The sequence below is a fragment of the Pelophylax lessonae genome (assembly GCF_965119305.1).
Source record: "Pelophylax lessonae genome assembly, chromosome: 2".
Lineage (NCBI taxonomy): Eukaryota > Metazoa > Chordata > Amphibia > Anura > Ranidae > Pelophylax > Pelophylax lessonae.
Window position 1 is genome coordinate 670950195 of NC_138769.1, and position 144179 is coordinate 671094373.

The 144179-nt window shown below is 45.9% G+C and overlaps 1 protein-coding gene across 1 annotated transcript; it reads left to right on the top strand.

The window, feature by feature from the left end:
* Nucleotides 1-14277: 14277 nt before the first annotated feature.
* TMEM123 (transmembrane protein 123) lies at nucleotides 14278-119505 on the top strand. Its single transcript, XM_082248197.1, has 5 exons — nucleotides 14278-14515; nucleotides 73428-73625; nucleotides 102614-102727; nucleotides 106317-106464; nucleotides 119224-119505. The coding sequence occupies exons 1-5, from the start codon at nucleotides 14422-14424 to the stop codon at nucleotides 119246-119248; spliced, it is 579 nt and encodes a 192-aa protein (XP_082104323.1). The 5' UTR covers nucleotides 14278-14421; the 3' UTR covers nucleotides 119249-119505.
* The last annotated feature ends 24674 nt before the right edge of the window (nucleotides 119506-144179 follow it).

The following is a 144179-nucleotide window of genomic DNA, read 5'->3' on the forward strand; positions in this document are numbered from 1 at the left end:
CCATGCCTATACCATCTGTGCCATGCCTATTCCACCACCTGTGCCATGCCTATACCATCTGTGCCATGCCTATTCCACCACCTGTGCCATGCCTATACCATCATCTGTGCCATGCCTATTCCATCACCTGTGCCATGCCTATACCATCTGTGCCATGCCTATTCCATCACCTGTGCCATGACCTTACCATCACCTGTGCCATGCCTGTACCATCTGTGCCATGCCTATACCATCTGTGCCATGCCTATTCCATCACCTGTGCCATGCCTATACCATCTGTGCCATGCCTATTCCATCACCTGTGCTATGCCTGTACCATCTGTGCCCTGCCTATACCATCACCTGTGCCATGCCTGTACCATCACCTGTGCCATGCCTGTACCATTTGTGCCATGCCTATTCCATCACCTGTGCCATGCCTATACCATCTGTGCCATGCCTATTCCATCACCTGTGCCATGCCTGTACCATCACCCGTGCAATGCCTGTACCATCACTTGTGCAATGCCTATTCCATCACCTGTGCCATGCCTATACCATCACCTGTGCAATGCCTGTACCATCAGCTGTGCAATGCCTATTCCATCACCTGTGCCATGCCTGTTACATCACCTGTGCCATGCCTATACCATCTGTGCCATGCCTATTCCATCACCTGTGCCATGCCTGTACCATCTGTGCCCTGCCTATACCATCACCTGTGCCATGCCTGTACCATCACCTGTGCCATGCCTGTACCATCTGTGCCATGCCTATTCCATCACCTGTGCCATGCCTATACCATCTGTGCCATGCCTGTACCATCACCTGTGCAATGCCTGTACCATCACCTGTGCCATGCCTATACCATCACCTGTGCCATGCCTATACCCTCACCTGTGCCATGCCTATTCCATCACCTGTGCCATGCCTGTACCATCTGTGCCATGCCTATTCCATCACCTGCGCCATGCCTGTACCATCTGTGCCATGCCTATTCCATCACCTGTGCCATGCCTATACCATCTGTGCCATGCCTATTCCACCACCTGTGCCATGCCTATACCATCTGTGCCATGCCTATTCCACCACCTGTGCCATGCCTATACCATCATCTGTGCCATGCCTATTTCATCACCTGTGCCATGCCTATACCATGCCTATTCCATCACCTGTGCCATGACCTTACCATCACCTGTGCCATGCCTTTACCATCTGTGCCATGCCTATTCCATCACCTGTGCCATGCCTATACCATCTGTGCCATGCCTGTTCCATCACCTGTGCCGTGCCTGTACCATCTGTGCCATGCCTATACCATCACCTGTGCCATGCCTGTACCATCACCTGTGCCATGCCTGTACCATTTGTGCCATGCCTATTCCATCACCTGTGCCATGCCTATACCATCTGTGCCATGCCTATTCCATCACCTGTGCCATGCCTGTACCATCACCTGTGCAATGCCTGTACCATCACCTGTGCAATGCCTATTCCATCACCTGTGCCATGCCTATACCATCACCTGTGCAATGCCTGTACCATCACCTGTGCAATGCCTGTACCATCACCTGTGCCATGCATGTACCATCTGTGCCATGCCTATTCCATCACCTGTGCCATGCCTATACCATCTGTGCCATGCCTATTCCATCACCTGTGCAATGCCTATTCCATCACCCGTGCCATGCCTATAACATCACCTGTGCCATGCCTATTCCATCACCTGTTCCATGCCTATACCATCTGTGCCATGCCTATTCCATCACCTGTGCCATGCCTGTACCATCTGTGCCATGCCTATACCATCACATGTGCCATGCCTATGCCATCACCTGTGCCATGCCTGTACCATGACCTCAAAGTCATGCAATTTTTTTACCGCGTTTTTTGCCGCGAAGCAATACCTATTACATTTTTGTTTTTGCGCCCCCCCCCCCCCCAAAAATTTTGAGCACCAGCCGCCACTGCAGAATAGTGCTATTTTCAATAGAATTTTTTGCTTGATGGGGGTCTTTATGCAAAGTCTCAGAGTTCTAGGGAAAACCCTTTTGGTGTGGTCAATACATAGATGCCTTAAAACAGGGGTATTGAATTCACGGAGGTCCAGTCACTAAAATTTTCTTCCAGCAGAGATCCGAATCGCATGTTTGATTCCTAATGGCCGTTTGAATCATCGGGCAAACGCAGCACATTTTTTTGACCGCCAAACCAGTTTGGTGCAGCGCAGTTTTTAAAAAAAAAAAAAGGCCAGGGACTGCTTTTTCTGCATCTAAAACAGCCTACATGCAGAACACAGGTAGCAGTGATATAAACCTAGCCTCAGATCCTTCACATCACAACAATGTTCTCAGCCCCCCCTGCACATCACAATCCCCCTCTACATCACAGCCCCCTCCAGAATCACTCCCCTATTAATCTCACCTCCCCATCACATTCTTGTTCTCTTCCCCCTTTATATGGGCCCCCCTCCTTCACATTACTGTCCCCAGCCCCCTTCATATCACATTTCTGTCATCACACCCTTCCCTCTTCACATTCCTTTCCTCAACCCTCTTTACATTGCTACCTCATTCCTTAATATCACCCTCCTCCAGATTCCTGTCCTCAACCCCCCTTTATATCACCCCCTCCTCCACATTCTCGCCCCCTCACTTGACAATCCTGTCTCCAGTCCCCCTTTACATTCCTGTCCTCACCCCCCCCCTTTACATTCTTGTCTTCAACCCCCCCTTTTACATTCTTTTTCTCAGCTCCCCCTCCTCCAGATTTCTGCCTCGGGCCCCCTTCACTTCATTCTCGATTTCCCACATATCCTTCACAGCAGTGACAGCTCTCTTTAATGTCCTACCTACACAGAGCTGAAGGCAATAGGCACATCAAGAGCTGACATAGGAGGCAGGACAGCTCCACCTGGACCGCGCGAGGGGGGACATCGGCGGCAAGACAGGTCCACATGGACCCCGGGAGGCAGGAGAGGGACATTGGTGACAGGACAGCTCCGCATGGACCTGGGAGGCAGCTGGGGGACATTGGCGACAGGACAGCTCCGCATGGACCCTGGGAGGCAGCTGGGGGACATTGGCGACAGGACAGCTCCGCATGGACCCTGGGAGGCAGCTGGGGGACATTAGCGACAGGACAGCTCCGCATGGACCTGGGAGGCAGCTGGGGGACATCAGCGGCAGGACAGCTCCGGAAAGAGGACGGGAGCTGCACAACTTTTTCTGGTAACCAGCTTGTGATTGCTTGCTAGCAATGGATACAACTGCTAATTAACTTGCCAGCTACCGCCCTTCATCCGGAGATGTACTGCCTCAGATGTCCCCCTCCTGCTGTCCATACAGAGCTTTCCTACCACCGATTACTCAATAAGGATGACAGCAGTGAGGGTAGCTGATCAGGCTCCTAAATGGCGGGCGTATGGCCGGTCCGGATGAAACAGTGACTCAGGCCGGTTCCGGACTGCGGTCCGCCATTTAGTGATATCTGTTTTAAAGAATCACCCTACATTTTTCAAAGATTATTTCTACTCATTTAAACTATATTGAAGTGAAGCACTACCCTTTGGGGGATTTCTCACCTTTTCGGGTCCCTCTGGGTTACCGGTAACAACTGCATGCAGAATCTTAACATTTTACTCTCCAGCTCAGTCAATAAACAGCTTAGGGGTTGTTGTTTTTATTTCATATGGGGATGGGAGAAGGGATGAGTGGGATACTCCAAAACTTGAACTATTCACAACGCGGAGGACTTCTATCTGAGGATGCGGCTAGACCGCAGCTTCATCCTGCCACTAGAGGAATCTGAAGTAAAGTTCCTGAATAGACAGCTTGCTTAGCACTTATCTTCAGGGTACTCGCCTAGCACCCCCTTTCTATCCACCAGCTGACACCCGTCCTCTTACTACTCTACTCCGGAGTGGCCCCCTTCCCGGGCAGCAGTGTTAATTTTGGCAGAAATTTTCAATTTACTTTTAGTCTTAGGACTAAAATGGCATTTTAGTTTTAGTCCCATTTTAGTCTTCTGCAAGTGTTTTAGTCGTATTTAGTCAACTAAAACTCCAGTACATTTTAGTCGACTATAACATCTTACATTTTAGTCGACTAAAACGTCCTACATTTTAGTCGAATAAAACTCATTTTAGTCATCTAAATGGTCATGGTCAGGTCAGAGAGGAGGCCTGTAATGCTGCTGCCTGCAGTCAGTGCACACAGTGCTGCTCAGAGTGCTGGATGGGGGTCTCAGGTTTAAGGGGGGTCTCTGGTCTGACTCTGAACTGAAGTTGTTGAACAGGATGGGCCGGGCGGGCCTCAGCGGCCTATATGCACGCACACAGTCCTGGATGGATGGCGGAATCGGATGCCAGTGGTGACTGGTGAGTGGTCTGAGGGCACTCAGGGAGGCAGTAATAGCTGGCCTGGCTGTTAACTCACAGTGGGTGCTCTGCTCTGGATGTGGTGGTGGCCGGGTGCCAGTGCCGTGTGATGAGTCGGGCCTGGCGCATCTGGCTGTAATGCTGCAGCTGCAGTGTTCTGGTGAAGTCAGGTGACTGGTCTCGAGTCAACTCTTTTGTAGTAGTCCACTCCTCAAGTCGGATGTCACGGGGCACGCCACGCCAGACGCCACACAGGCGGAGCTCCATGAAAACCGGAAGTTGGGTAAACGTTCCTGCCTCACATTCTCGTTTAGTTTTCATTCGTTAACGAAAACGGATTTGATTTTCGTCATAGTTGTCGTCATTTGACGAAAATGTGCTATACTTTGCGTCTCGTTTTCATCAGTTGAAAAATGCCGGTGACGAAAACGTTTTCGTTGACAAACTGTAATTTCATTGCACATATTACCTGAATATATTACCAACATTAAATATTAGGGAAAAATATAAGAAAAGCCTTTTTCTTAATTGTTTAGTTTTCAGCAGCTTAGTAGATGCTCCTTACTTATGCGTATGCGGTGGTGCAATACATGTTTAAACTTTAATGTGCTATTATTACAGGTTCTGGATGGAATTGTGTTGCTGATATAGAAATGGCCAGCAGAGGAGTGTTCATTTTGATTATGTCAATTTTTTATTTAGTTTTAGTTATAGTCTTATGACTAAAATGCCATTTTAGTTTTAGTCGTATTTTAGTCTTAAGACTAAAATGCCATTTTAGTTTTAGTCATCTGAATGGTTTTAGTTTTAGTCATATTTTAGTAGACTAAAATTGTGTTAATTTAGTCGGCGAAAAAGTTTTAGTCGGTTTTAGTCGACGAAATTAACACTGCCGGGCAGGCCCTTAGACATGATCCCCTGTACTCACAATACTGCTTTCCAGGTTCTCCAGTGTCTCGACCCCTCTAGTCAGCTCTCCTGGACCTCTGGGTTCAGCTCCTTCCTTCTGGCTCACCAGGCCGACTGCCTGCGACCATACACCAACTGCTGCAGAAGAGGAGGCAGCCGACACCCTCCTTCCGGGACTCTACTCACCAGCCAAAGACCCCGAGCACATGTGCTCCTGGCTTTTATACCACACCCCACAATGCACCGAGACTATCAGTCTGTGCCAATCACTGGGGCTGTATCAAAGCCTGTGTACTCATTGACCAGGTTTCCTCCACTGTCCAATGTGCCTCTCCATTGGACCAGTGGGGACACTCCCCAGACCAGATGAATCACACACTGAGCACATTGAGCAGACCTAACTCACATATCCTGCTCCCTGTTAAGCAGAGAATAACGGAATTTTTGTAAAATCTTACCTGTAAAATTCCTTTCTCTGAGTCCTCCGACAGTCGCCGCCTCTTCATATTCGTCACATATGGGGGTATTAGACTTTGCTCCGAAAGAGTAGCTAGGCAACAGAATATGTTAACAATAAAGCTTTAACATATCCCACCCTCAAGGGGTGGTCCCCTCAGTCAATACCCTCCTACTTCCTGCAACCATATCTCAGTTTTAGTGGAATAGCAGTAGAGTATACATTCAAACCCCAAAAGAGGGGCGGGGGCGGTGACTGTCGGAGGACTCAGAGAAAGGAATTTTACAGGTAAGATTTTACAAAAATTCCGTTTTCTCTTACGTCCTCCGACAGTCGCCGCCTCTTCATATTCGTCACATATGGGGACGTCCCAAAGCAGTGCAAACATGAGGGGTGGGAAACGCATCCGCGCCGAAAGGCAACGCAGTCTCCACATCAAAGAAAGGAACCTTACCAAAGGAAGGAAACCAGCTGGGCAACAGCAAAAATAAGTGCTCAACAGGAGCAACAACCCAGGAAAAGACAAAAAACCCAGGGGATACAAAAAACTATCCCAACAGCCAGGAGTCCCCACAAGGGACCCTAGGGAACAGCCGCACTAAGAACCTTGCGGCCAAAGGAAGCATCCGCCGATGCCTGAACATCTACTTTGTAGAATTTTGTGAAAGTGTGCACGGTCGACCAAGTCGCCGCCTTACACACCTGGGCTACAGAAGCCCCATGACGCCAGGCCCAAGACGTACTCAGAGATCTAGTAGAGTGCGCCTTCACAGGCACAGGGGGAACCTTCCCCTGCAAGGCATAGGCCTGTTCAATGGTCTGCCTGATCCATTTGGCGATGGTAGAGGCCGAAGCCGCCATGCCCTTCCGAGGACCCTCTGGAAGAACAAACAAGGAGTCCGTCTTACGAAAAGACTCAGTCGATTTAAGGTAAACCCTTATCGCCCGAACAACATCCAGAGAGTGCAATCTCATCTCCTTTGGATGTTTAGGCTTCGTGCACAACGAAGGCAAAACAATATCCTCGTTAAGATGGAATTCCGAAACTCGTTTCGGCAGAAAAGAAGGATTAGGTCGCAAGACCACCTTATCCAAATGAACAACCAGGTACGGAGACTTGCAGGACAAAGCCGCCAGTTCCGACACTCTGCGAGCCGAAGTGATCGCCACCAAAAAGGCGACCTTTTTGGACAACATAGACAACGAGATCTCCCTGATCTGTTCAAAAGGAGCACGTTGTAACACAGATAGAACGAGATTCAAGTCCCAAGGGGGCAAAGGATCCCTCCTAGGAGGAACCAGATGCCGCACACCCTGAATAAAGGTGCCAACCAAGGAGTTGGAAGCCACGGGACGTTGAAACAGAACGGCCAGCGCAGACACCTGACCCTTTATCGTAGCCAGCGCCAAACGCTGATCGACACCCGTCTGAAGGAAAGACAGCACACGGGAAACCGAGTACGTGCGGGGTGAAAACCCCCTGGACTCACACCAGGCAAAATATGCCTTCCAAGTACGGTAATAAACCTTCCCCGAGGAAGACTTCCTCGCGTTGATCAAAGTATGAACGACCTCTGGAGAGAGACCCTTCTCCTTCAGGACCTCGGTCTCAACAGCCAGGCCGTCAAAGCCAGCGACTGTAAAGCAGGATGGTAAATCGGTCCTTGAGACAGTAGATCGTCTCGAAGAGGCAGACGCCAAGGGGCGTCGACCGCCAGATTCACGAGGTCTGCGTACCAGGACCGGCGAGGCCAGTCCGGTGCCACAAGAATCACCGTGCTGCGTTCCGAGTGTAACCTGCGAAGGAACCTGGACAGCAACTGAATCGGTGGAAACGCGTACATCAGCCTGTACTGATGCCACGGGGCCACTAACGCGTCCGACGCGTCTGCCCGAGGGTCGCGCGTCCTTGCCACGAACCTCTTCACCTTGTAGTTGAGGTGAGACGCGAACAGGTCCACATCTGGAAGACCCCACTTCGCGCACAACATCTGGAAGACAGCCGGGTGGAGAGACCATTCCCCCTGATCCAGGGTCTGGCGACTCAGATAGTCCGCCTGCCAGTTCTCCACTCCCGGAATGTGAACCGCCGTTATCGCCGGGACATGAGTCTCGGCCCAAGATAGAATGTCGGCCACTTCTCGAGCCGCTCGGGCACTCCTGGTGCCCCCTTGGTGGTTGATGTAGGCCACCGCCGTGGCATTGTCCGTCTGCACCCGAACCGGGCAGCCCTGCAGCCGGTCCGTCCAGCGATGAAGACAGAGCCTTATCGCACGCAATTCCAGATTGTTGATCGGGAGGGAAGACTCCCCCTCCGACCAGGTCCCCTGGGCGGACAGAACGCCCAGAACACCACCCCAGCCCGACAGGCTGGCATCCGTGGTGATTACCGTCCACGAGATCGGACGAAACGACTTGCCCCCGGACACCAACGGGGACTGGAGCCACCACAGAAGGTTTTCCCTGGTGCGATGACTCAACGAGATCTGAAGATCCAGAGATTGAGGTCGCCCGTCCCACCTGGACAGGATCTCCGCTTGGAGACCCCGCGTGTGAAACTGCGCGAAAGGAATCGCCTCGAAGGCCGAGACCATCAATCCCAGACACCTCATACACGTCCGCAGAGACGAGTGTGGAACGTCCCTGAGGGACCTGACTTCCTCCTGAAGAGTCCTGAGTTTGTCTTCCGGCAGGAAGACCTTCGCCTGCACCGAGTCCAGTATCATTCCCAGATAGGGGAGACGAACCGACGGACTCAGTGTCGACTTTGGAACATTTATCGTCCAACCAAACTCCTGCAGAGTTTGCATTGTGACAGACAGGTCCTCCTCCAGACCCTGTCTGGTCGCAGACCGAACCAGAATGTCGTCCAGATACCCCAGGACAGAAATGCCCTGGGCCCTCAATAATGCCAGAACCGGTGCAAGCACCTTGGTGAAGACCCGCGGAGCCGAGGCGAGACCAAAGGGCAACGCCACGAACTGGTAGTGATCCTCCGCAATGGCAAATCGAAGGTATCTCTGATGACCCTCGAATATGGGGATGTGAAGGTACGCATCCTTCAAATCGATGGAGGCCATGAATTCCCCCGGAACGAGGGCAGCCACCACCGAGCGCAGGGATTCCATGCGGAACTTGCGAACCCGCACAGAGCGGTTCAGAGCCTTCAAGTCCAGAATCGGACGAACCTTGCCCTCCTTCCTGGGCACGGTGAACAGATTGGAATAAAACCCCCGAAATCTGTCCCGATGAGGCACCGGAACCACCACTCCCTGAGCCCTTAGGTCCCGCACCGCCAGGTGCAGATCCCGCAGGCGCTCTGGAGACAGTTGAAGATTTGAGGGAAAAAATCTGCTCTCCGGCCGAGAGAGAAACTCGATCTTGTAACCAGATCGAACGATTTCCAGAACCCATCTGTCCCGCACACGGGCCAACCAGGGCTGAAGAAAACCGAGCAAGCGTCCCCCCACCCCAAAACTGGGTGAGGGCGCCCCTTCAGGCCGAACTGTTATGGGCTGCAGGTCCGGATTGGCCGGACTTCTGTTTCCCAGACCAGGGCTTCTTCTGAGAGCCTTGGCCTTTGAACGGTTTGCCCTTGTAGTGCGGCCGAAAGGCACGAAAGGACCCCTGAGGGGGCCGAAAATTAGCATGCTTCTTCCCAGAAGCCCCCTTAGCCTTGGGGAAATGGGGCAAGAGAGTGCTCTTACCCCCGGTGATCCCCTTAATCAACACATCCAGGGACTCCCCAAAAAGGCGAGACCCATCATAAGGCAGATTGGCTAAGGTCTTACGTGAAGATTGGTCCACCGACCAACATTTCAACCAAACCAGACGGCGAGACAACACCGCCACGCTGTGCACACGTGCAGCCAACGGAATCAGGTCCAGGTCCGCATCACACAGATACATGACACCCTGGTGGATCTGATCCACCATATCCAGGGAGCGCTGCCGAGGCCGAATCGGCCACTAGGACGCGCCTAAGCATCTGCGTCCAACTTGCGATCGCCTGGGCCGCCATGAGAGAAGCAAACAGAGCCTTAAGCATAGAACCCGTAACAGAATAAGTATGACGGGCAAGAGACTCCAGTCTCCTATCCGTGGCATCACGGAAAACAGGGGAACCCTCTGCAGGAATCGCAGTGGCTTTGTTCAAAACCGCAATTGCATGATCCACTGGCGGAGGCACACACCACCGTTCATCAGTGGCAGGCGAGAAAGGATAACGCAGCTTGAATTTACTTGGTACCGCAAAAGGCTTGCGCAGATCGCGCCATTGATCCTTAACAGCGCGCTGAAAATCAGCATTGCAGGGAAAAACCTGCGGCGTCCTGCGTTTCCTCTGCGTCCCATAAGCCGCCAAGGCAGCGGGGGGACACACTTCGTCCTGCAAACGTAGCGTCTGCTTAATGGAAGCAATCAACTCATCCATGATTGCAAGCTCTTCAGGCGAGCCAGGGGGAGAATTATCAACCCCCTCAACTTCAGCCTCTACCTCAGACCCCACTAGATCAAGAGAGGAGCGGGACCCCGATAAGGAGGTCCCTGCCAGAACAGCCCTATCACCTTCACCCTCAGAATCAGAGGACAGAGCAACTCTGGGCCGTTTAGTAGATTGAGCAGCCACCAGCATTTGCACCTGGGCAGCAAGGCCAGCCACAATAGCGGCTAAATCCCCCCCTGGGGGGGAAACAGCGGTCCCCTGGCTTTCCACCAATACTGTAGGAAACTTGCCCTCCTGAGAATCCATTGCCCCTGTAATGCCAGACAACCAAGGGTTAACTGCCCCCTTTTAGCAAGCGCGGCAAGCGCAGCCCACCGCACCACACTCCGGCACAATGAGACCCCCACAGGGAATATACAAACTGAATACAGGCAATGGATAGCAAGAACAGAAGGATAAAACCTGAGGAGACCCCGCTGCTGCTGCTGCCTCGATCGGTGTTCCTGGAAAGAGGAAGTGATGCTGCCAGGGCGCTCTAAGTAAGCCTATGGAGGCTACAAGAAAATGGCCGCCGTGCATGTAAACCATGCGGCCGGAGCGGGCGCCGGTAAAATGGCGTCGTTTGGCGCCGAAAACGCCGCTCCACAGTGCATAAAAACACACACATTACATCCCAATATAAGGATACATGTTAGATCGCCGCAGCGATCGCTGTATATGCCCAAACATGCCAAGAAAAAACATGCCCCACAGCACACAGCTTCTCACACTGCCCAGCCTGACACACAGTGTCATATTCAGCTCCCCCCCCCCCCCCCTTGCAGCCCACAGCATGCAGCCGAGAGATAGGGAGACAAGCAGTGTGATTAAAGGCAGGTTACACAGTCCCAGACTGAGACCCTCCCAGACAGACAGGTCCCCACATAAATACACTTACCTCACATGGCGTGGGGAACCCGCACAGGCGAACAAGCCGCTGCACATGAGGCAGGGAGAGTCGCAATTCAAGACGCACACAATGGAGGTTAAGAAACCGCACAGCGTCCGGTGAGGTAGCCACCTCACCAATCATCCCTGCACCGAACAGGGATGGGTCGTTCACTGTGCCAGGAGCGTTACCTGGCTGAACGCTCGATGGCAGACTGGGAAGCCACTGACCCACGACCTGCGACCAGGGGGATCAGCCCGAGACCCAGTCCGCATGATCCTCTTCGTCCGAAGAACTAACTAATGCCGACAAAAATAACAGCTAAGTAAAGATAGAGAGAAAACTCAAACAAAATATTAAAAAGAAGAAAGAGTCTGGGACAGAAAGTCCCAGCACAGAGAGAGCCAGCCACTCCTGACAAGCTAGACATTAAAACTGAGATATGGTTGCAGGAAGTAGGAGGCTATTGACTGAGGGGACCACCCCTTGAGGGTGGGATATGTTAAAGCTTTATTGTTAACATATTCTGTTGCCTAGCTACTCCTTCGGAGCAAAGTCTAATACCCCCATATGTGACGAATATGAAGAGGCGGCGACTGTCGGAGGACGTAAGAGAAATAGAATTTACCTGCTGCTCCTCTGATAGGCAGACAGAGCCAAAAACTGGGCATGCTGTATACTAAATACTACCGCAAGCCCCCCCCCTTTGGGAGAAGAGCAAGATAAAGGGGGAAGAGAGAGAGAGAGAGGAGGAAAGTAGAATAGGAAGGGGGGAGAAAAGGAAGGAAGGGAGGAGAGAAAAGGAAGCAAGGGAGGGAAAGGGAGAGAGAGAGAGAGGGGGAGGGAGGGAGAAGAGGGGGGGTAGGAGAGAGGGGGGGTAGGAGAGAGGGGGGCGAGAGGGGAAGAGGGAGGGGGGAAGTAAAGAGAGGGAGGGGGAAGGAAAGAGAGGGAAAGGGGGGAAGGAAAGAGAGGGAGGGGGAAGGAAAGAGAGAGGGGGGAAGGAAAGAGAGGGAGGGGAAGGAAAGAGAGAGAGAGAGGGGGGAAGGAAAGAGAGAGAGAGAGAGGGGGGAAGGAAAGAGAGAGAGAGAGAGGGGGGGAGGAAAGAGAGAGGGGGGAGGAATGAGAGAGAGGGGGGACGGAAAGAGAGAGAGGGGGATGGAAAGAGAGGGGAGAAAGAGAGAGGGGAACGAGAGAGAGGGAGGGGGGAAGAGAGAGGGAGGGGGGAGAAAGGCAGAGGGTGGGGGGAACAGAGACGGAGGGAGGGGGAAGAGAGAGGGAGGGGGGAAGAGGGAGGGGGGAGAGAGGGAGGGGGAACAGAGAGAGAGAGGGAGGGGGAAGAGGAAGGGGGGAGGAAGGAAGAGGGAGGGAGAGAGGAGGGAGGGGGGAAGAGAGGAGGGAGGGGGGAAGAGAGGAGGGAGGGGGGAAGAGAGGAGGGAGGGGGGAAGAGAGGAGGGAGGGGGGAAGAGAGGAGGGGGGAACAGAGAGAGAGGGAGGGGGGAACAGAGAGAGAGGGAGGGGGGAAGCGAGAGAGAGGGAGGGAGGGGAAAGAGGAATGGGGGGGAAGAGAGAGGGAGGGGGGAGAGGGATGAGGGAGGGGGGAGAGGGATGAGGGAGGGGGGAGAGGGATGGGGGAGAGAGAGAGGGAGAGGGATGGGGGAGAGAGAGAGGGAGGGGGAGAGGGATGGGGGAGAGAGAGAGGGAGGGGGAGAGGGATGGGGGAGAGAGAGAGGGAGGGGGAGAGGGATGGGGGAGAGAGAGAGGGAGAGGGATGGGGGGGAGAGGGATGGGGGAGAGAGAGAGGGAGAGGGATGGGGGAGAGGGATGGGGGAGAGAGAGGGAGAGAGAGGCAAGGAGGGGGGAGAGAGGGAGGGGGGGAGAGAGGGAGGGGGGGAGAGAGGGAGGGGGGGAGAGAGGGAGGGGGGGAGAGAGGGAGGGGGGAGAGAGGGAGGGGGAGAGAGAGGGAGGGGGAGAGAGAGGGAAGGAGGGGGGAGAGAGGGAAGGAGGGGGGAGAGAGGGAAGGAGGGGGGAGAGAGGGAGGGGGAGAGAGAGGGAGGGGGAGAGAGAGGGAGGGGGAGAGAGAGGGAAGGAGGGGGAGAGAGGGAGGGGGGAGAGAGAGGGAGGGGGGAGAGAGAGGGAGGGGGAGAGAGAGGGAGGGGGAGAGAGAGGCAAGGAGGGGGGAGAGAGGGAGGGGGGGAGAGAGGGAGGGGGAGAGAGAGGGAGGGGGAGAGAGAGGGAGGGGGAGAGAGAGGGAGGGGGAGAGAGAGGGAAGGAGGGGGGAGAGAGGGAAGGAGGGGGGAGAGAGGGAGGGGGAGAGAGGGAGGGGGAGAGAGAGGGAGAGGGAGGGGGAGAGAGAAGGAGGGGGGAGAGAGGGAGGGGGGAGAGAGAGGGAGGGGGAAGAGAGAGGGAGGGAGGGGGAGAGAGGGAGGGGGAGAGAGAGGGAGGGGGAGAGAGAGGGAGGGGGAGAGAGAGGGAAGGAGGGGGGAGAGAGGGAAGGAGGGGGGAGAGAGGGAGGGGGAGAGAGAGGGAGAGGGAGGGGGAGAGAGAAGGAGGGGGGAGAGAGGGAGGGGGGAGAGAGAGGGAGGGGGAAGAGAGAGGGAGGGAGGGGGAGAGAGAGAGTGAGAAGAGGAAGAATGGGAGGAAGAGGGGAAGGGAAGAGAGAAGTGGAAGAGAAACTGTTAGAGGGAGAGAGAGAAGAGGTAAGGGGGGGAGGGGATGTCTCCAAGCTGTGGTACATGAAGTAATATAAGACATGAGATTTTGGGATGATGGATTCTCCTCGCTCTCACCATGTGCGCTCCGTAATGGACAGGCACACAATTCTCCTCTGCTCACAGCACACCGTGCAGAATGTTTCTGCAGGAATCTCTAACACGTATGTATGAAGTTTTCAGCATGGGAATAAAGCTGACATGACACCATTGGGGTGAATGGCGCACATAACTGACGTGCATGAAAAGTGAGGTAAACTGATGTCTCTGCAGGTGAAATCTGTACGGTTTTCCCATGCAGTACGGTGTGAAGGGGTCATTAATATACATTGTATAATAAGATAAATGGGCTCCTCCTGGATTTGTGCACACGGGCGGCTCGGTGTACACGGACGGGATGAGAGAACACACTGCGGTGTGGAACTCTTCCGGCCTCCATCGTGGTGACTCCGCCTACCTGTCAGCTGGGAGCACAGCAATGAGCGCTCCCGCAGCAGGAGGTCACATGACAGAAGCCTGACAACTCGAGCTGGTGCGCGCTCCCGAGGCGCTCCGGGAAGTGTGGTGTAGGCGGTGTGGCTGTGATTGTTGTGTTCCTCGTTACAGTGTCAGGGCGGGATGAGGATGATGGACGGATCCCGGGGATGGCTATTGGCGGCCGCTCTGCTCCTGATTGCTGTCAGCATGTGCATGGCGGCGGACCCCCCTCCCGGTAAGTGCTGGGGGGGGGGGGATATTTCTCAGTTATTCCCTATGATTATACGTTCTAGTGGTCTCATGTCATTGATCTGTGTGATGTCACTGGCTGCTGTATGACATCATATATAGTGAAAGTCCCTCCTTTCATTTCCCTTTTTTGGGGTCACTCTCCTTAGGCTGCATTCACACGGGGTGACACACAAACGCATGTAAAATGCACATTGATTTTAATGGCACCCCAAACGCAAGTAGCAAAAACCGCACGCCGCCAAACGCACTGGGCGCAGTGTCAGACATTGGTCCTGGGACCTTCTATGGTGGGTGATGGGCAGCCCATTCCATCCAATCACACCTGAGAGCATAGGTGTGCGCAGCCTATTGCATTAGGGTGTGATATATATAGCGCAGTAGGGCAGAGGTTGGTGTTAGTAGTTTATTTTTATTATTTCTTTAAATTTTTACAATTTTTTTTTTTTTTTTTTGTGTAATGATTTTATTTTTTACAATTTTTAGGAGCCCCATAGACCCCTGATGTCTCACATTTGGGACAGAGGACAGAGATTTCCCAGTCCCTTTCTCTGCAACCAAGCAGCAGGGGAAATCTGAGCAGCACAGGGTGATTAGGGTGTGCCTAGGCACACCCGGCACACCCTGTGTGCACACCTATGCCTGAGCGCAGCCGAGACATGTGCAGAAATGCGTGTTTCCTAAAAAGCAGCCATTCATTTTTACCCCCCCCCCAACACGCCAAAAAGGGCATTTTGTTGCATGTGACAAAAGTCAGCGACAAAAAACAAAAAGAAAGGTACAGGAGCCATTTTGGTGTAGTTTTGGAGCGTAGTGAAAGGGCCGCCATGCATGTTGCACTGAAAACGCATCGCTCAGGTGTGAATGCAGCCTTTAAATCAGTGGGCAGTCACACTAAAGAATGCGATCTCAGTTGAGAATGTCGCCTCAAACACAACTCCTCAGGGTTGCACTGATACTGGATTTTTTTCGGTCAGTATAAGTGCCGATGCTTTCCGTCAAGAACTCGCGACACTGAGTACTGATATACCTTTGCAGTGCGATTTGAGCCCATACAAAATGAATGGGCTCAAATCGCACTGTAAAGAATCGCATGCATTTTGAACAGGATTGCGGTGTGCTTCCTCTCCGGATTGCATCCGCTGCTGTGTGAACCCAGGCCGAAGTCGCTATGAGAAGTCTGAGCTCACACAGGAGCGGTGCGGGAAACTGCATGTGATTCGGACGTTAATTACACTGCATTCCTGTTCAAATTGCATGCGATTCTTTACAGCATCGCATGCAAGCTCGAGGTATTGGCTAGCCTGGGAGATTGTAGCCTGATGAAGCTTTTAAAACCTATGTTTGTGAGTAGCTATTAGAGCTGCACGATTCTGGCCAAAATGAGAATCACGATTTTTTTAGCTTGGAATAAAGATCACGATTCTCTGTGTAACAACAAAAAATTGGGATAACTTTACTGTTACGTTTTTTTTTTTTAATTCATTAAAGTTTATTAATTGCGTTTGAAAGACTGCTGCGCAAATACAGTGTGACATAAAATATTACAAGAATCGCCATTTTATTCTGTAGGGTCTCTGCTAAAAAAATATATAAAATGTTTGGGGGTTCTAAGTACTTTTCTAGCAAAAAAAAACTGATTTTAACTTGCAAGCAACAAATGTCAGAAAAAGGTCCAGTCTTTAAGAGGTTAAACTTCCTTTCTCCCTGGCAGAGGGAAGGAAAAGATACAATGTAATCATTTTGTTTATAGTTACTGGGAGTTTTCCACAGCTGTTTTCTCTGCTCCCTCAGCTATGCAAAGAATCGAGCATAAGTCAGGTTTAGATCGTCAGGGGGGGTGAATCGAGATCGCGATTTTCATACGATTAATCGTGCAGCTCTAGTAGCTATCTATTTCCTTTTAAGAAAAATTTTCGTTGGATAATGCACTAGGCCAGTGCGCCCTCTGTTTTTTTTTATTTTCTACAGGGAGCCAATTCTCTCCCAGCAACTGCCTAGCAACCAATCATCTGTCTGCTAATAGGAAAAGTTAACTTTTGCAGCTCCCCTGTCCTTTGCTGCGCTCCGCTGTAAGTCTTTCTGCATCCTAAATCGGTGACATTCATTGGTTTTAATTTTTTTTATGATTATATTTAATTTAGCTTTAAAATATTTACCTAAAGCGGAGCTCCAGGCCCCCTACCCCAGCAAAAAAAAAAAAAGTCGGCAGCTATAAATACTGTAGCTGCTGACTTTGAACATTAGGACACTTACCTGTTAAGGGATACCGCTATGTCGGCACCCCGGCTGATTTTGTTTGCATTCCCTATATCTGGTCTCCCACAGTACACAGAACATGGAAATGCAATTATTTTAGTAAATATAAATTGCTAAATACCTTTTCCCAAGTCATCCTCCAGGACGGTCGCACAGCGCGGGAAGCCCTTCGTACATTTCAGGAGTTGTTTTGAACGTGTTCCCCCCCTGATGGTTGATATATGCCACCATTATGACGTTTGTTTCCAGCTGAAGAAATGGGGGAACTCCTAAAAGCTATTTATATCACCGAAGGGAAACGGTCGGCAAACATGTACAGATACTCTCGGACAACGTCACAAAGGTGGCATATATCAAGCATCATGGGGGCACACGTTCAAAACCACTCCTGAAGTGCACGAAGGGCTTCCCGCACCGTGTGACCGTTCTGGAGGATTCCTGGAAAGTGAGTTATCGGGTAAGAACTCAGACTTTGCATCAGCAGTATATAGCAGTCTTGTAACTTCTATCAGTTCCTAGTAAAGTTTGTAGGAGAAGTTTTCATACTGCACTGAGCTGACCTATCAGGATGCAGGATCCCTGATCCTCTGTCTGGACAGTGCTGATTGGCCCTGTGCTGATCACATGCCACTTGGTGTTTTGAATGCTTTTAAGTGCAGAGGAGGGATTTGGGGTCTTTTAGACCCCCAGATGCCTCCACAAGAGTACCTGTTAAGTGATAAAAATAAAAAATAAAATGTTTTTTTTTTAAATGTACGAAAATATCGGCCGATACCGATATGCAATGGCCAAAATATTGGTATTGGCAACGAAAAACCGATATCGGTCGATCACTAATAATCATGCTTTACTGCATATACATAATGATTTTATTGTTGAGGGGTTTAACAGTTTTAGGCCTGGCTCGGGACTTGAAATTTTGAGCCTCACTTTAATGAAAAAAAAAACACAATATATTAGCCAATTGTTTGGTAAAATATATAAAAGATATTGTTCTGCCGAGTAAATGGATATATAATTTTTTTATTTGGTCCCTTTTATTCCTATCACAAGAAATATAAACATCCCTTATGATAGAAATAAGGCATGGAGACATCTGGTGGCTATAAGCCCCCAAATCTCTCCTCTACCCTAGGAAGCATGAGATCCTAAAAAATAAAGTGGCAGTTTTTACATTTGCCAAAAACCTTAAGTGATGTCATAACATCGCTTTTAGCCTCCCAGGACCATAGAGATGGCCGGGACCATCTGGTCCATGACCGGCTGTAGTAACCCAGCGGAAGTGCCAGATTGCTTTACAGGCTCCCCAATCAGACAGGAGAGCCCAAGGGGAAGGGGGGGGGGAGGGGAGGTGAATCAGCGGCTAGGATGGCTTTTACAAAAAAGGGAATCCCTGGCTGAAAAAAAGATAACGGGATGATACCTGTAGCTGCAGAAGCTGTCGGGAAGTGGTTAAAGCAGAACTAAACGCACTCATTTTAAAGTTCCCGAAAACTGTTACACTCCCAGCATGCCAGGAGTGCAACAGTGACATTGTAAAAACAGAAAAACGCTGCGCTTTAGGAGAAGCAGCTAACACCTGAAACAATAGTACAAGTTCCAAATAAAATAATAAAAACAGAATGGTGTAGCGCTAGATTATGAATGACAAACGCTTACCGTATATACTCGAGTATAAGCCGACCCGAGTATAAGCCGAGGCCCCTACTTTTAACACAAAAAGATGGGAAAAATCATTGACTCGAGTATAAGCCTAGGGTGAGAATGCAGGGCGGCAGGCATGGTACAGGAGAATGCAGGGTGACTGGCATGGTGCAGGAGAATGCAGGGCGGCGGGCATGGTGCAGGAGAATGCAGGGCGGCGGGCATGGTACAGGAGAATGCAGGGTACTGGCATGGTACAGGAGAATGCAGGGTGACTGGCATGGTGCAGGAGAATGCAGGGTGACTGGCATGGTACAGGAGAATGCAGGGTGACTGGCATGGTACAGGAGAATGCAGGGTGACTGGCATGGTACAGGAGAATGCAGGGTGACTGGCATGGTACAGGAGAATGCAGGGTGACTGGCATGGTACAGGAGAATGCAGGGTGACTGGCATGGTACAGGAGAATGCAGGGTACTGGCATGGTGCAGGAGAATGCAGGGTACTGGCATGGTGCAGGAGAATGCAGGGTACTGGCATGGTACAGGAGAATGCAGGGTACTGGCATGGTGCAGGAGAATGCAGGGTACTGGCATGGTGCAGGAGAATGCAGGGTACTGGCATGGTACAAGAGGATCCGGGGTTGTGGGCATACTACAGGAGATGCAGTGCTGTGGGCATGGTACATGTGGACCATGCCCGCAGCACTGCATCCCTTGTAGTGTGCCCGCAGCCCTGCATAATGGCAGGTAGTGAAGCTGTTTCACTTACCTGTTCCAGAGGCGCCTTCATTTTAAAAATGGCACCGACATGTCATTGCGCACGCGCTGCCGCCGCTCGTATACTTTCGGCTATTCCCGGCCTCTCCCGAGCGGCGCCGGGAATAGCCGAAATTACATGAGCGGCGGCGGCGCGTGCGCGGTGACATGTATGCGACGGGCGGCGCCATTTTTAAACCTTAAACCCGTCGGAGCGGACAGGGAATTTTTTTTTTTCCCCTTGACTCGAGTATAAGCCGAGGGGGACGTTTTCAGCACAAAAAAATGTGCTGAAAAACTCAGCTTATACTTGAGTATATACGGTATACTGAATCAAAATATGATGTTAACATATACAGTCCAAAAAATGAACACTGAAGTCCACAAAGGAAGGTATTGGCTGAAACAGATTCCCAGGAAAGGAAAAGCTCCAAACAAAAGAAGAAAGGTGAAGATCAGGTGTGCCCAGGAGTAGAAATGAATCCACCAAACAATATAGTGAGAGATGGCTCCTTACCAAATAGCTCTTGCCACTAGATTATAGGTGGCAGAACGCTCATATGAAAGAGAGATCCTCCAATGTAGTGGAATGGCCAGGCAGGACCAACCCCCAGAGGACGTGAGTTATCACGAAACATGTAGTGGTTTATCCTGACGGCGCGAGAATTCGTATTGGTCCCTGGTGTTTAGATGGATCATCAGCGTTAGCTCTCCACCATACTGCCGGGTGACCCACAATCCGAGGAGGAATGTTCTGCAGGAACGCTGCGGCTGCATGTCATTGTTTGTTCCGCTGACATGCAAAGTTTTTACATGTGAGTGCATCCCTTTTTATTTATTAAAGTTATACATTGGTATTGCACTATGGGAGTGTTTCCCCTTTTTATTTCCATGGTTATACACTGGATATCCCTGTGACCTATGATTGGTTGTCCCCGGAGAGAGTGACCTATGCTCCTGCCTGGCCATTCCACTACATTGGAGGATCTCTTTCATATGAGCGTTCAGCCACCTATAATCTAGTGGCAAGAGCTATTTGGTAAGGAGCCATCTCTCACTATATTGTCTGCTGGATTCATTTCTACTCCTGGGCACACCTGATCTTCACCTTTCTTCATTTGTTTGGAGCTTTTCCTTTCCTGGGAATCTGAAGTCCACAAAGGAAGGTATTGGATGAAACAGTGTTAATTTTTTGGACTGTATATGTTAAAGCGGAGTTCCACCCTGGTTATACATTTCTTTACAAAAATACCCCCGGGACAGTCAGGGCTAGCACATTCCACAATGGCTAGCCTCTGATCTGTCCCGGGTTGCACTTACCTTTCAGGAGATATACTTACCTTGAAATTGTCTTCTCCAGCGCTGCCATCTCAGGTGTGGGCAGCTTGAAGCCAGCACGATCCTCTTCCGCGTCCTCTTCGGTCCTCTTCCTCCTTCTTCGGTCCCACGATGCACTGCACCGGCCCCGACGTCACTTCCGGGTCGCGCGCGTCATCCCTCCACAGCTTCTGGGCATGCCCAGAAGCTGTTTAGAAGGGGATGACGCGCGCGCCCCGGAACTGACGTCGGGGCCGGTGCAGGCGCAATGATTCCTGGGAGCTATGACGTTCAGCTCCCAGGAATCATTGCAAAAGCCAGGAAGTGACGAATCGCCGTGGCCGCCGAGGGGAGGAAGAAGGAAGTAAGGTGAGTATATTTTCTCTAAAAGGTAAGTGAAAAAAAAAAAAAAATTGCGATTATCCATTTGTTTTTCAGGTGACCGGGAGCGAGAAGATGGAGGTAAGTATAAATTTCGGGTGGAACTCCGCTTTAACATCATACTTTGATTCAGTATAGGTGTTTGTCATTGATAATCTAGTGCTACACCATTCTGTTTTTATTAACAATGACATTGGTTGTGCCGTGCAACCAAACTGTCAAACCATCAAATGGTTGGTGTCAACTGTTGCGTGTGCAGCATCATGGCAACTGCAGATCAAACAGAAGCTAAGATGGCAGCTTCCTTGGCTGCAAAGGAGAAGAGGGTTTGGTTCAGCTTTATTCACCTACCTACCGCCACCGTGCATTCATGAATGGTAAAGATGAGGACACTTATCTCTGCGGTGATCTTTATTAACAGCCCAACGGAAGTCACCCTTGGGTGGTCCCTTCCTAAAGCTGAACTAGACCCATTGATTTAATGGCTTCCAAAAACATGCCATGAATGGTAACTGTCATAGATGCTTGTGCTCTCAACCAAGCTGTCAAGCAGATCAAACAGAGGCTAAGATGGCAGCTTTGTTGGCTGTAGAGGATAGGAGGGTTTAGTTCCGCTTTAATGTCTGTGACCCAAACTGTGATTGGATGGCTGAGATCATAGACGCACAGTGTACAGAGCTGATCAGAGCCTCTCTCTACCATGTGATGACCAATCACAGTGATCACAAATGGAATCAGACAACGCCTAGGGCAGTGGACACCAGCTGGTGACATCACGTCTCTGTGTCGGCATTCCACATTGCACACAGGAACCTGACTTTTACAGTAATTTGACCGCATAAAAAATGATTAAAAAAATACTTTTATTGTGTGATAGTGAGTCCCTATTGTCAGTTTGAGAAGCTCCTGTGGAAGTTTTGTGAGCAGAGAAAACTATTTTAGGTTTTCTCTGGATTTGGGAAGTCTGGATCAGGGCTGGAGACTTAAAGACTCCAAAGAGCATCCCAGATAGCAAGCAATTGTGCTGCAAGTTTGAAAATGACTTGCTAAGCTATTGCTAGACTTGCCAGGCTTCACAAGTTTGTTGGTTTGTTGCACAATTGCAGCAAGTCCACGTTGCATGATTCCAGATCAACTTTCTTTGCAAACATTTTGCAAGTTGTGGTTCAGTTATGTTGTGTAATAGTCATCCCACCACAGTGGTCACTGTGGCTGAATTTTCTCGCTGTAGACTCGCCACTGCAACTTTACTCCTTGCTAGAGACTTGTCACGTAAATGTATTACAAATTGGAAAAGTGTTAACTAGAACTTGTGCTTCAAGTGCTCTGTCGGTGAAAATGTGCAGCAAGTTAGCAGACTTAAAGCGGTAGTATCCCGCTTTTTTACTCTTTTACCTACAGGTAAGCCTATAATAAGGCTTACCTGTAGGTACAAATAATATCTCCTAAACCGGCATGGTTTAGGAGATATTTACAGTGCATGCAGCCGCTCGCGCGAGCGGCGCATGCGCTCTGAAGGTCCGGAGGGACCTTCAATCTATTTGCCGGAAAATCACTCCCGCGCGCATGCGCGGGAGTGACGTCATCGCGGCTCCGGCCAATCATCGCGCCGGAGCCGTCTCTTCCAGCCAATCACTGCGCCGGAGCCGCCGAACCCGGAAGAGACGGCGAGGGATCATGGCAGCGCCCGCAGCGATGTCCGGGGGTCCGTGTCGGGGCTTCGTTCTAAGGTAAGTAATACATAATGAGCTAGTATGCGATGCATACTAGCTCATTATGCCTTTGTCTTGCAGGGTTTTTTTTTTTTTTTTGAACTTTGGGTTTACAACCGCTTTAAGCCCTGTGCACACGCATCGATTATTGGCCGGGAATTTTCGGCCAATGTCCGATCGGCCGATTTTCGGCTTGTTAGTATGATGCTTCCGACAACCAACCAACTCCAACTTTTCGGCCGAAAAAAATCTGGTGTGCATGCTATAAAATTTTTGTCCTCCGTCAAAACACGTCCGATTTTCCGTCAGTCAGTACAGATTTCGGCAGACAAAAATCTGATGAGCAAGACTGGGCATGCTCAGAGAAGAAAAAACACACGGAAAGTTAACCATCACATGACTTCACTTCTGAAGTAGATTTTTGTTGGCCGAGAAAATTTGTGTGCAGTTTAGGCACATTTCAACCAACACGACAACACTGGACAAAAGTCGGACGATCGGTCGGCCGATAATCGTTGCGTGTGTACGAGCAGGGTTCGTACGGTCATGAAATTCCTGGAAAAGTCATGGGATTTTGACATGACACTTTCCAGGCCTGGGAAAGTATTGGAAAATGACTGAATCCCACAAAGTTTTAGAAAAGTCATGGAATTGGGAAAGGCACCACTGCTGTGGAGCAGATGCTTAATTATTTTATTGACAGTGACATAGAGCTGCACGATTAAAAGTAAAAAAATTGCGATCTCCATTCTCCTCCCGACAATCTTAACATGACCTTTGCTGCATTATTTACATAGCTGTGAGATAGCAGAGATCGGCTTTCATAGTAAAAAAAAAAAGCCTCCGGTCTATAACATCCCCAGTTCAGTACTATAAACACAATGAAATACATTGTATCTTTTCCTTCTGTCTGCCCGGAGGAGGGAAGTTTAACCTCCTTAAAGACTAAAGCCCCGTACACACACGCAGATCGTCGTCATACAAATGTTCGTCTTTTCTCCCCGGGATGTCGGTGTCTGTTGAAAAGTGCAAAGACAGCACAAGGACAGCACAAGAATTTTGTCTGCAGACTTCAGCTGACTGCAGAAGTGATGTCATGTAATGGTTAACTTTCCCTGTGTTTTTTATTTTCTGAGCATGCCCAGTCTTGCAAATCTGCGGTCTGTCGGCTGATTTCTGTACTGACAGGCGAACAATCGTCCGTTCTGGTGTCTGCAGACAAAAATTTTCATGTTTGCAAGAAAGACTCTTGTCCGCGGATTGTGCGCAGACATCTGTCGGAGGCACCATACTAACACGCGTACAATCGGCAGATCTTTCGTCCGCCGACGTTTGTATGACGACGATCTGCGTGTGTGTACGGGGCTTAAGGGCTCTTTCACACAGGCGCTCCGTGTGTCCGCAAATCATCCAATCCGTTTGTAAGTGAATGGCACTGCGGGTGTCAGCAGAATACCATCCGCTGACACCCGATTTTCTTCCTGTCAGTTCTGTTCCGTTTTTTGGAACGGAACAGAACCCTATTTTTCCTTCCGTGTAAAAAACGGAAAGGAAGGAAAATCGGATGTCAGCGGTATCATCCGCTGACATCCGCAGTGCCATATACTTACATTATGTCCGCATATCATCCACAAACGGATAGGATGATATGCGGGCACACGGAGCGGATGACAGAAATGTCATCCGCTCCGTGGAAAAAAAAAAAAAAAGGTCCCGCAGCGGACCTTTTACACGGAGCGGCCGTGTGAAAGGAGCCAAAACCTTTTTCTGACACTTGTTGCTTGCAAGTTAAAATAAGTATTTTTGCTAGAAAAGTACTTGGAACCCCCAAACATTTATATATATATTAGGGCTGCAACTAACGATTATTTTCATAATCGATTAGTTGGCCGATTATTGCTTCGATTAATCGACTAATCGGATAAAAACCTAAAAAAAAAAAAAAAAAGTGTATAATTTAGTTAATATTCTTGAATATCTATATGTAGTGGTAAATATAAATACCCAGCTATATAGTTGGATATTTAATCCACTCTGAGACAGATCTATGTATTATTAGAGGTATAAATGTGGTATACTACCACAAGAGAAAAACTACCACAAGAGGACACAGTTTTAAATTACCACAAGAGGACACAGTTTTAAATTAGAGGGGCAAAGGTTTAAAAGTAATATGAGGAAGTATTACTTTACTGAGAGAGTAGTGGATGCATGGAATAACCTTCCTGCAGAAGTGGTAGCTGCAAATACAGTGAAGGAGTTTAAGCATGCATGGGATAGGCATAAGGCTGTCCTTCATACAAGATAGGGCCAGGGACTATTCATAGGATTCAGATATATTGGGCAGACTAGATGGGCCAAATGGTTCTTATCTGCCGACACATTCTATGTTTCTATGTTTCTACATATCAGACTCCGAGACCAATATTTTTAAAAGACCTAAAACACTGTTTTGCAAATTTTCAGACCGGATTGGTATATAATCATGGCTCCCTTATTAATAGGCGGGTAGCTTGATACAAGCTCCCTGTGCCTGCTGTTACTTATGCTGGCCATACACAAACTAAATTTTTTTTAGAACATTTTTAAAAACATTCATCCGATTTTTCTAACCATTAGTGTATTTGGTGTCCGGTGTCAACCACAGTGACAGGAAAATTTGAAGGAGCAGAATAGAAAACTTCTCGATCAAACAAATCTTCAAATAGTGTATGTGGTTTTTGCTCAGAAGTTTTATTCATTTTAAAATTTTATTGTTAAAAGCAAGTGGAATTTTCAAACAACACTCGTCCATTAGGCTCCGTTCACATCTAGGCGTTTTGGGGCGTTTTTGGGGCGTTTTTCTGCTCTAGGATCAGCTCTCAAAACGCCCAACAAGACAAATCCTATTCATTTCAATGGCCCCTGTTCACATCTGAGCGTTTTGAAGCTGTATACAAAACGCCCAACGCTCAAAAAAGTACATGAGCTTCTTTTTGGGCAGATTACAGGCGTTTTCCATTGATCTCTATTCAATCTAAAAACGCCTGCACAAAAATCGCGGTAAAAATCGCGGTAAAATCGCGGTAAAAAACGCCGCAAAAATCGCGGTAAAATCGCGGTAAAAAACGCGCGAAAAACGCTACGCTCAGGTGTGAATGTAGCCTTAAACAAATATACAAATCATTTTTGAACAAATATAGATGCAAATATTTTTGTCCAAAAATCCAATACATGTATGGGCAGCAGAAGAGCAGCAGCATGCTTTTTTTTTCATGTGTATGTATATAACAAAAATATGGCCAGAAGTCGGATATGCAGGATATTTTAACTGGGAGTCAGACATGAAGGTATATGAAGGGTGGAGGGGGGAAAATAACATTTATATATTAAAGTAGTACTAAAAGCTGAGACTTTTTTTTTTTTTTTTCATGGATATAATCATTTTAAATCTAATGCACAATACTAGTAAACTTTTACTTCAAGGCCCCGTTCACACTGGGGCGATCCGACTTGCCGGGGCGAGCTGTGCACCGCGACCTCGGAGCGACATGCACGGACTTCATATCATTGAAGTCAATGCAGGTCTCTCCAGGTCGCCCCAAAGAAGCTCCGGACCCTTTTTCTAAGTCGGAGCGACTTGTGTCGCTCCTATTAGAACGGGTCCTGTGCTAATCTATGGCAGGCGACCCACGACGTCTCGCCCCAGTGTGAACGGGGTCTAAATGTAATTGTAATGCCTTATATCATCTCTAATCTATCAGCCTCCACCTTCTCTGGGTTCAGATGCTGCTCATCTTCCCTGCACAGAGCCCTTAAAGTGATTGTAAACATTGGATTTTTTTCTTTTTAACAACAATCTTGTCATACTTATCCTCTCTGTGTAATGATTTTTCACAGAGCAGCACTGATTCTCCTCTTCTGCGCCCCCCCACGGCACTTCTGGCTTCTCCTGCCTTCAAAGTGCCCCTATAGGAAGCAGCAAAGTATAGTACTGTATAGTGTCCCTATAGCAAGGTTAAAAAACCTCTGCCTTTTAGAATCACTTGGTTCCTTCTCTTGCCCAGGACTACATTTCCCATGAGGCATTGCTCCTCACACATTCACAAGTTCTCTGTCATCTACTGACATGTATGGGTGGTTTACTGAGCTGTATGTGTGTTATTCTGTATTTTCTGATATGTAAAAAAATAATGCATTCTGTATGCAGGACAACTAATTGGCTGACCGATTAATCGATTACGAAAATAGTTGACAACTATTTTCATAATCGATTAGTTGACGATTATAATCGATTAATCGATTAGTTGTTTCAGCCCTAATATATATATATATATATTTTTTTTTTTTTTTTAGCAGAGACCCTACAGAATAAAATGGGGATTGTTGTAATATTTTATGTCACACTGTATTTGCGCAGCAGTCTTTCAAACGCAATTAATACACTTTAATGAATAAAAAAAAAAAAATGAAACAGTAAAGTTATCCCAATTTTTTTATAATGTAAAAGATGTTACGCAGAGAATCGTGAGCTCTTCCAAGCAAAAAAATTGTGATTCTCATTTCATCCAGAATCGTGCAGCTCTACAGTGACATAACATTTTACATGGTGTAAGCGTCTATCTGCATAGGAGCAGGGTCGGTGCTACCTATAGGTAGGCGTATAGCAGTCAGGGGCAGCGCCAGGGCTGCTGAACCGCCCCTTCAGTGCTGTGCTCGGTCCCTATCAGCCCAGCGGGGAGGCGGGCAGCTTTACATTGGCTTGTGGAGGAGCAGCGCAGAACCACCACTACTACTAGGTTTGAGGGGCCCAGGAGGTGAGAGCCGTGAGGGCATTTTTTTTCTTTAATTTCAGCACGCAGGTGGATAAAGCGGGCGCCGCATGTCCTGATCCTGAAGTTATGATCTGGCCGGCCGCGGGTGGGGGATTCCAGCGGTGGGTGCACGTGCATGCATAGTCAGGCAGCAGGACATGGAAGGTACAGTGATTACACATTACAGCCTCAGTACCAACATGTACAGCCACAGTGTTCCTACTGTATATGGCTGTATATATTGATTCTGTGGCTGTACTTTATATAATAATACTGTGTCTATGTACTGTATATACTGATTATATGGCTGTGTATTCTGATACTATGGCTGCACTGTATATACTGATTCTGTGGCTGTACTTTATAATCTGATACCGTGGCTGTAGTGTATATACGGATTCTGTAGCTGTAGTGTATACACTGATTCTGTGGCTGTAGTGTATACACTGATTCTGTGGCTGTAGTGTATACACTGATTCTGTGGCTGTAGTGTATACACTGATTCTGTGGCTGTAGTGTATACACTGATTATGTGGCTGTAGTGTATACACTGATTATGTGGCTGTAGTGTATACACTGATTATGTGGCTGTAGTGTATACACTGATTATGTGGCTGTAGTGTATACACTGATTCTGTGGCTGTAGTGTATACACTGATTATGTGGCTGTAGTGTATACACTGATTATGTGGCTGTAGTGTATACACTGATTATGTGGCTGTAGTGTATACACTGATTATGTGGCTGTAGTGTATACACTGATTATGTGGCTGTAGTGTATACACTGATTATGTGGCTGTAGTGTATACACTGATTATGTGGCTGTAGTGTATACACTGATTATGTGGCTGTAGTGTATACACTGATTATGTGGCTGTAGTGTATACACTGATTATGTGGCTGTAGTGTATACACTGATTATGTGGCTGTAGTGTATACACTGATTATGTGGCTGTAGTGTATACACTGATTCTGTGGCTGTAGTGTATATGGCTGCGTATTCTGATACTGTGGCTTTACTGTATATGGCTGCGTATTCTGATACTGTGGCTTTACTGTATATGGCTGCATATGCGCATACTTATCAGCATATACACTACAGACACGGTATCGGCATATACACTACAGACACGGTATCGGCATATACACTACAGACACGGTATCGGCATATAAAGTACAGCCATATAGCACCTACTGTACTATGATCATCATAATAATCATACTGTAAACATAGTGAGATGCTTCTGCTTAGACCTTGTTTACACTCGTATTTGGAGGGCAGTAAAAATGTGCAGTTGAGCTTCTTCTTTTTTTTTTTTTTTTTTTTTTTTTTTTTTTTTACCACCCCCAACAACTCTCCCCTAGGACCCTTTCACACAACCTTTCCAACCAGGGTCGTCTTGTCTCTTTTTCAGGCAGGCCTGATCATGAGGTCCATGCAGGTCTATGGGCAGGCTGATGTAAATAGACTTGTGTCTGTTTACACCTACCCCCTTTTCATTCATTCAGGTCCAGAAACAAAGGGAAAAGGACTGTATGTAGGGTTACCACCTCATCCCTTTAAACCAGGACACATATTAATTACACAGGTTCTGTGGCTGATTAAGGTGGTAATTAAACTCACTTGGTACCTTAGGTGCATTATATTAGCCTCAGAACCTGTGTAATTATTATGTGTCCTGGATTAAAGAGATGGGGTGGTAACCGGTTTCAGAGCATGCATTGACATGTATACATAGACATTTTATGAAACATTAGGTCATAAATATTTACCTGAAGTCATTGAAAAGTCATGGAATTTTATTGGTGAAAATGTGCATGAACCCTGTATGAGGCATTACAATTCAACACTGCCACAATTTTTGGGCAAGTTATCCTTGCTATCTGGGATTGGGTGGGATGGAGTCTTCAGTCTTGTGTTCTGCAGATTGTGTGTATGTCCAGGTGCACACACTGGTTATAAAGGAGATCTGAGCACGGCTCAGGGGAGGTGGAGTAGCAGTTTGAACAGTCTCTGTAGCCAGGAGAGAAGTGTGCTCCTGTTTAGGAACCAAGGCAATATCCTCAAAACGGCACTCCAGGTTCCAGGTCAGTGAGAGTTGGGCCAGCTGAGAGAGTCTGGGAGACCATAGCTGAGACAACTGGGAGAGAGTCCTGGGGACCAGAGGAAACCGTCAGTCTCAGAAGATCGGCCAAGGTCAGGAGAACCCCTTCCTAGAGGCCAGGAGTGGGCCTGCATAGCATTGAACTGAAGCTGTATGAGCCTTGAGATCCAAATGCCTTGGCCTTTTTATTTGTTCTATTTTTTCTGGAGAAAAACCCATGTGTGGGCAATCCATGCTTGTATGAACTTCCATTTTTGTTACTTTTATTAAAGCGGTTGTATACTTAAAAAAAAAAAAAAAAAACCTGCAAGACAAAGGCATAATGAGCTAGTATGCATCACATACTAGCTCATTATGAAATGCTTACCTTAGAACGAAGCCCCGACACGGACCCCCGAACACCGCTGTGGGAGCTGACATGATCCCTTGGCGTCTCTTCCGGGTTCGGCGGCTCCGCACTGTGATTGGCCGGAGCCGCGATGACGTCACTCCCGCACGCATTTTCCGGCAAGTTCTCGGCAAGGAACGATGAAGGTCCGCCGGACATTCAGAGCGCATGTGCCGCTCGCGTGAGCGGCTGCATGCAGTGAAAATATCTCCTAAACCATGCCGGTTTAGGAGATATTAATAGTACCTACAGGTAAGCCTTATTATAGGCTTACCTGTAGTTAAAAGTCGCAAAAAGTGGGCTACCACGCTCTAAAACTGAAGTTCCTGTTTGCTGTGAACTCACTGAAAAACGCATCTACCACTGAGTTAGACATCCCCACATCACAATTGCAATGTATTAAAAAATGTATACAGGACGATGGGTAGACAACATTTTAAAGCGGTATTAATCTGAAAATAAAAAATAAATAAAACTCGGACAGGCAGGGCTTTTATGACAGAAGAGACCCTAATGGACTTTGGTAAATGCTTCTCGCTACCTGTCAGCGCTGACGTACACTGAGCCACGCATATGCAACTTGGAGTACGTTTACGGCACAGCTTTGTGTCATGGCGATGTGACTTCTGTGTGCATGCGTGGAAGTGGCATCATCGTGGCCAAACAGAATCAACCCGGAAGGAAGACGGGGAGAGGAGGCAAGTGCCCAGGGTCAGCTATCAAAGGCTGAAATCACAACGTTTGTTGTAATGTGGTGTACACTGACACCTTATGGCATAAACCTGTAGGGGGCCCGTTTTTTATATATTTAAAAAAAAAAAAGCCATTAATTCCGCGATAAAAGTTAGTTTATAGTTTAGCCTTTCCTTCTGCTTGATTACACCTGGAGCTGTGCCATTAAATAACCGCATTATCTGGATTGGTAGCTCCTGTATTTTCACAAACTGTGTAATGACCATAATGTGATAGGGCTGAGTGTATCTGATAAAAGGCAATTAAACTGCTGCTTGATAGACTACCAATAGGGCTTTCAGTTGTACTGGCCGACCATTTGAAGTGTGAGAATATTCTGATTGCATTTGGATGTGATAATGGGACTATTGTGTTTGATGTCGGCAAACGTGGCTGAGTGACGGAATATTTACCAGGTTGGTGTACTGTGATGATGGTACTAAACATTGAGGTTGATTTACTAAAGGTAAATATAGTTTGCACTGCAAGTGCTGCTGCTCTAGATCTGATGGGAAGCTCTGCAGATTTTTATCATCCAATCATGTGCAAGCGCAAATGCTGTTTATTTTCCTTGCATGTGATTGGGTATTCTTTGCAAAGTGAAGCTTTACCTCATTTACTAAGGTTTAGAGCAACTGCACTTGCAGTGTACAGCATCTTTGCCTTTAGTAAATCAAGAGGTGCACTAAGTAGACATTTTGCAACCGAAAATGCAGGCTGCACTTGGCCAAAAACCAAAAATGACAGGTTTTTTTAAAACATTTTGATAAATATTTGTGTTTGACTTTTTAATTCATATCATCAATTTAAAGAAATATGAATTTATTTTCGGCTATTACTGGCACCTTTTTAGTGCAAGAAAAGCTCAAGAAAAACGTGTCCCTTTAAAGAGGTTGTAAACCCACAAAACTTTTTTTTTTTTGTTTGCAACCTGTAAGAGAAACACATAATGAGCTAGTATGCATCGCATACTAGCTCATTATGAAATAATTACCTTAGAACGAGCCCCTGCCGTGCCGCCCGCTTACCTGTATGACGGGCAACATGTCCAGTCTTCCGGGATCGTGGCATCCAGCCATCTGATTGGCCGGAGCCGCGGTGACGTCACTCCCGCGCACGCACGCGGGAGCCGACGGTCACGGCACGGGACTCTGGAGAAACGGCACCCGTGGCTGTTCCTTCAGAGCGCATGCGCCAGTGATGTCACTGGCTGCATGTAAGGTAAATATCTCCTAAACGGTGCATGTTTAGGAGATATTTACAGTACCTATAGGTAAGCCTATATTAAGGCTTACCTATAGGTACAAGTTGTAGAGGAGGGTTTACTTCCTCTTTAAATTCTATGTATGTCTTCACACTGGTCAGTTGCCCTTCTGTTGTGGTGTTAAAAAATCCTGCTTGCTGCATTTTTGGTCAGTTGAATAAAAAAAAAAAAAAAAGCACCTCCCCGTTTAAATGCATTGAAAATGCAGCAAGAACGCATCATAAATGCACCTTTGTTTTTGATGAGTCCCATGACCTATGAATACCAAACCATAAGCACAGTAAAATCGCCCCAAATTCGCAGTAAAATCGCCGCAAAATCAGGTGCATTTTCAGTTCCAACATCTGCACCTTTTTCTTTTATTGGCAAAATGCCAATAACACCATTTGCGGCCAAAATTTCAGGGCATCTCTATAAATCAACCCTATTGTTTATGGGAAGCGATACACTGCAGACATATGAATTGGATCCCAGAAATGCTACACTTTGATTCTTTCACTACTCCCTAGTGGAGAGAAAAGTGTTAGGCCCATCCTCTGTGCGCTGATACATGTCTTGGGGCCAATTCACAATGACTTGTGCTAAAATGCATGTACAGGCCGTCCCCGGGTTACAAACGGAGGGAGAGAACAGGAAGTGAGGAGAAATCTCCCCCTAGGAAGGGAAATTCACTCCTGGAAGAGTTCTCATGGGAAAAAGGTGTCTTCAGTGAAGCTTTATTACCAATCCTTGTTTCTACAACAACCCAAAATTTTCAAAATCCAAATTGTCATAGGGACAGAAAGTGAGGTGAAATCTTCTGAATGGGGGCACAGACAGCAAAACAAACATTACAGGGGTGTTAACTCTTCCCTATGCTATCTAATAAACTTAAAAATTCTTTTGGCTGGAGCTAAACTTAAAAAAAATGTACCTGTTCCGACTTACAAACAAATTCGACTTAAGAACAGTCTATCTTGTTTGTAACCTGGGTACTGCCTGTATATTTCTATATATTTTTGTTGCTTTTAATGCGCACTGACATTCCTTGTCATACATTTTGCATTTTAGTGCAACGCAATGTTATGGCGTGAATAGGACACATTGGAAATTGTTTTTCAGATGCCTTTCCGTTCTGCTTTTTACAGCTGCGCTAAAATGTAAATGTGTGAATTGGCCCTTAAATCAGTAGTAGACTGCGGCATGTTAAAAAAAAAAAAAAAAAAAAAAGCCCTGCAAGCCAAATGTCATAATGTGCTAGTATGCATCACATACTAGCACATTATTAAATCCTTAACTTGGAGCAATTGTCTGTCTTTCCATTCTTTAGCATGGAAAGCCATACACGGGAGTAGACATTCTGTAGTTATCATTTCTGCGCAGAACGCAAGCACATACAATGTAAGCCATCTTCCCTTTGCACCTCCTCTCTTTTGCAGAAACATAGAGTTGTGACCACTTCCCCTATGTATACTTAATCCACAGCATTTAGCTATCTTCACTGAGTAGAAACAAGGTGTCCTCATTAGTATGCCAGTTTCTCTCAATGTCCCTTCCATAGCTCTTCCCAGCTGGGCACACTCCCTGATGGCATACTTATTCCCAGGTTTCATTAATGCTCACATCAGGGGACTTAGACCGCGGCATGTAAAAAAAAAAAAAGCCCTGCAAGCCAAATGTCATAATGTGCTAGTATGCATCACATATTAGCACATTATTAAATCCTTGACTTGGAAGAGAGCTCTCCAGTGGCGCTCTCACCACTGACGAGGCTTCCATTATCCCCTGGTCTTCCTTCCGGGTTCGTTTATTTCAGCTGTGAGTGGCCGGAAACCTGATGATGTAACGGAGCTTTGAAGATCCAGTATGGTATGCTGGGGATTCAGAGCACATTCTCCGGTGACATTATCGGCTGCATCCAGTGTAAATACGGCAAGTTTAGGAGTTATTCGCTGTACCTACAGTTATGCCCTAATATAGGCTTACTTGTAGGTACAATTTGGGAAAGTTTACTACCGCTTTAAAGCGGAATTCCAGGCAGATGTTTTTTTTTTCTCAGTGGGGCTGTGTCCACACTGCATGGTTTTGTCTAGGGCAGGGATCCTCAAACTACGGCCCTCCAGCTGTTTTCGAACTACACATCCTATGAAGCATTGTAAAACTCTGACATTCGCAGACATGGCTAGGCATGATGGGAATTGTAGTTCCTGAACAACTGGAGGGCCATAGTTTGAAGACCCCTGGTCTAGGGGTTCAGAGAGCCAAGATATACTCACCTCTCACTCACAGATCCTCCCAGCACAAGATCGGCCCCCTCTGCTCCTGACCCCCCCTCTCCTCCCCGCGGTCCAGCAGTTTTGTGCGGACCGTTTTTGACGTCATCACGCCCATAGACCAGCCCTGAACTTGAGGACGACAGCAATAGTCTACCCCTGGATGTGGGGGAGCGCTGGTTTTTAAGGATCGGGTGAGTATAACTTCCCACGCTCACACTGCTTGCGTGCCCCCTGACCACTCTGTGATCAGCAAGTCCATGAGACTCGGGTGATCACAGATCGGAGTAAGGGACCAATCTCTGCCCCCTACCAGATATTCTGATGTCAGCCAATGACAGCTGATCACATGATGTAAACAGAAGCTGGGAATCCGCAGAAGAAAAAAATAAAGCTGATTTCCGGCTTGTGTAAAGGGGACATCGGTCCCCCACAAGGAGAGTCCCTGCCCCCTCATCGGTGCCACCTATCTGTGCCACCTACCAATGCCCATCATGCCTCCTGATCAGTGCGGCCTTATCAGTGCCTGTCAGTGCAGCCTCATAGCGCACATAAATGAAGGAGAGAAATTACCTGTTTGAAAATTTTTATAACAAATTATGAAAACTTTTTGGGTTTTTTCAAAATTTTCGCTTTTTTTTTTTTTGTTTAGCAGAAAATAAAACTTAGAGTAGTGATTAAATACCACCAAAAGAAAGCTCTATTTGTATAAAAAAAAATTATCAAATTTTCATATGGGTACAGTATAGCATGACCGCGCAATTGTCATTCAAACTGTGACCGTGCTTAAAGCTGAAAATTGGCCTAGGCAGGAAGGGGGTGAAAGTGCCCAGTAAGCAACTGGTTAAACAACTGGAGGTGCTTGTTAACTCCACCCAGATCAGCATTTTTAACACAGGAGAACAAATAATTTATTACATGTACAGCTCATGGTACTAAAGATGCGGCTTTCAAAAAAAAGGCATACTTCTCTGCTCTGTGTATTAATTTTGCACAGAGCAGCCCCAATCCTCCTCTTTTCGGGTCCCCCGCTGGCTCGCCTGGCTCCTCCTGCCTGCTGAGTGGCACCAAAAAGCAAGCTGCTGTAATGTGAATTTTGCACTAAGCATGTATATGGCGATAGAAATTTCTGGCAGAGCTCAATGAAGATAGTTTATGAGCAAAAGTTAACAACCAAAGGCCAGAGAGAGGCCGTATGAAAGATCAGCATGTTCTGTTTATGTTCAATAGATTTACTGTGTATGAGGATTCCAAACTCCCACTGGAATGGACACAATCAGCGCTGCTAGAAAACATGTTCTTTTATAGAAGCCGGTTTTATTTGAAAGGCGTTGGTGTAGATCAGGGGTCTTCAAACTATGGTCTTCTAGTTGTTCATGAACTACAATTCCCATCATGCCTACTAGTCATGTCTGTGAATATCAGAGTTTTACAATGCCTCATGGGATGTGTAGTTCAGCAACAGCTGGAGGGCCAAAGTTTGAGGATCCCTAGTGTAGATCAAACTTTCTCCAGCTTTCTTTAGTTTAGGGGAACCCTGCCAGAAATGATAGAACAGCGGCGATGTCTCCCCTACATTAGTGGTCAGTCTAGAAGTAGGGATGCACCGATCCGATATTGGCGCCGATACTGCCAAAATAGCTGGATTGGGGGATCGGTAAAATTAACCGATCCACGGGCCGATCCGGTTTTGCTGAGTCCCGACTCAGCCGTCCCTTACTTGCACGGAGCCGCTACTTCCTGTATAGGTCCGGCTCACAGGCGGAGTGATATCAGATGCACTCCGCCTGTGAATGGAGGAGCCATACACATGAAACAGTGACTTTGCTCTGTACTGCAGCCGCATGCATATTGTGTATGTGTGCAGTTCCGGATCGGTTTCGGTATCGGCAGATACACAATGCCAGGTATCGGGACTGGAAAAGTCGGATCGGTGCACCCCTAGCTAGAAGTGACCTCGTGCATTGGTGGTTAGTGCAAAATTGGCCCCTTGCATTGGTGGCTAGTATAAGTTGAGGTCAGTTCGTCGTTTCTCTTGAGGTCAGTTCGTCGTTTCTCTTGAGGTCAGTTCGTCGTTTTCTCTTGAGGTCAGTTCGTCGTTTTCTCTTGAGGTCAGTTCGTCGTTTTCTCTTGAGGTCAGTTCGTCGTTTTCTCTTGAGGTCAGTTCGTCGTTTTCTCTTGAGGTCAGTTCGTCGTTTTCTCTTGAGGTCAGTTCGTCGTTTTCTCTTGAGGTCAGTTCGTCGTTTTCTCTTGAGGTCAGTTCGTCGTTTTCTCTTGAGGTCAGTTCGTCGTTTTCTCTTGAGGTCAGTTCGTCGTTTTCTCTTGAGGTCAGTTCGTCGTTTTCTCTTGAGGTCAGTTCGTCGTTTTCTCTTGAGGTCAGTTCGTCGTTTTCTCTTGAGGTCAGTTCGTCGTTTTCTCTTGAGGTCAGTTTGTCGTTTTCTCTTGAGGTCAGTTCGTCGTTTTCTCTTGAGGTCAGTTTGTCGTTTTCTCTTGAGGTCAGTTTGTCGTTTTCTCTTGAGGTCAGTTTGTCGTTTTCTCTTGAGGTCAGTTTGTCGTTTTCTCTTGAGGTCAGTTTGTCGTTTTCTCTTGAGGTCAGTTTGTCGTTTTCTCTTGAGGTCAGTTTGTCGTTTTCTCTTGAGGTCAGTTTGTCGTTTTCTCTTGAGGTCAGTTTGTCGTTTTCTCTTGAGGTCAGTTTGTCGTTTTCTCTTGAGGTCAGTTTGTCGTTTTCTCTTGAGGTCAGTTTGTCGTTTTCTCTTGAGGTCAGTTTGTCGTTTTCTCTTGAGGTCAGTTTGTCGTTTTCTCTTGAGGTCAGTTTGTCGTTTTCTCTTGAGGTCAGTTTGTAGTTTTCTCTTGAGGTCAGTTTGTCGTTTTCTCTTGAGGTCAGTTTGTCGTTTTCTCTTGAGGTCAGTTTGTCGTTTTCTCTTGAGGTCAGTTTGTCGTTTTCTCTTGAGGTCAGTTTGTCGTTTTCTCTTGAGGTCAGTTCGTCGTTTCTCTTGAGGCCAGTTAGTCGTTTCTCTTGAGGCCAGTTAGTCGTTTCTCTTGAGGCCAGTTAGTCGTTTCTCTTGAGGCCAGTTAGTCGTTTCTCTTGAGGCCAGTTAGTCGTTTCTCTTGAGGCCAGTTAGTCGTTTCTCTTGAGGCCAGTTAGTCGTTTCTCTTGAGGCCAGTTCACCATTGCTAATCACTCGACCTTTAGCAACTTTAGGAGGAACCCTAGTGTTCCAGAGAGCCCTGGTTAAATAATGTTCCTTTCATACGAACGGTCGGATCTGGTCTGCCTGTCCGTTTTTCAGGAGAACTTGATCAGAACCTTCATTCTCCTCTGTGGAGCAGTAGGCGCAAACAGACGTGTACGTTTACACCTGCCTACATCCAATCTGCAAACAGACATATTGGGATCTGTTCCCTTTCCATGCAGTGGATCGGATAGCAGTTGGGTGTAAACAGACAGGCGATTTGTTTACATCCGACCGCCTATAGAGGAGAGCGGGGCTGTGTCTGTGTCTGCTCTGCATAAGCACAGCGGACCCTCATGCAGAACCCGCCGCTGTTTTGTAGAGGTGGAGGGATGCTACATGTCGGTGAGTTTTCAGGTGCGTGAAACCATATGACGCTGCAGCTCAATGCGGCCACGTTTTTAAAAAAAGGGGTCGTGGTCTTATTTCCTGCAGGTACAGCAGCCCATTCAAAATAATGGACCGCTGTGCCTGCGCAAATGCAGCATGCAGAACCCGCTAGGGTGTGAACCTAGACTAAAGCCTCGTACACACGATCAGATTATCGGACGATCTTTCGTCCGTTTTTTTGTTGCCTGCTAGTCTCATATGGAAAGTGAAGAGGTTACTTTCATACGAAAATTCTCGTCTGACAGAATTCAACTTCAGAAGTGATGTCATGTGTTGGATTGCTTTGTATGTGTTCTTTTGTTTCTGAGCATGCCTAGTCTTGCTCTTATGACTTTTTTCGGACGAAAACTGTACTAATTAAACAAAAATCGGACGTTGTGTTGACATACGATAAAAATTTTATAGCCTGCACATCCAGATTTTGTTGTCCCGAAATTCGTATTCGGCTGTCGAAAGCACCATACTAACAATCCGAAAATCGGCAGATCGTTCGTCGGATGAAATTTTACTGCTGATTTTCGTAGTGTGTGTATGGGCCTTAAGGCTTCATTCTCACTAGTGTGACTCCCAGTGTGACTTTGATACAACTTTTACACACTGCGACACTCAAGTCTCAAAGTTGCATCATAGTAGTGCAGTAACTTTTTTTTTTTTTTTTTAAAGATGCTCTGACTAAAATCATAGATTGGACCGTGTGCCATTGACATAAATGGGTTGAGACTTGTCATGCGACTTTGGACACAGTCGCATTACAAGTCACACTAGTGAGAATGAAGCCTTAGCGTTTGTTCAATCCATGGTTTTTCTGCTGGTAACCAATTGAAAGCATTTAACTGCCAGTGTCTTCATTCAGTGAGAATTAAAGTGGTTCTAAAGCCATAAAGTGGCTGTAAAGGCACCAAACTTTTTACCTTCATGCATTCTATGCATGAAGATAAAAAACCTTCTGTGTGCAGCAGCCCCTCCCTCCTAATACTTACCTGAGCCCCATCCTGATCCAGGGATGACCAGGAGAGCCTTGCGTCTCAGGGGATTCGCACTCTTGATCGGCACTTGGCAGCAGTGGGAGCCAATGGCTCCTGCTGCTGTGAATTACAGCGAGTGAGCCAATCAGGAGACACAGGGGATGGGGACCAAGTCGTGGCTCTGTGTTACTAGACTGGACAAGCTGCTGGCTGTGGGGGGCACCCGTTAGGAGGGAGGAGCCAGGAACGCCGGCGAAGGACCCGAGAAGAGGAGGATTCGGGCTGTTCTGTGCAAAACCGATGTACTGAGCAGGTAAGTATAACATGTTTGTTATAAATAAACCATATCGCGTTAAGGTTTTTAACCTTAATGAATTCTATGCATTAAAGCGGTAGTATGCTCCACCAATTAACTTTTACCTACAGATAAGCCTATGATGAGGCTTACCTGTAGGTAAAATTAATATCTCCTAAACCTGCACGGTTTAGGAGATATTCGCCCTGCATGCAGCCGCTGACACCAGTGGCGCATGCGCTCTGAAGGTCTGGCAGACCTTCAGAGCTGTTTGCCGGAAAGAAAACCCCCACGCGCATGCGCGGGAGTGACGTCTTTGCAGCTCCGGCCACTCACAGCGCCGGAGCCGCCGAACCCGGAAGAGACGCAGAGGGAACATGACAGCTCCCTCAGCAGTGTCTGGACGACCATGTTGGGGCTTTTTGTTTAGGAGGATACAACCGCTTTAAGGTGAAAGTCCACCTGTGCTGCAGCTGCCCTCCAGACCCCCCCCCTCCCCCCCCCCTTTTTTTTTCTTTTTTCTTACCGGAGTCCGATCCAGCCCGATCCAGTGATGTGCATGAGCGCAGTGGCTCCAGCCGCTCTCTTTCTCCTCATTGGACAGATTATTAGCAGCAGAAGCCATTGTCTCCCACTGCTGTCAGTTCAATCCTGTGACACGGGATCGGGGGGCATGGCCGAGTCATGCGGTCTTTGTCAGCGGGACTAGGGAGCGAGCCCACACGGGTGCCCCTAGGAAAGCTGCTTTACATGGGGGCACCTGATGAAGAGGGGGGACCTGAAGTGGCATTGGAGGATCCCAGAACAAGAGGATTGGGGCTGCTCTGTTCAAAACCATTACACAGAGCAGAGACATATTATTTTTATAAAAAAAAAAAAAAAGACAAACTAGTGTAAATAAGCCCAAGAATTTGCTGTATATACAAAACTATACGCTGTATACAGGGTTTCTAACACCCGCACCAGAATGGATTGGAGGTAGTTTTTGGGTTTGATTTCATGTGCTGCACAGTAGTAGTTCCCATCTGTTGTTGAAGTAAAACAGTTATTACTGTGCATCCTGTGAACTAATTTCCCATTAGGGGCTCTGTCATGTCAGTTAAAGCTGCACATTCCTCTTTTATTTTCTGTTCTCTTGTGGTTTTTATTTAATGAGGCCGTTTCCTAAGTTATGTCTGTGCTTGAGGCCGCGACAAGATGCAGCAGGAAGCCAACAGAAGAAAGGAAGCTTCTCCTCCTCCTCCTCCTCCTCACTCAGAGCTGTGGTTAGCTAACATAACCAAAGCCCTAAAAGTGTTACTAAACACAGATCCTGCATTCACTATATCTGGTCTCCCACAGTACACAGGCAATTATTTTAGTAAATATAAACTTCTAAATGCCTTTTCTCATCAGCAGTCTTGTGACTTGTATTACTTCCTAGTAAAGCTATGAAGGACCCTCTGTCTGGACAGTGCTGATTGGCCCTGTGCTGATCACATGCACTCTCCCAAGAAAAAAGAAAAACTCTCTGATACACACCAAACTGAGCATGTGCAGAGGCTCTGTTTTATCAGGAAATGGATTGGGGACAGTGGAAAAATGGGAGGATCAGAAAGACAGGTTCATACAGCCTTTATACACAATGCAGAGGATTAACCCCTTAGGTTCCACAGTGAGTATATCAAGCATGCTTTACTGCAGGCATGTCCAACCTGTGGCCCGGAACCTCAGGCAATGCGGCCCACTGCCCCCTGACAATTTTTGCTGGGGGGGAAGGAAGTCAGGTCGGGGGCACTGCCACAGCAGCTTCCAACTAACGATAGGCAGAGGCTGCCTCAGAGGGGGGGGGGGGGGGGCATGTGCAGTGTTTCTGACTCCTATCACCATGACCACTTGAAATCACTGAGGTGGTCATGGTGGTTAGTGTTCCTTTATCATTTAGAATTAGTAAACCTCTGTTTACTGATTCAATTTCATTTGATCATCCTCTAGTTCTGGTAAATTAGTGCGGGGGCCGCGGTGGCGTGGGAAGGGCGCAGCAGCATTTTATTACTTATTTACCTTAACTATAGTATATATTTTATATGCAGCCCGAGAAAATTTCTCTACACCCAATGTGGCCCAGAGAAGCCAAAAGGTTGGACGCCCATGGTTTACTGCATATACAGCATGATGTAGCTCCCCAGTGCTGGCATCACTCATGCAGACCCAGACCATGACACTCCCACCACCATGCTTGACTGTAGGCAAGGCACACTTGTCTTTGTACTCCTCACCTGGTTGCCGCCACACACGTGTGCCACCATCTGAACCAAATAAGTTTATCTTGGTCTCATCAGACCACAGGACATGGTTCCAGTAATACATGTCCTTAGTCTGCTTGTCTTCAGCAAACTGTTTGCAGGCTTTCTTATGCATCATCTTTAGAAGAGGCTTCCTTCAGGGTTGACAGCCATGCAGACCAATTTGATGCAGTGTGCGGCGTGTGGTCTGAGCAATGACAGGGTGACCCCCCACCCCTTCAACCTCTGCAGCAATGCTGGCAGCACTCATACGTCTATTTCCCAAAGACAACCTCTGGATATGACGCTGAGCACGTGCACTCAACTTCTTTGGTCGACCATGGCGAGGCCTGTTCTAAATGGAACCTGTCCTGTTAAACCGCTGTATGGTCTTGGCCACTGTGCCGCAGCTCGGTTTCAGGGTCTTGGCAATCGTCTTATAGCCTAGGCCATCTTTATGTAGAGAAACAATTCTTTTTTTTTCACATCCTCAGAGAGTTCTATGCCATGAGGTGCCATGTTGAGAGATATGAGAGTGATGACACCAAATTTAACACCCCTGCTCCCCATTCACACCTGAGACCTTGTAACACTAACGAGTCACATGACACCGGGGAGGGAAAATTGCTAATTGGGGCACAATTTAGACATTTTCACTTAGGGGTGTACTCACTTTTGTTGCCTGCAGTTTAGACATTAATGGCTATGTGTTGAGTTATTTTGAGGGGACATCAAATTTACACGGTTAGTGTCGGTTCACACTACCGCGACTTGTCAGGCGACTGGTCAACCTGACAAGTCGCGGTCCATTCTGTGCTACGGGAACCATTCTAATAGGAGCAACACAAGTCGCTCCGACTTAGAAAATAGTTCCTGTACTACTTCGGGGCGACATCGAAGCGACTTGCATGGACTTCCATGTGAAGTCCGTGCAAGTCGTGCCGAAGTCACGGTGCATGCGACTTCACGGATTGCTCCCGAAGTCGTGCCGCGGTAGTGTGAACCGGCACTTATACAAGCTTTGCATTGTAGCAAAGTGTCATTTCTTCAGTGTTGTCGCATGAAAAGATGTAATAAAATATTTACAAAAATGTGAGGGGCGTACTCACTTATGTGACATACTGTAAACACTGGCCTTCATCGGAGGATTCCGGAAGTTTCTTTTCTTTTTTTGTTCTAGCCACAATTCATTTTTATGCTTTTGTTTTGCTTTTTTATCTGACAGTTTTATTTCTATTATCTTATTGCTAGGCTGTCAGTTAAGACGTATTACGCTGTGATGGTGACTTTTCTCACAATACCTTTTGCAATATTTGTTCTGGCTGATGCTTTGCTTGTGCTTTCCCATAGCAGATTGGCACTGATACCATTCCATAACAGGAATCGGGTAGCCAGCGCTAATTAAGCTGGCATCAACTTTTTTTTGTCCAGAGACAACTGGTTGAAGTTGTGCTGGAAGACAGACTGGACTGACTGGTTCCTGAATTATGTGATTTGTTAACCACAAAAAAAAAAACATATACAGATCTGTTTATTAACCACTTCAGCCCCCGGCCTATTCTGACTCTTCTCATATATGTAAAAATCAATCGAATTCTGCTACAAAAATTACTTGGAACCCCCAAACATTATATATTTTTAAGCAGAGGCCCAAGAAGCAGGGTTCCTCAAACTACGGCCCTCCAGCTGTTGTGGAACTATACATACCATGAGGCATTGTAAAACTCTGACATTTACAGATCCGACTAGGCATGATGGGAATTGTAGTTCCTGAACAACTGGAGGGCCATAATTTGAAGACCCCTGCCCTATAGAATAAAATGGTGGATGTTGCAATTTTTTATGATACAAGGTATTTGTGCAGTGGTTTTTCAAAACACAGATTTTATTTTATTTTTATTTTTTTAATGGATTTTAGTGCACATAAACAAAATATAATACCCATTGTTTTGGTAAAATATAAAAGATGATCTTAAGCCAAATAAATAGATATCAAACTTGTCATTTTTTAAGAACGGCAACAAACTACAAAAAAAATTATCCATAATTGAAGGTTTAAAAGGTTAGCACTGTAGATTCACACTGGAGGTCTGGTGTTACAATTATTGCTCTTGCGCCAATGTTTTTGGTGATACCTCACGTGTGGTGCAGTTGCTGTTTACGTATGCCTACCGGACCGATGATACATTCGCCTTTGTACACAAACACGAGGGGATGGGGCACTTAAGAGCCGGTTCACACGACCAGAAAGTCGCGAAGAGACTTGTTTAGAGACTTGTTTAGAGACTTGTTTAGAGACTTGTTTAGAGACTTGTTTAGAGACTTGTTTAGAGACTTGTTTAGAGACTTGTTTAGAGACTTGTTTAGAGACTTGTTTAGAGACTTGTTTAGAGACTTGTTTAGAGACTTGTTTAGAGACTTGTTTAGAGACTTGTTTAGAGACTTGTTTAGAGACTTGTTTAGAGACTTGTTTAGAGACTTGTTTAGAGACTTGTTTAGAGACTTGTTTAGAGACTTGTTTAGAGACTTGTTTAGAGACTTGTTTAGAGACTTGTTTAGAGACTTGTTTAGAGACTTGTTTAGAGACTTGTTTAGAGACTTGTTTAGAGACTTGTTTAGAGACTTGTTTAGAGACTTGTTTAGCCCCGGTTCACACTAGGGCGACCTGTGAGGCGACCTGGTCGCCTCACAGGTCGCCGCAGGTCGCCTCCCATAGGGAAGCTACGGACCCGTTCTAATAGGAGCGACACAAGTCGCTCCGACCTAGAAAAAGTGTCCGGAGCTTCTTGGGCGACCAGGAGGCGACCGCCATAGACTTGAATGTTATGAAGTCTGTGGCGGCCGCTCCGAGGTCGCGGCGCGCTGCTCGCACCGCGATCTCGGAGGTCGCCCCTGAAAGTAGCGTCGCGCCAGTGTGAACCGGCGCTTAGAGACTTGTTTAGAGACTTGTTTAGAGGCTTGTTTAGAGGCTTGTTTAGAGGCTTGTTTAGAGGCTTGTTTAGAGGCTTGTTTAGAGGCTTGTGCACTACTTTGAAGAGACTGGCGACTTTGTCTGTGGGGAATGCCTGGCTAATCTCTTTCTTTTTCCTGGAAAGTCTGATAACAAGTCGTGTCAATTAAGATAAGGAGGCGACTCCCATTGAAGTATATGGGACAGTCGGATCACTGGTCGCCTCAAAGTAGTACAGGACCCTTTTCTGAAGTCGGAGCGACTTCAGTAGTGCCAATTAAGACGGCACTGATTGATTAACATTGCTTTTGTTATGTCAAGCGACCTGGGGCTACACAAGTCGCCTCACAAGTCGTGCTAGTGTGAATGGGCTCTAAATGATTTATTATTTTTATTGTTTTTTTTTTTTTTCTATTTGTTTTCCATGTTTTTATTAAACTTTTTTTATTTATTTTTTTATTTAATATATTTTTTTTGTTTATTTTTACATTGCCCCCTTTTTTTTTTTTTTTTTTTTTTTAATCCACTTTATTGCTATCACAAGCTATCTTTCAGCATTTACACTTACATTTACAACCTAAATATTGAGCGGCATTGATGTGCTGACCTGTACTGTGTATACATTTCACCTTCCATTTATCATAGACATGGCCGGCTGGGTGCATACGGGTGGATAGTTGTCTCCAAAATCCCTGCTTACCCTTTGCAGGGGACCAGTTCATACTGGTCTGTTAACATTACCAGTAATGTGACACCAGGAAGAAGTCTTCGCTCCTGAACAGGGAAGTCATTCATCACTGCATGCTTTGTTTATAATGCAAATCTAAGACCCAAAGCACCTTCCAAACAGCTTTTGTGTAGCCACAGATTAGGCTGATCAGATGACGACAAATTATTATTGTGCCGTTTTTACACAATTTACTTGAAGCTCTGCAGTATTGTTGAACTGACAAATTACAAAATGCAATGAGGAGTGTTTATGGACAGTCTTGAGGCGCCCCATTCTAAAATGTAAAATCTATTCTAATAGTTTTACATAATGCAAAAACATCAATACATGTAGGACACCCAATGTTGATGATTTTTTTTTTTTTCTTCCAAAGCAAATACACTTTTGCAAACTGGTACTGACTAGTATTCCAATGTTTCTCTTCTCCCTCGGTTTTTCTCCATCACTTAGCTAATGAGACCCCAAAGCTGATGGAGAGAGGCAAGGGAGGGTCAAGCAAGGATGATTTGCAGGCAACTGACAGCCTCCTTATTAACTGATGATGTAATTTGTCGTTAGTACGCCGGCAGCTAGAAGGTTGATGTACAATAAAAACCTGTGGCTTTGTGTAACTAAAAGGCAGGGTTCATCCACCTACTGCCTTGTATACAATTTTGGGGCAGTTTGTAGGCATTTTGCCAAAGCACCCCTGAAGAAACCTCAAGGCACCTGGTTGAAAAAGGCTGCTTTACAACATACAAGGCGTACAATTTCCTGCCCCTTCGTGTTTAGGACTTCTCTATGTGTTACGCTTATTAACCATTTACCGACCGCCTGCCTGCCCGCCTGCTGTCATTATACGTCGGTCCTTTAACGCTGAATACTGGGGTTATGGCAGCAGATATGTGCCCTGCAGATGTTACTTGTAATGATTTTATTCCAAAACTTGCTCAAGGATTATTCCAAAGCCTATGGAAATGGGGATTAGGGTGAATGTACAGGTTGATAGCTAAAAAGTGTTTGCAAGAGTCTGCAAAGGAAAAAAAAATGTTGGCATTTGGAATAACAGAAGTGAAACATAGTGCCCCATCATTGGTGTGTTTCCGGGAGGGAACAGTGCCCCGTCATTGGTGTGTTTCCGGGAGGGAACAGTGCCCCGTCATTGGTGTGTTTCCGGGAGGGAACAGTGCCCCGTCATTGGTGTGTTTCCGGGAGGGAACAGTGCCCCGTCATTGGTGTGTTTCCGGGAGGGAACAGTGCCCCGTCATTGGTGTGTTTCCGGGAGGGAACAGTGCCCCGTCATTGGTGTGTTTCCGGGAGGGAACAGTGCCCCGTCATTGGTGTGTTTCCGGGAGGGAACAGTGCCCCGTCATTGGTGTGTGTTTCCGGGAGGGAACAGTGCCCCGTCATTGGTGTGTGTTTCCGGGAGGGAACAGTGCCCCGTCATTGGTGTGTGTTTCCGGGAGGGAACAGTGCCCCGTCATTGGTGTGTGTTTCCGGGAGGGAACAGTGCCCCGTCATTGGTGTGTGTTTCCGGGAGGGGAACAGTGCCCCGTCATTGGTGTGTGTTTCCGGGAGGGAACAGTGCCCCGTCATTGGTGTGTGTTTCCGGGAGGGAACAGTGCCCCGTCATTGGTGTGTGTTTCCGGGAGGGAACAGTGCCCCGTCATTGGTGTGTGTTTCCGGGAGGGAACAGTGCCCCGTCATTGGTGTGTGTTTCCGGGAGGGAACAGTGCCCCGTCATTGGTGTGTGTTTCCGGGAGGGAACAGTGCCCCGTCATTGGTGTGTGTTTCCGGGAGGGAACAGTGCCCCGTCATTGGTGTGTGTTTCCGGGAGGGAACAGTGCCCCGTCATTGGTGTGTGTTTCCGGGAGGGAACAGTGCCCCGTCATTGGTGTGTTTTTCCGGGAGGGAACAGTGCCCCGTCATTGGTGTGTTTTTCCGGGAGGGAACAGTGCCCCGTCATTGGTGTGTTTTTCCGGGAGGGAACAGTGCCCCGTCATTGGTGTGTTTTTCCGGGAGGGAACAGTGCCCCGTCATTGGTGTGTTTTTCCGGGAGGGAACAGTGCCCCGTCATTGGTGTGTTTTTCCGGGAGGGAACAGTGCCCCGTCATTGGTGTGTTTTTCCGGGAGGGAACAGTGCCCCGTCATTGGTGTGTTTTTCCGGGAGGGAACAGTGCCCCGTCATTGGTGTGTTTTTCCGGGAGGGAACAGTGCCCCGTCATTGTTTTTCCGGGAGGGAACAGTGCCCCGTCATTGTTTTTCCGGGAGGGAACAGTGCCCCGTCATTGTTTTTCCGGGAGGGAACAGTGCCCCGTCATTGGTGTGTTTTTCCGGGAGGGAACAGTGCCCCGTCATTGGTGTGTTGCCGGGGGGAAAAATGGCATATTGGTTTTTTAAGATTTTATTTGAAACAATAATTGGCCAACTAATCGATTATGAAAATAATCGTTAGTTGCAGCCCTAGAGTTAGGGTCCTTAGATTGTAAGCTCGTTGAGAGTAGGGACTGATGTGAATGTATATGTAAAGCGCTGCGTAAATTGACGGCGCTGTGTAAGTTCCTGAAATAAAAATACATTTAAAAATACCAATGTGTTGCAACACACTGTTTTGCCTTGAGTTACATGAAGTGTCATCTTGTGACATCTTAATAAAGTTGGATAAAAAGGAAACACAAGGATCCATGTAACAATGTGTTACAGTGTGCACTGTATGCAGAATAACATGCCCACTGGTGTGAATGGACCCTTAATGAATATACATTTTTATCGCTGCGAAAATCTGACCTACCTGGATAAAATATTTGTATATGGACATCCTTCCTTAAAGGCAAAGTTCAGCTTTTGCACCATGTTACATATTACACCCATGTTTAGCCAAGGTTCACATCTATGCGGGTGCGCCCAGGGCAGCTCATTTATTTTAGTCCCTGACCCTTTTATTAAGCCGCAGCAAACCACATAAAGCTAAGACCTAATTGTAATCCGCACACATCTGCTAAAGTGCAGCGCATTTCTGTGCATGTCGGGAAACCAATTTTCCTGTCATAGATGTGAACCGAGCCTTAGGATGTAACATGGTGCAAATGGCTCCCCTGCCACCCTTTAATATGCCGCAAAAAGCCCCGTCCTTGCCTTAGTTCTTCTCCCCTGCAGCCATTGTGCCATTTAAAATCATCTCCGCTCTGCCCACATAGCCACATCATTCACAGGAATCTGTGAATGAATGAACTACATGTCCCATCTGCCACCGCAGCGGACAGACTACTAGCTCCCAGTGGACTACGAGTGCAATAAGCGGCACACTTGTAGTCCCTTGAGGCCCGGTTCACACGGGTGCGATGTGGGAAACCTTGCAATTCAGTGCCTGTTCCTGCATCGTACCTGAATTGCACAGTGGTTTACACTGAGATTTTGCGAACCACTGGCGGTGTCAATGTAAAGACACTTATAGAAAAAAGGGGGGGGGGGACCCAAAGTGTGAGACTGCTGTGTCCTGTATAGTTGGGACACAGAACCGTCGAGAGACCAATTGAGAATCTAATTGGTCTCAGGCTATAAGTAGTGAGCCAACGCAGCTAAAACAATATAGCAAAATTAAACACATGGAAGGGGCCATAGGGGTCCCCTTAGAACAGCTGCAAAAAGGGATGCTCAAACAGACTTAATGAAAATTAGAAAAAACTTTATTAAGGATCGGAAATGACACATGGTCTAAAAAATACCCCGTCTTTGGGGAACACATTACAAATATCAGCAGGTATGATGCAGACAACAAGACACATACTGGACATTAAAACCAACGACACACATTCACAAGGCCGGCCACACACATAGTCCGGAAACTTAAAGACAGCAGAGATCTGGACAGACTGCGTATATTCCAATTCGGAATTTGTGAACGCAGTGTGTTCAAAGATCTACTAGCTGGCATGCCACAGTATAAACGTTAAACAATAATCGTGGTGGACCAAAATAGCTGCACCAAATAACAAGGGATCATAACCATCATTAATGTTGTCATAATAGCAACTTGATTCTGCACGGCTGATGCATTGATGTCAAAGAGGTCCTTTCATGGACAAGGCAATACATTATGGAGTTCCAAAATTATATATATTCAGTGGCAGGCTGAACCGTGACACAATATGTATAAATACCAATAGGCTCGGAATTCCAAGATAATTTCACCATTGGGAAGAAGGTGTCTGAAGGAGTGTCTGCATACCGAGTATTTTAAAGGAGTGTGGAGGACCAGTCCCGGGAGGATCAAGGGTAGATTTGCTATGGGGGGGGGGTTTTTTGATGCAGTTCCTCTTGGATATGGGGCAACAATGTCGGGCCAACAGACGTTTCTCTGGGGCAGAAAGTCACTTGCAGTATTTTAGATTGAAGGTGCGGGAGCAGGGGAGAGACGCAGTGCAATGTGTGTACTGCGCAGGCTCACACCAAAATAAGGCTGGGTCTCATAGAGGTGGAATTAACCATAGGCCAAATTAAGGCTTTCCACTGGTAGGCATCAATATGCTGTATATCCACAGGCAGCCTGGTGGTCACAGCCTTTTCTCTATCCCCTATTATTTAATGATTATATGCTCACCAAGCAGTTGGAATCTTCGATCAGTAGACTTCTGCTCGTATTCTTCAGAGAACGTTTAAATGGAGGCCCGGCAGGTAGGTACAGCTTCGGCAAGCCACGGGAAGATAGCGTGTTCCAGTATGAAACCGGATTTCCGCGCCATGGATGGAAGCCGGAGCGCATATGTGGCTCTTCCGGGTTGTGCGGGGCCGGCGTGTGACGTCAACGCGTTTCGCGTGCGTGACGCACGCTTCGTCAGGATGTAAAGACACCCCCAGATCGGTTCGCAGATCAGTGCGAACTGTCAAATGGTGCAGAAGTCTGCTCGCATAGGTGTGAAGCCAATTCCAGTGTGGACCAAAAAAAGATTTAAGCCGAACAGTTTGTGGTCTGTTGTGCAGGCGTGATCCCAAGGCGCTGTGTGTCTATTGACACATACAGAGCAGCTTGGCCCCACCCCCTTTCCCTTGTCACAGGATTTGATTAACAGCAGCAGCCAATGGCTCCTGCTGCTCTCACTGAGTCCAGTGAAGAGGGTGAGAGAGCAGCACCGCATCGGGATCAGGCTCAGGTAAGCATTTAGATAGTGGAAGGGTTGAGCTTAAAGCGGTAATAAAGTGCACTTTGTGATTTTTGCCTACAGGTAAGCCTATAATAAAGCTTACCTGTAGGTAAAATTAACATCTCCTAAATGGGCAACGTTCAGGAGATATTCACACTGGATGCAGCTGGCGCATGCGCTCCTGAAGATCTGGCGTACTGTGCCGTACCTTCAGTGCACCGTGCTAGAACCAAGGGCTCCTGAGTGCATGCCAGGGAGTACAGTCATCACCGCTCTGGTCGCTCAAACAGCCGGAGTCTGCAAACCTGGAAGGAAGACCGGGGAAAGATGGAAGCTCTCGTTCTGTGTCAGGGATCCTCAAACTACGGCCCTCCAGCTGTTGTGGAACTACATATCCCATGAGGCATTGTAAAACTGACATTCACAGATCCGACTAGGCATGATGGGAATTGTAGTTCCTGAACAACTGGAGGGCCATAATTTGAAGACCCCTGAGAGGTAAGTATTTCATAAAGTGCTAGTATGCAATGCAAACCAGCACGTTCTGCAATAGTCTTATAGGAGAAAGTTGTTTTTCCTCTAGCGTTCATTGACAGACGCAGCTCCATATTCTTCTTAACCATTGGGGCAGCACAACCCAATGGATAAGAATATGGAGCTGCGTCTGTCAATGAACTTCAGAGAAAAGGATTTTATGTAAGTCAAAAATACAATTTTTTTTTTTTTTTTTTTTTTTTTTTTTTTTTTACTGCAGAGGTTTACAACCGCTTTAATGCAGGAAATGCGTGAAGATAAAAATCTGAAGACTTTACAACCACTTTTAACCCCCCACCCTTCTTTTTTTTTTTTTTTTTTGTATTTCCTCAAGTGCCATTTGGGAGAATTTCCTTCACCTGCCATCTAAAGGCATTTATTGGCCGTTTTGGATTTTCCCTCATTTTCATTCCCATTTGGCATCGGTCACCAGGGCAAAAAGAGGGTAAATCTCTCCAGCAGGAACACGCAGAGTAAATAAAACATGTTACTAACCTTTCTCATCTCTATCTAAAACAAAAAAAAATGTCTCTAGATACACTTTTAGGGGCTTATTTATAAAAAGGTCATAAGCCTTTGCCCATCTGTATCCAAATGTCCCCCATATTTTGTTTGATAGGTTTGTGTGATTGTCAGTGCCATCTAGTGCCAATAATAAAGTATTTTTCTGAAATCTGCCAATCAGGAAAATGCTGCATTATAGCCACTAGATGGAGCTGCTGATCATAGGAAATAAACCGATTAGACAAAATATGGGGGCAATTTGTTACACCTGTGACATGCATCCAGTTAGTTTTTATTTATTTTTTTTTAAATCCCTTATTTTTTTTATCTCTGCTGTTTATTCCCAGCACAGGTTTGTATTGTAGAAACTGTTACGAGAGCAGTAAGTAGGTCGTCTGGTCAGTAGTCCTGGAAATACCTAGTTAGTTGGCTGTCGTGTCACCCTCTAATCCCTTTAGTCCTTGACCCATTGCAAGTAAATAGACCAGTTCAGTGACTTCTGACTCCACTTATCGGATACTTTTTTGCTGACCAGGAACTATTCGGCTATTGAAATCAGCATGATATAAAGTAGCCTTAGCAGAAGTGGTTAGTTGTGTCGGGCTATTCTTCCATAAGCCATTTCAGTCTAGTTTTATGTCTTTATATTTATTTCATATTGATTTATAATGCAGTGAGATAGGAACCTATGGTTACTCTACATTGGTGCGGTATTACTTTACATCTGTCTGGAACAGTTCCTTATTACGGCATTAGTATTGCTTCATATTTATTGTTGTATCGGCTGGGTTTCATACAGTCTGAGATGACCCCAGACAGCCGTACATCTCTGCAGAGTTACACCACATCGCTTCATGTGATCACGCACATCTTACAGAGTTCGCATGACTCTAATTGCGCCCAACCCCAGCAGCTTCTATAACATCTGCGTCCTGGAGGACAGTGACATTTCTGTTTTGTTTGCTGTGTGACAATGGGGACATGTCATGTGAGAGATTGCTATTTTTTTATATACCTGTCACTAAGCATTGGACTTTTAACTGTACACCCGCATGTGTACTTAGAGGCCTTTAAATAGGTTGTTCATGCAGAATTATGCTTAAGGTAAAGCTGAACTCCATGCACTAACATTTTCAATTATATATATATTTTGCACAAAGGATACAAATTCACTTTTTGTGCACCAAATGTCTTTGCAAACCCCCATATTGCCTTGTAAAAGTGGCAGTGACTTAACCACTTTAAGCCCCGGAGGATTTGGCTGCTCAATGACCAGGCCCTATTTTGCGATTCGGCACTGCGTGACTTTAACGGACAATTGCGCGGTCGTGCAACGCTGTACCCAAATGAAATGGACATCCTTTTTTTCCCACAAATAGAGCTTTCTTTTGGTGGTATTTGATCACCACTGGGATTTTTGCGCTATAAACAAAAAAAACGTAAATTTTGAAAAAATTACAATATTTTTCACTTTTTTTTTTTTTTTTATATGAAATTCTCAAAAAAAAAAGTAAAAATCTAAATTTTTAAACCTTTTTGGCCAATTTGTGTTTTGCTACATATTTTTGATAAAAAAAAAATCACAATAAGCGTATTTTGATTGGTTTGCGCAAAAGTTATTGCATTTACTAACTATGGGAAAGATTTGTCATTTTTATTGTTTGTTTTTTTTTTTTTTTTAACTAGTAATGGCGGCGATCTCCATTTTTTTTTTTTTTTTTTTTTTTTTTTTTGTGGGACTGCGACATTGCTACGGACAGATCGGACCCCTAACTGACATTTTTGACACTTTTGGGGGTACCAGTGACATTACTACAGTAATCAGTGCTATAAATATGCACTGTTACTGTAAAAATGACACTGGCAGGGAAAGGGTTAACTTTATTGGTGATCAAGGGGTGTGACCCTAGGGGCGTGGCTTGTTAGATGATCACAGAGAAATGCGATCCTATATAGCAGGATTGCATAGCCTCTGTGATGATCTAAGGGAGAATGACAGACGGCTGTGTTTACATCAGCCATCTCTCTTTCTCCCTCTGCTGCAGGAGATCGTGAGTGACCGACAGCCATCGGAGCCGCCGGTCACACGCGCTGGCTCCTCAGGGAACGAGCGGGGGCGGGAGTGCGGCGGCATGCGCTAGCCCCCCACAGGTGCCTGAGTGAGCGACGTAGAGTGCCGCAGTATATGTAAGGTGGGCGGGGCCAAAGTGGTTATTCACTGTGTGGCACATAGTCTGTGTACCAAGCAAATCTTAGGGGAGGGACCCAGCAGGTCCACCCACAGCAGGCCCTCTGCAAAAAATACTGCAAAAAATACTGCAGTAGGGGGCGGATACAAGACCAGTCACCTTGCACATGGAGAGAAAGTCACCAGTCTTAAATACAGGAAGCTCTTGTACAGAAGGAACATTTCACACTGGATTACTGCACAGATCTGGAAAAATGATAAAGATTCTGGGAAGAAAACCAAGCCTCTTGTAGTCAGACAATTTTTGCTTATACCGGTGTTCATCTTTAGCTTAATGGCCAATTCGCACTATATGCGGCGACATAGCTTTCCCGCAAAATTTTTCAGTCTGTGATGATTTGGGGAGTCATCTCATCTGCTGGTGTTGGCCCACTTGGTTTTATCAAATCCAAAGTCAGCTCAGCCCTCTACCAGGAAATTCTAGAGCACTTCATACTTTCCACTGCTGACCAGCTTTATGGAGATGCTGATTTCATTTTCCAGCAGGACTTGGCACCTGCCCACGCTGCCAAATGTACCAATGCCTGGTTTAACGATCATGGTATCACTGTGCTTGATTAGCCAGCAAACTCGCCTGACCTAAACCCCATAGAGAATCTGAGGGGTATTGTCAAGAGGAAGATGAGAGTCACCAGACCCAACAATGCAGACGAGATGAAGGCCGCTATCAAAGCAACCTGGGCTTCCATAACAACTCAGCAGTGCCACAGGCTGATCACCTCCAAGCCACGCCGCATTGATGCAGTAATTCATGCAAAAGGAGCCCCATCCAAGTATGGAGTGCACTATTCTGTACATGGACATGTCCTTTTTTTTTTTTTTTTTTTTTTTTTTTTTGGTCTTCTGTAATCAATTTTCTGAGATATGAATTTTGGGTTTTCACTAGCTGTAAGCCATAATTATCAAAATTAAAAAAATAAATACTTTAACTATATCACTCTGTGTGTAACTCATCTATATAAAATATGAGTTTCACTTTTTGAAATTAATTACTGAAATAAATTAACTTTTTGTTGATATTCTAATTTTATGAGATGCACAACTGTGTGTGTGTGTATTATTTTATATATATATATATACACACACACACACAGTTGTGCTCATAAGTTTACATACTCTGGCAGAATTTATGATTTCTTGGCCATTTTTCCAAGAATATGAATGACACAAAAATGTTTTTCACTCATGGTTAGTGTTTGGCTGAAGCCATTTATTATCAGTCAACTGTGTTTTACTCTTTTTTTTTTTTAAATCACAATGACCACAAACTACCCAAATGACCCTGATCATAAGTTTACATACCCTGGTGATTTTGGCCTGATAACATGCACACAAGTTGACACAAAGGGGTTTGAATGGCTATTAAAGGTAACCATCCTCGCCTGTGATCTGTTTGCTTGTAATTAGTGTGTGTGTATGAAAGGTCAATGAGTCTCTGGACTCCTGACAGACCCTTGCATCTTTCATCCAGTGCTGCACTGACGTTTCTGGATTCTGAGTCATGGGGAAAGCAAAAGAATTGTCAAAGGATCTGCGGGGAAAAGGTGATTGAACTGTATAAAATAAGATATCCAAGGAATTGAGAATGCCAATCAGCAGTGTTCAAATTCTAATCAAGAAGTAAAAAATTAGGAATTCTGTTGAAACCAAACCATGGTCAGGTAGACCAACTGCAATTTCAGCCACAACTGCCAGGAAAATTGTTCGGGATGCAAAGAAAAACCCACAAATAACTTCAGGTGAAATACAGGACTCTCTGAAAACATGTGGTGTGGCTGTTTGAAGATGCACAATAAGGAGGCACTTGAAGAAAGATGGGCTGCATGGTCGAGTCGCCAGAAGAAAGCCATTATTACGCAAACACCACAAAGTATCCCGCTTACAATACGCCAAACGGCACAGAGACAAGCCACAACCATAAACGCTACATTTGGAGAGGAGTCATCAAGGCCTTTAATGAAAGGTACACCATTCCTACTGTGAAACACGGAGGTGGATCGCTAATGTTTTGGGGATGTGTGAGCTACAAAGGCACAGAAAAATTTGGTGAGAATTTGATGGCAAGCCCGGAAGCTGCGCATGGGACGTTCTTGGACATTCCAACATGACAATGATCCTAAACACAAGGCCAAGTCGCCCTGTCATTGGCTACAGCAGAATAAAGTGAAGGTTCTGGAGTGGCCATCTCAGCCTCCTGACCTCAATATCATTGAGCCACTCTGGAGAGATCTCAAACATGCAGTTCATGTAAGACAACCCAATAATTTACAGGAACTGGAGGCTTTTTGCCAAGAAGAATGGGCAGCTTTACCATCTGAAAAGATAAAGCGCCTCATCCACAAATACCACTAAAGACTTTAAGCTGTCATTGATGATAAAGGGGGCAGTACACAGTATTAAGAACTGGGGTATGTAAACTTTTGATCAAGGTCATTTTGGTAGTTTCTGTTGTCATTATGATTTAAAGAATAAACACAGTTGATTGATAATAAATGGCTTCAGCCAAACACTGAACAGTGAAAGAAAAGTCTGTGTGTTTTCATTCATATTCTCTGAAAAATGGCAAGAAATCATAAATTCTGCCAGAGTATGTAAATTTTATGAGCAAAACTGTGTGTGTATGTATGTGTGTGTGTGTGTGTGTGTGTATATATGTATATATATATATATATATATATATATATATATATATATATATATATATATATATATATATATATATATAATTTTTTTTTTTTTTTAACATTTTATTCTAGGCTGATAATGTACATGCATGTGTTAGGGTTCTGAAATGATGATGAAACAAAGCTCATTTCAGTTCCCTAAGGAACACCTGTCATTGTCATTTGACATTATGGTCTGAAGACTGGGAAAGCGTTCCTGATTTCTTGGCCGAAAGGTTATGGTTTTGACAGCACAAACCCAAAAATAATTTTTTTTATTAGTGCTTATCGGGTTATTTGTGCTAAAGTGATTGTAAACGATCACCTTGCAAAACAACCCATTGAGTTTTAAATAGAAATGAAAGGAACAAATGCTTTAAGGGCCCTTTCACTCGGGCGATCAGATCAGATCCGCCTGTCAGTTTTTTAGGCGGATCTGATCGGATCCTCCATGCAGCTCTATGGGGCAGCGGATGTCGGCGGAGACACCTCCGCTGACACCCGCTGCCATCCGTATCCGATCCTGTCCGTGAAATCCGGACGGATGGAAACCCTATTTTTCCATCCGTTCACGGATCGGATCGGATGAGAGCGGACAGGCGGTACGCTCTCATCCGATCCCCCATAGAGAGCAGCGGGGGCTGTGACACCTCCCTCTCCGCACTGCAAGCGGAGACGGGGCTGTCATCCGCCGGCTCACCGGGGATCGGCGGATCGATCCTTGCTGAGCAGCACGGATCCGCCTACGGAGGCGGACCGTGTGAAAGAGCCCTAAAGCACATTTCTAGTAACCTTTGAAAAAACCTTCTCCTCCGTACTCCCTTCCTGTTTTTGAAAAGCTCTCTTAGCACATACCTCAAAGTCTATGTAAAGGTAACAGTCCGTGTTGAGAAGGGTTTAGATATTTCCAATCCTTTCCTGTTCTGGAGAAGCAACAGAAGAAAATAAGAGGCAATGTAAGGAAAGTGATGAAAATTCCCATCTTGTACAGTTGCCACCAGCACATTTGTCTCCATTGGATGATTTTCTCTGAATTCTCATTGTGGTGACAACTATCAATTTTTTTTTTCTTGAAAATAGTCTTGGTCAGATAAAATGGTTCATCTTCTGGGGGTTGGGGTGGTGTCCCTAACAGACTGGGCTCAGAGGCTGTCCTAAAAGACACTGGCTGCCATTCACCCAGGAAGAGGAGCAAAGCTTCACCTCATAGTGGTGGATTTGCGGGGGAAAGCACCAGAGAGGAGGTAAGTATTACAACAAAAGGTTGGGTTTTTTTTTTTTTGGTTTTTTTTTTTTTTGGTTTTTTTTTTAACCATATTGGGCTACATGCAAAATAAAAAAGGGAAATTCCACTATAGGTGATGACGTTCAAAGAAAATCTCCGCCCACACTTCAGACTCCTCTGCTTTGTACTGTAAATGTCATGGTTGTTTTGGTCCGCCTGAAACCAGGTCATGTTGTAGGAAGATGCTGGTGTACAGTCATCGAGTGTTCTGCCCCCCCCACCTCCATGTCTACTGCTGTATGCTAAGAGAATTATGTGTCTATTTATGAATCATGAATCAAGTGTACATCATTATTAAATTAACAAGGATAAGTGAATGTAACCAATTTATAGGAGCCGCCAGCATCCTGACAACCAGTGACTGATCCCTGCCGTCAGCCAGGGATTCCTGACTGACAGCAGACTATAAACAAAGGAGCCCGTCATTTAAAAAAATGGAAGTAAATAAAAAAAATGATTGGCCCGAGGGGGATGTGCGTGTGACCACCCTCCGGAACCATACCAGGCAACATGGGGGGTATGTTGCTGGGGGGGGGGACACCTCCATAGCAGAACACCTTGTCCCCATGTTAATGACGATAAGGGCCTCTTCCCCACAACCCTGGCCCTGTGGTTTGGGGGGTCTACGGACGGGGAGCTTATCAGAATCTTAAAGGCCCTTTAACAATAAGATAACGCCCAGAAATATGAATGAGTGAGGGGTTCATGCCCCCTCACCTATTCATAAAAAGGTCAGTGGTAAATGAGGGGCTCCTCTGTTTACATTCTGTTGTCAGCTGGGAATCCCCAGGTTGTTATGACGCCAGCAAGTGCCATCTTCTAACAACCAACACAAAACACTGGCAGAAGCACACCAAAATACATGTACATGCGTTTGTGGTACATTTTCCTTTGAAGGCTTTGGGGCCAAAATAACCTTGCAACTGTACTGAAGTAGCATCATGGAAATGAATGTGCTTTCCATTGTCATGTGATTGTGAGACAGAAGTCGTATCTGAAATTGCATTATTTTTTTTTTTTTTCTCTTATATCTTGCAGCCACAATTAAAGTAACATTAAACCTTCATTTTTTTTTTCTTATTAACCACTTTACCACTAGAGGATTTTGCTGTCTTACGTCTGGGCCACTTTTTGCGATTCGGCGCTGTGCGACTTTAACTGACAATTGCGCGGTCGTGCGACGCCATACCCAAATGAAATTTACGTCCTTTTTTCCCCACAAACAGAGCTTTCTTTTGGTGGTATTTGATCACCTGTGCGATTTTTACTTTTTGCGCTATAAACAAAAAAGAGCGTTTATTTTGAAAAAATAACAATATTTTTAACATTTTTTTTTTATATGAAATTCCCCCCAAAAAAAGATGTAAAAACCAATTTTTTTTTTTTTTGATTTTTGGCCAATTTGTTTTCTGCTACCCATGTTTGGTAAAAAAAATCGCAATAAGCGTATTTTGATTGGTTTGCGCAAAAGTTATTGCGTTTACTAACTAAGGGAAAGATTTCTGTCATTTTTGGTGTGTTTTTTTTTTAACGAGTAATGGCGATCTGCGATTTTTTGCGGGACTGCGACATTGCGGCGGACAGATCGGACCCTTGACTGACACTTTTGGGGGTACCAGTGACATTACTACAGTAATCAGTGCTATATATATGCACTGTTACTGTAAAAATGACACTGGCAGGGAAGGGGTTAATTTTATTGGAGAGGGAGGGGTTAATGTATGCCTGGTGCTTACTGACGTGTGGGGGGGGAGGTGACTGTGCGTGACAGGGACAGATCGGATGTTCAGCTATGCTGAACACTCCGATCTGTCACTCCCTGTCACTTAGGAGATCCGCCCGTTCTGTTTACACAGGCGGGCGGATCTCCAAACTGGATTCCCCGACGATCGGGGCAGAGCAGCGGCGATCGCCGCCGCTCCTCCCCTGGCCCGACTCCCGCTGTGAATGAAAACAGCGGGAGCGCGCCGCCTAAAGGGGGAGGAGTCTGGCGACGTAGGTCTACGTCCTCAGACCTACAAGAGCCACTTTGCCGCAGTAGTACTACGGTACTCAGCGGTAAAGTGGTTAAAACATGTTATACTTACCAGCACTGTGTAATGGTTTTGCACAGAGCAGCTGATCCTCTTCCCAGGTCCCCCACCGACGCACCAGGCTCCTCCTCTTCGGCGACTGCCTTCCATAGGAAGTCGCTTTACATATTCTTTAACACAGGGCTCGAGAAATCCCACTCACCAGGTCATTTTTGTCAGCCGGGATGCACAATTTATAGCCCCTGGGACATGCAGTTTTGGGCGCCAAGAAGGTAGTTTTTTGTAAAATTTAGCCCTGCGGCAGGGCTTACTTTGGCTGCGCTGCCACACCAATGCTTCAACACACCCTGGTAAAGTGGCCCTACAACCATGTAATGTAAAAAAAAACATTTTTTTAATTTAAAAAAATTAACGTTACACCCAAGCACATGAAATTGTAAAACATGTTCTACAATGTTTCATTTCGTTCTTTTAGATCAAAAGGATGAACTTCGGTCTGTAAAATGAGGTCAGTTTAACCAAATAAAGACTAAGCCTTTATCTGACATTTGTTGCTTACAAGTGAAAAATCAGTATTTTTTGCTAGCAATTTACTTAGAACCCCCAACAATTTGTTTATTTATATATATATATATATATATATATATAAAGAGACCCTAGAGAATAAAATGGTGGTTGTTGCAATATTTTATGTCACACTGTATTTGCGCAGCGGTCTTTTTGGGAAAAATACACTTTAATGAAAAAAAAAAAAACTGTGCCCAATTTTTTTTTTTGTATAATGTGAAAGATGGTGTTACGCCGAGAAACGTGATCTTAAGCCCCCGTTCACACTAAGGCGACCTGTGAGGCGACCTGGTCGCCTCACAGGTCGCCGTAGGTCGCCTCCCATAGGGAAGCTGCGGACCCGTTCTAATAGGAGCGACACAAGGGTCCGGAGCTTCTTTGGGGCGACCCGGAGTGACCGTCATAGACCTCAATGTTATGAAGTCCGTGGCGGCCGCTCCGAGGTCGCGGTGCGAAGTAGCGTCGCCTGCATGTGAACGGGGGGTCATTCTAAGCAAAAAAAAAATCATGTTTCTCTTACGTCCTCCGACAGTCGCCGCCTCTTCATATTCGTCACATATGGGGTATTAGACTTTGCTCCGAAGGAGTAGCTAGGCAACAGAATATGTTAATAAAGCTTTTAACATATCCAACATATCCCACCCTCAAGGGGTGGTCCCCTCAGTCAATACCCTCCTACTTCCTGCAACCATATCTCAGTTTTAATGTCTAGCTTGTCAGGAGTGGCTGGCTCTCTCTGTGCTGGGACTTTATGTCCCAGTCTCTTTCTTCTTTTTAATATTTTGTTTTGAGTTTTTCTCTCTACCTTTACTTAGCTGTTGTTTTATCAGCGTTAGTTAGTTCTTCGGACGAAGAGGATCATGCGGACTGGGTCTCGGGCTGATCCCCCTGGTCGCAGGTCGTGGGTCAGTGGCTTCCCAGTCTGCCATCGAGCGTTCAGCCAGGTAACGCTCCTGGCATAGTGAACGACCCATCCCTGTTCGGTGCAGGGATGCTTGGTGAGGTGGCTACCTCACTGGACGCTGTGCGGTTTCTTAACCCACGTTCGGAGCGTCTTGTATGCGACTCTCCCTGCCTCATGTGTAGCGGCTTGTTCGCCTGTGCGGGTCCCCCACACCGTGGTGAGGTAAGTGTATTTTTATGTGGGGACCTGTCTGTCTGGAGGGGTGTCAGTCTGGGACTGTGTAACCTGTCTCTATGCACACTGTTTGTCTCCCTATCTCTCGGCTGCATGCTGTGGGCAGCAAGGGGGGGGGGGGGGAGTTGTGTGGCACTATGAGTGTCAGCATGATCAGTGTGGAAAGCTGTGTGCTGTGGGACATGTTTTATGGCATGTTTGGGCACTTACAGCGATCGCTGCGGCGATCGGTTCTGTTTTTTTACATACAGACATGTGTGCATTACTGCACTGTGGAGCGACGGTTTCGGCGCCAAAAGACGCCATTTTGCCTGCCCTCGCTCCGGCCGCATGTTTTACATGCATGGCGGCCATTTTCTTGTAGCCTCCATAGGTTTACATAGAGCGCCCTAGCAGCATCACTTCCTCTTCCCAGGAACACCGATCGAGGCAGCAGCAGCGGCGAGGGTCCCCTCAGGTTTTATCCTTCTGTTTCTTGCTATCCATTGCCTGTGTTCAGTTTACATATCCCTGTGGGGGTCTCATTGTGCTTAGTGTGACGCGGTGGGCTGCGCTTGCCGCGCTTGCTGAAAGGGGCAGTTAACCCTTGGTTGTCTGGCATTACAGGGGCAATGGATTCTCAGGAGGGCAAATTTCCTACAGTATTGGTGGAAAGCCAGGGGACCGCTGCTTCCCCCCCAGGGGGGGATTTAGCCACTATTGTGGCTGGCCTTGCTGCTCGGGTGCAAATGCTGGTGGCTGCTCAATCTACCAAAAGGCCCAGAGTTGTGCTCTCCTCTGATTCTGAGGGTGAAGGTGATGGGGCTGTTCTAGCTGGGGCTTCCCTATCGGGGTCCCGCTCCTCTCTTGATCTAGTGGGGTCTGAGGTGGAGGCTGAAGTTGAGGGGGTTGATAATTCTCCCCCTGGCTCGCCTGAAGAGCTTGCAATCATGGATGAGTTGATTGCTTCTATTAAGCAAACGCTACGTTTGCAGGACGAAGTGTGTCCCCCCGCTGCCTTGGCGGCTTATGGGACGCAGAGGAAACGCAGGACGCCACAGGTTTTCCCCTGCAATGCTGATTTTCAGCGCGCTGTTAAGGATCAATGGCGCGATCTGCGCAAACCTTTTGCGGTACCAAGTAGATTCAAGCTGCGTTATCCTTTTTCACCTGCCACTGATGAAAGGTGGTGCGTGCCTCCACCAGTGGATCATGCGATTGCGGTTTTGAACAAGGCCACTGCGATTCCTGCAGAGGGTTCACCCATTTTCCGTGATGCCACAGATAGGAGACTGGAGTCTCTGGCCCGTCATACGTATTCTGTTACGGGTTCTATGCTTAAAGCTCTGTTTGCTTCTCTCATGGCGGCCCAGGCGATCGCAAGTTGGACGCAGATGCTTAGGCGCGTCTTGGTGGCCGACTCGGCCTCGCCGGCGACCCTGGATATGGTGGATCAGATCCACCAGGGTGTCATGTATCTGTGTGATGCGGACCTGGACCTGATTCCGTTGGCTGCACGGGTGCACAGTGTGGCGGTGTTGTCTCGCCGCCTGGTTTGGTTAAAATGTTGGTCGGTGGACCAATCTTCGCGTAAGACCTTAGCCAATCTGCCTTATGATGGGTCTCGCCTTTTTGGGGAGTCCCTGGATGTGTTGATTAAGGGAATCACCGGGGGTAAGAGCACTCTCTTGCCCCATTTCCCCAAGGCTAAGGGGGCTTCTGGGAAGAAGCATGCTAATTTTCGGCCCCCTCAGGGGTCCTTTCGTGCCTTTCGGCCGCACTACAAGGGCAAGCCGTTCAAAGGTCAAGGCTCTCAGAAGAAGCCCTGGTCTGGTAAGCAGAAGTCCGGCCAATCCGGACCTGCAGCCCATAACAGTTTGGCCTGAAGGGGCGCCCTCACCCAGTTTTGGGGTGGGGGGACGCTTGCTCGGTTTTCTTCAGCCCTGGTTGGCCCGTGTGCGGGACAGATGGGTTCAGGAAATCGTTCGGTCTGGTTACAAGATCGAGTTTCTCTCTCGGCCGGAGAGCAGATTTTTTCCTTCAAATCTTCAACTGTCTCCGGAGCGCCTGCGGGACCTACACCTGGCGGTGCGGGACCTGAGGGCTCAGGGAGTGGTGGTTCCGGTGCCTCATCGGGACAGATTTCGGGGGTTTTATTCAAACCTGTTCACCGTGCCCAGGAAGGAGGGCAAGGTTCGTCCGATTCTGGACTTGAAGGCTCTGAACTGCTCTGTGCGGGTTCGCAAGTTCCGCATGGAATCCCTGCGGTCGGTGGTGGCTGCCCTGGTTCCGGGGGAATTCATGGCCTCCATCGATTTGAAGGATGCGTATCTTCACATCCCCATCTTCGAGGGTCACCAGAGGTACCTTCGATTTGCCATTGCGGAGGATCACTACCAGTTCGTGGCGTTGCCTTTTGGCCTTGCCTCGGCTCCGCGGGTCTTCACCAAGGTGCTTGCACCGGTTCTGGCATTATTGAGGGCCCAGGGCATTTCTGTCCTGGGGTATCTGGACGACATTCTGGTTCGGTCTGCGACCAGCCAGGGTCTGGAGCAGGACCTGTCTGTCACGATGCAAACTCTGCAGGAGTTTGGTTGGACGATAAATTTTCCAAAGTCGGCACTAAGTCCGTCTGTTCGTCTCCCCTACCTGGGAATGATTTTGGACTCGGTGCAGGCGAAGGTCTTCCTGCCGGAAGACAAACTCAGAACTCTTCAGGAGGAAGTCAGGTCCCTCCGGGATGTTCCGCAATCGTCTCTACGGACGTGCATGAGATGTCTGGGATTGATGGTCTCGGCCTTCGAGGCGATTCCCTTCGCCCAGTTTCACACGCGGGGTCTCCAAGCGGAGATCCTGTCCAAGTGGGACGGGCGACCTCAATCTCTGGATCTTCAGATCTCGTTGAGTCATCGCACCAGAAAGGACCTTCTGTGGTGGCTCCAGTCCCCGATGGTGTCCGGGGGCAAGTCGTTTCGTCCTATCTCGTGGACGGTAATCACCACGGATGCCAGCCTGTCGGGCTGGGGTGGTGTTCTGGGCGTTCTGTCCGCCCAGGGAACTTGGTCGGAGGGGGAGTCCTCCCTTCCGATCAACATTCTGGAATTGCGTGCGATAAGTCTCTGTCTTCGTCGCTGGACGGACCGGCTGCAGGGCTGCCCGGTTCGGGTGCAGACGGACAATGCCACGGCGGTGGCCTACATCAACCACCAAGGGGGCACCAGGAGTGCCCGAGCGGCTCGGGAAGTGGCCGACATTCTATCTTGGGCCGAGACTCATGTCCCGGCGATAACGGCGGTTCACATTCCGGGGGTGGAGAACTGGCAGGCGGACTATCTGAGTCGCCAGACCCTGGATCAGGGGGAATGGTCTCTCCACCCGGCTGTCTTCCAGATGTTGTGCGCGAAGTGGGGTCTTCCAGATGTGGACCTGTTCGCGTCTCAACAACAAGGTGAGGAGGTTCGTGGCACGGACGCGCGACCCTCGGGCAGACGCGTCGGACGCGTTAGTGGCCCCGTGGCATCAGTACAGACTGATGTATGCGTTTCCACCGATCCAGTTGCTGTCCAGGTTCCTTCGCAGGTTTCAATCGGAACGCAACACGGTGATTCTTGTGGCACCGGACTGGCCTCGCCGGTCCTGGTACGCAGACCTCGTGAATCTGGCGGTCAACGCCCCGTGGCGTCTGCCTCTTCGAGACGATCTACTGTCTCAAGGACCGATATACCATCCTGCTTTACAGTCGCTGGCTTTGACGGCCTGGCTGTTGAAACCGAGGTCCTGAAGGAGAGGGGTCTCTCTCCGGAGGTCGTTCATACTTTAATCAACGCGAGGAAGTCTTCCTCTGGGAAGGTTTACTACCGTACTTGGAAGGCCTATTTTGCCTGGTGTGAGTCCAGGGGGTTTTCACCCCGCACGTACTCGGTGTCCCGTGTGCTGTCTTTCCTTCAAGCGGGTGTTGATCAGCGCTTGGCGCTGGCTACGATAAAGGGTCAGGTGTCTGCTCTGGCCGTTCTGTTTCAACGTCCCGTGGCATCCAACCTTTTGGTTGGCACCTTTATTCAGGGTGTGCGGCATCTGGTTCCTCCTAGGAGGGATCCTCTGCCCCCTTGGGACTTGAATCTCGTGCTATCTGTGTTACAACGTGCTCCTTTTGAACAGATCAGGGAGATCTCGTTGTCTATGTTATCCAAAAAGGTCGCTTTTTGGTGGCGATCACTTCGGCTCGCAGAGTGTCGGAACTGGCGGCTTTGTCCTGCAAGTCTCCGTACTTGGTTATTCATTTGGATAAGGTGGTCTTGCGACCTAATCCTTCCTTTCTTCCGAAACGTGTTTCGGAATTCCATCTTAATGAGGACATTGTCTTGCCTTCGTTGTGCACGAAGCCTAAACATCCACAGGAGGTGAGATTGCACTCTTTGGATGTTGTTCGGGCGATCAGGGTTTACCTTCGATCGACTGAGTCTTTTCGTAAAACGGACTCCTTGTTTGTTCTTCCAGAGGGTCCTCGGAAGGGCATGGCGGCTTCGGCCTCTACCATCGCAAAATGGATCAGACAGACCATTGAACAGGCCTATGCCTTGCAGGGGAAGGTTCCCCCTGTGCCTGTGAAGGCGCACTCTACTAGATCTCTGAGTACGTCTTGGGCCTGTCGTCATGGGGCTTCTGTAGCCCAGGTGTGTAAGGCGGCGTCTTGGTCGACCGTGCACACTTTCACAAAATTCTACAAAGTAGATGTTCGGGCATCGGCGGATGCTTCCTTTGGCCGCAAGGTTCTTAGTGCGGCTGTTCCCTAGGGTCCCTTGTTGGGGACTCCTGGCTGTTGGGATAAGTTTTGTATCCCCTGGTTTTTGCCTTTTCCTGGGTTGTTGCTCCTGTTGAGCACTTGTTTTTTTGCTGTTGCCCAGCTGGTTTCCTTCCTTTGGTAAGGTTCCTTTCTTGATGTGGAAACTGCGTTGCCTTTCGGCGCGGATGTGTTTTCCCACCCCTCATGTTTGCGCTGCTTTGGGACGTCCCCATATGTGACGAATATGAAGAGGCGGCGACTGTCGGAGGACGTAAGAGAAAACTGAATTTTTGTAAAATCTTACCTGTAAAATTCCTTTCTCTGAGTCCTCCGACAGTCGCCGCCCCCGCCCCTCTTTTGGGGTTTGGTTGTATACTCTACTGCTATTCCACTAAAACTGAGATATGGTTGCAGGAAGTAGGAGGGTATTGACTGAGGGGACCACCCCTTGAGGGTGGGATATGTTGGATATGTTAAAAGCTTTATTAACATATTCTGTTGCCTAGCTACTCCTTCGGAGCAAAGTCTAATACCCCATATGTGACGAATATGAAGAGGCGGCGACTGTCGGAGGACTCAGAGAAAGGAATTTTACAGGTAAGATTTTACAAAAATTCCGTTTTTTCATTTTATCCAGAATTGTGCAGCTTTAGTATACAAACAGGGCAGGAAAGATCAGCATCTGAACCCAGAAAACTGGAGGTAATAGAAGGCATTACAATTAAAGTAAAAGTTTTCCAGAATTGTGCATTAGATTTAAATGATTATATCCATGCAAAAAAGTTTCAGCCTTTAGTAGTACTTTAATATAAAAATAGATATATAAATCTATCATATACAGTATATAATAATAATAATAATAAAGTTACCCAGACGCAGGATATACAGCGTCAGACATGAAGGTTGGAGGGGGGAATACATTTTTTTTTTTTTTTTTTTTTTTTTTTATTACTACTTTCACGGTTTCATAGTATACATTAACCCCTTATAGTAGTGATTATCTGCTGTTTTTGTACTCTAAAGGGATAATGTTTTTATTTTTTTAATGCCTTTGTGACGAGTGATACAGAAAGCATGCTGCTGCTACTAAATGTCTTATGCTGGCCATACATATATCACATTTTTGGACGAGAATGTTTGTACAAATATTTATATGAACATTCTTTGTACATTAAGTCCCGGTTCACATTTGTGCGATGCGGGAACGCTGCGAATATACAGCGTGTTCCCGCATCGCATCCGCACCCCTGGCAGTTCACACTGCCATATGCTATATGCAGGGGGTGCCAATTAAAAGTTAACGACACTCCCAGTTGAGATCGCATATCGCAGTGCGAGATCTGCAAGTTTGCACTGAATCGGATTGCACTAGTGTGAACCACCATGCGATCCAATTCTGCTGCGGATTAAAAAAAGGGTCAGGTGCGTGTTTAGTGCGAATTCAGCCATACAAAGTGTATGGCTGAAATTTGCACCGCACAGAGATTGCATGTCATTTTAGGAGCAGTGCGCTCCGAATTACATGCGATCTCTGTGATCGCACAAATGTGAACCGGCACTTAATGAATGGAGGAATGTCATTTGTTTTTAAACTTCAGTTTGAAACCGAATGTAATTTCTGAACAAAAACCACATGCACTGTCCGAAAATGTGTTTGATCAAGAAAAGTTTTTTCTTTTCTGCTCTTCGAATTTTCCTGTCATGCATAATATTATATTACAATCCTGTCTGAAAGTCTGCAAAACAGCGTTTTTCTTTTTTGTTTATAATTTTTTTTTTTTTTTTTTCTTTAAATAAAAATTCTGATCGGTTTCTGATATGTACCAAATTCAACCTGTAACTGTGTGTGTGTGTGTGTATATCTTTATCTCTTCTGTTATTTTTTGGGTGGATTAGATATTTTGCTCCCTAAGACCCCGTTCACATTAGGTCGCTCCGACTTCGGGGGCGACCTGTGAAGTCGCGTGCACCGCGACTTCGGCGCGACTTGCACGGACTTCATATAATTGAAGTCCATGCAAGTCGCCTCCAGGTCGCCCCGAAGTAGTACAGGACCCTTTTTCTATGTCGTAGCGACTTGTGTCGCTCCTATTAGAACGGGTCCTGTACTACTCAATGGACCCGATGGTGCGCGACTTGCCAGGCTGACCAAGTCGCCTGGCAAGTCGTAATAGTGTGAACCGGCTCTAACAATGTAGCTGGTTATTTATATTTACCACAGCATATAGCTATTGAAAGAATAAATTATCTTTTTTTTTTTTTCTTTTTTTTTAATTTTACGTATGATTTATACACCAAACTTTTTTTTTTTTGAGGTTTTTATCTGATTAATTGAAACAATAATAAAGGATTTGAGTCGATTTTCACAAGCATTTATCCAAGCTGCTCAAATTTTTACAAGATTTTCTCCCATACTTTGTCTTCCTATGATCGTCAGCGCCATCTAGTGGCCAAAATGTGGTATATTTTCTGAAAAATGTATCTAAATTTGCCACTAGGTGGAGCTGGTGATCATAGGAAGTCATAGCATGAAAGAAAATACAGGGGAAATGTGTGCAGTCTGAACAAATGCTTGTGACATTTAACCAACCAATAATTTATAAACGGACCCCTACATGTGTTTGGCTAATCTGAACAAATGCTTGTGACATTTATCCAACTAATAATTTATAAACAGACCCGTACGTGTGTCCGGCTAACTTTAAGATTTCAGGAAAGCTTGTTTTGCACAGTGCTCTTGTATAAGCAAAAGCCTGTCAGTAAAACTGATGATTCCAGCAGATTCTCAAACTGAAGGCCCTCCAGCTGTTGCGCAGCTACAGGTCCCATCATGCCTCTGCCTATGGGAGTCATGTTTGTAACTGTCACCCTTGCAATGCCTCATCAGGAATTGTAGTTCTGCAACAGCTGGAGGGCCACCAGTTTTAGACCCCCGGATTAGAGCCTGTGAGGCGGACAGAACATCGCCAACCTCCAGTCTCTGGCATTGCACCTTTCAGTTCTGTTTTTACAAGCATTGTCTATATGAATAATTGCGTATGTGACAATATTGAAATCTTATCTTATGTTTAGATTTTTCTCACAGCTGTCAAATGAGAAATCAGCATGAAATAAAGCCACATTTCTTATCTCATAAATCACCATTAGCTGTTTTTGTTGTGCAGCTAGAAGGCTACAGTTGATGGATAGCTTTGTTTAGTGTTACACAACTTTTGTAATTTAGTAGCAGATCTGTTGATACACCATGAGTCCAGTTAATGTTTTACCAGTCAAAGTGCATCCATGGTTATATAAAACATTACCTGGAGAGGTTGGATGGTGGGAACTGCTGACAACCTGTAGCAGCTAGTCATACAAAGTTCTTGATCTCTGCACCATACAATAATAATAATAAGAGCTAAAGATACCAAGGGATTTATAAGGTGCCAGACAATCACACTTCATATGGATAAAATTATACATTTTTATTTGAATATTCAATAAAACTTTAAAAAGATGAAATCTAAAATTCCATCAAGAAACATTTAATATGGCTCACATATGAAGTTACTTCCACTCTACGTGTTTCTCCAGTCACTGGCTTCTTCAGGAGATTTATGAATACTACGTAATGCACAACAGGAAGCTTGATGTGAAATGGTACTAACACAGGCAAATATTAACCATCCACTCTACATCCAAGTTTCACCCCACAGGTAAGTATTAGTGAGCCATAGGAAGGGTACAGGTCAACCGAAAATTCCCTTGCGTGTGTGTGTGTGTTAGTGCCAATTGGGAGTGTATGTAGATTGAAGGACATCCATTGTATTCCAAGAGAAAAAGGGTAAAAGTAACCCCCTACGGCAGGGCTTCTCAACCAGGGTTCCTCCTGAGGTTTCTAGGGGTTCCTTGAGAAATGGGCAATTTCTGCCTCTCAGATAAGTTCCCAAGGACACCATTGTTCCTTTTAGCTCTCTGTAAGGGGGTAATTCTTCCCAATGATAAGAGTAAGGAGCATTCTTCCCACTGACTGTTACACTAATGTGTCATGAGTTGTAGTTATTTAATTTTTAGCAGGGGTTCCCCAAGACCAGAAATTTATTTCAAGGGTTCCTCTGTGTTGAAAAGGTTGAGAAAGGCTGCCCTAGAGGGACACCACCATAGCTGAGTTGTAGGGTTGAAACTTGCTAATGGCCCAAGAAAGATGTATCGGGGATGAAGTTGGGCTGACAGTCTTTGACAAAGCTTCACCAGCAGTCTGCCTAACTTCTTCCCCTAATGCATTTCTTTCTTGGGCCATATGTAAGTTTCAACCCTAAAACTTTTTTGGTGGTGCCCCTCTAGGGGGTTTCTTTTCCCCTTTTCTTCTAAGAGTTTAACGGAAGTCCTTTGATCAACATTCACTTCCAGTTGGCACTTATTATATATTGTACAGAAATGAAGGTCCACTTATACCCTTCCCGCTGACCTTATGCAAATATGCGGCCTCGGCCTCAAGTGGTTGTACCGGGGATGCCTGCAGATAGAGGCATCACCACAGTACTGTTTTTTTTGAGCCGAGGGTCGGCTTTCTTGTAATAACCACCGATTGTGGCTAATCAGCCACTCGGCTTTTATTGCAAGCAGCAGGAGGGAACGTTGCCCACCCCCCACGTGGCTCCCGTCCCACCGAATTTTGGCTTTGATCGGGTCTCCGCTGTGGAAACCCAGAAGTGATGTGATGTCATCACTTCTGGTTACTAGAGCCTTAAAGGCACCAGATTAAAAAAAAAAAAAAAAACTTATTCAAAACCTCCAAATGCAAAGGAGAGATTTGGTGTCCTATATACCCCAGATCCCTCCATAAAGAGTTCCGGTCACTGCCTATTACTGTCACAAGGGATGTTTACATTCCTTGTGACTGCAATAACAGTGATGGAAAAAAAAAATTAAAGCGCCCCGTCTCTCTGTGCTTGTGCGCAGAAGCGAATACATAATACGTAAGTCACGCCGCATATGTAAGCGGTGTTCAAACCACACATTGCTGCGATCGTTAGAGTGGGAGCAATTATTCTATCACAAGACCTCCTCTGTAACTGTTTAAAGCGTCGCAAATAAAGTATTGCAACGATCACCTTTTTTTTTTTTTCTCTCTAGGGTCTCTGCTAAAAAAATATATATAATGTTTGGGAGTTGGAAAGTAATCTAGAAAAAATTACTGATTATAACTTTCATGCAACAAATACCAGAAAAAGGTTTAGGCATGAAGGGGTTAAGCTGTGACAATAAAACCTGGAAACGGATTGGTTGCACAGCTGCACCAGATTCTGCCAGTTTTAGTAAATCTCTCCTACAGTGTCATGGTCATCCAGTTATGAGGTCCTGGATGGAGTAATGTCAGGTTGCAACTTTTCAAGCTAAAATCAGTTAGTGTAACTGAGAACCCAGTATTTTAAAGTTGGGGGCACTCAAAGCAATTTCTAACAGCACATGCAGGCACCTCTAGGTCATGCTGGTAGTTTAGGAATTTGGTATGACAACAGATTTAGTTTAAAGGCCCGTACACACGTGCAGATTGTCGGCCGAAAAGATTCGGCCGACGACCGATCGGCCGATTTTCGGCTTGTTAGTATGATGCTTCGGACAGCCGACAGCGCACTTTTGGCCGAACAGAATCTGTCGTGCAAGCATTAACATTTTTGTATGCCGACACCAGAACGGCCGATTGTTCGCCAGTCAGTACAGAATTCAGCCAACAAACAGCAGATTTGCAAGACTGGGCATGCTCAGAAAAGAAAAAACACAGGGAAAGTTAACCATCACATGACATCACTTCTGCAGTCGGCAGACAAAATTCGTGTGCAGTCTTTTGCACTTTTCAACGGACACGACAGCCCGGGGACAAAAGACGGCCGATTGGTCGGCCGACGATCGGTACGTGTGTACGAGGCTTTAGGCTCATGACCACGAGCGTCTAAAACGCTGTATTTAGATGTGTACAATTGTTTTGTTTTGTACACTTCTAAATGCAGCGCTCTAGGAATCGGTGGAACCGTACTCACAGCTGTGTCTACAAATGCACTGCGTTTTAGGGGCGTACAAAATGAATAGGACACAGTTGTGTCCAGGGCTAAGCCTGCAGATTTAACTCATGTAAGTGTGTTTAAGGCCAAGGTTCAACAAATCCCGGGTGCCAGGTCACCATGGCAACAAGAATTTTGTCCTGGCACCTGCTTCTACACACCCTGCACATGCTCCATATGCGGGCCTGGGACTGGCCGCCAGGTAGAGAGGAGGGGAAGAGTGGACACGTGCTGACCTGGAAGTGAAGTGACGTGTATGACGTCCCTTTTAGGTCCCCGTTAACAGTTTCCCTGGCCGTCAAGGCCGGGAAAGAATTTAATGCAGTGTGATGTGCATTGCATTAAATCCATTGGAGCACAGGGGAGACATGCAGGGTTTTTTAGACCCTAGATGTTTTATTAAAGAGAAACTGTCACCAAACAAAATCATCACATAGGGGACTTTTTGTGATGAGGGAAAAAAATATTTTTAATTGTAAAACATGAAAGTTATACCCAAGCACATAAATCCCCCCCCCCCCCCAAAAAAAATTGGGGCTCACCCCCACATATATGCTCGTACAAACGTAAACTCGCGCGTCGGGTGCCTACACCTGAAAACGTTGATTGGGATACACATGTTTCATACCGGAATGGGAGCAATAATTCTAGCACCAGACCTCAATAGTAACGCTAAATTGATGACCTAGAGGGGGCTTTTAAATGTCGCTTATGGACATACTTGGGTCGCTTAGGGCAGTGTTCCTCAACTCCGGTCCTCAGGGCCCACTAACAGGCCAGATTTTTAGTATTACCTTGGAGAGATGCAGACTACAAGTACTGCAATCACTGAGCAGCAAATGATATCACCTGTGATGTATATCAGTTATCTTGCAAACCTGGCCTGTTAGTGGGCCCTGAGGGCCAGGGTTGGGGACCACTGACTTAGGGTACTGAAGTTTGTTGCTATTTCACAGGCATATATACTTGGTGCAACCTCAGCTTTTATATTTTGCCAAACAAATGGGCAAATGTTTTTGTGGCCCCTAAAATTAACTTTAATATTTTTTTTGCGTTTTCCTAGACCTTTGCAGCAATAGCGTATGTCCTAAAAAATTGGAACTACCACTATATTATTCTCTAGGGTGTTTGCTTTATGAAAACATATAATGTTTTGGGGGATTTAATACAATCTTCATGCCTAAAATGATTTATTAAACGTGCAAAAAAACCCTCGCAAAATCGGTTCTGGCAGTGAAAGGGTTAAAAGGACAAATTCAACTTCAGGAACATGTTACATGTTTTAAAAAATGGCTCCTATATTTAAAGCAAATTTGTCAAGCCCTGGTAAAGGCGTATACATGTAAGGTCTTTTGAAGAATTATGTGTGTACGCGAGTTTAGGTGCATATTTGACGCAGGATCTTCTGCTTGCTCTGTGTTCAGTGCAGAAAATAATCCTATGCCTGTATGAATGAGCCTTTTTTTTTTTTTTTTTTTCTTTTTAATTTGCTGTATATTTTTATTATTTATTTTTTTTTAATCACCTTTTTATTCTTTCTCCGTCTTTTTTTTTTTTTTTTTTTTTTCTAGGAACGCCTCCCTCGTCTTCAAAGGCTTCTACAAATGAGTCTGACATAGCGAGTGATCCGAATACAACCCTGGCTACAGCTACAACGAAAGCAGGCACCATTCCTAATGTAACAACAACTGGTGCGCCAAAAACCACTCCGACCAGCACACCTGTAAAACCCTCAACTGCGCCTCCGCCGACTTCACCCACCACAAAAGGTAAATGGCCGGTTTGCAGTGTCAGTATCTTAGTACACCCTACAAGACTATATCCATTCAGAATATTTGGAATACGTCTCCATTTTGGTATAGGTATTTAATCAAAGGCTACTAGAGGACGCCAGTAATACAGCAAATTCACATAATATTCTATAGGATGTAGAGATAGTAGACAGCTATCATTTCTTAGTGTTTTTGTTGCTTTTTATTTTAATATTTTTTGTTCTTTTTTTTGTTTTTTGTAATATCATGTCTAAAATTTTCTTTAGTTCTTTACTGCTCTTTGCAAATCTTATGCTATCACAACGAGGTTAGGTTTTTGCAAATTTGGTGAAAGGTTCAACTGCTTTTCAGTCATATACATGCTATTGTGTACAGAAAGGGAATACTGAGGCCGAGTTGAATTGCTTGTCACTGACTGAAGGGGTTGTATATAGCGGAGAGCATACTGGACACTGCAAATATTCTAGATTTATCAATTTGAAAAAATCCAAAAGTATATGGCTAGACTGCTATCCTAATTGTAAAATTATAATCACCCCATACGAGGCATCATCCCAGACTTAGAAACTGTATATTGAATCAAAAAACAAATGGGACTGTAAATATGCCCCCAATAGCCAACATAAAATGCATATATTCTTCTTCTTTTTTTTTTTTTTTTTAACAAAATGTCTTATTAAAAAAAATTGTCCTTTAGACCTGAACAATTGGCGAGCATTAAATTTCTATCACTGATGTCAAGAGATCAGTAGTAATAATCAACCCATTTACAAATACAAAGACAAGAAATGTAAAATAGGATGGACCTATATTGATCAACGCGTTTTGCGGGACTCCCTGCTTCGTCAGGGCTTTTAAGACTAAGTATTTCTGTTTTGTCGTATTTTGAAACTCATTGATCAATATTATAGAGTTCTATTTTTCTGCATTACACACAGAGAACTCTGTAGTACACCATCACAGGCTTCGCCCTGTGGCATAAAATATAAATATAATAACTGTATATTGTATCAAAATAAATAGGACGTTATAGTGGAACTTTAGTCAGAAAATTTAAGTCCTGCTATATCACTTAAGGCTGGTCCATTTTGCAGGTATAGCTATGGAAAACATTTAAAAATGTGTGTATATACAGTTTAAAATCCAGTAATGCACTGTTTCACCCTGCACATGCTCAGTTGCTCTCCATTTTACACATTTTTAGGCACTGCTGAGTTTGTATAGGCCGATCTGCTGACCGCTTTAAAGGGATTGTAAAGTCAGAAGGTTTTTAATTTTCATGCATTCTATGTATGAAGATAAAAAAAACCTTTGTGTGCAGCAGCCCCCCCCCCCCCCCAAATGCTTTCCTGAACCCCCTCTCGATCCACCGATGTCCATGACTGTCTCAGCCGTCCAGGATTCCCCTCCTCATTGGCTACGACACAGCAGCGGCGCCATTGGCTCCCGATTCTGTCAGTCAAATGCAGTTGGCCAATGAGGGGAGAGACTTTACAATCACTTTTAGAGTTTTAAAGGTCCTGAAGAAGCGGGGAGTCCCGTGAAATGCAAAAACTTTGATGAGCTAGCGCAAAGGTGAATATATACCTTCTAAACAGTGAAACAAAAAACAAGTGCAGCGCTAGTAAATAAATGACATATCATAAATGGCAAAATGATAATGAATAAATAAATGTGTCCGTAAAACAAACTGGAGAGTGAATATCCAATCCTCTATATTAGTCCGTAATCAGCAGTAGAGAATAAGCTTATTTGTAGATGCCAAAGCACACACCAAAATTTAGTGTAAACAAAGAGTTAAAAAAAAAAAGAAAGTTCATAAAAAATAGTGAATCCATCTCCTGTGACTGTAGCAATAAGTGATGGTGCTCCTCCACCAACATATGTATATGCTCACCAGATAGCATGAGAACATGGACCTTGGTTTAAATTCCCATCAGGAACTGGAAAGACCCCCTTTAGGGTACAAGGATGTCCTCTCAGCCAAGGAATGGTGGACTTGCTTTCTATTCCAGAGCCGGAGGACCTCGCAGCTTTAGATGTGACTGTCAGTGCAAGAGGAGGCGGAGAACGGGAAGGCGGAGCGCTTAGGAAAAAAAAAGCTCCGCCTTCCTGTTCTCCTCCTCCTCTTGCACTGACCGTCACAAAGGGGTCTTTCCAGTTCCTGATGGGATTGTAAACAAAGGTCCATTTTACTACAGTCACTGGAAGTGGATTCACCATTTTTTTTTTTTTTTTTTTATGGAATTTTTTTTTTTTAAAAAAAATTTTTATATTTTGGTGTGTGCTTTTGGCATCTACACATCTCAGTTTATTCTCTACCACTGATTACGGACTAATATAGAGGATTGGATATTCACTCTTCAGTTTTGTTTTTGTATTACGGACACATTCATTATCATTTTGCTATTTATGAATGCGCATCATTTGTTCTTTGTAGTCCTGTGAAATGCGTTGATCAATTTATATCGACCTTATTTTACATTTCTTGCTTTCTGTTTGTAGAGGGTGGATTATTATGACTGAACTCTTGACATCAGTGATGGAATTTTATTGCTCATAAATTGTTCATGACTAATAAAAAAAAGTTTTATTAAGACATTTTTCAAAAAAAGAAAAAAAAAATATTTTTACAGCTGGCTTTTGGAGACCTATTTTAAAGTCGCATCTAATTTATTTCAATATACAGTTCTATTTATATTTTATGCCACAGGGTGAAGCCTGTGTCCGTGTACTGCAGAGTGCTCTGTGTGTAATGCAGCAAAATAGAACTCTATAATTGGAGGAGAGGCTGGTCACATGACTTTGATGGTTCCCCCCCCCCCCTTTCTTCATCTAGTCATTTGGTCTCAATCCTTTGAGCCGGTTCACACTGAGGCGACACGACTCCTTACTACTTCGGGGGCGACTTGTGCATTACAATACACCACGACTTCGGAGCGACTTGCAGGGACTTCACATAATTGAAGTCTATGCAAGTCGCCTCCAGGTTGCCCCAAAGTAGTACAGGACCCTAAGTCGGAGCGACTTGTGTGTCTCCTATTAGAACGGGTCGTGTAGCAGTCAATGGACCGCGAGGGAGCGCGACTTGTCAGGCTGACAAGTCGCGCTAGTGTGAACCGACTCTAAATCCCCAAAGTGAAAGACAAAGCCCATTTGTAAAGTAGCACTGTTCTGACAAAAAAGTTAAAAAATAAATATTGAAAAAAAAATGGGGCAGATTCAATGGACCACTTGTTCTTCTTTTTCTGCTGTCAGTCTTCTATGTTTCTATCTTACTTTGTTTTATAAAGGTGCATTTTTCTTCTGCCTTTTTTTTTTTTTTCTTAATTTAAATGTAATTTTAAATTTTAAATTCGGTTTAAAGCCGAATTAGAGTCCCAATACTTACTACCTTGAGCAGACTGACATCCCTTTCTGGTTCCAGCATCTTCTACCCGGCTTCTTCTGGATCCCGAGCTGTGGCCATCCTTGCTGGCTGGCACAGGATGTCATCACTCCTGTGCATGTACAGGAGTTCAGTCGTCCCCGCACACAGGCGCTGTGCTTGCGCAGCTCAGTGCACATTTCAAAGTCGACTGTGATCAGGCAGGTTTGAATTTCTCTTCAAAAATGAGACTGCCTGCTCTCTCTCTTTAAATCTAGGACTTTATTTAGGCTTTGGGTGCTGCACAGTAAACGTCAAAGGCCGCAGAGTGGGGCACCAGGGTCATAAAGGCTAAATCCACTTTTCTCTTACGTCCTCCGACAGTCGCCGCCATCTTCATATTCCTCACAATGGGGTATTAGACTTTGCTCCGTAGGAGTAGCTAGGCAACAGAATATGTCAATATTAAAGCTTTTAACATATCCCCACCCCAGGGGGTTGTCCCCTCAGTCTATACCCTCCTGCTTCCTGTTTCCTACTTCAGTTTCAATGTCTAGCTTGTCAGGAGTAACTGGATCTCTCTATGCTGGGGCATTTTGTCTCAGCCTTTCTCTTCTTTTTTTGATTTTTTGTTTGAGTTTTTTCTCTCTCTTTACTTAGCTGTTCTTTTTGTCAGCATTAGTTAGTTCTTCTGATGAAGAGGATCGTGCGGGCTGGGTCTCGGGCTGATCCCCCTGGTCGCAGGATGTGGGTCAGTGGCTTCCCAGCCTGCCATCGAGCGTTCAGCCAGGTAACGCTCCTGGCACAGTGAACGACCCATCCCTGTTCGGTGCAGGGATGATTGGTGAGGTGGCTACCTCACTGGACGCTGTGCGGTTTTCTTAACCCCGATTTTTTTGCGACCTGGATGCGACTCTCCCTGCCACATGCGCAGCGGCTTGTTCGCCTGTGCGGGTTCCCCGCGCCATTAGGAGGTAAGTGTATCTATGTGGGGACCTGTCTGTTGGGGGGGTGTCAGTCTGGGACTGTGTAACCCTGCCTGTGTTCACACTATTGAAATCCCTATCTCTCTGGCTGCATGCTGTGGGCTGCAAGGAGGGGGGCTGTGCTGCACTGTCTGTGTCAGTTTGTGTATGTGTGAACGGCTGTGTGCTGTGGGGCATGATTTTTATCATGTTTGGGGCACTTTCAGCGACCGCTGCGGCGGTCCGCCATGTTTTTACATGCTATGCTATGTTTGGTCCACCTCGCTGAGGTGGAGGAGCGGCGGTTTCGGCGCCAAACGGCGCCATTTTGGCAGTGCTCGCTCCGGCCGCATGGTATCGCTGCGGGCGGCCATTTTCTTGTAGCCTTCCATAGGCTTTCATGGAGCGCCCTGTGTTGCTTCGCTTCCTCTCCCTGGGTGCACCGATCGAGGCAGCAGCAGCAGCGATGGTCTCTACAGGTTTTTACCTCCCTATCCCTTTATCCTTGCCTGTGTTGAGCCTTTTTCTCCTGGTGGGGGTAAATATTGTGCCAGTGTGTGTGTGTGCGGTGGGCAGCGCTCGCCGCGCTTGTTTAAGGGGCAATTAACCCTTTATTTTCCGGCTTATCATTGGGGCAATGGATTCTCAGGGACACAAATTTCCTACCACTTGGTGGGTGACCAAGGGCTGTTTTCCCCCCCAGGGGGGGTTTTGGCTGCGGTTGTGGCTAATCTTGCTGCTCAGGTGCTAATGCTTGTGGCTGTTCAATCCACACAACGACCCAGAGTTTTCAATCTCCTCTGACAGAGGGTGCTGGTGATGGGGCTGCTATAGCTGGGGTCTCCTTATCGGGGTCCCGTTCCTCCCTGGGTCTTGTGGGGTCCAAGGTGGAGGCTGAGGTAGAAGGGGTGGATAATTCTCCCCCTGGCTCGCCTGAAGAGCTTGCACTCATGGATGAAATGGTTGCTTCCATCAAGCAAACACGGCGTTTACGGGTTGAACCACGTCCTCCTGCTGCCCTGGCAGCTTATGGGACGCAGAAAAGGCGCAAGACATTGCAGGTCTTTCCCTGCACTGATGATTTTCAGCGCGCTGTTAAGGAACAATGGCGCAATATACGCAAGCCTTTTGCTGTACCAAGTAGGTTCAGGCTGCGTTATCTTTTCACCCCCGCTACTGATGAATAGGTCCACTGCGATTCCTGCAGAGGATACCTCGGTGTTCCGGGATGCTACGGGCAGGAGGCTGGAGTCTCTTGCCCGTCATGCTTACTCTATTACGGGTTCTATGCTAAAGGCTCTATTTGCTTCGCTTAGGGCAGCCCAGGCTGTCGCGAATTGGACGCAGGCACTCAGGCGCGTCCTGGTGGCTGATTCAGCCTCACCGGCGACATTGGATATGGTGGATAAAATCCATCAGGGTGTCGTGTATTTGTGTGATGCGGCCCTGGATATAGTACCGTTGGCTGCACGTGTACACAGTGTGGCGGTATTGTCTCGCCGCCTGGTTTGGTTGATGATGTTGGTCTGTGGACCAATCTTCGCGCAAGACCTTAGCCAATCTGCCCTATGATGGATCTCGCCTTTTTTGGCGAATCCTTGGATGCACTGATAAAGGGGGTCACGGGTGGTGAGAGCACGCTCCTGCCCCGATCCCACCAGGCTAAGGCTGCTCATGGTAAGTAGCATGCTTCTTTTCGGCCCTCTCAGGGGTCCTTTCGTGCCTTTCGGTCGCCCTATAGGGGAGTACCATTCAAAGGCCAAGGCTCCCAAAAAAGAAGCCGTGGTCGGGTAAGCTTAAGTCCGGCCAGTCCGGATCCGCTGCCCATAACAATGCGGCCTGAAGGGGCACCCTCACCCAGTTCTGGGGTGGGGGGACGCTTGCTCGGTTTTTCTTCAACCCTGGTTGGCCCGTGTTCGGGACAGGTGGGTTCAGGAAATCGTTCGTTCTGGCTACAAGATCGAGTTTTCTCTCTCGGCCGGAGAGCAGATTTTTTTTCCCTCAGATGCGTGCCTTCACATCCCGTTTTTCGGGGGTCACCAGAGGTACCTTCGAATCGCCATTGCGGAGGATCTCTACCTATTCGTGGCGTTACCTTTTGGTCTCGCTTCGGCTCCACGGTTTTTCGCCAAGGTGCTTGCACCGGTTTCTGGTTTTGTTGAGAGCCCAGGGCATCTCTGTCCTGGGGTATCTGGAAGATGTTCTGGTTCGGTCTGCGACCAGCCAGGGTCTGGAGGAGGACCTGTCCATCACGATGCTGACTCTACGGGAGTTTGGTTGGACAATAAATTTTCCAAAGTCGACGCTGTGTCCGTCGATTCGTCTTCCCTACCTGGGAATGATTCTGGACTCGGTCCAGGCGAAGATCTTCCTACCGGACGACAAACTCAGGACTCTTCAGGAAGGAGTCAGGTCCCTCAGGGACGTTCCGTGCTCGTAACTCCGGACGCGCATGAGATGTCTGGGATTGATGGTCTCGGCTTTCGAGGCGATTCCCTTCGCCCAGTTTCACACGCGGGGTCTCCAAGCGGAGATCCTGTCCAGGTGGGACGGGCGACCGCAATCTCTGGATCTCCAGATTTCGTTGGGCCATCACACCAGAAGGGATCTTCTGTGGTGGCTTCAGTCCCCGGCGGTGTCGGGGGGCAAGTCTTTTCGTCCTCTCTCATAGACGGTGGTCACCACGGATGCCAGCCTGTCGGGCTGGGGTGGTGTTCTGGGCGTTCTGTCCGCCCTGGGAACTTGGTCGGGGGAGGTCTCCTCCCTTCCGATCAACATTCTGGAATTGCGTCCGATGAATCTCTGCCTTCAACGTTGGCCGGACGGGCTGCAGGGCTGTCCGGTTCGGGTGCAGACGGACAATGCCACGGCGGTGGCTTACGTCAATCGCCAAGGGGGCACCAAGAGAGCCCGAGTGGCTCGGGAAGTGGCCGACATTCTGTCTTGGGCCGAGACACACGTCCCGGCAAAATCGGCGGTTCACATTCCGGGGGTGGAGAACTGGCAGGCGGATTGTCTGAAGCCGCCAGTCCCTGGACCAGGGGGAATGGTCCTTCCACCCGGATGTCTTCCAGATGTGGTGCGCGAAATGGGGTCTTCCGGAGGTAGACCTGTTCGCGTCTCGTCTGAACAGCAAGGTGAAAAGATTCGTGGCAAGGCCGCACGATCCTCGGGCAGACGCGTTGGTAGCTCCGTGGCATCAGTACCGGCTGCTGTATGGGTTTTCACCGTTTCAATGGCTGTCCAGGTTCCTTCGCAGGTTGAACTCGGAACCAGTACACAGTGATTCTTGTGGCACCGGACTGGCCTCGCCGGTCCTGGTGCGCAGACCTCGTGCATTTGGCGGTCGACGCCCCGTGGCGTCTGCCTCTTCGAGAAGATCTCCGGTCTCAAGGGCTGATATTCCATCCTGCTTTAGGCTCCATGTACACGGGACGTTAGAAAAAACGTCCTGCAAAGCTATTTCTGACGCCGGGAAAAAGCAGCTGTTAAACGTGCTTTCAGTAGCTTTTTCCATTTGCGTTATTGCACGTTTGGCCACGTTGCTTTTAGCAGCGTTTTTCTGCCTCCATTCAAAATCAATGGCTCCCTATGGGAGCCTATTGATTTGAATGGAAGGCGCACCGCAAGTCAGATCAGGATGATCCGACTTGCGGCGCGACCTGCACTGTGAGAATCTTAAGGGGGAACTCCACCCAAAAATGGGAAAAAAATTGCGTGGGGTTCCCCCCCAGGTTCCAAACCAGGCCCTTCGGGTCCGGTATGGAATTTGAGGGTAGCCCCACGCCGAAAAAACGGCGTGGGGTCCCCCCCAAAATCCATACCAGACCCTTATCCGAGCATGCAGCCCGGCAGGCCAGGAAAGGGGAGGGGACGAGCGAGCGGCCCCACCCCCCCTGGACCACACCAGGCCACATGCCCTCAACATGGGGGGGGTGTTGGTGCTTTGGGGCAGGGGGAGCTCTGCACCCCCCACCTCAAAGCACCCTGCCCCCATGTTGATGAGGACAAGGGCCTCATCCCCACAACCCTGGCCGGTGGTTGTGGGGGTCTGCGGGCAGGGGGCTGATCGGAATCTGGAAGCCCCCTTTAACAAGGGGGCCCCCCAGATCCCGGACCCCCTCCCTGTGTGAATGGGTATTGGGGTACACTGTACCCCTACCCATTCACCCCATAAAAGATAGTGTATGTAAATAATGACAGGAGACGTTTTGGAAAGTTTATTAAAAATCTTCATCCGGCTCTTCGGGGTCTTCTCCTCTCCGGGGGTCTTCTGCTCTTTTGCTGTCCGCCCTTCTGCTGTCCTCTCTTCTTGTCTTCTCCTCTCCGGGGGTCTTCTGCTGTCTTCTCTCCGTGGGGTCTTCTGCTCTTTTGCTGTCCGCCCTTCTGCTGTCCTCTCCTCTCCGGGGGTCTTCTGCTGTCTTCTCTCCGTGGGGTCTCCTGCTCTTTTGCTGTCCGCCCTTCTGATGTCCGCCCTTCTGATGTCCGCCCTTCTTGTCTTCTCCTCTCCGGTCTTCTGCTCTTGTGCTGTCGGCTGTCGGCTCTCCTTCTTCCTCCGGTCCTCCTCCGACGACGTCTCCAGCGATTATGCCGGCCTCTGGTCTCTGCAGCTTATTATATAGCCATTAGGGGCGTGGCCGCCAGATGTCATCATCGGGAGACCACGCCCCTTGTGTCACATGTGACGTCACATGTGACACAAGGGGCGTGGTCTCCCGATGACGTCATCTGGCGGCCACGCCCCTAATGGCTATATAATAAGCTGCAGAGACCAGAGGCCGGCATAATCGCTGGAGACGTCGTCGGAGGAGGACCGGAGGAAGAAGGAGAGCCGACAGCCGACAGCACAAGAGCAGAAGACCGGAGAGGAGAAGACAAGAAGAGAGGACATCAGAAGGGCGGACAGCAAAAGAGCAGGAGACCCCACGGAGAGAAGACAGCAGAAGACCCCCGGAGAGGAGAGGACAGCAGAAGGGCGGACAGCAAAAGAGCAGAAGACCCCACGGAGAGAAGACAGCAGAAGACCCCCGGAGAGGAGAAGACAAGAAGAGAGGACAGCAGAAGGGCGGACAGCAAAAGAGCAGAAGACCCCCGGAGAGGAGAAGAGCCGGATGAAGATTTTTAATAAACTTTCCAAAACGTCTCCTGTCATTATTTACATACACTATCTTTTATGGGGTGAATGGGTAGGGGTACAGTGTACCTCAATACCCATTCACACAGGGAGGGGGTCCGGGATCTGGGGGGCCCTCTTGTTAAAGGGGGCTTCCAGATTCCGATCAGCCCCCTGCCCGCAGACCCCCACAACCACCGGCCAGGGTTGTGGGGATGAGGCCCTTGTCCTCATCAACATGGGGGCAGGGTGCTTTGAGGTGGGGGGTGCAGAGCTCCCCCTGCCCCAAAGCACCAACACCCCCCCATGTTGAGGGCATGTGGCCTGGTGTGGTCCAGGGGGGGTGGGGCCGCTCGCTCGTCCCCTCCCCTTTCCTGGCCTGCCGGGCTGCATGCTCGGATAAGGGTCTGGTATGGATTTTGGGGGGGACCCCACGCCGTTTTTTCGGCGTGGGGCTACCCTCAAATTCCATGCCGGACCCGAAGGGCCTGGTTTGGAACCTGGGGGGGAACCCCACGCAGTTTTTTTTCCCATTTTTGGCGTGGAGTTCCCCCTTAAGATTCTCACAGTGCAGGTCGCGCCGCAAGTCGGATCCGACTTGCGGTGCGACTTCCATTCAAATCAATAGGCTCCCATAGGGAACCATTGATTTTGAATGGAAGAAAAAAAACGTATAACGTGGCTGAACGTAGGTTCATCACGTTCAGTCACGTTTAGTCACGTTCGGCCGCGTTTCTGCGTTTGAAACGTCGGGAAACACACGTTCGAACGCAATATAATTGCGTTCTAAAAAAAGTCCCTGAACGCAACTGCCTGCAAATGACTGTAAACTACCATGTGTACATGGACAGATAAGATAACATGGAGCTGCGTTCAGGGACTTCTAAAAAAAACGCCCAACTGCTCCTAAACGTCCATTTCCAGCGTCCCGTGTACATGGAGCCTTACAGTCGCTGGCTTTGACGGCCTGGCTGTTGAAACCAAGGTCCTGAGGGATAGGGGTCTCTCCCCTGAGGTCATTCACACTTTGATCGACGCGAGGAAATTTTCCTCGGGGAAGGTCTATTACCGTACTTGGAAGGCCTATTTTGCCTGGTGTGAGTCCAGGGGGTTTTCACCTCGCCCGTACTCGGTGTCTGGGGTGTTGTCCTTCTTTCGAAAGGGTGTTGCCAGCGTTTGGCGCTGGCTACGATCAAGGGTCAGGTGTCTGCGATGGCCGTTCTCTTTCAACGTCCTATGGCATCTAACTCCTTGGTTGGCACTTTTGTTCAGGGGCATCTGGTCCCTCCTAGGAGGGTGCCTCTGCCTCCTTGGGACTGGTATCTTGTTCTGTCCGTGTTACAACATGGTCCTTTTGAACGGATCAGGTAGATCTCGTTGTCTATGTTGTCCAAGAAGGTCACCTTTTTTGGTGGCGATCAATTCGGCTCGCAGAGTGTCGGAGCTGGCAGCTTGTCCTGCAAATGTCCGTATCTGGTCACTCACTTGGTTAAGGTGGTCTTGCGACCTAACCCTTCTTTTTTTCCGAAGAGGGTTTTGGAATTTCACCTCTATGAGGACATTGTCTTGCCTTCGCCTTGCGCGAAGTCTACACATCCGATGGAGGTGGAGTTGCACTCCTTGGATGTTGTTCGGGCGATTAGGATTTACCAAAAATCGTCTGAATCTTTTCGCAAGTCGGATTCTTGTTTGCCCTTCCGGGGGTCCTCGGAAGGGCGTAGCGGCGTCGGCTTCTGCCGTCGCCAATTGGTTCAGACAGGCCTTGAACAGGCCTATGCTTTGCAGGGAAAAGTTTCCCCTATGCCTGTGAAGGCGCACTCTACCAGATCTGAGTACGTCTTGGGCCTGTCGTCATGGGGCTTCTGTGGCCCGGGTGTGTAAGGCGGCGACTTGGTCGACCGTGCACACCTTCACTCTATTCTACGGAGTGGATGTTCAAGCATCGGCAGATGCTTCCTTTGGCCGCAAGGTTCTTAGTGCGGCGGTTCCTTAGGGTCCCTTGTTTTGGACCTTTGGGCTGTTTGGGATTTCTTTTTATCCCTGGGTTATTTGTTTTTTTCCTGGGTTGTTGCTCCCGTTGAGCAAGTTTTTTCTCATGTTGCCCAGCTGGTTTCCTTCCTTTTGGTAAGGTTCCTTTCTTTGATGTGGAGACTGCGTTGCCTTTAGGCGCGGCTGCGTTTCCCACCCCTCATGTTTGCACTGCTTTGGGACGTCCCCATTGTGACGAATATGAAGATGGCGGCGACTGTCAGAGAACGTAAGAGAAAACTGAATTTTTGTAAAATCTTACCTGTAAAATTCCTTTCTCTGAGTCCTCCGACAGTCGCCGCCCCCGCCCCTCTTTTGGGGTTTAGGTACTCTACTGCTATTCCTCTGAAACTGAAGTAGGAAACAGGAAGCAGGAGGGTATAGACTGAGGGGACCACCCCCTGGGGTGGGGATATGTTAAAAGCTTTAATATTGACATATTCTGTTGCCTAGCTACTCCTACGGAGCAAAGTCTAATACCCCATTGTGACGAATATGAAGATGGCGGTGACTGTCGGAGGACTCAGAGAAAGGAATTTTACAGGTAAGATTTTACAAAAATTCCGTTTTTGCAGGGGGGGGGGGGGGGGGAAGCTTCATGTTCATACCAGAGGACAGACCTTCATTGACATTTCCTCCAGTTCCATAACTGGCATTGGAGTGCAGTGATCAGTGCACTTGTGTTCCATTGATAACATTGAGCTCCTCTCCAATGATGGCAGATGAAACTTGTAGTTTATTTATTCACAGATCTAAGTGAATGAATGAGGCGGCTTTATGGACAGAGCATAGCCGCCTGCATAACCCCAAAAAGAAGAACCCCAAGAATCTGTAAGGAGGGAGGAGGTGGTGTGTTTGGGTGGGGGTTGGCGCCATTCTACCAACTAGATATGGGGGTAACAAGGTATAACGGGGCTCGGCAAACCCCAGGCGCCAGGTCACATTGGCAAATAGAATTAGCTGCCTAGCGCCTGGGCTTCACTGCGGCAGGTGTTTGTTGCCATATATCCCAAGTCTCCCGTGAGGTGCGGGTGTCTCCTGGACACTCGCAAGTGGCATGCGATGTCCCGGCGGTCTGTCAGAACTGAGCCGATGCTTCCTGTATAGTTCCGGCTCTGTCCTGTCACAGGCGGAGTGATATCAAATGCACTCTGCCTGTGAGGAGACCAAGAGGTACAGGAAGCATCGGCTCTGCATGCTTCCTCCATCGCTGCTCCTCACCCTCCCCACCAGCAGTAAGTCACATGTGCTAAGGGTGCAACTAGCCCCCGGGACATAACTGTAAATATCCCAGCATGTGCAGTGTTTCTGACTCCTACCACCATGACCACTTCAAATCACTGGAGTGGTTATGGTGGTTGGAGTGTACTTTAATATCTCTCAGAAGAAGTAAACCAAGTACACACGGGTCGAATGCCAACCAACATCAGCCGGTTCTTTAAAAACTGGCCGCCATTGGGCCGTGTGTATGGCAGCCGGTCCGACAGAAGCCGGCCATTCGGCATGCCCAAAAAAATTTGGGCTCCTAACTTTTTTTAGCCGTCTCCTAGATTTAAAGCAAATTTGTCAAGCCCTGTAGTATGAAATGTTGGTTTAAACTTTAAAGTGGTTGTAAACCATTACATATACTCAATAAAGTACTTTAAGATGAAACAAATCCTCCTCCATAAGCTGTACCTGTTTATCTGTAGTCCTCTCTTCTCTGTAGCCTTCTAAAACACAGATCAAAGGCTATTTCTCAGCTCCAACAGGCAGGGGCTGAGGATTAAACGTTACAAACTACACATTATAAAGCAGGGAGCTGAGTGTAATCCAGGACCGGAGTGGTGGGAATGGACACCCCTCCCTCCCCTCCGCACATAGTTTCATAGACTCATGCATGTAGCAGAGAAATGACAGATGAGACAGAAATCCATACTCTGTGCTTTGGATTCAAGCAAGTACACTCTATGGAGGGATATGCTTTGTTCTTTTTAAATTTCAGAGGTTTACAACCACTTAAAGCGGAGTTCCGGCCTCAAAATCCAAAAAATCGATTTTGGGCCATCTGCTTGCTGAGTGTAACCTGAAAAAGAAATGGATACCGGCGAGTTTTTTTTTTTTTTTTTTTTTTTTTTTTTGGTCACTTACCTTATTATAGAAGAAAATATACTCCCCTTCCTTTCACTTCCTCCCTCCGCGGCCCGCGCCGTTACTTCCGGTTTGCGATGACTCCTGGGAGCTGAACGTCATCGCTCCCAGGAGTCAATGCGCCTGCACCTGCCCCGCTCGTCACTTCCGGTGCAGGCGCAGCATTCCCTGCTAAACAGCTTCTGGGCATGCCCAGAAGCTGTGCAGGGATGCTGCGCTGCACCGGACGTGACGAGCGGGGCAGGTGCAGTGCATTGTGGGACTCCGACGTCACGGAAGAGGACACGAAGAGGGATGCTGCGGCTTCAGCTGCCCACACCTGAGATGGCAGCGCTGGAGAAGAACTTTTCAAGGTAAGTATTTCTTCTTACAGGTAAATGCGACCCGGGACAGTTCAGAGGCTATCCATTATGGAATGTACTAGCCCTGACTGTCCCGGGGGTATTTTTAGCTAAAATTGACCCCCGAGGCCAGAAATCCGCTTTAAATCTGTAGTGTTTCAGAGAACTTTTTTAAAAAAAAAAAAAAACCACCATCCAAGATGTAGTCAGCAGTTATGTAAAAAAAGAAAAACAATGCAACCACAACACATTTGAGAACAAAAGTACACATGCAGCCACAGCATAACAAGTTAAATGCCTGTAGTCACATTATAAGCATGTGACCTAGAGAAGTGAAAGCAAGCGATTAAATAATGCAGCAATATGTTTTTTGAAAAAAAAAAAAAAAAAAAAGAGGTGGGGGATTGCCAAGTAGTAGGGTTTTTAAGATGCAATAGAAGCCAAAACACTATTTTATATAAAATATTCAATTTAATTTCTAGAAATGTTAAAAAGCCATGAAAAGGAAAGTTTTTACATGTTGTTCAAGAAAGTATTAATTTTTCTCGACCTGTTTCGCTACATAAACATAGCTTCTTCAGAGGATATCTAATTCTGGGTATTGCTCATGTAAACTGATAAAATAATAAACAATTATCATATGAAACACATTTATCTCAAAAAACCTAATTGGAGCCCATTCACACAGGGGCGACACGACTTGCTGGGGCGACCTGTGAAGTCATTCACCTCGGCGCGACATGCACGGACTTCATATAATTGAAGTCAATGCAAGTCGCCTCCAGGTCGCCCCAAAGTAGTACAGGACCCTTTTTTCTAAGTCGGAGCGACTTGTGTCGCTCCTATTAGAACGGGTCCTGTGCTAATCAATGTCGCGCTAGCACTCATGTCTATCATTATTTACAAACGCATCAATAACAAAAAGAAAGCAAAGCAAATCACATATGCATTATCTGATCTTCTATCAATGGCTTGTATAGTTGTAGACCAGTGCTGGGGAACCTTGGCACCCCAGATGTTTTGGAACTACATTTCCCATGATGCTCCACTACATTGCAGAATGCATGAGCATCAAGGGAATTGTAGTTCCAAAACATGTGGGGTGCCAAGGTTCGCCATCACTGTTGTAGACAAATAAAATGTCAAAATGTGATTCTAGAAGTGGAAAAAATTATTAGAATAATTGCATCAAAATGTACAATCACAATATAAATTCTGAATGATCACAATTATAGCGAGCTTATTTGTTAGGAATGTTTTGAAGCTCATGGACTCAGGAAACTTGGTGGCTGAAAGGGTATAATTCCATCTAGATTATCGTTGCAACAGCACCTTGTCAATATCTCTCTCCCCGCCCCCCCCCCCCCCCCCCTTTCTTGCTTGGTAATGTGTTCCAATGCAAAGAATTTTGGATGAATCAAAGTTGTGGTAGACTCCAATGTGTCTACTGATTGGTGTTTCCATTCTTTTTTCGGAAATCTGTGACACATGGTCTCTTATTCTATGGTAAAAAGGTCTTTTAGTTTTAAAATCTAAAGCCTCTGACATTTTCCATACCATATAATACACCACCCCTATTGTCTGAAAATTTGGTTTATAGATTTTCCCATTTGGTAAAGCTACCTCTTCGGCATTAATAACTAAATGGCAAAAATTACATTTACCACACGGCTTTGTTCCCTTGATCTCTGGGATTAAAGATCCTGATTTGTTTGGATAGTGACTTTTAACCAACTGATCCTGATCCTTTTAATGAAGAAGATCGTTTAAAGGTAATGTGGAGATGTGCATTTACATATTTAGACACAGTGTCATCTGCCATTAATAAAGGCCAGTATTTCTCCATGATACGTCGTATTTGGTTATGATGACCTGAGTATCTTGTAATCAGTCTGACTTTGTTTCCCGGAGGGGTTTTGACACCTTTTTAGAATGTAATAATTGGTCTCTATACTGATTTATTGGCCCTATGATGGGCTTTTTTGAGACAGGAGCGACTATAACCCCTAGCCAGTAACCTGGTTTGAAGGGCCCTGGCTTCCCCTACTAAGTCAGATTGATGACTACAGTTTCTTTTAAGCCTCAGATATTGACTATAAGGTATGCTTTGAACCAAGGGAGAAGGATGGGAGCTAGTCGCATGGAGAATAGTGGTTACCACTCACTGCTTCCTATACAGCTAAGAGCCAAGCCTTCTATCTTCATTTAGAAATATTTGTACATCCAAAAATTCTATGGTGTTGAGGAAATGACCAGGTAAATTTGAGATTAAAGCTATTGGTCCCCATTTTGTTCACAAAGCCCATTTAGCTTCTCTCTGGAGCCAGTCCATATGATAACATATGATAAATACATTGTCTATGAACTGACGCCAGATCAATATTTGATTGGTGTTTTCCAACAAATCATCGTTGGAGAAAAGGCCACCCCCCCCCCCCTAGTTACAGGTTTGCATATGAGGGGGCACAACGGGTCCCCATAGCTACCCCCTGCACCTGGAGGTAATGGGAGTGGCCAAACATAAAGACCTTGTTGGACAAGATAAACTCCCAATAATTTCAAGACGAAACCATTATATCGATTATCAGCCAATCCGCATTCAGATAAAAAAATCCTCCACAACCTGAACCCCCAAGGAGTGGGGGATGGAGTTGTAGAGGGCCTCACATCTAAGGCTACCAATCAAGCCTCCTCTGGAATAAAACTCTCCTTGGTGGCCCGTAGCAAATCCACTGTACCCTGAATGTATGAACTTAATGATTTGACATGGGCATTGCGGATTAATTAATTGGCTGGCAGGTTCTGTCAAGCAGAAGCTGTCGGCCATCCAGGTGGATGAGCCATATTTTTATGTACTTTAGAAGTGCATACATAGTTTGTGTCTTAGGAGTCTTTACATTTAGAAACTCTAGAGTTTCAGGTCAATTAAGCCATTGTTAAAGGCTTTCCTAACAAGTTTTCTATATTTATTAGTTATGCGATAAACATGATCACTAGAGACACTTCTATACTATTGTGTATTATTCAAAATATCCATGACCATAACTTTATATCGTGTCTTATCCATTAATACTAAATTGCCACTCTTGTCGGCTGGCTTTTATAACAATCTCATCATTACTTTTTAGAGAAGACAAGGCAGCTTTATTAACAGGGGTTATATTTGATACTGGTCTAGGATTATTTTAGTTTTTGCAATCTCCTTAGTGATTTGTTGGGCAAAAGTCCAAATGTTGGGATTGGCTTGAAGAATAGGGAAGACTCTAGATATAGGTCTGTATAGGTGCGGAGGAGGAAAACCTGCTGTTACAGAAGCTACAGCAGAGGGAGAAGAGTTAGAAGTACCCCCATCCAGGGAGGAAAATTCCTCCAATGGATTACCCTCATCCCGCAATTCCATCAGATCAGTAAAATCTTTCCAAATTTCAGGATCAGGGGGTTGTGGCTCAATAGAAGGCTGTAACTCACTCGGTTGATTCTTTATAATAAATTGCTTTGTACACCAGTCGCTTTGCGAACAGGTGTACATCTTTTAAAAGTTCAAAATTATCCACTTATATTTAGGACAGACGGTCAGTCCCAAACTTACCAGCTGGAGCTTATCCTCTGATAGGGAATAGGCGGATAAGTTTATTATTTGGAAGTTGGATTGTTTGGATTCCTTTTGATGGGGTATTTCCATATTGCTGATCTTTTTGGGATCCAGCATGAGTGGTGGAAGAAAAATGGGTGCTGTACGAAAGTCCCCCGATTGAGATAGAACAATGGATGGACTACCTTGTGAGGGAGGGAGTGAAGGAGGGCTAATAAGTGAAGTAGATAATTGATAACTTCATCTCCTACAGAAGTCAAAGTGCTAGCTTTAGAAGTTCCATTGGGATTCAGTGAATGAGACAAGTGTCGCACGTGAGCCAGGTGCACAGTACGTTTTGAGTGCAAACAAATGAGTACCCATCACCTCTTTTTTCCGTTTTAATGGGAAACGTTTGTCTCCCCCACGTTGGTCATAAGCAACCTGTGTGGAGGAAACGGGAAGAGACTCATGATTCATCAGAATCACCTGGATCTTTGAAACGAAACAGTGTTTAGTGAGTTACCATTTATCTGTTACCGTTTTCTATTGATTTAATTTGTCCATTTGTAAGCTACATTTAAATCATACGCTGTTTTATCACAGTAGTATTTCTTATCTTTGTTTTTTAAAATGGATATGACAAAAATTTCTACTGGTTTGTTTAAAGATTCTTCCCTATTACTAAGGCTCCGTTCACATGTAGGCGTTTTGGGGCGTTTTTGGGGAGTTTTTCTGCTCTAGGATCAGCTCTCAAAACGCCCAACAAGACAAATCCTATTCATTTCAATGGCCCCTGTTCAAATCTGAGCGTTTTGACGCTGTGAACAAAACGCCCAACAATCAAACTACATGAGCTTCTTTTTGGGCAGATTACAGGCGTTTTCCATTGGTCTCTATTCAATCTAAAAACGCCTGCATAAAAAACGCACGAAAACGCTACGCTCAGGTGTGAATGTAGCCTTAAGGTATGCAGCAATCTAAGCTTCTCATATTATGATTTGTTCTGATTAGAAAAACAACTGAAATGTATACAGCCTGTACCTGCCTCCTTTATTCTGATTAAGGGCTCATTCACACTTGACCTGTCTGTGAAAAGCAGTGGTACATAGAGTGGCAAGGGAGCAGCTAAGTAGACTTTTTCATTTGGTTGTGGTGCAGCCTTATTCACTTGAATAAGTGAATGGTGGGTGGTCCTGACCAATGAACAGGAAAGGGGAGATCACTTTTGCCACGACGCAAAGCATTGTGGCTCTTCATGTGCATGCCCCCGTATGGCTTTCATTGCAGATAAAGAGGCAGCAGTGAAAATGTGGCTTAAGTGCCAATTTTTAGCACCCACCAACTGCAAGTGCAACTTTAACACCCCCAACTGCAACTAGTGTAGACTAGGCTAAACGAATATGGCAGTATATATATATATATTATCTTACAAAAGTGAGTACACCCCCTTACTACAATGTAAAGTAGTGAGTGTACAGCTTGTATAACAGTGTAACTTTGCTGTCCCCTCAAAATAACTCAACACACAACCATTAATGTTTAAAGCGCTGGCAACAGAAGTGAGTACACCTCGAAGTGAAAATGTCAAAATTGGGCCCAAAGTGTCAATATTTTGTATGGCCACCATTATTTTCCAGTACTGCCTTAACCCTCTTGATCACTGTCTGTATATTACATATTGGGGGGGGGGGGGGTGATCAATGTCTGTGTATTACATATGGGGGGAGGTGATTCCACAGGTACCCCGGGACTTTGCTAATAGCACGAGTATATTGACCAGGAACTCGTTAAGGGTATGGGGATAGCTTATGTGGAAAAATGCTCACTGGGATCATAATGCATCTTTGATTTCATTAATAGACACAAATGACTTTAAACCAGGGAAAGAAGATTATTTATATTTTGTAAGATGGGAAAATAAGGAAGTGATACAACTGCAAGATGTTATGGTAGGGAATAGAATGTGCATGTTTTCAGAAATAACACAAAAATGGGGGAATATGCCACTTGGTAAATGGAGATAACACACAATTGCACCACTTTGTGCACTCCCTACCGCAGCCTCTGCGTGGGAGGGATAATATGAGACCACTGGAGAATCGATTTACCTCCTCCACATGCATTAAGCACAGCATATCAAAGATATATAGGATTCTACTGAGGGAATTGGAACCCACATACCCGCCATATTTGGGGAAATGGGAACAGGAATTAGAACCGCTTCAAGACTAGCTTGTTATTCTTCAGTTGATCTAAGGACAGACAATAGAGATGTATTATAAGTTATTTGCTAAATGGTACCTTACCCCGCAGAGGGTCCAGAGGTTCGGGGCAGAGATATCCCCAACTTGCTGGAGATGATACGAAGCCCCTGGAACATTTGCGCATTTGTGGTGAGAGTGCACAAAGATACAAGTTTTTTGGGAAGAGATTACTAGGTTAATCCACCAGATTACAGGAGACTGTATCCAGGTGGAACCTTAGACTTGTTTGTTTCGCAGCACAGAGAAAAAGGTGACAGTTTATAAAAACACGCTAGTGCCCCACTAGTGACTATGCTGCAACCAGAGAATGCTGGCAACTCACTCTCATTCATGACTCACAGCTGGTCAAGACAGAGTCACTGAGTCTTACATGCCACTTCATTGACAGCGGATGGACAAAAAAGCAATTGGTGTTCGAATACAAAAGTGATGCAAGGATCCCACACTGGGGAGTACATTAGAGAAATGTTTCTAGGCATGCTTGAAAACTGGGGAAAAAACAAAGACAGAGTAATGCTTGTGATTCGAGACAGAGGAGCAAACATGGTGAAAGGAATGAGGCTTTCGGAAGTGTCGGACCTGAGTTGCATGGCACACACCCTGCATCTTGTGGTAAATGATGGTCTGTCAAGAGCTTTGATATAATTGGCATGCTGAAGAGGTGCGCAGGCCATTTCCACCATTCAATCCTTGCCAAGCCAACTGAGGTGTAGTCGGGAAGACCTTGGCCTACCCAAAAACAACTTGATTCAGGCTGTTCTAACATGATGGAACTCCAAACTTCACATACTGCAAAGAATACTGGTACAGAAGCAAGTTCTTACCATCTATTCAGATGAATATGGAGGATTTTCTTGTCCTACTGCTGATCAGTGGGACATTGTAGCCGATGTCATTGAGACCCTCCTCCCCATAGAGGAAGTGACACTAGAGGTGAGTCATTACGACTCATCTGTGTCCTCTGTCATCCCATGTGTGAGAGTGCTGAAGATGCTTCTTCAAGAGAATGAAGGACCCATTAAAACATGTAGGCAGGCCATGAGGGACAGTCTCACCAAATGTTTTGAGAAGCATAAGGAGAATAAAAATGTTGTGCTTGCATGTCTTTTGGATCCTCAATACAAGAATCATGCTTTCTCTTCTGATGATGTATTGTCCAAGGCAAAACAACGGCTGACAGAAAATATTCAACAGGAGGTGCAGGAGGTTCCTACCGAAATGTCAAGTCAGGAAGAGCATGTTTTTAATCTGGAAGTGCAGGATGCTGCAAAAACAGACAACTTTCCAAAAAGACAATGAACAGAAGATATTCTTCATAAGTGCCGGTTCACACTAGTGCGGCTGCGGCGATCGCATGTAATATCGGTGTGCAATGCTCCTTCATTACATGCGATCGGCTGTGCTGTGCGAATTCAGCCATACAATTTGTATGGCTAAATTCGCACTGCACCCGCAGCAAAGTCGCACATGACCCTTTTTTTTTTTTTAGCCGCATCAGGATCGGATCGCATAGTGGTTCACACTTGTGCGATCCATCCTGTGCGAACTGTAAAGATCGCACTGCGATATACGATCAAACTGGGGGTGTCGTTAACATTTCATTGACACCCCCAACATATCGCATATGGCAGTGTGAACTGCCAAGGGTGCGTTTGCGATGCGGGAACAGGCTGCGAATTCATCGCATAAGTGTGAACCGGCACTCATGGTCGAATTGATGCCATGTTCATTGTTTGTTTTTTTTTCCTCCTCTTTCCATTTCTTCCTCTTTTATTTCTCTTCCTTGCTTTCTCTTTTAATTACATTTTATGTTTCCTAGACCTTTGCAGTAATATCATGTGACATAAAAAATTGGAACTACCGCTATTTTATTCTATAGGGTCTCAGCTTTCAGAAAATATTTACTGTTTGGAGAGTTTACCTAATCTCCAGGCTTAAAATGTGCATTTTGCAATTTCAGGACTTGGCGGTTGTCAGTAACTTCAAGGTAAATTATGATAAGACTGAGGCTCTATTCTCCTGGGTGTCTGCATTCCGAAAGTATATAAATGTTTAGGGGGTTTTTTGTAATCTTCAGGCCTAAAATGATTTTTTTTAAACGTGTAAAAACTGCTCTGGCATCAAAAAGTTTAAGGGAAAAAATCACCTTCAGGAACAGGTTACATTTTCTTCCCTTTAAACTTTGTTAGTTAAAAAAAAAAACTGACTGTTTTTAGCTGGCTCCTAGATTCAAAGCAAATTTTGTCAAGCCCTGGTTTAGGAGATATTCACATTGACAATAGCTGATGACGTCACCTGCGCATGCACAGTGACTCGCTGCATTCAGGGCACACAGTATGAGTGACTTCATTGTGGCCCCAGCCATTCAAATGGCTGGAGCCCACGAACACGGACGGAAGAACGGTTGAAGATGGAAGCTTTTGTAGCAGTGACAGTGTGCAGTGCATGCTACATTATGGCATAAACCTGCAGGGGACCCAAATTCGTTATTTACTACCACTTTTAAAGCTGTAGTAAACTCAACAAAAAATAAAAATCTTCTCTCACTGCAAGGTAATGTCATAATGTGCTAGTATGCATCACACACTGGCACATTATGAAAGACTTACCTTAGAGCAAACCACTCCAGCCACATGCTGTCACTGCTGACAGGGCTTCCAACTTCACCCAGTCTTCCTTCTGGGTTCGCAGGCTCTGGCCGCTTGAATGGCCGAATCGCGATGATGTCTCGTTGTACATGCACACGGTTGTTTCGGCCACGGCACGAGTATGCCGTTACTTCAGAGTGCATGCATTGGTGATGTCACTGGCTCTAGAAAAACTGAATATCTCCTAAACAGTGCATGTTTAGGAGATATTCCTTGTATCTACAGGTAAGCCTTTATTATAAGCTTACCGGTAGGAACAAGTGTGCAATGGGAGTCCACTAACACTTTAAAGAAAATCTGCTGTCATCATTTTTATTTTACAGTTCTATCCCCCATGGAACAAAGTACATGTTTCAAAGTGTTTTCTAACCCTAGTTATGAGGTACTGCTCCCCTCTCCTCCTGCCATGGCCCATCGGACAACAGTCAGGATTCGGCTGATTTATAGCTGTAGCTCCCCCCCTGAGCACTTTTTCAAGACGAGGAATGCGGATTGGGGGGGGGCAGGGCATATCAGGCTTTGCATTCTTCTTGCCAGTGCTTGTCTCAGGATTTTTACTTGAACAAACTGAATTCTTACTCTGAATGTTTTCTTTTGGAAAAAAATCATAGATATTGTAATAAAGGCTTTTTAATATGTCCGGAATTCCACTCGGATTGTAGGTTTGGATGAAAATTTTAAGGGCATATGTTGACTATTTATATTCACGTCCGTTTAATATATAACAGTGTCAAGAATGTTAGCTTCTCAATAAACATTTGTAGGGTCATTCACATGGGCATATCAATCCTTAGGCCCGTGCGAAGGGCCATCTTCAGCTGCCTTCGATACATAGGTGTTCCATAAGGGCACATGGACAGCTTGTTGAAATCAATGATAGGCGACTGACTGCACGTGCATTTGGGTCTGCACATGCATGTGGGTCTGATGCACTGATCGGGAAGCCGGCCTGTCATTAATTTCAACAGGATTCCTGCATGGAAGACCTGTGAATGGCAGGGGGCTGAAGATGGTCCTTCATACTGTATGAGAGTATGGCTCGGTATGCCTATAAATTAGGTCTAAAAGAAAAATGTAAGGGTTTTCGAACACAGCTGACTTGATGGGGAAGACACAATGTTCTGACAATTATTTGCATGTTTGGATGGACTCTTTACCACACATCTGCAGAACCTAACTGGTGAAAGAGCCTCTGCTAGATTCCAATGCTTGCCCTTTATAAGGCCAATTTTATCCGGTTTGTTCATCTGGTGCCATTCCCATCCAGTGGCTTGTCCTATTCTGTCTCCATTCTGTCTTTGACTGCATGCATCACCCCTCTTCACCACAGACTGCTTTTCCCAACCAGCATTATTTGAGTCTTGCTTCTTGATCAGATGACACAAATCCAGTTTAACCGGCCCCAATCCTCTTCCTGGCCAGTCTTTCACCATAGCGGTATAATGATACAAACATGTTTACACCAAACAGATTATCCATCTGATCTGCATTGTCTGTGTCAGTTTGTGTGGGAAGAGAACACCGGCTGTATTCAGCATCAGCCAGTTTTCAGAAGTTTGAAAACTTTGGCCTTGAGTAACATATTTTTTTTTTTTTTTTTTATCCTTTGCCTAGTTACATTAGTGACCTTGTGGCAAGTTTATGTTTGTATGACTGTTTATGAAGATAGATAGTTGAAGTAAAAGGCCATATTTTATTTTTTACTGCTAGAATTGCGCTAAGGGTCATAAAAGACTGGAAAAGACTAGTCAAGGGGTTTATGTAACACACTTTTCTCATGCAGCACTGTTCATGTATCCCCGTATACTAGACATTTAATATAAATGGGGTTCAATTTTTTTTTTTTTTTTAGTTTTGTTTGAATTTCATGGCCATATAATTAAAGTTGTGCCCCACCCAAAAGGGGAAGTTACGGTTTAAGCACTCCTACTCCCCTCCCCTGCCACATTGCCGTTTTTGGTGGGGGAGGAGCGGGTACCTACTTTTGAGAGGTACCTGCTCCCACTTCCGCTCGATCACCTAGGGGAAATTCTCCTCTCCCCCTCCCTCCCTGCAGTCTTCTGGGACACATCACAGGTTCCAGAAGACTGCCCGACCATTCAACGGAGAAGCGATGGTTCGACCACATTGCTGGATCCTGGGACAGGGGAGAGTGTGTGTTTATCAAACGTAAGCAGCTACACATTTTTTCTGGGGGTAATGGAATAAGTGGGCATACCTTATTTCTTGCTCCAGCCGTGTCCCTCCCAACGATGCAACCAGTTCCCTGCAGCCTTCCCTTCATAAGACCGCATTCATAACTAGGGCTGCAACTAACGATTATTTTCATAATCGATTCGTTGGCTGATTTTATTATTTCAAATTAATCAGATTTTAAGCTTAAAAAAAGTGTGGTGTATAATTTTAGTTAATATGTAAAGTTTAAAAAAAAAAAAGGCAATTTATTCTTAAATATCTATATGCAGTGGTATATATAAAAACCCAGCTATATGGTTAGGGAGCAAAATCTCTAATCCACTCCGAGAATAACAGACAGAATAGATATACTGTATATACTATTAGAGGTTGAATCTGGTAAATAACATCAGACTCGGAGATCACATTTTTTATTTAAAGAAAAAAAAAATAGACGGTTTTGCTGTTTTTCAGACAGAACTGTAATATAATATGTATGGCGGACTCCCTGCGCCTGCTGTCACTTATGCTGGACATATAAAAACAATGTCTTCCTTCAAAAAAAAATTGTAATTTTAACATTTGTTTGATTTTCTAATCGTTCATAAGGTCAAATTGATCATTTTAGACCACAGTAACGGGAAGATTTGAAACGGAAGAATAGAAAACTTCTTGGTCAAAGGAATTTTCAGACAGTGTATGTGGTTTTCGTTCAGAAATTACATTCATTTTAAAACTAAGGCCCCGTTCACACTGGGGCGACGCTACTTCCCGGGGCGACCTCACAGGTCGCGGCGCGCTGCTCGCACCGCGACCTCGGAACGGCCGGCACGGACTTCATAACATTGAAGTCTATGCAGGTCGCTCCGGGTCGCCCCAAAGAAGCTCCTATTAGAACGGGTCCACAGCTTCTCTGTGGAAGGCGACCTGTCAGGCGACCAGGTCGTCTGACAGGTCGCCCCAGTGTGAACGGGGGCTGAATGTTAAAAGTAAGTTACATTTTTAAACGACATTCTTTCATTCAGCAAACGTACAAATATTTTTTGTATGAATATTCTCGTCCGAAAATCAATAAGTGTATGGCCAGCAATAGGTTTTTTGCATTTTTTTTATGCTTTTTTGTTTTTGCCCAATTTTGTTGTTGGGCAGAATAAAAAACTCAACAAACATGTTTTACCTACCTGCTCTGTGTAATGGTTTTGCACACAGCTGTCCTGATTCTCCTTTTCTGGGGTCCCCCTGACGCTTTTGGCTCCTCCTGCCTTCAGAGTGCCCCAATAGCAAGCTGCAAAGTATAATATAGAGTGCCCCTATAGTAGGGTAAAAAAAAACTTCTGCTTTTACAACCACTTACTTCCTGCTCAGGACTACATGTCCCATGAGGCATTGCTCCTTTCACATTCCCTCATTCTCAGACACTGACATGTATGGATGGCGTACTGAGCTGTATGTGTCCTTCACTGTGTCTTCTGATATGTAAACAAATAATGCATTCTGTATGCAGGCCAACCAATCGGCTGAACAACTAATCATTCTGAAGAAAGTTGACAACTATTTTTATAATCGATTAGTTGCCGACTAATCGATTCTCAACCAGGGTGCCTTCTGGGCTCTTCAGGGGTGCAACACTGCAATGCATTTCCATAGTGCAGTTGGGCCAACCCTGAATTTGGGGGGGGGGGGGGGCTAAGGACTCTGATGTGAAGGGATAGGTGGGGGGCTGAGAACTCTGATGTGAAGGGATGGGGGGGGAGGACTCTGATTTAAAAGTGGGGGACTAGTTGCTTTGTTGTGAAAGGTAGGAAATAAGGACTGATGCTAAAGGGAGTTGGGGGTAACTGAGGACTCTGATGTGAAATGAGGGGAAGGCCAAGGACTCTATTGTGAAATGGGGGGCCTTTGATGCAAAGAAGGAACCCTTATTTCAGATTGGGGGTGCCTTGAGATTCTGTAAATTTTACAAGGTTACCGTGGCTAAAAAAAGGTTTAGAAGCACCGCTATAAGGAGCTTCCAGCCGCGGTTGCCCCTTCTATCTGCATAGCATTGGGGTGGGGTTGGGGGGTTAGTGGATTAAGAGAGAACAGGAAAAATGCTGGCAGAGAAGAGGAAGTTTTCAACTCACAAGATTTCAGGCAGGATCAACAGGTATTTTTTGCACTTATAACAACAAAACACTTTCAGTTGTGTATTTAAAATGGCAAAATGGGGCAATTAAGAGAAGTTCAGTGTTAGGGTTTACATATATTCGTGAAAGCCTAACATGATACAATACCCAAGGCTCAGGAAGGCAGAATGCCACACATTGTCAGTTCTGACAGTTCCATTTCTTTTCCACAAAAACTGTAGGTGGCCAGGTGACCCCTTTCTTCCATATTTGTCGTATTGTTTGTCTCTGTCTTTGTATTGTGGGCAAAATGTTAACCTTTGAGGCCTGGCAAATGATGACATGCATCCTGTTATCTGTGTTTTGTGCATGCTACATAAAGGATTTCACCCTGTTGTTAATAGAAAGGTAAGTGCTGACACAACCTACCCCAAAACCTTCTGATTCATTCATTTCATCATCAGGGGTTTTCCCACATTTAAAGGACATTTAAAAAATTCTGGTGCTTTCATTGCTAGAAAAAAATATTTGGTTGAAAATTCAGACCGTCCAGAAGGGAGCGTGCGAGAACCTGGTAGGGCACTTTTTAAAATGCACAAAATAAAAAAAATTGAGGACTGATGTGAAGGGGTGGGTTGATGAGGACTCTGAAAAGTCTTGGGGACTCTGTTCTGAAAGGTGGGGGGACTGAGGATTCTGATGATAAAGGGAAAAACTGAGGACTCGCATGTGGCAGGGGAGATTTAAGACTCTGATGTCAAAGGGAGGGACTGAGGATTCTGAAGTGGAAAGGAGGGACTGAGGGCTCTGAGGTTAGAGGGAGGAACTGAATCCGGCCATAGACGGTTTGAATCTCAGATGGTTCCTGCAGGACCAGCTGAGATTTGAACCATGTATGGGCAGGCTGAATATACACATGTTGATCAATCGATCAATGGGTACAACCAGCCTGCTGGATTTTACATGCAGCTATCGCTATCGGCTTTTCTAGCCGCTAGCAATAATTACTTTGGGAAAACCAATGGCTCTGCGGGAGAGATTCCTATGTCAGCCCTGTCTGTGTTGATGTGGGAGCCTGTGGTTACAGGAAAGAAATTTGCTCCATCTATGGCCGGCCTAAGGGCTCTGATGTGAAAGGGGAGACTAAAGACTCTGATTTTAAAGAGAGGACTGAGGACTCTCATGTGGAAAGGAAGGTTAAAGACTCTGATGTGGAGGTGGAACTGAAGTGAAATGGGAGGAAGTCTGATGGCTCTAATGTAATTGGGGGACAGTGATTTGAAATTAGGGGCTTATGATGTAACAGAGGGGCCATGTTTTAGACTGGGGTGTTAAGAATCGGCATATTTTTAAGGGGTGCCAGGAAAAAAAAAGGCTTAGAAGCACTAATCTTAAGGCTGCATGGCCTTGGAACTGATGTATCAGCCTTGAATAGTTACTGATGATTTGCATCAACCCCTGGCTTCAAGCGCATTGAACCCCTAAAACAAAAATGTAATATATTGAAGCTTATCAGTGCTTTGATGTGATGGCTGCATTTTCTTTTATTCCCGTCTGGTGATCCTGCCCGTAACATTTTTCCCATCCTAGGATGCCAGCGCTCACTCACCACACTGTATAAGGAGGAGCAGCTTTGTTACCTTTTAGACAGGACCGCAGAATATCTTCTCTCCATAACATGGGGGGTGGTCTGTAGTCAGACATAGCTAGGAATAATGCTACCCGGTAAGAGTGTAGAGGGGCAAAGAGCACAGGAAGTTATCAGCTTACAGGAGTATTGGCAGGATCAACAGATTATTATTATTATTATTATTATTAGCAAACAGATAAGTGGTGTATTACTATATTTAACAAACTCAACTGGAGAAAATAAGAGTATTTCGATGTTCGAGTTTAATAGAATTCAGCTTTTTCTAAATTGATTCTGAATTTTTCAGCATGAGAGATGAGACACTTGAACTGGATCTGTAGTAGGTCCTACTATACGTGGCTCCTCTACTAACCCATGAGGCAGAGCGTGCCCAGCACTCTAAAGCCAGGCTAGGGTGGATTCAGCAGCCGTTATGTTTGCCAACATGGGCTACATTTGCTGACAGACCATCATACATGGCAATCAGCTGACCTTGGCCTAAATGACCCAACAACCTGAACTGTGAAGAAAAGGAAGATCGCACAGCACGGTTATAGGCGGACAATATTATAAAGTCAAATCTAGTCTTTAATTATGATGCCTTTTTTTGTTTTATTGATATTCTGGTGTATTTTATATTCTCAGGTACAACTCCAGCAAGTACCACCACTTCTACGACTGTGACCAGTAAAGGAACGCCAAAACCCACAGCAGTAACTTCTACCAAAGGATCCCTTACCACCGGCACCCCTGTGACCAGTATGTATTGTGGTAGAAATGCTTATGGGAGTGTATTAAATATCTAAGGAGACAAGATAGCCAGAGAGATTATAGAGGCAAAAGGAACCAAAACCCCTCCATTCGAAGGGCTTCATTAGACCTGCAATTGGGAGGTGTTAAAAATGCATTGCTGAGCCATGTTTTCAGCACCAACCCCCTCCACCCCCATCGTTAACTACAGAGGCAATGGATGGGGGTGTTCACAGGTTGCGATGCTTTGTTTCGTGCCAGCAGCAAAAATCAAGCGAATGGAGAAGCACTGCAATGGGTCTGCAATGGCATGGGTTACACAGAGTGGCATCACGTTGGTGTGGCATTTCTTTGGTTAAAACAAGTGGTAGGGAGGCATCATATCGCCTCCTTGCCATATATTAAGCGCCTCTGAAAAGCGTTTTCAAGCACAAATTGCATTTCAGAGGCAGTTTAAGAGCAAATGTAAAGTTAGTTTTAGGCCTCTTGCACACAGACGTAATAATTTGCTGATGTTGCACTCCCAGCACAAAGACTCAGCTGTCACCAAAAGTTTGTGGTCTCTGACTAAGGCTGCATTCACACCTCTGTGTTTTGAATCGCGGGCAGATGTGCTGCGATTTCAAAGCGCCGAGGTGCGAATGACAAATCACAGAATGCACATTTGAGGTGCCATTCATTTAAATGGCACCTAAAATTGCAGTGCAGTTCTGCCATGATTGTCACGCTACAATCCTGGCAACCTGCATTGTGAAGCATGTCACTCCAAAGTAGCTCCTGAACTTTTTTGGGGCGAAAAGCTTCACACGATGTGGTTTGCTGCGATTGCTTTTATCGCACGACAATCGCGGTAGAACCGCACCACAATTTTAGGTGCCATTCAAATGAATGGCATCTCAAATGTACGTTCTGCGATATGTCATTCACACCTCGGCACTTTGAAATTGCGGGCAGTTTTGCGGCAAATCTGCCCCGCGATTCAAAATGCCGAGGTGTGAATGCAGTCTTGCATTCGGAAGCCAGGAAAGTCTCGCTCCCCGATCACTGTAATAACCAGTGACATCAATCACTTGTTATAGGAACCTACCTTGAATCGCTATATCCTCTGTGAGGAAAAAAATTATACATTAGGGGAAATTTATAATAACAGTAGCAGAATCTGGAGCAGCTGTACTTGCAACCAATCAGCTTCCAGCTACAATTTTTTCAGTTTCTATTGCTGTCTGTGCCCCCATTTGGGAGATTCACCCTATTTGTCCTGTTTACCATTTGTTTTTGAAAGTAAAAGAAAATCCCAAATTTTGGGTTGTCCCCAGAAAAGTAATAGAGGGAAAATATTCCAATAGGGACATTAGTTCTGGTAGTTTTCAGGGATTTTCTCTCACTTACTGTTTGGCTATGGGACAGGAAGTGAAGGTAAATCTCCCCAATGGGACATGGATGGCAAAAAAATAAACCAACAGGAGTTGTAACGCTTCTTCTTTACTCTATCCAAAATGGGAGGAAAAAAAGTTTTGCCTATGCCGTGGGTATAGATAAGATTCACCCTAAAATGAAGAATGAATTAGCCTGAAATGAAGACACACAGTTTGTTTTATTCAGCTGTATTTACTTTGTAAAATAAATTCAAAAACAATCCATGAGTTGGAAAAAGGATCACCCCCCCCCCCCTCCTAAAAATGAATTGTAAACTCATTCAGGTGTAGTTAATCACCTTTTCAATGGCACACAAAGCCATTTGACTTTCAGCTGTGGTCATTTTAATTAGTTCAACATGAAAAGAGCTTTCCTGGAGCATTTCAGTTCCTGGTAGTGCAACTAAAGCAAACAATCGACTATGGGTGGCAAAGCACTATCAAAAGATCACTGGGATAAAGTTGTGGTCAGGCACAAGCCAGCACATGAATACAAAATAAAATGCAAAGGCTTTATCAATGGTAAGAAGCACATTAAAGTCTATTAAGGAGTGGAAGGTATGTGGTATAACACAGACCCTCCCTGGATCAGGACGTCGCTGCAAACTGAATGAAAGCCAGGAGGAAATTGGTCAGAGAGGCTACCAAGAGGCCTACAGCAACTCTGAAGCAGTTGCAGGAATTTATTACAAAGCGTGTTCATTGTGTGCATGTGACAACAATATCACAAAATCCTCCCAAATGTGGCTTGTATGGGAGGGTTGCAAAAAAGCCACTCCTCAAAGGTCACATGCAACATGTTGAAGATTCTGAGACCACATGGAAAAAGTTATTATGGTCAGATGAGACTAAAATTGATTTTTTTTTTTTGGCCTCAACACCAAACGATATGTCTGGCAGAAATCCAATACCACTCACCATCCAAATAACACAATTTCTACAGTAAAGCATGGAGGTGGTAAAATCCTATTATGGGGGTGTTCCTCTGCAGCAGGGATTGGAGCACTTGTCAGGATAGAAGGAAAAATGGATGGGGCAAAATACCATCAAATTTTTGAGGGAAATCTGCTGCCCTCTGACAGAAAGTGGTCAATGGGAAGAAGGTTTACCTTCCAACATGACAATAAGCCAAAGCACGCAGCAAAAATTACCACACAGTGGTTGAAGGAGAAAATGGTGAAATGTCCTTGCATGGCCTAGTCAGAGCCCAGACTTAAACCCCTTTGAAAATCTGTGGAATGACTTGAAGACTGCAGTCCACAAATGGTCACCATCAATTTGAACTGTTCTTGAGCAGTTCTGAAAAGAAGAGTGGGCAAATATTGCAAAGTCTAGATGTGAAAAGTTAGTGAAAACCTATCCTAACAGACTAAAGGTTAAAATTAAAGCATATGGTGGTTCAACAGAATACTGATATAAGGAGGGGAGGTGACCCCTTTTTTCAACTCAGTGCCTGTTTTTTTTTTATTTTTTTCTGACATGTAATATCTTTCACTTGGATGTTGCATAACTTCAGCTGGATAAAACAAATGTTGTGTCTGTCTACATTTCAGGCTGCAAAGCCACAAAATGTGATTATTTTAAAGGAGGGTTATTCTTTTCAATGCCAACTGTAGTTCTACTTTAAGTTTTGAATATGAAATCTAGACGTTGATTGGTTGTTTTTTTTCCTCTCTAGAGGAGGTCTGTGGGAAAAAAACCCTATACTGTAAGCTTCTTGAGGACAGGGACTGACTGATGTGAATGTACCATATACATATATAAAGCACTGCGTAAATTTTTGGTGCTATATAAGCACCTGAAATAAAGGTTTGAAAAAAAAACAAAAAATAGATCACAGCTTGATCCAAGTTATTGTTGGCGTTCGCATCAGTTTTGGTGTCTGTATGTTTTTTAAGTTGGATAAAAAATATATATATTTTTGGTGTCCCTGTGCTTTAGGTTGGAAAAATTATAGATTGATATATATACATTTTATATATAGTGCATATATATTTAGTGTCCGTGTGTTTTAGGTAGAATAAAAAAGGGCACTCTTGTTTGTTGCCCCTACATACAAGTACAAGCAGCAAACGATGCACACGTGGTATCCCCATGCTCACCGGGAGTAGAACAATGTTATTTTTGGTGGGTCATGTTATGGTCAAGAAATATACACTATAAATATTGTATTTTGTACACAGGTACCATGTCCTCGGGAACACAAAAGATATCAGGATTTGACTTGGGTAGTTTTATTGGTGGGATTGTGTTGACACTGAGCATCCTGGCAATAGCGTACTTTGGGTGCCGATTTTACAACTCCAGGAGGGGAGTCCGCTACCGCACCATGTAAGTAGAAGCGTCATTATTTTTATTGTGTATCGCTATATTTGCAATGATTTGCTTCATGCAATTCCAAGGACAGTATATGCATGTTGCTTGAATTCCAGAATTAATAAAGCAGGCGATTTTTTTTTTTTTCTCTTTAGCCCAGGTTACCAAGTGCTAACACCTGATTATTTTTGATAATAGGGTGGAGTTTACCAGGCATTGGTATGTCTGAGCAGTAGGGATCGACCAATATCATTTTTTCAGGTCTAATACCGATTTCTCTATCATTCATCGACAGACGCAGCTTCTCATCTTCATGACTCGTAGGGTTATGCTCCTCCTTCTAGGAATGGGCACTAGGCAGGAAAAAAACGTAACCAAACCTATGTGGGCTGTCCCTGCAGGCATAACCCCTCAGACTCTGCTATCATAAAACAGTTTTGCTCTGCCTAGTGTTAGGAATAGGACCTAGCTCCCTGCTGGGACTTCGGTCTTAGCTGTAACAGGGAAAGTTTGTGATTTTATTTTTTTTTTTTTTTACTAGTTCGTTCCTGAGGACCAAGATCCAGAGGAACTACAAGCAACAGCCGCCTGCGGTTTTGCACTGGATAATCTAGATCCTTAAGGTCTCCCAGCCTGGCCCGGGGAGCATGAGCAGATTATAGTCCAGAACTAGGCCTCGCCACGACAGTGCCCAGATGGATGGGGACAAGCCTAGCACACCCTGGAGGACTAATCTGGTGTGTACCCCTTGGCATTCCCCTACCCCTAGCAGGTTTTACCTGGGGGGGGGGGGGGGGCAGTAATAATGCGGCCGTTATGGCACTTATTTGAGGGGGTTGGATTGTCCTGGGTGGGTACCTGTTGGCTATGGACCTTTTAGATGCCGATTGTTCTGGGACCCCTTTCGGGGGTTCCTGGAGACCATATGGCACTGCGTGGAGGCCGCCATTTTGCTGTGGGTTATGGTCTCTGTGTTCCCATTTATTTTGCATGGGCAGCCATTTTCTATACTTCCCCATTGAGAATGTATGAGCGGACATTTTCTTGAGGTCCGTGGGATGGACAGGCATGCGGCATGGCTTATAATGATAGAGGCAGAGCTTCTTCCTTTTCCTGTGCAGACAGTGTTAATTTCATTTTTACACTGATCAGGCTGGATGCTTCTCTGTGGTCTGGTAACGTTCCTGGGTTTCCCTGTGGGTTTTTTCCTCTTTTGCTCTGCTATTGCATAATAATCCGGGATTGTGAATCCGCAGTAATAGCGGTGGGGCCATGTTTTTTTGCGGGTCTTTAAGGGGCATTACACAAAAATGTTTTTATTTGAGCAGTGGAGTCCCAGGATAAAAGTTCACCTGCAGACCCCCTGGAAGCTTTGTTTTTTTTTTTTTTTTTTTTTTTTTTTTTTGCAAAGCCTAATGTCAAAAGTGGATTTTGTCATTTCCTTTGCTGCCAGCCGCAAATGCCCTCCACCCTCCCCTCCATCGCCAGGTTCTTCGGACTCTGAGACAGATATGGTTGCCGCGGACACAGACCACTTTGAGGGGTCGGTGTCTTTACATTCTGACGGTGAAGAGGACCTGTCCCCATCAGCCGCCACGCAGGAACGCGCATTGGTGGAAGCCCTCATAATTTCTGTGCGGGATACCCTAAAATTGGCTGATTAACCTACAGCGTCCGATACGCAGGTGTCCTTTGGCTCCCGCAAATCTCGTAAATCGGGCAAGGTGTTCCCTTGTCCAGAATTGTTTCATTCTATTGTGGATGAACAATTGCGATGCATTAAGCACATGTTGGTGGTGCTCAAGCGTTTTGCACGCCGTTATCCTTTTGCGGAGGCGGTGTCCAATAGGTGGACTGTACCACCGAAAGTGGATTCTCCGGTGGCCAGGTTGAATAAAGCAACTCTGGTACAGGTGGAAGAGTCTCCAACCTTTCCGGGTCCCGTGTATAGAGGGGTGGAATCCTTGTCCCGCCATTTACATGTGGTAGCAGGTCACATGTTAAAGGCTTTACCCAGTATCACCAGGGAAAACTTGATGGCATGAAGCTTAAGGGCATTTTCAAATTAAAGTCATCTCCAAGAAGAGGCGACTTTAATCGCATCTTAATTGCAAAAGGAAAAATGGTGGATCTTTAACCTAAAAAGCTTGACACCGTATGGTTTAAACACAGAGATGAATTTCCAAGTGTTCCTGGAACAATAGATTGATCCACATTTTCCTATCGCAATATTGACACCTATCCCCACCATATTAGAAAAACATCTGTAAAAGTAAATGAAAATAAAAGACAATAGTGGGGAAGGATGCAAAATCTTTATAAGCCTATCTCTTTCTTTCCTAAAATGGGTGTTTTGAATGGAAAATAACCTGTATAGTTTAAACTTGGTTTGACTTTGGATTTGACTTAAACCGTAATTTGGATATAATCTTTATACCCCCAAATGCACTAGAGGATTTTTAATATGCAGCATGTTTGACAACTTGCACTGTATGGTTATGTGTACATTTTTGTACGATGTAGATGTCATGTCCTGTCTGTATGTTTTCCCATTCCAGCAAGTTAGAATTTCCATCTTGGCTTTTTTTTAAAATTCCATTTAAACCCCAGAGGACATTTATCTGGCTATATACGTGTATATGTATGTGTGTGTGTGTATGTATGTATGTATATGTGTGTATATATATATATATATATATATATATATATATATATATATATATATATATATATATATATATATATAATATTACAATGATTTTTCCACCTTGATCCAACTGAAAGATGACTAAAGCTTATCTATTTGTCTCAATCTGTATTTGCACGGGATATGGAATACAGTTCCCTCTTTTCTAACCATCGGCTATTGGTTAGTTGCATTAAAGAGTTAAATACTTAAAGCGGAGTTCCGGGCACAGAAGTCATTTTTTAACAAACATACCCCCGGGACAGTCAGGGCTAGTACATTCCACAATGGCTAGCCTCTGATCTGTCCCGGTTCGCACTTACCTTTTAGAAGAAATACTTACTTATAAAATTTCTTCCACAACGTTTTCATCTCTCTTATGGGCAGCTGAAGCCGGCGCGGTCCTCTTCTGCGTCTTCTTCCGCGTCTTCTTCTCCCAGAATGCGCCTGCACCGGCCCCGCTCGTCACTTCCGGTGCGGCGCCGCATTCCTAAACAGCTTCTGGGCATGCCCAGAAGCTGTTTAGCAGGGGAATGCGGCGTTGCCCGGAAGTGACGAGCGGGGCCGGTGCCGTCGCATTGATTCCTGGGAGCGATGACGTTCAGCTCCCAGGAATCATTGCGAGACAGGAAGTGACAGCGGAGCCGCGGCGCTGAGGGAGGAAGTACCCTGAGGTGAGTATTTACGATCTTCAATTACAAGGTGAGTTTTAAAAAAAATAAACCTAACTATCCAATTCCTTTTCAGGTGATGCAGAACTAGCGGACGGGCACAAAAAAAAATATCGATTTTGTGCCCGGAACTCTGCTTTAAGAAGCTCTCTTATTTGCTTGTTAAATATACCCGATGTCCGTGCAGTTGTGGAGACACGCATATAAGGGATCAGCTGCCGGCTTACTATCGCCCAGAAGAAGCTACGCTATTCAAATAGCGAAACGCGTTGACGTCACTAATGGCTGTGTCTTCTCACTAAGAACCCCCGACGGATGGCGGACTCATAGCGAAGTCCTGATGCAAGCCTCTAAGCTACCCCAGCAAAGGGATTTCCAGTGGCCAATACAGCAGGCAGTCTCTGAAGGGATCACGGCATATGATATAGCAGCTCAGAAGAATTTACCCTTATCAAGGAACAAGCCAGGGGATTACCATTACAAAGTGGCTGCAAGGTAAACGGGCTCCGTGCAACAAGATGAACTAATTTTTTCCATTTCTGGTCTGTTGCATATGATTTCAGCACAGTCAAGCTCTGTTTGAATTACCACCAGCCACTATATGTTCCCCCTGTTTATACAAAAAAAGTAACAACTTTTGCATCATTATATCTGCTGCTGATATGCTGACCCTTCCATGATACACAATTTAAAAGGGAGCAGTCCTCAAGATACTTATGTATCTAATCTCACACACAGTGTGTAGCCGGCTTCTCTTTAACCTCTATGAAGATCATTGAATACTTGGCCACCATTTATCCTATGCATCTCATTTAACTCACAGTTGCTTGGTGTTACCTGTCAGCAATTATCAAGCCCTGCAGACTTTTTTACTGCATCATAGACCGTTTGCATTTCAACTGTGGAACTTTATCAATGAACTATTGTTTCAGGAACAGCATTAATGGTGGTCCCTCGTGCCATATATTTATCAGGCTCTTTGCTATTTTGATATATTGTTTTGAATATATGGACTTTCTATCTGTGTCCGAGCTTCTAGGGGGACTTTTTTTACCAGGAGAATCTTCCTTATTTAAAGGCATCATACAGCATTAGCTGTGGATATATCTGTTGTCCCTGTCATTAGATTTCAACACACACTGGTCGGTTGTAGCAATTATTTGTATAAATGTCTTGTCTTGTCTTCTATGTTTTATGTCACTGCACTCCATTTTGATTTATTGCACACACCCACATGTCTATGTATTGACATACTTTTTTACTATATGGAAAATAAATACATGGAATCATTTATTTGCCTCTCTGCCTATTTAAACGATCTAGCCATATAGCCCCCTTTTTCTCTTTCGTCCACCGATGGACGTAGCTGCTGCTTATTCATAGACGGTTGGGTAATAAGCCCCTCCCACTAGGAGTGACCAGGCAGAGCAAAATGTTTTGACACACCCAGGAGGCGGTACCCTCAGGCTATTACCCTCGCCCTCACGACTGCATTTCCACTTTTATCTGCCTGGACTTAGGAGTGGCCAAACAGCTCCCTGCTGGGATGTTTGTCCTGGCTGCCTTTTTTAAACGTCTTAAAGGGAACCTTTTTTTCCTTTTTGGATTTTTTTATTTTATTTTTGAAGCTGCTGACTCTGGTTCCTGATGGATCTGCTGGCTGGGTTTCAGACTGGCTATATGAGAGCCTTACGGTCTCCCAGTTTGTGCAAGCGAGCGCTTGCAGACTGTAGCTCCGCACTGGGTCTCCATAACGACTATAGTCCCGTGGACGGGGACTGGCCTGCGTGACTTTCCGCCAGGGACGCACACACCTGGCCTGCCAGCGTCGCAGCGTGGCCTTTGGTCGACAGCGCCCTCACTGCGGTGCGGAGGCGGTCTGTCAGTTTGGATGCCCATCCTCAGCAGCGTGGTCAGGTAAGTTCAGTCCCCCATCTGGTTAGCGGGCCTGGGGTGGACGCGGGCGCCTTCCAAGGTGAGTAGGTCTTTTTAGGTACCCACTCCGCTTGTCACCCCCCTCGCTATGATGGCTCGTCTGGGACCTTCCCCCTCCTGCCATGACCTCCCCCTACTTTGGCTTGGGGCCCTGGGACACTTTGGTGGGGGTCCCCTATATGTGTGGCACCTGAGGGTGCAGGGCAGGGTAGTGGATGGTGGGGGGAGGTGTTCTCAGTGGGGGGTTGTTGTGGTTGCACTTTTTCCACTGCGGGGGGGGGGTCTTCACAGTGGAAGACCTCCGCCAGGACCCCCGGGCCTGTGGTTAGGTGGCCCATATTGGGCCGCATGTGCGGCGGCGTGGGCTGCTATTTTTTGGTGGTCTGGCGCCCTTATCACAGGTCTTGGCAACCTGTGGGTCGTCTCTTTGCCTGGGTGTCGGCGGCCATTTTGTCGGAGACCGGGGATGTGCAGAGCACGGGAAGCTACTGCCTCGGGTGGGCGGGTAAGCAATGGGCGTTTCTTTTCTCTCTGCCGCGCTGTGAAGACGCGCTGGTCCCAGAGTGGTAACGGTGCTATTGCTGGCCTACTGCTGCATTTTGGTGGATTCAGTCTCCAGCACTGTGCCAGGGCAAGTCCTTCCTTAACGTTGTTTTGGACGGTGGTAACCACAGACGCCAGCCTGTCGGGCTGGGGCGGGGTGCTGGGGAAGCTCTGTGCCCAGGGTACTTGGACGATGGGAAGAGTCAAAACTGCCAAAAAAAAATGTTTTGGAGCTCAGAACAATAAAGCTTTGAGTCATTGGACAACTCGTCTGCAAGGTTGTCCGGTTTAGATTCAATCGGACAACGCCACGGCTGTGGCTTTCATCAATAACCAGGGAGGGAGTTTTTCAGCCTCCTGTGTGTCCGGTTGGCGACTCCCGAGGTCGATCCGTTTGCCTCTCGTCTCAACAAGAAGGTGCAGAGATTCGTAGCCAGGTCTCGAGATCTGCTATTCGACGTCACAGACGCACTGGTGGCTCCTTGGGGTCGGTATTGGCTGATTTATGCATTTCCTCCATTGAAACGCCTGCTGAGTCTTCTGCGCAGGATAGAGGTGGAAAGCATTCCGGTCATTCTGGTGGCTCCAGACTGGCCTCGCTGGTCTTGGTACGCAGACCTGATAAGGCTGGTCGCTGATACCCCTTGGAGACTTCCTCTCAGGGAAGATCTGCTGTATCAAGGTCCGATCTTCCATCCTGCTTTACAGTCGCTGGCTTTAACGGCATGGCTGTTGAAAGTCCGGTGTTGAGGGAGAGGGGTCTTTCTGACACTGTGATTCCTACACTCGTAAAGGCTAGGAAGTAAACTTCCAGGAAGAGCTACCATCGTACGTGGTAATGGTACATTTCATGTTGTGAATCGCTGAAGGTGCACCCTCGTTTTTTCGATCACTAGGGTTTTGGCCTTTTTGCAGAAAGGGGTTGAACAGCGGTTGGCTTTGGGTACTATCAAAAGCGAAGTTTCGGCTTTGGCTATATATTTTCAGTGCCCGTTAGCCACGCATGTCCTAATCGGACCTTTAACCAGGGAGTGCGCCATATGGCTTCTCCGAGGCGATGCCCGTTACCTCTGTGGGATCTAAATCTGGTGATATCTGTTCTTCAAAAGCCTCCTTTTTAAAAAATTCAGGAGATTTTGCTGCCTTCTTTCTCAGAAGGTTGACTTCTTGGTGGCGATCACTTCTGCCCGCAGGATATCTGAACTGGCGGCGTTGTCTTGCCGCTCACCTTATCTGGTGGTTCACAGGGATAAGGTGGTCACAAAAAAGTGCAGCACGCTCCTTCAGTAAAGTGCATTCAAATTCTAGTGCATAAATAAATATCTGAAAACAGTGTTAAAATCTGTATAATAAATTCATTAAAAATGTGAGTCCATCTTTTCTTTTAAATATATATATATATATATATATATATATATATATAATCCCTCACTAAATGATTCAATGTCCATTAAAAAAAAAAGTGGTGCAGTCCCATACACCAGAAACTCTTCAGTAATTGTCTCTGATCACCACAATGCCCTTCACCCCACTTATGGGTGTCTTCTGACCTGCTTGAATGGACCTCACTAATTAAAGAGGTCTATATGCATTTTGCAGTGTTATAAGTGGCACCACTCCCACTGGCTATACACTCCAAATCTGTGGCTCTCAGCATGCTGTCAATCATATAGGAGGCAAGAGGAAAGAACCGTAGTGCAAATCGCTAATAAAAAGCATTTTTTCCATATAAAAATCCACTCACATTTCAGAAGTAAAAAAGAGCATTTCACAATACAATCCTCTGCATACACAGCTCCACCTAGTCCCAGCATGATTATGTCACTGCCCACCTCACACGTAGCGTCCAGTGGGCTTTCTCAAGGGTTCAGGATCTTTGCACTTAATATTTTATATATAGATATATATATTTATTTATTGTATTTTGTACAGGTGGTTGGATGCATATTGGTGCAAGCTGCTTCCTATAGTATATAGAGTTGAGTAATCGGTGGTTAATACACAGGGATAGCGCAGAATTTCTTTTCACATTTTTATAGGGATAAGGTGGTACTTCGACCTAATCGGTCATTCTTTCCTTAGGTGGTTTCTGATTTTCTTCTGAATGAAGACATTGTGTTGCCTTCACTTTGCCCTAAACCTCAGCATCCTAAGGAGTATGTCTTGCATTCTTTGGATGTGGCTCGGGCGATCAGAGTTTATTTAGAGACCACTGTGTCCTTTAGAAAATCGGATGTCTTTTTTTGTCCTTACTGATGGACCTCGTAAGGGATTGGCTGCTTCTGCTGCGACCATTTCCAGATGGATTAGGCAGACAGTGGTACAGGCCTATTCACTGAGGGGTCAGGTTTCTCTTTTCCCTGGGTCGGGTATCTCCTTTGAAGGCTCATTCTACAAGACCGCTGAGTGCATCTTGGGCTTTTCGCTATCAGGCGGCAACTTGGTCGTTTGTGCATACGTTCACAAAATTCTACAAGGTAGATGTGTTGGCATTCGCGGCTGCTTCTTTTGGTCGCAAGGTTTTGCAGGCTTCAGTTTAAAAGAGAACTCTGTTTAGTTTCTCTTTGAGGGTTCAATTTTTTTCCGGATGAGCTCCAGTAGTTCCTGGTTGAGCTCCATGTTACCTGGTTGGCTAAGTTTAGCCATTGGGGACTTACGTTTTGTTTCTGCGTAGTTTCCCTCCCCTCATGATTATACTGCTTTGGGACATCCCTATGAGTCATTAAGATAAGGAGCTGCGTCTGTTGATGAACGATGGGGAAAACTGGATTTTTGTAAGAACTTACCGTAAAATCCTTTTCTCTGAAGTTCGACAGATGCAGCACCCGCCCCTCTACTTCTGAGGAATGGGTTTTTATCCATTCTAAACACTGCTTGCAACCAAACTGTACGATGATAGCAGAGTCTGAAGGGTTATCCCTGAGGGACAGCCCCCATAGGCGTGGTTAAGTTTTTTTTTTTTTTTGTTTTTTCCTGCCTAGTGCCTATTCCTAGAAGGAGGAGCATAACACTATAAGTCATGAAGATAAGGCGCTGCTGCGTCTGTCGAACTTCAGAGAAAAGGATTTCACTGTAAGTTCTTACAAAAGTCCCTTCCCGCTTGTAATAACAGCCTAGCAGCGGCTTCGCCCCTTTGTTTGTCATTACAAGAAAGCCGACCGTCCGCTCTAAAAACAAAAACGGTTCCGGGGTGATGTCTGTAGCTGCAGGCATCACTCCGGTACAACCACTTGAAGCAATATCGGTAATATTGTGGCCAATACTGATACTTCAAAAAAAGTGGCTATCGGCCCCACCGATAATCAGTCAATCCCTACTAAGCAGCACTGTGGTTTATTGGTAGCACTTAAAGGAGTTGTAAAGGCAGAAGGTTTTTTTTTTTTTTTTTTTTTTATCTTAATGCATTCTACACAAGATAAAAAGCCTTCTGTGTGAAGCAGCCTCCCCAGCACCCCCTAATACTTACCTGAGCCCCATCTCTATCCAGTGATGTCCACGAGTCCCTTGACTGTCTGGCACTATTCCTCTTGATTGAATGAGACACAGCCGTTGGGCCATTTATGCATTAAGATAAAAAGCCTTCTGTGTGCAGCAGTCCCCCTAACACTTACCTGAGGTCCCTCTGTCCAGTGATGTCCACAAATCTCTCAGCCGACTGAGATTCTCCCTCCTGATTGGCTGAGACACAGCAGCAGCGCCATTGGCTCCAGCTGCCGTCAATTAGTCAGCTAACCAATTAGGCAAGAAAGGGGGTCAGGGCTCCGTGTCTGAATGGACAAAGGGAGCTGTGACTCAGCTCGGGTGCCCTCATAGCAAGCTGCTTGCTATGGGGGTGTAACGTTAGAAAACCATACCTCGTTAGAATTCCATACCCTTGTCACTTCCTGTCTGAAACAGCTGAGCAGCGTAACAGTGCACATGCTCAGAGCCCCGGATACGTCATTGCACAGCAGAGAAGTTCACAAGTACGCATGCTCGGAGGGAATGAAATTATCACGGTAGTGTGTGTAATGTTATACTTGCGGCGGTTACATTAAAACAGTTCGGCTGCAACATGGGTCATCTCCGCTCCTATCCCTGTCACATCCCTGATCTCGGCTAATAAATATAAAAGCGGCGGGAGGTGTATGAAATGTAAACGACGGCGATCTCGGCTCCATGATCCGCTTTTATATTTATTAGCCGAGATGAGGGAAGTGAGAGGGATAGGAGCGGAGATGACTCATGTTGCAGAGGAGCTGTTTTAATGTAACAGCGGCAAGTGTAACATTACACACACTACTGTGAGAAATCCATACCCTCCGTAGGTGCACCGGAAGTTTTCTCACGGGTATGGTTTTTTCACGGAACAGGGGCACTGAACAAGAGGGAAGGGCCAGGATCACAGAAGAGGGACCCGAGAAGAGGAGGATCTGGGCTACTCTGTGCAAATCCACAGCAACTGAGCAAGTAAAAATAACATGTTTGCTATTTTTATAGCAAAAAAAAAAATGAGACTTTACAATCACTTTAATCTGGCAGCATTGGGTTCTGTTTCCAGCATGGTTCCCAATGTAGAGCTGAGCCCCCAAACAAGTATTTAAAGTGATTGTAAAGTCTCGTTTTTTTTTCCTATAAAAATAACAAACCTGTTATGCTTACCTCCTCTGTTGCAGTGGTTTTGCACAAAGTGGCTCGGATCCTTCTCTTCTCGGGTCCCTCTTCTGTGATCCTGGCCCCCCATCCTCCTGTTCAATGCCCCCTAAGCAAGCAGCTGAGTCTCAGCTCCCTGTGTCCTTTCATACATGGAGGCCCATGTATGAAAGAGAGCGATTGGCCTCGCGCTACCTGTATATTACATTTATATTATTCTTTGATCTATATAGTATGTAGTACTGTTTTCTTTCCACTAGATGGCATGTGTGTTTTGTAGCTAGCAATGGAATTTCATTGGAACATGTGAATTGAATGTTGGAGGCTACAAAAAAAAAACTTTTCATATTTTAACCCTTTCTTGCTCTACTGTGAATTCGTTCTCTCTGTTTTGGCCTCGTTGGATTGATTTAACATTACTTCATAACAGAAACTAAGGGTAATCTCCCTACTAAGGACACAGGCAACAATAAAAACCTGGCAGGTGTTTAACCCTATTTAAAATTAAATACGATTGGCTAGCGTTGAGTATAGCCACTTAGTTTATGTAAACCTGAACAATAAACTTCTCTGTTTTTCTCCCTTCCGGGGTCTCAGATCTCCCTAAATAAAGGGTCAGTTTACTGTTCTTCAGACTTTTAAGTCAGTTTCACTGTGGCCAGTGGGATGGAAAATGTTTCAGTGTCAGTGGGAGTAGACAATGTATCATACTGGTCAGTGTAAGAAGCTCACATAGCACCTGTGGTTAGTTGGAGAATGAATAGTACTCTATTATTGGTATTAGTGGAAGGAATAATGTCCCATGATTGGTGTCACTGGGAGAAATAGTGCCCCATCATTGGTATAGGTAGAAGGCGTAGTCTTCCATTGTTGGGGTCAATGGAAGGAATAATATTCCATCACTGGTTTCAGTGGGAGGAGTAGTGTCCCATAATCGGTGTCATTGAGAGGAATAGTGCCCCATCGTTTGGGTTAGTGGGAGGAATAGTACCCTATTGCTGGTGTGAGTGGGAGCAATAGTGCCCCATCATTGGTATCTGTAAAAGGAGTAGTCTCCCATCATTGGGGTCAGTGGAAGAAATAGTGCCCCATTACTGGTATCAGTGGAAGGAGTAGTCTCTCATAGTTGAGGACAGTGGGAGGCATAGTGTCCCATTGTTGGTATCCATGATCCTATCATTGGTGTCTGTGGAAGGAGTAGTCTCAGGTAGTTGGAGTCAATGGGAGGAATAGTGTCTCATAATTGGTGTAATTGGGAGAGAGAGCACCCCATCATTAGGGTCAGTGGGAGGAATAGTGCCCCATTGTTGGTATCCGTGATCCTATTATTGGGACCAATGGAAGGAAAAGTCTCCCATAGTTGGGGTCAGTGGGAGTAAGTGTGTCTCATTGTTTGTATCCATGATCCCATCATTGGTATCGGAAGGAGTAGTTCCCATAATTGGGGTCATTGGGAGGAATAGTGTCCCATCACTGTTATCAGTGGGAGGAATAGTGTCCCATCATTGGTTTCATTGGGAGGAATAGTGTCCCATTGTTGGGGTCTGTGGAGGGCGTAGTCTCCCATCGTTTGGGTCAGTGGGAGGAATTGTGTTCCATCGCTGGTATCAGTGGAACGAATAGTTCCCCATTGTTGGTGTCAGTTCGAGGAATAGTCCCAAGGGCCAGATAAAGGCAAGTAGAGGGCACATTTTACATACCACTGTGTTAAATGTACTAATAAATATGTTTTGTTATATGAAGTCCAGATAATACCTATTAATCCTGCCAGAGATCCAGTACTGTCCTGTGCTCTCAGTAGTTTTATCAACCCTGCCCAGCTGATGTTGAGCGAAAGTAAATGTCTAGACATAGAGAAAAAAAAATGGAAAAGTTCTCCATTGTACTCAATGGCCTGGACATAGTAGGGGTAAAAAAACTCCCCCTAGTAGGTATGCCTGGTGTGTAGGTAAAGCTGACTGTACACATAGCAGATTGCTTCTTTCATGCGATACAGTGCAGATGGATGGCTATTGTATTCTGACAGTCATCAGAAGATGGTTGCACCTGATTGGATGCCATCGCTGATGGGCTGATAATTTTCCTCCTCTGGTCTCTCAATTAAGAGATGTCAAGCATGCAGTGGCTGGCGAGGCCATATTCTAACCAAATTTTGGATGGTTTATCAGAACTGGCCATAATGGGAACAGTGTATACCAGTTTAATACACGGGGCCCCCCTCCTGCTACTCTGTATGTGCCCAGCTCTATGGACATATAAGTTTCAGTTGCTGTTTCCTGCTTGTAACGCTTGTTCTCTCTATTGCAGCGATGAGCACGAGGCGATCATCTAACTTGGCTGATGGTGGAACGCTGTGCAATAATCTTTCTATGGAATCTGCTTGCTTCTTTGGAAACTGACGTTATGCAAACCTAAGCTTGAAAAAGAATTGGATCAGATGTTTTCTATTGTACAGCAGCATAATACAAAGGAGTTCTTGTTTTTCTCAAGATTTTTTTTGCAAATCATATAAAAAAAAAAAAATTCTAAAGCTGTTCTATCGAACAGCAAACATTCCACCTCCTCACCCCTCCACAGATCCAAGGAATAAGAAGAATCATTGTACTCATTGTTCTTCCTGGAACATTGGAACACCAGCTTAATCTAGTTCTCTTAAAACCAGCAAATGTTTTGATTGGACTGAACCACTAATTCAGGCTGGCAACATTTGTAAGTCGTGAAGGTCAAGTAACTCTGATTGGCTATAGTAAAACTGCAAGTCCCACCGTACTTAGTCTGCCTGGGCATGCTGGGATTGGAGTGTCATCACAGCTTGGTAGAGGTCTCAAGAATGGGCAGTATTAACTGCTAGAGACTGGAGAATCTGCAGAAGTGCGCAGGCAATGGGTCACCATACTGGATTAGGTCTAACCTGCTGAATATGGCTTAAAGCAGCTGATCCATGGTCTATAGACGATCGATTCCCTCACCTCTGGTCATAGACAGTGAGGCCGCCTGCCTTTCCTTAAAGGGTTTGCCGCCAACCACTGTTTCAGTTTTTGAGTCATTCATATTGCAGTTGGGTTTGATGGATGTTGTTACAAAATAGATGTGTGCCTTGTTTATTCTGCAAAAAGTTTTCCAAATATAAATTTTATTTTGGTAAATGTATGGAGAAGAGAAGTATGAGTAGAATACTATCCCCAGCCTGACCTTGGTCTTTAGGAGTTGTCCTGCCCACCTACTGTGATGAGTTGAGTTAATTGTTGGAGAACCTTCAGCCTTCTGGCCAGAGCCCAGTCATTGAGGGGCATTCAGTCTGCCTAATGATTTAAGAGGAAGCAGAAAAACTCCATGAACCCTAAGCTGACCACATAAAAATAACGCCAGCACAGCTTCAGAAATAACGTTTCTGGGGAAGAATTTGTATTCCTGGAAGGCCGGTGGAAATCTTATTGGTCATACGTTGGTACTTGCAATTGGTAGGCAGGGCATGTACCTTATGTTGTGGTGCTGCACTACATCTACATAGTAGAGTATTCTTAAAATGGCTCAGGACAAATGCGTCTCCTGAAATGCTACTTACCTGGCTGTCTTCGGTACTTGCCTAGAACAAGATTGAAGGCCAACTCCACCATTTAGACATTGTTACATGTAAAAAAAATAGCATCGCCCGAATGCTTCCCATTTGTCCTTCCCTGGGTTCTCTTCCCACAGTGAGTGCCAACTCCTCTTGGAGCATGTCACTCCATGGAACAATCAGAATAGCAAAATTAAAGGGTGCAGACCACATGGATCAACCACATCTGCTGGTAAGCTAAATTGTAGTCTACGACTTAGCCCAGTTGGGGTGAAACCTGTCAGATAATCATGGCCAAGTTGCGGGTACTGTAGCTGAAGCCTCTGTTAGCTTAACATCGGATGTGGTTGATCCATGTGGTCTGCACCCCCTAAGTTTGCTATTGTAGACCATGCTAGACCCATAATTTGGATGAAACGTGGGTTGTACCTGGACACCACCACTCTCACCTCATCTCTGACAGCATGTGGAGGGGGGTTCCTCTCCCCAGCAGCAGATGTCATTTTTTTTCATTTTGCACTGTTGTACGGGGTACCACTCTAATAGCCTCATCATTCATTCACAGAGATCTATATATTGAGCTACAAGTCCTGTCTTCCACTGCAGCAGATGGACCTAAAGTGCTCAGTGGAACACAAATGCAGTGATAACAGTACTCCGATTCCATTGACACTTCCTCCAGCTCAGTAACAGTCAGTACAAGGAGCTGGAAGAACCTCTGCTTTGCACTTGTGATATACTGCAGGCTCATTTGCAGAAAGAAAAATTATAAATGCACATTTTTTGCTGCACATGTTGATTTTTTTTTTTTTTTTTTTTGCAAAAGTTGTACTGTAAGGACTTTGGCTTTTCTATGGCTTTAATTTGCTGCTTGTTCCATGTCTGTGATTTAATGGTACTACTGCCAACACTGAACAAGCAGTTAGCATTTTCTAATGGAGGTTATTGGGTGGTGGCCCAATATTCAACTAATGACAGGCATATTTTAAGCTGCCATAAGCACCTGTGTGCTTACGTTTCAGTGCTTAGAGCCATCATATTATTGGTTACTGCTTCTGTGTAGCTCAGGAACACAGGTCATCAGTACGTTCCTTTGCTGCTCTTCATGATGTGTAGGATGGAAAGATTTTATTTTGACCATGCTCTGTTTATTGGATTTGAGCCCCTAAAGGTCAAACCTATGGTTTATGGATGCCTGTTGCAGAAGAGTGGTGGACTGGCCCCTAAAGAGCAAGTTCAGGAGCACTCGCGGGGGGGGGGAGGGGGGGATTTTGGGGTTATTCACTTATCACATATACCAACTTTAAAATTGGTGCAAACAAGCTCTTTAACAATATTGTTTTTGCTTTTTTTTTACCACTTTATTGCACTAAAAGTTGTAATGTAAAGAAACTGCTTATTGCAGGTTAATCAAATTGCAGTGTGCTATATATCCAGGGCTTGTCTCTTTATAGGGTTCCTGCTTCCAATGAAACTCCCAAAACCACGGTTAATACACATAGATGCTTTCTCTGCACTTCGGTTCCATTTTGTTTCAAGTGCTTCACCTCACCTGGTGAATGGGTCTTAGCAAGAATGTATGTTCGGTATACGCAAAATAATGTATACAAGTGCTACACAGGATCAAGGCCGGTGTCCTAAATATTCATCGTCCAGAGTATTCTCTGCAGGGTTTACTGTAACACCAATGAAGCTTCATATACAAGTCATTGTACATATTACTAAACGCGTTGCTGTAGCACCTAATACTTGGGCCAAAGCTTGCTGGGCATTAAATGTACAATCCGCAGCAACGCAATCAATTGCTCATTTTTGCAAAGAGTATCGGTGTTTTTAAAATGCGTAAATGAGTGCCTTTTAGAGGATGTCCACTATTTTTGTATTTTTTTAAGATTCCCACAAATGTTTTTCAAAACGTTTTTAAATTAGTGGAAAAAAGCATTTATAGGGAAATGCCACACAATATTCATTGTTGACTGAAAAATTGGCTTGGGTGGAAAATTCGTGGACAGGTAAGTGTTCTAATAAAGTCTGCAGCTACAGTATTTGTAGCTGCTGACTTTTTTTATTTTTTTTTCTGGAGGAGTTTGGAGCTCTGCTTTAAAACAGTAGTAAGTCCGCTTTATTTTTTTGGGATCCCCCTACAGGTATATGCCATATTGTACTAGTATGCCCTGCCTGTTGGCACATTATGGCAGACTTCCCTGCCAAAGAAGCCCTCCAGGCCTGCAGTGGGAAGGATCCGGCGGGTCCCTCCGCGGCTCTCAGCCAACTGTCCATGTGCTGTGTGCGGGAGTCACATCACCATGGCACAGATCAGGGGCCGTAAATGTACACTTCGCATGGCAATTTTTCAAAATTTGGCTTTCTTACCACTTTAACAGAGAGCTGCAAAGATCACCAGCACAGGTTTCATTTTTTAGGGTGGCTCCATTGCCTTGAAGGGTCCTATGGAGCCACCCTTGTGTTCTGCCTTCGGTCAGCTGTCCCTCTGCTGTGTATGTCATGCAAAGCCCCACAGCCTAGGGATGGTAAGCTATGGCCCTACTCCACCCTACTCTAAGCAGCTCGATAATTCTCAGTTCCTTGAGGCTGGCTCCATTGTGTGTTGTTCCCAACAGGAAGTTTGGCTAAGCAATGCTGAAAGAGCAGGACACAGCGGCTGGGAGATATGTAAACCATGAGTGGTGGGATACCAATATGAATAAATTGTTTATTGGGGAATATTTAATGAGTTAATAAGAATGTACTTGTGAAAACAATCTGTGAGCATGTAATACTACTTTAAGAATTGTGCAATGTCCTAGCTTCTGCTGCTGCTTGAATGCGCTTGGTAATGTCTTTTACTTGAATATCACACTTGGCAGCAAGTCCAGTTGTGTGGCAGTGGGTGATGTCTCTATAACCATCTTACTTTTTTTTTTATATATAACTTCAGCATAAGATATTTTATGATTTATTGAGAACGCTGTTGGGAGTAGGATACCTCTAAAATGTTTTCGCAGCCATCCGTGAGACGAGCGATATTTGAGAGCTCTTGCTGTTTAAAATTTGATACCGGCTTGGAGATAGATTACAGGTACATTCAAAGGGGGGTTTCCAGGCTGACGTGAGATTTCACACTTGCAAACCAAATAGCTGCTAGTAACAGGAGAAAGGGCCCCTCAGTTTTACTGTATGGACGGCCAGGAGCAGCAGGCTCATGTTTCTTAAAGTGCAAGAGTGGAAAAAGATTGGATTTATTTACTACCAAAGGCTCTGTTGGGGCTCACTCACTTGTGACGTAGAGGGGTGGTAAAACTGCAGTTACCGTGCGAACCGTTTTTAAAAAGTAGTGCATACACTACTTTTGGTGCGATCCAGTGTGATTTCAACGCACCGTACTCAATCATACAGGAATGCAGACCACATTCCTGTGCGATTCAGGTGTGAAGCGACCCTAAGGCCAAACTTGGCCTCGCAATTATTCTTTGCAGTAACTGTAATGCACAATCTGCGGTGTATTGTGTTCCATTAATTGACACCCCAATACACTTTGCAAGTGCACCTCAACCTACATGTGTTTTTTTTTTTTTATTACACCACAGCACAGGAGAACCGGTTCTGCATTGTGGTGCACTGCTTTTGGTGGGAAAGAAGGGTGCATGTCCAATTTTCTCATGGTGGTGTTTGTTCATAGCCCATTTAAAATGTATGGGCTTCCTTAACATCACGCCCTACATCATAATGGACATATGTGAAAGGGGCCTTAATAGTTTAGCACACAGCAAGTTTGCAGTTTTAATACAAAGTAAGTGAAGATTTTCCTTTTTAAAGTGGTTGTAAACCCCATTCATGACTTTTTAACTAAGCACATATATCTGTAGTGTTTACTTATCTCTCTCCAAAGCTCTGTGTCGTTTCCCTCTGGTGCTTCGTTCCTCTGTTCTCAGCATGAATTACTACTGACAAGTTCTCGGACACATGAGATAACAGTGGCTGAAAGTTTGTGTTGGGGTGGGAGCTTAGAGGGAGATGAGCACTGAGTTTGTTTATTCAGAAGACAGCGTTGCATGTTCCTTCATTCATCTTCCTATGTGGAGGTGGGGGTGTGTCCTTTTACTCCAATCAGCTCTTACACAGTGTAAGTGCTTTCTCTCCACCCTCTCCTCTGTGCTTAGACAGATAAAGATTTTGAACACGATCTGCAATTCTGAAAGAGTGTGGAGGGGAAAGACAGCAGACATACAAGTAAAACTCCTGTAAGAGGATTTTTTTAAATCTCTCTGTATCATCTGAGGCTGTTCACTTCACTGGGTATATGTGAGGCGTTGCAACCACTTTAAAGTGATTAGTAAATTTGCAACACATATTGTTCATCTCATGGACCCTGGATCTCTTACTCCTTGTAGACGTAAGAGCCCATGAGTCATCACCCTCCAAAAATCCATATTACGTCTTCATCCTATAAGGGTTTGAGTGTAAAAACTGCAGCAAGAAAATCTGAAGAAAAATTAAATTAAAGTAAAATTCCAATTATGGAAATGTTTTACACAGTCTCTTTGGACCAATGTAACCATATATGTGTGTGTATGTATATATATATATATATATATATATATATATATATATATATATATATATATATATACGCAGGGCCAGGACAAGGGGTGGGCTGGAGGGACGGCTGCCGTGGGCACAATAGGGATTTTGGGGAGTTGTGCTAGAATGGGTGATTTGGAGGGATGGATTTCTGTGGGGGGGGGGGGGGGATTGTGCTAGTAGGGATGATTGTGAAGGGTGCTAGGATGGGGAATTTGAGGGGGGGGGGGTAAGAGCTAGGAGAGGGGATTTGTGCTGGGAGAGGGTTTTTTTTTTTTTGGGGGGGGGGGAATTGTGCTAGGAAGGGGGAGTAGGGGAGGGAGAGGATTTGAGCTGTGAGGGGGAATTTTTAAAGGAAGAGGGGGAATTATTTTGGTTAGAGAATTTTGGCTTGCAAAGAGAATTTATGCTTGGGGTAAGTGTAAAGATTGGTGCTCACATTTTTTTGGGAGGGAGAGGCTTTCTGCTGACACATAATGCTCATACATTTTGGGGGGGTGACATTTGGCATCTTTAGCCTGGGCGCTAGATGACTTTATCCTGGCACTGCATATACCATACCTGTGGGATCCTTGTGGAAGGTGGAAATCACTGTAGTAGGCACCACATCACAGTGCTGAGTGGCTTCCTTGCTGCATTGTGAACACAGGATTTGCCCACTTGGCATAGGCACTATTCATAGAATGTAGTCTCTGGTTGGACGAGGTGGGGCTGTGGAGTGTTGATCTCCACCTTGTCTGATCAGAGAACACTTTGCATTCATTAAGGAAATGGAAAACGTTCTCTAAATGGCACCATGCCGAGCAAACTACCTCCTGTGTTCAGAATGCAGTGGGGCAGCCACTTGGCATCAGAACCAAGTGAAGATCACTGGAGTAGTAGTGAAGCCTTCTACAGTGATATTCAGCTTCCAAGGGGATATATGCCACGGCTATGGTATATACATAGTTACAATGGTCCAAACAAGAGAAACTGTGTATAAAATATCCATACCTGGAAGCCATTGCCAGTAGCCCAAGGAGTCTGCTTGGTAGGTGCAGTTGCTCCTTTTCCTTGCTAATTTTTGTATCTGTAGCATACACTGCCCCATGCCAAGATAAAATAACATCAGGATGCGTCTGTTTTACTAGTTATGGCTGCATTTAAAAAAAGCTTTCCAGCTGATGCCAAAACACTGTTGTGAATATTTCTAAGAATTGTACTGATTTTAGGGAGTAGCTTGTTTTATATGGGAATGTAATGCTGTTTTTAAAGTGCTTTTGTTACTGTTGTAAAATACATGGTTACACTGAAAGTACCGGTCAGGTCACATACATTGTGATAAACTCCCATGATCTTTGCTTATGTTTAAAAATTTATATTTTTAATGTGCCTTTAAATTGCTAAAAATATTTCAAATTGTTAATCTCAATTTTCTGTACAAATAAAAAGGATGATTTGCACTATTTTAATTCTGATTTTCTTGCATTCTTAGCTCTATTCTGCTAGTATTTCTGTGCCGCCGAGATCACTAGGAGTCCAGCGACATAGATCTACGTCGCTGGACCCAGGGGAGCCACAGTAGGATTACTGTCGGCAGTCGGCAAGTGGTTAAGGGTAACTCCACTTTCGTGGGGGACAAAAAAGCAAATAAAGAAAAAACAATATAGCGTATACAATTGCGACACAAATCATATTGTAATTGAATGTTATCAACAATTACCTTTCCTTTTCAATCTGCAGCTGTTGTAATTCTCTGAAAATGCAATGCAATATGGCTACTTGGAGCTATTCTGTACACAGAATGTGTAGTGACCACACCCCAGAAACATAATTTCCTGCTTGTGTGATTCACTCACTGATTTTCCAGAAGATACAAGTCCGATTTCTGGCATCCCCTGCAACAAAAATGTAATTTTTGGTGAGATACTCCTAGTAGGAACACGTCTAAAGGGATGCAGGCCCAGCAGATTTCTTCATTAGTGTCCCCGCAGCTGCCACAGCTGATAGATAACTCCCATTAGACCCACTCAGCACAGAGGCACAGAAGAGCACACAGGGATTTCTTCAGAATAACAAAAGGTAGGAATCTGCAACAAAGTTTGTTATAATCCTTGCAATGTACCGAGATCACCCAGAGGGGAATGGTTTTTCTCAACAAAAGTGGAGTTACTCTTTAACCACTTGAAAACCAGGACTTTTTCTGACACCGTTTACACACAAAGACTGGTGTGTTCAGATGCTTTGCCAATTTAAAAATGGTGCTATTTACATCCAGGAAACCAAAAGTGACGTTGCTTCCCGTTCCCTGTACGACAGAGATCATGGGGGACCTTCTGGTCCTCTATGATCTCTGTGGGTAAGCCAGAGGAATCGCCAGCTTTCATTCCAGGGAGGCACCAGCGGGAGGTGCGACCCCCCCCCCGCCTGTAAAAGCAATCCAGCGGCTAATTAGCCACTAGGATGGCTTTTACAGAAAAGCCAACTGCCAGCTTTAAAAACTGTTTCAGGCATCAGCCCAGTATAACCACTTAAAGCTGAATTACATACATGTACGTGATTTGGCGTGAAGTTCTTTAAATGGTTCCAAAGTAAAAGTTTTTTCTCTTTCGTTCATTCGTTCATTGACGGAAACAGCTCTCCATTATTCAGATCCACTGGTTTATACTGCCCCCCTCCCCCCACTACAGGAGTAGGACACTAGGCAGAAAATAGACTTGGCTATGCCTATGGGCAGTCCTAGGTGGTATACACCCCCCCCCCCCCCCCTCTCTGCTATAGGCCTTTCGTTTTTTTCCGCGTTGTCAGGACCTAGTTCCCTGCCAGAATTAACTGCCAGACTGGGCAACAGGCTGGATATCTAGATCCAGTAGTCTGGCCAGGGAGTGCGTGTAGACCACAGCTCTGCGCTAGGTCGGCCGTGACATAGCCCCACTGGATGGGGGCTGGCCTGGAAGTTAAATGTTTAATGAAGTTGCATACGATCGGGTCTTGGCCTGAGTCGCAGCATTCCTCCAGGCTGACAGACCCACCCCCCCCCCCCCCATTTCGATGGAGAGGTTCTGTCTGGAGTGGTGCCCACCTTGTTGTGGTGAGTAGCTGTCCCCACTCTCCCACTGGATGGGTTTGGGGTGGACGTGGGCCACTCCTTGGGATGGTCGGACCTGCGTATTCCTCTTAGCCCCCCTTTTTGTTTGGTGGTCCCTGTGGGTCATGTTGGTAAAAACCAGCTACCCCCCTCTCCCGGGTAGCGTGGTGGTTGGAAAGTAGCAGAGAATGGTGTGCTGCACTTTACGCGTGGGTGAGGGGGGGGGCGTGCCGCCAGTGGATGGGCTTTACGGCGGGGGGGGTGCTGGCTGCTACTCGTGGTCCTGTGCCCAGATCCCCCTTCTCCACCATGGCTGGTGTCAGGGATCCCTCCTGGGTCCCCTGGAGCCTCCTGCGGTGGCCATTTTGCCATAGCGGGCGCCATTTCTTTGGGGTCTTTGTCGGTGGCCATGTTTGGTTGTTACGGCATGCTGATAGAGCGGCAGCCATGACAGTAGAGCCTCCTAGCGGCGCTTTTGGCTGTGCAAGCTCTTCCTTTTCCCCTGGTGTTGACTCCTGGGTTTTTCTTTTCCCTTGTTGAGTTGAGCTATTTCTGGTGCAGACCAGTGCTACTCTGGTGGGGTGATGAGTCTGGTGGGGTCCCTCCCTCTCTCTGCTGCAGGTTTTGGGGTGCTTGCTGGTGTCCTGGTGGTGCTACCGGTGTGGTGGGGGTGTCCCATAGCGGTGCTAGACACCTTTTGGTGGGTCCCCCTTTTTACTTATGGAGTCTCAGGAGCATGTTTCCTCACCTGACCCCTTCTCGGAGCTTGCAGGTCTCTCGGTGTCCCAACCACCCATTAATGTACTGACGGCGGTCCTGGAGTCCTTTGTTTCCTGGGTGGAGTTGGGCTTTGGGCGGCGGGCTAGCAAAAATCGCCTTCCCCTGCCTCATCTGTCTCGTCAGATCCTGCAGCGTTTTCAGCCACGCTCCCTGATCTCTAGGATAGTGAGGATGATTCCTCCACACCTGTAGCTGCACACGAGAAGGCGCTAGTTGACGCACTGATTACATCTGTGCGGGAAACTTTAAAAATGGAGGATGCAGCTGCAGTGGAGGTGTCAGTCCCCTTTGCCACCCACATGGCAAAAGTGTTTCCTTGTGCCTCCTATTTTAACAAATTTGTCTATGAAGAATTGGTGCATCCAAAACACCCCTTTGTGGTTCCTAAACGCTTTGCTGTGAGGTACTCCTTTGAGGAGTCACTCCTCATGAGGTCGACTGTCCTACCAGTTGTGGACCCCTCCTGTCTCCAGGTTAAAAAAAAAAGGCAACCATGATTCCGGTAGAGGAATCTCCTGCTTTTAAAGTTCTGGCTGACAGGAAGGCGGAGTCTGTGGCCCCGCAATATTTTCACTATGGCTGGCTCGTTGCTTAGGCCAGTCCTGGCCATTGTCCTGGTATTGCAAACACTAACTGAATAGGTAAAACATTTGCAGCCTGACCTAGAGGGTGAGCAGATTCCCCCTGCTTTTGCTGAGTTGGCAGACCAGTTGGTCCACGGGCTGTTCGCCTGCGATGCCTCTTTGGATGTGGCTCCCCTTTTTTCTAAGCTATCTGTTTCCCCAGTGGTGCTTAGGTGTATATTGTCGCTTAAATGTTCTTAAAACTTCTAAAAAAGCTCTGACTGATTTACCCTTTCATGCGATCACCTGTTTGGGCTACCCTGGATGACATAATTAAGAGTCTCACAGGGGGGAAGAGTACCTTTCTTCCACAGTCCGGGAAGGGAAAAGAACCTAGTCGCAGACGTGGCCTGTCTTTCATGGCTTACAAGAAGTTTTGGAGTCCCTCAGCGTCCACTGAAAAGGGTTCAAAACCTTTCAACTCCTCCTCCTTGGAAGGTTCCAAGTGGCCCTGGTCTGGCAATCCGAGTGCGGGATTCTCTAGACCCCTGGACAAGGCTCCTTCAGCATGAAGGTGTGCCCTCACCCGTGCCTGGAGTGGGGGGACGTCTTTGCTGGTTTCCGAGCCCGTGGACCTCCTTGGTAAATGACAAATGGGTCCACGAAGTGATACTGCCTGGTTACAAGATAGAATTTCTTGGAACGGTTTCAAAGTTTTTATTTGAACCTATTTGCGGTCTCGAAAGAGGGCAAGGTATGTCCAGTTCTGGATCTCATGGCCCTGAACTGCTTTGTGCAGGTACAGAAGTTTGGAATGGAATCCATTCGCACGGTGGTGGCATCCCTTCATCAGGGGCACTTTCTTGCTTCTATCTACATCAACAATGCTTACCTGCACTTTCCAATATGTGCCAGACGCCAGTGGTCCCTCCTTTTTGCTGTAGGAGAGGAGCACTATCAGTTTGTGGCAATACCCTTTAGTCTTGCCTCCGCTACTTGGGTCTTCACAAAAGTGTTGGCCCCGATTCTGGCATTGCTACGTCAGCGGGGAGATTGCAGTACTGGGCTACCTGGACGACCTCCTCTTGCTGCTCTGATGAACGATGTAGAGAACACTATACAGACCCTGAAAGATTTTGGTTGGCTTCTAAATTACCAGAAGTCTGCTTTGATTCCATCCAGAAAATTAGATTTTCTGGGTCTGACTCTGGTCTCCGCTCTAGCCAGAGTGTTCCTTCCTCTGGACAAACTCCAGAAGTTGCGTGCTGCAATTCATCTACTGCTGTCCAGCAGGTGGTCCTCCCTCTGGACTTGCATGAGGGCGCTGGGCCTTTGAGGCGGTTCCATTTGCAGTGTTCCATACGAGGTCTCTTCAAAGGGAGATCCTGGTAAGATGGGACAAGTATCCGAGGTCTCTGGACAATTAGATTCGGCTGAGCCGGGAAACCAGGGGGTCCCTAGTCTGGTGGTTTCACCCTCCGGCTCTTCGGCAGGGCAAATCCTTTCTCCCCTTGTATTGGGCAGTGGTCACCACGGGTGCCAGTCTGTCCGAGTAGGGAGGTGTCCTGCTTGGGGTTGTTGGACCCTGGAAGAGTCCAAACTACTGATCAATGTCTTGGAACTTCAGGCGATCAGGCAGTGCCTGGATCACTGGACGGATTGACTTCGGAGGCTCCCGGTATGGATCCAGTCAGACAAAGCCACGGCGGTGCCCTATGTCAATCACCAGGGCGAAACAAAGTGTGGCAGCCCTGGAAGTAGCCTGGATCCTCTGGTGGGATAAAAGTAAGGTGCTGAAGGATAGAGGTTTGTCTGGGTCGGTGATCCAGACATTGCTGAAGGCTAGGAAGTCTACCTCTAGGAAGATCTACACTGCCTGGTGCGTACCTTTTTTATTTAAGGGGTTCAACATCGGACTCCACCGGTGTGGTCTCCCCTACCACCTTAGGATCTGAACTTAGTGCTTTCAGCTCCAGAAATCTCCCTTTGAAAATATTCGGGAGATTCCCCTGCTTACGCTGTCCCAGAAGGTGGCATTTTTGGTGGCTATCACCTCTGCTCTCAGGGTGTCAGAGCTGGTGGCATTATCTTGTCGTACCCCCTAAATGGTGGCACACAAAGATAAGGTTGTTCTTAGCCCATGTCCGTCATTTCTTCCTAAGGTAGTTTCTGATTTCCATTTTAATGAAGACATTGTGTTGCCTTTCCTGTGTCCTAGTCCCAAACATCCGAAGGAATTTGCTTTGCATGCCCTGGATGTGGTTTGGGCGATTCGGGTGTATTTGGCAGCCACTGAGTCTTTACGGAGGTCAGACTCCGTGTTTGTGATCATGCATGGACCAAGAAAAGGGCTGTCCGCTTCTGCGACCATTTCCAGATGGATCAAACAGACTGTGACTATTCTATTAAGTGTCTGGTTCCTCCTTTTCCTGTAACAGCGCACTCTGCTCTGGCGCTTAGTGCTTGGGCCTTCTGTCATCAGGAGCCACTTGGTCGTCGGTGCGCACTTTCATTAAATTCTACAAAAAAGTGGATATGTTGGCATCTGTGGATGCTTCCTTTGGCCGCAAAGTTTTGCAGGCTGCTGTTTAGAGAGTATGTTCTGTCTTTGGGGGGGTGTTATTCAAGTTAGGCTCCATTTTTTTTTTTTTTTTTTTGTGCACCTGGTTGGCTATTGTGTTTAGCCTTGGGATTTTTTATTGTCCCGCCCCTGATGTTTGGCATGGCTTGGTGACGTCCCTGTGGTTCTGAATAATGGAGAGCTGTGTCCGTCAATGAATGAAAGAGAAAATTGGATTTTTTGTACTTATTGCAAAATGCATTACTCTGAGTTCATTGATGGACACAGGACCCACCCCTCTACGGAGTTTAAATACTTTTAACACTGCTTGTTACTAAACTGAAGGCCTATAGCAGAGAGGGGGACGTATACCACCTAGGACTGCCCATAGGCATTTTATGCCTAGTGTCCTACTCCTATGGGGGCAGTATAATTCAGTGATATTGAATAATGGAGAGCTGTATCCATCAATGAAGTCCGAGAAATGGGTTTTATGGTAAGTACAAAATCCCATTTTTACCCTAATCCATTCACTGCATTATGGTAAAAACCGCCCACTACCAGCTCTTCTGACCCCCACCCCAAAACACTTACCTGACTCCTGTCATCGCTCTAGTGCTGTCTCAGCTACAACATCGCTCTGCTCTCTTCCTGCTTTCACAGGACAGGAGACACAGAATACAGCAGGAGCCATAGGGAGGAGGAGGGAGGAAGCATGGCTTGCCAGCGTTGTGTGTCTGTGGGCATACACAGCCTCGCATGCACACAGGTGTCTCCTTAGCACCCTGCTTGCTAAAGAGGCACCTGGAGGAAGGAGGAGCAGACTGCACCGGCGAGGGACTCTGAAAGAGGAGTTGAGCAGGTAAGTATACCTCCTTTGTTTAAAAAAAAAAAAAAAGTATCCCAAGAGTAAGGGAGGAAAAAAAAAGTGGCCTTCAAAAGTTTAGCAAGACATGGTATATAGTCAATCTTTTCTGAATTTATGAAGGACACTTTTTTTTTTTCTTACCCTTGAGATACTTGGGTTTGTAGTCTTTTATGTGTTTCGTGATTTATTTTAAGATGTATTTTGGGTTGCACAGATTATTTCTTTGATCTAGTTGAGTTATTTGCACTATCCATCACCTTATTTTACTTTTAGGAACTAATGTTTTGTGGGGTTTTTTTTGTTTTGTTTTTTTAGTAATTTCCTTTTTCTTAAAGGGTAACTCCACTTTCATGGGGGAAAAAAATTGCAAATAAAGAAAAAACAATATCGCATGTACAATTATGACACAAATCCTACTGTAATTGAATGCTAATAAAATTTACCTTAACTTTTTAATCTGCAGTGCTGTAATTTTCTGAAAATGCAATGCAATATGGCTACTTGGAGATGTTCTGTACACAGAATGTATACTGACCACACCCCCAGAGACATAATTTCCTGCTTGTGTGATTGGCTCACTGATTTTCCCAAAAGTCTGCACTTTACATAGATCACCAAGAGGGGAATGTTTTTTTTTTTCCTCAACAAAAGTGGAGTTCTGCTTTAAGTCTTCAGGCTGGTGATGCAAACGTGTTCTCTTCCTCTTCAGTCTTGACAGTTGTCAGTGCTGGGAATGGAAGTGACTTGATGAATTCATCACTGTTCTCTGTACTATTATGTGGCAAGTGCAGGGTTCTTTGATGTGCTGCTCTTATTTTCATTTAAATTATCCTGCACTAAAATGCCTGTAAAACATGTTGTGAAAGAGGAAGAGTCCGATTAGTCATAGAATTCTCTTCCCCATTTTCAGATTGCGAAATGTAAATAAGGAAAGATCTCTTCTCCAATGTCCCCATTGTCTCATCTTTACTGCTTCACTGCCTGAAAACCCAAGGCTGTTCACTATTGCAGTGCAGGATGTTCAGAGACAGGAAGAGGACAGGCATCACTGCAGTGAAGATTTCTTCAGGATCTAGCTGCCTGCGCAATATAGGGATTTTTTTATTGGCTAAACTTCAGCTTTAGGAGTCTGTTTATTGCCATTGCTCTGACTGTACATTATTGGAATGCGTAAATGTCTTCACATTATACCACAAGCATTCAAGAAGGCATGCCTCATGGGTTCTGAATGTTTGAGGTGTGATTCTGTTTCTTGTATACTAGATCTGACCAACCCAACTGAAACTGCATGTTAGTCACAGTATCGCTAACATAGCGTTGTTATTTAATCTGATGTTTTGTTGCATAAGGCCTCATGCACACTGGACGTTATATAAAAAAAAAAAAAAAAAAAACAGTAGCGTAAGACTCGATTCACACTAGAGCGACTTGTCACCGAAGTCGCGGTGCATGGGACTGCACAAGTCGCCCCTGAAGTAGTACAGAGTCGTGCCGCCCCAGTGTGAACCAACTCTTAGCTGTAGAATGCGTTTTTCAGCTTTGTTTTAGCAAAACTATACTTCCACAAAAGCTTATGGCTCAAAAACAATGATAAATGCCAAATAGTTATTTTTTTTTGTTTTTTGTTTTTTTTAGCATTTTTCAACTTTTTTTAGTTGGAGCGTTTTTACAGCTGAAAAACTCCTTTTCTCCAGCTGCAGAGACATCGTCTGGTAAGTCTTCTACCTCATACCAAACCCTGACTAAAATCACTCTTTCACTCGGCCCAGTTAGTGGATGGCTGGGGGGCTTTACACCCTACGGAGAGGGACTATAGTTACTATTCGGTTGCCCGCAATTCTTAGTCACATTGACTATTTTTTAATAGCTCAATCCTTCCTAGATACTCCTGTCCAATCCTCCATATTGCGGTCTGACCATGCCCCGGTTCACTTAAGTCTGGCCCGACTACCCACTTCCTCGTAGAGGGATTTCTTGGCGGTTAAATGATAACCTGCTCAAGGATTCGCTGTGTGTGTGTTTGTGTGTGTGTCAGACATTCAAAAAAACCATACAGAACTTTGTTGCTGACCATCAGTCTGATGATACCAATCCCCTGACACAGTGGGAGGCTTTAAAGTGTGTGCTGCGAGGCATCTTTATTAGCCATGGCTCCCGCCTAAAGAAGGCTCGCACCCTGGATATTAACAGACTTCTCTCCACCATAGCCACTCTTGAAGCTACACCTAAACAAAACGTAACTCCTTCTGTTTACATAGATCTCCCCAACGTAAGGAGAGACTTATTACAACTATTGGACGCTCACTCCCTTGTAGCCCGAGATATAGCTCATAGCGACTATTATTATCTTGCGGTGTGGTCAACATGTGGCAAGGGTTTTACACCCACGCCCGCCCCGCCATCCCATTCAACTCATTCATGGCCCCTGCAACCAACGGTTTTGTAATACCCAGGGCATTGCGGCAACTTTTAGGCAATATTATTCCAACTTATACAACTTGCCTGCGCCTCCTGCGTCGTCCCAAACATTGCCCCTGACTTCGGAGATGGCCACCTACATCTTGGAAACGGCTTTGCCACCCCTAGGGGCGCAAGCCTCTGCAGACCTGGACGAACCTTTCTCTGTACCAGAATTTCTGGGTGCCATCAAAGGTCTGAAAATAGGTAAATGCCCTGGCCCAGAAGGCTTCACGCCACGATTTTACAAAACCTTTGCCCCTTTCCTCTCCCCCCTACTAACTGCTGCTTTTAACTCGATTGACGATACCCACATACCATCCAAAGACCTACTGATGACCCAACATTTCCATCCTTCCAAAACCGGGAATGACCCCTCCCAATGTAGCAGTTATCGCCCGATTTCTCTCCTCAATATAGACATCAAACTTTTTGCTAAGGTCATGGCCAACCGTCTCTCACCCCTCCTTCCTTCCATTAAACATAAAGACCAGGTGGGATTTGTCCCTGGACAGGAAGCCAGGGACAACACCACCAAAACTATCCACCTTATTTCATATGCTCATAAAAACAAACTGAAGGCTTGTCTTCTTTCGTTCGATGCCGAGAAGGCATTTGACCGGGTACACTGGCAATTCCTTCGCCTGTCCCTGACACAACTTGGCATTGGTCAAACATTTCTTACCAGGATCATGTCCCTTTACTCTCAGCCTTCGGCATCTCACCTGCTTATTGGCTCCACCTCCACATTGTTTTCTATATCTAATGGGACAAGGCAGGGGTGTCCCCTCTCCTTTTTGTCATTGTCATGGAACACTTGTGCCATAAGACAGAATGAGTCCATAGGGGGTATCTAAACGCCTTCTTTACCCCACAAACTTTCTTTATATGCTGACGACTTACTGGTGTATTTGCAACAACCTCATATCTGTCTACCTTCGCTATTACATGAGTTCCGTAGGTTTGGGGACCTCAGTAACTTTAAACTTAACGTTTCAGAAACTGAAGCCCTTAACATATCCTTCCCACCGGACACGATAAACCATTTATGCACTGATTTCCCTTTCCAATGGAACTCCAAAAGTATCTCGTATCTAGGTATTTCCATCCCCTCTAACATCTCTGATCTTTATGCCCTAAATTATGCACCCATGTTGTCCCACATCAGGAAAGATCTGGAATTCGTCGCCCTTGCCATGAATTGGCCGCATAAACACCCTAAAGATGGACCTCCTCCCTAAGTTGCTCTATCTATTTCAGATGGTACCTATTGCTGTTCCAAAGCGATTTTTTGCCACTTTAGGCTCCTTATCCATAGGCTTTGTCTGGAATCAGAAACCATCCTGTTTAAAGCACAAATAACTTACCCTTCCTTAGCTCCAGGGGGGAGTGGGACTGCCTGATTATGAATTATACCACAAAGCTACAATAGTAGCACGTATGTTAGAATGGTTTCCTCATTATTTTCCAAAGGCATCCACTATTGCCAAGCAGGACCTTTCCCCCTTGGACCTCCGAGCTGTCCTGTAGGGCCACAGAGATGATTTTCATAAGATCGCCTCCGCATCTCCGCACCCGCGCTGCTTTGCATCTATAGTACAAAAGGGGCTTGGGTGCCTTACTGTCGTCAGACCCATCCCCCCTTACTGCCTTATTCGATAACCCTCTTTTTCCACAGGGCATGGGCTCTGCCTTTGTGGGGCCCTTCTCTCGCAGAAACTGGCCTGTAGCGAACACTTTTGTCCATTCCCACAGTGGGGGGCCTGTTGTCCCTGCAGGTTTACCTCTCTTCGCCTATGCTCTTTCTGTAACACCCTATTCCCTTCCTCCAAAATTCATAGACCCTTTACCGATTATGAACGACTGTGCTCCCTCTCTGAGACACCCAGACATCTACTCTCATCCATTTATAAAATATTGCAAGTGTTATTACACCTTCAACTACCTACCTACACCGGGCGATGGTCCGCGGATCTGGGCAAAGAAATTTCAGCTGCCGACTGGGGAACATCTTTCCATTTTACTCACAATTCTACTGTCTCCTGTTATGCTCAGGATAAAAAATTTAGGATCCTCTCCAGGTGGTACAGGGACCCCCATTCCCTCCATAAATTTTTTCCTTTGGTGTCATTTTGTTGGAGATGCGAATCCGCGGAAGGTACTTACCTCCATATTTGGTGGGAATGCAGTGGAATACGGCCTTTTTGGTCTAAGATTTTCTCCATTTACAATAAATTATATGATGAATCCTTAACACTCTCCCCGGAGATGGCACTTCTGTCCATGCCACCAGGCTCAGTGGCTTCTCAGAGACGAACCCTATTGCGTTTCTTTCTTACGACGGCAAGACAGATTATTCCTATGTTCTGGAAGACTATGACCACTCCTCCTTTTATCCTTGTGGGTTTCTACGGTTAATGATACTATGCGGATGGAGGAAATGCTAGCATTAGATGATGACACTTTTGAGAAATTCAACCTGCTGTGACTTGATTTTTCTGGCTCTGACGTTTTGAAGACCATGATTGCCTCGTGTTAGAATGTTCTACTCAATTTTTCTGACCCCTTTCCAATAAAGTTTTGAAGCAGCTCAAGTTCTTCCTACCTTGCTCCCTAGTAACTCACCCTTTTCTTCCTCTAGCCCACTCCTCACTCCCTTCCCTATCTCCGGCTTCCCTTTTCTCACCTCTCTTCTTCTTTTCTCTTCCTTATACATATTATCCATTGCAATGCTTGTGAATGTTCATATGTTTTAACCACTTAAGCCCCGGAAGATTTTACCCCCTTCCTGACCAGGGGGTATTTTGCGATTCGGCACTGCGTGACTGTAACGTCGTGCGACGCTGTACCTAAACGAATTTGACGTCCTTTTTTTTTCCCACAAACAGAGCTTTCTTTTGGTGGTATTTGATCACCTGTGCGATTTTTTGATCATGCGCTATAAACAAAAAAAGAGCGTCAATTTTGCAAAAATAACAATATTTTTCACATTTTTTATATGAAATTCCCCCCAAAAAAAATGTAAAAATCAACATTTTTTAACATTTTCGGCCAATTTGTTTTACGCTACATATGTTTGGTTAAAAAAATCGCAAAAAGCTTATTTTGATTGGTTTGCGCAAAAGTTATCGCGTTTACTAACTAAGGGAAAGATTTTTGTCTTTTTTTTTTTTTAACGCGTAATGCGATTTTTTTTTTTTTTTTTTTTTTTTTTTTTTTTTTTTGCGGTACTGCGACATTGCGGCGGACAGATCAGACCCTTGACTGACATTTTTTACACTTTTGGGGTTACCAGTGACATTTCTACAGTAATCAGTGCTATACATATGCACTGTTACTGTAAAATGACACTGGTAGTGAAGGGGTTAACTTTTTTCGAGAGGGAGGGGTGGTGTGTGTACCCATACGTCACTTTGCCTGTGAGGGGCTGACCGCCACAGTATATGTACTTGCGGCGGTCGGCAAGTGGTTAAGTTTAGAGTACCCACAATTCGAGTTAAGAAACTCTCTCCAGTGTATTACCATTCTACATATGTTCCATTTGTTACCTATATCACACGTGTGTTATACAGTGGGGAGTTTCCACCCATTTTTCTTTTTATTGTTCTTGTTCCTTTTTTTCTTTTGTAACTACGAATAGAAATATATTTGTCTCTAAAAATACATATCCTGGATCGTCAGAATCATGTGTACTCAGACAAATGGCAATAATTATAGTGGTTGTAAACCTCTATATCAGGGGTTGGCATTGTCTGGCCTGTCAGTGCACGTGATGAATTCACGTGCACCCGGCCCGCTGACATTTTAAAGTGGTTGTTAAGCCACTTTGTTTTGTTTACACAAACATCCCTGTTTGCTAATGACAAGTGTCCCAGAGCCTGGGCTTTATTAATAAAATGCTGCTATATGCCTGATTTCCAAGTGGTGCTCACGTGACTGACCGCCTCTCCCCTCTCCCGAACTGACAGCTAGAGCGTGAGGGGCTGAGAGTCCAGCGCTGACGTCAGCAGGGAGGGAAGGAGGAGAGAGACGGCCGGTTACGTGAGCGGCGCTCAGAAATACGGTATATAGCGGCATTTTATTATTGAAGCACAGGCACTGGGACACTTGTCATTAGCAAACGGGGACGTCTCTGTAAACATAACAAAGTGGCTTAGGTAGCTGCGGAGGGGGGCTGTGTAATGTAAAGGGGTTCAGAGGTATGGGGGCTGTGTAATGTAAAGGGGTTCAGAGGTATGGGGGCTGTGTAATGTAAAGGGGTTCAGAGGTATGGGGGCTGTGTAATGTAAAGGGGTCCAGAGGTACAGGGGGCTGTGTAATGTAAAAGGGTTCAGAGGTACAGGGGCTGTGTAATGAAAAGGGGTCCAGAGGTTCAGGGGGCTTTGTAATGTAAAAGGGTTCAGAGGTTCAGGGGCTGTGTAATGTAAAGGGGTCCAGAGGTATGGGGGCTGTGTAATTTAAAGAAGTCCAGAGGTATGGGGGCTGTGTAATGTAAAGGGGTACAGGGGCTGTGTAATGAAAAGGGGTCCATAGATGCGGGGGGCTGTATAATGTAAAGGGGTCCACAGGTGCAGGGGGCTGTGTAATGTAAAGGGGCCCAGAGGTGCAGGGGGCTGTGTAATGTTATCTTCATTTATTAGCAGGTGAATGCGGCCCTCCATGCATTCACATACATTGAATCCAGCCCTTAACCACTTCAGCCCCGGAAGGTTTTACCCCCTTCCTGATCGGACCCTATTTTGCGATTCGGCACTGTTATTTTAACGGACAATTGCGTGGACGTTTGACGCTGTACCCAAACAAAATGTACGTCCTTTTTTTCCCACAAACAGAGCTTTCTTTTGGTAGTATTTGATCACCTGTGTCATTTTTATTTTTTGCGCTATAAACAAAAAAAGTAGCGAAAATTTTGGAAAAAAAAAAAATATTTTTCACATTCTACTATAGGACATTCCCAAAAACAAAATTTAAAAATCAAAATTTTTTAACATTTTAGGCCAATTTGCTTTCTGCTACATATTTTTGGTAAAAAAAAATCGCAAACAGCATATTTTGATTGGTTTGCGCAAAAGTTATTACATCTACTAACTACGGGAAAGATTTATGTCATTTTTATTGTTTTTTTGTTGTTTTTTTTTTTTTTTTTACTAGTAATGGTGGCGATCTGCAATTTTTTTGCGGGACTGTGACATTACGACGGACAGATCGGACCCCTAACTGACATTTTTGACTCTTTTGGGGGGACCAGTGACATTACTACAGTAATCAGTGCTAAAAATATGCACTGTTACTGTAATAATGACACTGTCAGGGAACGGGTTAACCCTGTGGGTGATCAAGGGGTTAAATGTGAGCCTAGGGGAGTGATTCTAACTGTATGGGGGTTGGGCTTCTGAAATGACCATAGAGACATTGGATCCTATATAGCAGGATCACATGGGCTCTATGATTATCCCAGGGAGAAGGACGGTTGGCTGTGTTTTACAATAACTGACTGTCCTCCTCTCTCAGAGATGAACAATCGCAGGTGTCAGGTGGTAATCGGAGCTGCCTGCCCGCTGTATCGGCTTCCCCGCTGACGAGTGGGGGTGGGAGCGTGCCCCCTAGACTCCCGAGAGTGATCATCATACCGTACGGTGATTTGCCTGGGAGCGGCTGCCTGCTGCAGTACATCGTAAACCGGTTAAGTGGAAAAAAGTTGCTGACCACTGCTCTATATTGTGAACCTTCCTCAATCCAAAGTATACACACACGACCGAGAGGGCCGATCTGCACTTTCCCTGATATATCGGAATTGGCCCCAGAGGTTACCGATATTGCCGATATTTCGGGAAAGTACTTGTACCGGAGTGATGCCTGCAGCTAGAGGCATCACCCCGGTACCGGCGTCCATACCTGACGGTCAGCTCTCTTGTAATGAAAACCGATGCGGCTGAGAAGCCACTCGGCTGTCATTACAAGGAGCGGGAGGGGACTACCCCTCCCGCCACCTTCCGCGGCTCTTCCTGGTCTCCCATCCCTCCGGGAGACCCGGGGAAGCAGCCTGCATGGCCGCTGAAGACCTAATTAAAGCCGCATTGGGCTCAGCTTGGGTCTCCATGTAAAAACCCAGAAACAATGTCATGACATCACTTCCAAGTACTCGGCGCCAGATTAAAAAAAAATTACAGCATTCAAAACTTGGAGTTTTGAATGCTTTTAAGTGCAGAGGGGGTTTCGAGTCTTTTAGAGACCCACAGATCCCTCCACAAGAGTACCTGTCAAGTAAAGAAAAAAAAAAAAAAAAAAGTTTTTAATTGTACAAAACTATCGACCGATACGCGATGACCAAAATATCAGTATCGGCAATGAAAAAAACTATATCGGTCGATCACTATTACACACTGACCGTTTATGCTGACTCCAAGAGATACAGGGGGACATGGAGGAGCGCTCCAGCACACATTTACAGCCTCAGCTGGGGATATTTCCTTATGAAACCATGTGGAACATGTGTCAAACACCAGCCCCGCAGGCCAAATCCAGGCCATTTCATGTGGCCCTTGCACCTCTTCTACAGCTGTGGGACTCCCCTCATCTCCGACCCCACCTTGTCTCCGAAGTTAGCAGCAGGGAGGAGGACAGAACTACTCCTACAGATCCCGTTCCTTTCTGTGCAGCTGCAGCACCCCCTCTTATCCGCCTCCCCTTATCTCAGCTTTCAGCAGACTCCAGCAGCTGACTCCAGCCCTCCCCTAGTCCTCCTCCAGACTCTGAACTCTCTGATTCCCAGCTCTGTCCTTCGCCCCCTCCTTCCAAAGCTTCTTCCTGGCAGCAGCACAAAGTAATGGGGGTGCACTGGGATGTTAGGGATAGTGGAGGACTGTTCACTTCTGATGATGGGGGGGGTTCTTGACATCTGATGTGTGGGTTGCTCTGGACCTCTAGTCTTACAGATACAACCAGCCTTTTGAGAGCAACCATAATGCTGATGCAGCACGCAATGAAATTAAGTTTGACACCCCTGGTGTAGAGGATGTCCCTGTCCATTCAGGTCTCAGATTACACTCAGCTCCCTGCTCTATGCTGTGCAGTGTGTGACATCAGAACCTTATCTTCTGACAATCAGAAATAGTGTGTTAAACAGTTGTATGGGCTAAAAGGGGACTCAAATGCAGCCCCTGACATCCCCAAAGGGCCGCACATATTGCTCATATATGAAATACCTGAGAGCTGTCAGAGACTGCAGACCTAATAGAGGAAACTATGGTCAGAGAGTGTGGAAATGTTACATTCCTGGCTGGGGATATGCTGCAGAAGACAATATGAAACTGGGAACGTTACATGAGGCTAGTAGATATCACGGCTATTACCTCTATCAATTTTTCCACTGTATATTTTGAAAAACTGTGTATAAGAGAGGGCTGCAGATAAACAGATACAACTTATGTAGGGGGATTTGTTCTATCTCTATGTAACACATGAAGGTAGTCACGTCAGTGGGTATATGTGGGGGTTTACAACCGCTTTGACACATTTTGTCCATGAAATGCACATAAAAGGGAGTGGATAGTTCTGGTATAAAGGAAAACCTCTACGTCATACTCCTTTTTGATGTTTTTTCCAGCACAATGAAATTGCCTCCTGTAAAAGAATAAAGTCTATGCAGCGTCTTTTATGTAAACTCGTAGCAGTGCTCACAGCAGAAGGGAGTAGTCACTAAACTTGTTATTCCAGACAATTCACATACCGATGTAAATTTGGAATGCCAAGCCAAAAATCTATATTTGGAGAAAACAATCCCTAAAAACTCACTGGCTCAATGAACCAAGTTCTCCTTTACCATTACAGATATCCGTCATCTAAGATGCCATAGCCCTTAGAATAAAGTGACCTGATTTCTAAAATGAAATCCGGGGACGTGTTTTTTTTATTGGCAATGGCAAAGGACTACATAATACACGGGGCGCTGGGCACAGGACTGCATAATACACAGAGCGCTGGGCACAGGACTACATAATACACAGAGCGCTGGGCACAGGACTACATAATACACAGAGCGCTGGACACAGGACTGCATAATACACAGAGCGCTGGGCACAGGACTACATAATACACAGAGCGCTGGGTACAGGACTACATAATACACAGAGCGCTGGGCACAGGACTACATAATACACAGAGCGCTGGGCACAGGACTACATACTACACAGAGCGCTGGGCACAGGACTACATAATACACAGAGCGCTGGACACAGGACTGCATAATACACAGAGCGCTGGGCACAGGACTGCATAATACACAGAGCGCTGGGCACAGGACTGCATAATACACAGAGCGCTGGGTACAGGACTTCATAATACACAGAGCGCTGGGCACAGGACTACATAATACACAGAGCGCTGGGTACAGAACTTCATAATACACAGAGAGCTGGGCACAGGGCTACATAATACACAGGGCGCTGGGCACAGGACTGCATAATATACAGAAGGGTGTTAGGCATAGAGTACAGGGTTCAGAGGTTTGCTATGCACAGAGGACACTTCTGTCCCCACATCCATAGCTCACCTCTGCACCTCTTCTCTCACAGATTATCTCTGCAGTCGCCTCTTAGCCCTTCCCCCACAACAGCTAAACTCTCCATCTCTCCATGCAGCTGCATCAGCTCTAACCCCTGCTCCCCACTGTCCTCACCTGTGTACAAACAGACCCTCCCCCCCCCCCCCCCCTCATCTGCTCACCTCCTGGTCTCAGCCCTCCACACAGTCAGTTTTTGGCTCTGCCTCTCCTCCACTGAACAGCAGCAGGTGCTGCAGTGAGATCGTCCAGCAGGGGGCTTTTTTTC

What these genes read in the sequence shown, in the direction of transcription:
- TMEM123 (XM_082248197.1), top strand. Translation starts at nt 14,422, where the DNA reads ATGAGGATGATGGACGGATCCCGGGGATGGCTATTGGCGGCCGCTCTG. An exon ending in GGCGGCGGACCCCCCTCCCG is followed by an intron (nt 14,516 to 73,427) that starts GTAAGTGCTGGG and finishes TTTTTTTTCTAG; the next exon opens with GAACGCCTCCCTCGTCTTCA. An exon ending in GGAGTCCGCTACCGCACCAT is followed by an intron (nt 106,465 to 119,223) that starts GTAAGTAGAAGC and finishes TCTCTATTGCAG; the next exon opens with CGATGAGCACGAGGCGATCA.